The sequence below is a fragment of the Balaenoptera acutorostrata genome, chromosome 1 (genome assembly GCF_949987535.1).
Source record: "Balaenoptera acutorostrata chromosome 1, mBalAcu1.1, whole genome shotgun sequence".
In the NCBI taxonomy this organism is placed as follows: Eukaryota; Metazoa; Chordata; class Mammalia; order Artiodactyla; family Balaenopteridae; genus Balaenoptera; species Balaenoptera acutorostrata.
The window spans coordinates 74,997,623-75,119,518 of NC_080064.1; the positions used below are offsets into that span (position 1 = coordinate 74,997,623).

The 121,896-nt window shown below is 43.0% G+C and overlaps 2 protein-coding genes across 2 annotated transcripts; one reads left to right on the top strand and one right to left on the bottom strand.

Moving 5' to 3' along the window:
- Positions 1-42,762: 42,762 nt before the first annotated feature.
- LPAR3 (lysophosphatidic acid receptor 3) lies at positions 42,763-118,534 on the bottom strand. Its single transcript, XM_057536005.1, has 3 exons — positions 118,374-118,534; positions 93,132-93,888; positions 42,763-44,531 (listed from the first exon to the last, which is right to left on the bottom strand). The coding sequence occupies exons 2-3, from the start codon at positions 93,865-93,867 to the stop codon at positions 44,200-44,202; spliced, it is 1,068 nt and encodes a 355-aa protein (XP_057391988.1). The 5' UTR covers positions 93,868-93,888; positions 118,374-118,534; the 3' UTR covers positions 42,763-44,199.
- Positions 53,717-55,310, top strand: LOC103012853 (PC4 and SFRS1-interacting protein-like). The gene has a single exon (XM_057536013.1). It carries the CDS (start codon positions 53,768-53,770, stop codon positions 54,767-54,769), a length of 1,002 nt encoding a protein of 333 aa, XP_057391996.1. The 5' UTR covers positions 53,717-53,767; the 3' UTR covers positions 54,770-55,310.
- Positions 118,535-121,896: the final 3,362 nt, after the last annotated feature.

The window sequence follows — 121,896 nt, forward strand, 5'->3', positions numbered from 1 at the left end:
ATGCAGAGAAGGATTTTAATGCAACATTCTGGTCTAGCAGGAGAGGTATGGTGGTTGATTAATGAAATCTGCCACTATCACAGGAAGGGGGTGGCAGCATGCATGCCATTTTTCCGTTATTTCACTAGAAGCTTCCACAGTGCTCATACTTTTTGTTGTTGTTAATATATTATAGTCCTCGTTGTTGTTGTTGCTATTTTGTCAGAATAACATGTTCTCAGTCATTATGAGACAGTTTTTCAGCTGTCTGTTGCCCTTCAAGTTGACTATACCCACATTTAGCCCGTAGATTCTTGGAGGCTTCCATGTGTACCATCCATACCGCTGGCTAAATAATGAGAAAAAGATCTTTAAAACAAAATGCAGCTGGATTAAATACCTTCCACTGATATTTTACAGCACTGAGGCATTATTATTATGTGGACTCTTAGTTTTCAATGTTCTGAGCCTCAGATACTGCTGCTTGTCTGCATAGCTGATCCTACGCAATACCGTCTTCTACATTCAATGAATAATGTGTTCTGGATGCTTAACAGTGAAGCACAATCTGATCTTCATCCAGCAATTTGGAGAGCAAAATGCTCTTGCAAAAGACCACGTATACCTCTTCCCATCCTTATTTGACTGGGGGCCCACAGCGAGGAAATTTGCGTCTGAAGCTCGAGACAGGTTCCCAGTCTTTGTACAGACACTCCCTAATGAGGTTTCTAACCCAAGTCAGTGGTCCACACGGTGCCCTGTGATCGCAGTCAATTCAGGTAAAACAAGGATACCTCCTGAGTTAAGGTTGAAAGCAGGTTTTATTCACTTGGGTATTTTTTCGCTTTCTCTGTAGACTCTGAAAGTGATTATCTTCCCAATCAGGGAACGTCTACTGCAAAGGAATGCAATCCGTGTAAAACCCAAGGGCATAGTTTCTCTAACCAGAAACATGTCTCACACTGCAGAGAGGCCGCCTGGGATGTCGCCACGTGGGACAGGGGAGGAAACCAGAATGGAGCCAGGATGCCAAGGCTCATGGAAGGGAGGAGGCTGCCTGTTTGAACAGGTGCTTTTCAAAAGCTCCTGCTGGGAAGATCCCGGGGAGTGCTAATGGATGTAATGAACCAAGACTCCCAGGGAAGCCGGAGACAACAGTCCCGTCAGCCAGATCATTTAAAGCTAGAGCAAGGAAAACACTTTGGAGGAGAAACACAGTGGAGCCCTTCAGTGTGGCCCAGGAAATGGGCAAGAGCCCCTGAAATCGAGGGCTAATCATCAGCCCTTCAGCCCTGAAAGATACATGGTGAATTTCCAGCACAGAGACCGGAGGTAGGTGATTAGCTCTCAACAGGAGTCTCCCACCTGCTTTGGGAAGGGGTCTGGGGTGGTGAGGATAGTTTACAAAGGTAGACCACAGTGGAGGCGGAAGCACAGGACAGCTGAGGCTGAGTCCTCACACAGACCCCTCCCCCTTCCCTGCCCACCTCTGCCTCACCTTGACCGTCTCATCCTTGTCTGCAGGCATTCAAGTGGGTGCCTGCTTCCACCTTTGCCCCTGTGTTTGTTTCTGATTGCTGCTGTAACAAACTACCACAAACGGGGAGGCTTAATAGGAAGAGCAGAGAAATACAATGAGTGGGAAAGTTGCTAAATTTGTTGCAGTCTTCTACAGCAGATGAGGGACGTATACAGTGATTGAGTCCAAGCCCAAGATCAGGCCTTCCTGAATTTTAATCTGAATTCTGCCATTTCTGACTGTGTGACTTGGACCAGTAGACGTGTAACCTCCCGTGTCTCAGCTTCCTTGTCTATAAAAAAAGATAGCCTGTGCACCACATCTACAGAGCCTGCGCTCTAGAGCCCGTGAGCCATAACTACTGAGCCTGCGTGCCACAACTGCTGAAGCCCACGCGCCTAGAGCCCGTGCTCTGCAACAAGAGAAGCCACCGCAATGAGAAGACCGCTCACCGCAACGAAGAGTAGCCCCCGCTCACCACAACTAGAGAAAGCCTGCGTGCAGTAACGAAGACCCAACGCAGCCAAAAAATAAATTAAATAAATAAATAAATTTATTTAAAAAAAAAAAGATAACAATAGTACACGACCAGTCCTGTCTTCCCCACCTCCTTCACACTAGAAGTGGAGAATAACAGACACGTGCTTTCCCATTCTCCTTTGCTGCTAGAGGTGACCCAGTCCTGGCCAATAGGCTGCTGAAGAATTGGGGGAAATAGTTTCCTCTATAATGAAAGGCATGGGAGGAAATGATTCTTTGTTTTACACTCCTCTCTTTCTGTTGTGGATGCTGTCATGTGATGTTTGCCGCTGCCGTGACCATGTCACCATGAAAGGGAGGCCAAAAGAATGTAGAGGTGTTCGGCCTGTGCCCTGATATCACTGAGCTGCTGAACTTCCCTAGAACTACTCATCCATCCTTCTGTCAAGTGAGATGATTAAATGACTCTTTGGTTTAGGCCACTGTCCACTGAGTATTCGGATTCTTGCAACTTAGAGCATTCCAACTGATACAAATTTCTATCTTGGGGAATCATTGTAAAGATGAACTGAGATAGTGCATGTCAAGTGCCTGGCACAAAGCTATAATTCTATAAATGATAAACTATAATAATTATTACTAATACCTGGGGAAAATAAGGATCTACTTATTTTTATTTATTTATTTATTTATTTATTTATTTATTTATGTCTGTGTTGGGTCTTCGTTTCTGTGCGAGGGCTTTCTCTAGTTGTGGCAAGCGGGGGCCACTCTTCATCGCGGTGCGCGGGCCTCTCACTATCGCGGCCTCTCTTGTTGCGGAGCACAGGCTCCAGACGCGCAGGCTCAGCAACTGTGGCTCACGGGCTTAGTTGCTCCGCGGCATGTGGGATCCTCCCAGACCAGGGCTCGAACCCGTGTCCCCTGCATTGGCAGGCAGATTCTCAACCACTGCGCCACCAGGGAAGCCCCAGGATCTACTTATTATTTGCTTTTTAACTTCCTTCTTTTCAGCATCGCTAGCTCACCAATTTATGTTTATGCTGGGAAATCAGGTGAAGTCTTGTAGGCTCAACTACATTTGCTGAGTAGTTTATATCCCTATTTGGGCTCCTGGAACAGGAGTTCTTCAAGGTAAGGCGCTGTGTCTCATTCATCAGTAGGCTCCATGCCTGGCACAGAGTGCCGTGATTAGATGTTCTTGGGTGGATGGATGAATGGATATAGACGGATAAATGGATGGATATGGTTGGATATGAATGAGTGGGTGGATGGTTGGATGAATGGATATGGGTGGGTGGATGGCTTGATGGTTGGGTAGATAGTTGGATGGGATAGATGGATAAATGGATATGGATGGATATGGATTGGTGAGTGGGTGGGCATATGGTTGGATGGATGAATATGGATACGTAGGTGGGTTGATGGTTGGATAGATAAATAGATGGGATAAATGGATGCACAAGTGAACTAACCCCAGAGCCTATGCAGAATTCCTTCTTACATGGCATCCGGCCTGGTAGCCTTTTGTTCTGTATAACACCAAAAAATGAAAATCAAAATCACACTTTCATAGGATCTGGCACTTCTCATTTAAATCCTAACTAATGATGTTTTACAATCTACCCAGGGTTGTGTCTACCTGGGCTAAGAATAGGTCAAGGCCACCAAAGGGATTTATCCTTCTCACTGTGATGATCAGCGTCAATCATCAAATTTTATTTTATCTCATGTCTTCCTATACTCTTGTATCAGCTAGGAATTTTTTTTTTTTCTTTTTTTGGCCACACCACGCAGCATGTAGGATCTTAGTTCTCTGACCAGGGATCGAACCTGCACCCCTTGCGTTGGAAGCACAGAATCTTAATCACTGGACCGCCAGGGAAGTCCCTCAGCTAGGAATTTCTATTGGCTACTATTAACAGGCTGGAAATAATGTGTAATAAACATGAAGTTTGGATGTAGGTAGCCCAGGCCTGGTTGGTGGTTCTGCGTGTCATCAGGAACTCAGGGTTTTCTCTCACTCTTTTAGCATGTGGTTTCCACCTCAAGGCTGCCTCATGCTTCAAGTATGGTCACAATCACTCCAGCCATTAAGCCTGCCTTCCAGGTAGGAAGCAGAAGGAAGAGAAAAAGAGCACTTCTCAACCATTTTCCTCTTTAAGGAGCCTTCCTGGAAGTTCCACTGAACAACATCCATTTATATTTCATTGGCCGGAAATTCGTCATATGGACACAACTGTCTGCAAGGGAAGCTGGGAAACATAGTATTTTGGCTGGTGTGTGGTCACCATGCATACAACTCAAGTTCATTACTAAGTCTGGGAGGATGGATGTTGAATAGAAACAGTCAGTTTGCCCCATCTTTACTCTGCCTTTCCCTCTTTCACCCCCAACAGTCCATCTAAGTTCTGACCTCTGATCTGTTTGGGTTTTGGTTCTTCTTTAAATCAGTGTTTAACTTTTAATGTTTATTATCTAGTCTCTGTATGGAGGGGGATTTGTGGTGGTGTTAGTGATGCACTTCAACCAAAACAGACAGAGCAACTTCACCCAGCTAGGCTGCCTCTCACTTTAAACAGAAGCCTAATGCCTCCAGGGTAACCTGCCATTAATTTGCCAACACCACCAAAGACACAGGTGTAGAACGAGGCAAACAACCCGTTACTGAGTCTGCTATGTCTCATTAACTCCTTCTGACCAACACTTAATGTTAAGTACCATTATTAATCCTCATTTGATAGATGAGGAATTCAAGGATCAGAGAGGTTAAGCAAGTTACCCTAAATTGCACAGCTGTGAGTGGGATTTAAACCCAGATGTGTTTTATCCCAGAGCTCTTCCTAGTATACTATATGTTTTAGTAAGTTCTGGGCTGTCTCCTAAAAATAAAACCAGGCCCAAACTGGAGCCCACAGATGTGAGGTTCTGCCCAGAACACACCGGCCCCAACCTGGTCGGGGTCACTGATTTCAGAGGTAGCTCTTGGCCCTTTGCCAATCTGCAAGACGGTAGCAGGATGGGTAGTGGAAAGGTTTACCATTGGTCTGGTCCCCAGCCTCAGCGCTGTCTAACTTCTTTCCCATCGTGGCACGTGTAAAAAATGATAATATTTGTACAGGAAGGGGGTAACAGAGGCTGATTCAGGCCCCCTCCTGCCAGAGGGTGAGGGGTCCATGTCTCTTGCCGTCCCCTCTGTCAGGAACACTAATGTCCTTATTCTGCTCCAGGCTGCAATCCAGGACCCCACATTCCATCTAGTTGTCATTTCTCTTTAGTCTTCTCGAATCTGTGACAGCTCCTCTGTCTTTCCTAGTCTTTCATCACCTTGATGCTTTTGAAGCGTTCTCGTCAGCTATTTTTATAGAATATCTCTCAAATTGGGTTTGTTTGATGTTTTCTTATGATTAGATCGAAGGTACGTGTTTTTATCAGGAGCACATAGAAGTGATGTGCCCGTCTCAGTCCATCATATCCAGGGGTTGGTGATGCCAGTGTGTCTTATAACTGGTGATGTTGACCATGAACATCTGGTTAAGGTGGTGTCTGCTGGGTTTTCCCACTGTCAAGTTATTATATTCCCATTGTAATTAACAAGTGTCTTGAGGGAGATACTTTCAGACTGTTCAAATAATCTGTTTCCCTTCAAACTTCTGCCCACTGATTTTAGCATGCATCTGTGGATCTTGCCTGCGGTGTTCTAGAGGTGATCTTTATATGTGCCTCATTCCCTCATTTATTAATTTTAATTCTTCTGTAAAGTTGTCCTTTCTCCCCCCTTTTATTTATTTATTAATTTGACAATTTATTTACATCAGTATTGACTCAGGCATATTTTAGGCTATGAATTATAATCTGATTCTATTATTATTTATTTTGCTGCTCAAATTGTTCTAGCTCTGGCCATTGGGAGCTCTTTCAGATTAGCTTCTGTGCCCTTTTGACGTGCTGTTGTCCTTTTGACATGTCCTGTGCCCTTTTGACATGCTGCTGTTGTCCTTTTGGGGGTACTTTCTTGCTTTTTGGCACCACCAAAATGTTCCAGATTTATCCTGTGTTTTCCCTGCCTCAGTCTGATAATCAATCACTTTTCCAAAGGAGCCGTGGTTCCTTTCAAGGGAACACGGTATTTAGGAAACAACATCTGGATACTAGGTGGCATTACCTGTCACTGTAAGATAATTTAGAATCAAAACATGACTCCAGTTTTAGAGATGAGAAGTATAGGCATTAGCAAGGTTACATGATTGCCCAGGGTTACACAGGGCAGCAGTGGCAGAAAAGTTCAAACCAGAACAGATCCTGCACTCTGAACCTTTCCACTAGTGTAAATGCCTTATTTATTATAAATGTGAACTAATACTTGGCAGAAAAAGCGCAGATGTCTAGATAGATGTGATTTCTGGTTGATGGAGTGTCAACATCAACCAGAACATATATAAAAACAAATTTGGCATCTAATAAATATTTTTGGATAGATTCTGTTGAATGAATCATCATTATCATCAAATATTTCTTGGTCTCTGTGAAATATTCCTACTGTTCAGCTGTACTTTCATTCCTTTCTGGAACGTGGTAGGTCATATGCAAAAGAATAAAGAACAGAAAAATAAAAACCATGGCAGGTTCACTTTCTGGGTCCCTGTGGTCTTTGGATGGAAATTTGATGGCAGAGTTCACCCTCCCTTTGCCATGTTGCTTTACTAAAGCCAAAAACCAAGTCTTAGGACAGTGACTTGTGTTTGGCAAGTGCGGAGCAGAGTGGACCTAGCATTGCTGCCTCCGGGCTGGGTCCTATCTGGCTTTGAGCCTCATGATCTGCTCAATTACAGCCCGGGGCAGGACAACAGCGGCTGCAGAGCCTGAGCCTGGATGGGCAGGACTACAGTTGAATTCTCTGTACCTTGTAGCCCAGGCCCTTGGGTCAGCTGAGAGGTCCATCCACACTGCTGGGAAAGAGACCTAGCAACACCACTCCCTTCCTGTCCTTCCTATGTTTAATTCTCAACACCAAAGCCACTTCTCGCTTCAGTCGTGGCCAAGAATCCAAGACACACATTAAGGAGAGAAAGAAAACATGGTGGCTTGACTAAATGAGCTTAATCCATAGGGAGGAGACCTGGTTTCTAAGTCAAGTTTTGCACTAACTGGTTGTTTATACCAGGAAAGATCTTTCATCTCTCTGAGCTCCACTTACCTGGCCTCAAAATGATAGGGTTGAACTAGATGATCTCTAAGGCCCAATCCTGCTTTGAAATTCTAGGATGCTTCAAATTCCTTTCCAGAATTTCTCTAAAAGGGCCATGGGCCAGCTGTGGCCTCATTGGTAGAACTCTTGCGCCACCTAGTGGCTTATTTGGAGCCTTTTTCTCCCTAAAATGCCTTCTGCTCAATGGAGGAAAGAATGGTCTTTCCTCCATTGAAGTAAGAGAATAAAGCCAGTTCAGCCCTTCCTTTGCAGGAGTGCAGCAAACTGCCAGACCTGGGAGAAACAGATGTTTAATTCATGTCCTAGGAAGATATTTTGTGTGAACACACTGCCACTTCCTATGGCAAAGACCTTGCCATAGAGAAGTATAGGGATTAGCGAGGTTACATGATTGCCCAATGTTAACACAGGGCAGAAATGGCAGAAAAGTTCAAACCAGAACAGATCCTGAACTCTGAACCTCTCCACTAGTGTAAATGCCTTATTTATTATAAATGTGAATTAATACTTGGCAGAAAAAGTGCAGATGTGATTTCTGGTGTGGTGGGCATGTGATTCCAAAGCCGGGCTCCTGATGTCAGGAAAACCCAGCGAGGTGCCCTGACACATGCAATGGGGAAAGGTGTTTGGGTTACTCCCTGTGTGCTAATTTGTTACGCGCTGGTCCTTAATGCTTTCAGCTGCTCCGCAGTTAACGCTCATTAAGCATGCATGCAGTGCTTCCATCCCAGGCCTTACCCTGCTGTCAGAACCCTCCGCCAGACATCTGACACAGAAAGAGAAGGGAAGGACCCCTTGGGTCACCTGCCAACTGGGACCAATTCCTCATCATTTGGAAGCTCCCTCTGAGTTTTTCCTTTTCCTGACATTCCCATCTAAATAAAGACCATTTCTGAAGCCTTCCTGGCCCTCCTTTGAAGCACCTGAGTCATCCTTGAGCTGTGGTGCATTTATCCCACACATTTGCCCAATGTTGCCACTAATCCTGGAATGACAGACAGTACCTGATGGCTCATCACCCCTCTCATGGTGACTGCTGTTTTCCTGGAGCCAGAAGTTCCGCATCTTTTGTTTTCTGTTTCTATATCCTGGTGGGGCAAGTACAGGCAGCAGTATTGGTGTCCACTGTATAGGCAAGAAAACCCAGGTCAAAAACGGGTTAGGTGACTCTCCCCAGGTATCCAAATAGGGAGTGGTGGAGTGACATCAGAATGAAGGCGTTCTGACCCCCTGTTCAATTAAGCAACGTTTGGTACTTTGTTTTTTATGGTCTCAGTGAGGGGGCCATTGGTTCGTTAATTTTCACCACAAACACCATTGAAAACCATTCATTGCCTGTGCCTTAAATAGCTGTGCTTTTTTGTTTTGGGTTTTTTTTCATGCCAAGCAAGACAGTGTAGTCAGTGGAGGAGAGGGCACTGGGATGGGAACCAGAAAACCTGGGTTCTTTTCTGTCGTGGCCTCCGCCAAGCTGGGTGGGCTGGGGAATCACAACCCTTGAGGCTTTTATTTCCTCATCTCTGAAATGAAAAGGCTGGACTAAGGTTCCTTCCCTTCCAGAACTCCATATGTATGAAGAAAGAGCACGTCTGATTTGAGGTATGTTTCAATATCTCTCTAACTCTGGGTCTATCCAAATAAAATGATTCAGTGCAGGTATCTTGCCTAAAAATTAAGTATCATTCATCTGGACAGTCCAGATTGTTCAGGTGGATTTATTTCTTTATTGATTTTTAAGCTTTTTTCTTTCCTTTTCTTTCTTTCTCTCTCTCTTTTTAATGTCCTGGTCTGTTCTTGGTACAAAATTTCATTTCCAGGTTATAAATTCCTAGGGCAGTGATGGCAACTAGGTTTCATCTTGAGTGCCCTTCAAATCAGTGGGCATTGGCTGTCGGGAGCTCTGTGTTAAGAGTTCATGCTCGGGACTTCCCTGGTGGCGCAGTGGTTAAGAATCCGCCTGCCAATACAGGGGACCCGGGTTCGATCCCTGGTCTGGGAAGATCCCACATGCTGTGGAGTAACTAAGCCCACGAGCCACAACTACTGAGCCCGTGAGCCACAGCTACTGAGCCCACGCACCACAACTACTGAAGCTCGCGCGCCTAGAGCCCGTGCTCGGCAACAAGAGAAGCCACCGCAATGAGAAGCCCGTGTACCACAACGAAGAGTAGCCCCTGCTCGCTGCAACTAGAGAAAGCCAGCGCGCAGCAATGAAGACCCAGCGCAGCCAAAAAAACAGAAAGAGTCCACGTTCTAAGGCTCTTGGGGAGAGGGACTGGTTAGCCATGACTGCCATGGGCATGGGCTGGGGATATATGGAGGTCGAGGGCTGTGTCTACAACAGCAGTGGACAATTTGGTTTCCCATGCCATGCTCAGAGGCACGGAGCTAGGACAGAGATTGAAATCCAGGCCTCCTCCCTTCAAGTTCAGCTGCCTCCCACCCAAATCCCCCTCTCAGTTGGATGTCATGGGCAATCAGATGCTTTTTGATGACGGTAATGATGACGATGATGATGAACTTGATGTTGTTGTGGCAGCCGGCTCCCTGCCTAGCCTCTCTGAGCAGTTCTGTGTACACCCCACAGATGTGTTTCTTCCTTTCTGCGGGACAGAAAGGCTTAACACGTGACAGGAGATTGACCGGGTGACTTTAATAAATGGCTCACGTCCCCATTAAACATGCCTTTCTCCTCCCGGCCTGTCCCGAAAGACTTCTAAAAGACATGGGAGATTGGGGTTGACATATATCCACTAATACGTATAAAATAGATAACTAATAAGAACCTGCTGTATAAAAAATAAATAAAATAAAGTTCAAAAATTCAATCACTAAATAAAATAAAAGCCATGCCTTGTACAAAGACAGGTGGCAGGAGGGGGAGAGCATCCGGGATGCAGGTGGGAGGGCGGAGGGGAGGGCAAGGGGACAATGGGACCGGCCTTCTTGGCCTCGCAGAAGGGCATCTGAGAGAACAATGATAGCTCGTGGCCTTCCAAATGGCAAAGGCACAGTCAAGGCGAGGCTGGCTATGGGGAGGCTGCCCACCCAGATGGACTCGCTGTTCTGTGAAGGAACATTCTGTGTTCCCTGGCTGGCAGCCAGCACCCGGCCCATCAGCCTCCCCTGACTGCACATCCAGGGCCCCGACAGCTTTCTCACGGGGCACCTGGAGCTTCTGCCCCAAGCAGATGCCTGGGCTCTGTGTTCCCACAGAGCAAGTTGCCTGCAGCGGTCCATCCATCTTTCTCACCTTCACCTGGGAGACAGTGCAGCCCCCCTGAGCCCGTGCAGGAGCCTCTGGCCTGGCCCAGGAGGGAGGATGCAGTCTGGGTGGAGAAGGCAGCCTGGGCCCTGGGCATGGGGGACTCTGGGACCCATCCAGGGCCCTGGAGCCTGAATGCCCTTTTGTTTGCAATGAAATAAATCTACCCTTTAAAAAAGCATCCGCGTTGTCAAAATCCCGGGTAAAGTGGGTGCAGTTGACAAGCTGCTAGGAAGGAATTCCTCAAGCTCTGTGGGCCACGAAGCCTCTCCAGGGAAGCCTGGGCCTGGCTCTCAGTGTGCATGAGATTCCCTCGACACATGCCCTCCTTTCACAGCGGGCAGCTCCACAGTGAGGAAGGACCAAACCAAGTCTCAGAGCTGCAGAGAAGGGGCTCTGGATCCCACTTTAGGTCTGGGAAAGACCCATCTTTTCTGGAGCAGTGAGCCTAACAGTCCACTCCTCAGGGCAAGGCCTTTCCATCCTCTTCTCTCTGTTCACATGCAGGGCCCACCCAGCTCCCACAGGACTCCCACAGGACTCCCATCTAACCAAGTAGGCTAGTCCTTTCTTTGCCACCGTCAGTGCACATTCCTCAATCACGGAAACCCCAGGAGGCCAGATGTCTGCTACACAAGGGTGTATTATTGATTTCCACAACATGATTATCACCACAGGGTGAGAAACCGAATATGATTTGGGTCCTGAGAGACCTTAAGTCACTGTCAAAGGTGACCTTGTTATCAATCAGCCGAGACCTGGGGCTAAGTTTCTGTCTCCCAGGATTCCACAAAGGACCCTGCAGGAGAGAAGGGAACCTTCCACTGACCAGGCTAAGCTGAATCCCAGCTACTCGAGCCATCCTTGCCCTTGGGATTGGAACAGGAAATTTTTGTAAGCATTCCTGACCCAAGCTATCTTGTTGGATTTCTTTACACACCTGGCCCCATTTTGTGTTCAGATCCATCATGCATTTGATTGTAAGGCAGAGGCTGCTCCTGTGCATAAATACACTCCCTGCCAGGCTCAGCAGGAAGGTCCTCTGACAGATAAGCAAACAAGCATGTATTATCTGCTATGTTCCAGGCACTGTGCCAGGCTCAGGCTCCCCCATGGGTCCTCATGAGGCTTTCAGATACGGGGGAAAAGATCAGTGCAAAACGTTACAGGTGCCGTGTTAGAACGAAGTATCAGGTTTCATGGGGGCACAAAGTAGGTACAGGAGTTGGAGGGGAGAGAGCAGGAAAGCTTCCCACCTGGATTGTTTTGAGGATGAAACTTACAACGTGGAACTCTTCCATAGACTCTTAGATCTGTTTGCCAGGCTTCGGTCCTGATGGTCACAGGCTATCTGCTGGCCCTGTCTGGTGGGGACCAGCATCTGGGGTGTGGATCGAGTTCTCCAGGCTCCCAGGAGATGGTTAGGACATCAGATTGTCGGTATCCTACTTTTCCACAGTGGGAACTGTGTACATCGATGAGAGAGCATCCCTGCCTAGCGGGAGGCCACTCCTTCTCTGGCACAACCTTGCCCAGGAAATCCCAAATAAATGTTCTCTTCAATAAGAGCCATGTGTATCAAAGAAACACTCCAAGCAGGGGAGAAAATAATTAAAAGAAACAACCCGTCCACAGCCAGAGACCTGAACGTTGCCCAGGAAATCCAGCTAGGTTTGCCCAGAGAGCCACAGACTTGTGATTTTACGTGGGATGGCTAAGGAAAAACATGTTCCTGCGTACTTCCGGACCCACCCTGCCGCATCATCGGGACAGTTCGGGTGCACCCAAATGCATGATTCGAGGTATTCTATCCCTTCATGATTGCATCTGTCCATGGGCCTTATGCAGTAGAGTTACTGTCATAGTGATGCAATATCACATGTGTGTTAACATGGAAATACCGCCTACAGCACAGACAATAATTGACAGCTAATGACCAAAGACAGCTTCTCCTTTACCTTGCCAATCTCACTACCCAGCACGAAACTAAATTCGAACATGAATTATCTAAATTAACTAAATTCTAGCATGAATTGCTAGGTCATGCCAGAGTTTATGGAGCATGCTCTCTGTTTTGCTATTTGTTATATTATTTAATTAGTTTTTTCCTCTTGCTCGAGTTGTCTGCTCCATGCAGGCTTAGGGAAGCCACACGTCTGCTTATTACAACCTCTGAAAGTGCTTAGAATTTGCAAGCACCGTGCACAACCACATGCCCTTTAGAGGCTCCTCTAAATCAACCTCCACTGGTGGCTCTGAGGTGCCTTATTGTATCCAGCTCAGCCTCTCTCTGGATCTTGATGGGGTGCGTGAGCCAAGGAGGCTGGGCGCGCTGGGGCCAGGGTGAGGAATGCTCGCTGAGCCTTGTCTCCTCTGGCTTCTCCCCACGCAGCAGCAGGAAGGAGGCAGCTCTTCGTACCCCACCCACCAGGTGCCATCCCCGGGGGGGGGGGGGGGGCCGAGGAGGCGTGACCAACACAGGTTGCTGCATCTCAGTAGCAGCCGGGTAGAGCCAGGAGCAAAACTCACTTTTGCTTTTACTTATTGAAAATCATGATCTGAGCTATGTGCTGCCTTTAAAAAAAAATCATTCCTGAGTTTAAAAGCAGTAAACTATCCATTGCCACAGATTACTTTTAAGACGTGCTTTGGGTCCTTGAGGAAGTTGCACCGCCCATAACGAATCCTGAGACAGAGGGGAGGGGGTGATGATCAGGACGCAGAGCAGGGAGGGGAGCTCCCGAGAGTCTCTTCAGGCTGTAGCTTTCCAGCAAAGAAAGCGATGCATGGGTTCGGATCCCTCCAGCCCAGGGCAGTGTTTGCTGGGCACTTCGGGGTGTAGGGCTCCCTGGAGCACAGCTCAGTGCCTCAGAGGGTCAGGCCTCTCGGGCACTCTGCTGTCACCCTGAAACCCAAGGCTTGTCCCAGGTCCACAACAGCTCCTGTGCCCGACGCCCACTTTTAGGCTGTGCCATTGTATAGAATCAGAATCTACTCAGAAGAGACGCCTGGTGCTCATGTGCCTTCAGGAAGCACTGACTTGGTACCCCCCAAATGGCAGACCCTGGTCTAGCCACCAAGAATCCAGTAGTGAACCCGACACAATTGCTGTCATCACGGCGCTAATGTTCTTGGGAAGGCGACAGCCAATCAACAAACAAACACCTGGCTGTATAACCTAGCATCTGAGAGTCAACCACACCGGGAAAAGCGTAAAGCAAGGTGGGAGGACACGAGCTCCCCTGGGTGGGGTGGTCAGGGAAGGTCTGCTAATGAGCTGCCCTTAGAGCAGAATCCTGAGTGGAGAGCATTTCAGAGGGACCAGTGGGTGCTTAGAAGAAGGGAGAATCTGGCAAAAAGCACGACGGACGCTAAGAATGGCTACTACTATTAAGTGCTTATTGTGTATGTTACACCTTGTGTGCTCCTTACATATATTGTCTTAATTGTCACAAAAGTCCTATGACACTGGTACAATTACTCTCCCATCTTACAGATGGTGAAACAGAGGCTGAAGGATGACCTAGTGTGCCTCAGATCTCATAGTTAGGACATGGCAGCGCTGAGGCTTGAGCCCGTGTCTAGGCTGAGTTCAAACCCCCCTGTGCCCAGCCTGTAAGCCACATTGCTCTGTGTTGCCTCGTGGAGGGTGCTGCCAGGCCCACGGGGCTTTGTGCGGGGGAGAGAAGGTTTCTGAGGCTGCATGTCACCTGGAAGACGCGTTGCTCTTCGTGCAAATCGCTTTCTTTTAGGATTGTTTTCTTTCTCTTACCTGGAAACACTGTCCAACTAAAGCTACTTCTGGAGGTGTCTTGCTGAGTCTTTGCTGCTTCTCTGTTTTTACGAGGTAAATGTGACTGCTACCAGGATGACCGCGAACGCTACTCTGGTCCTCAGCTTTATTTCAGGGCTTCCTGGGGGTGCCAAAAAGTTGCACAACTCTTCTAAGAACCTGGCCTCTGGGATTCACACTTGTAAGGTTGCTTCATTCTTACATTAGCCCTGAGATCAGACATAAGTGTAAAGCGTAGCCATCTCAGCGAATGCTTCATCCAGTAGAACCACATGGACACAGTGCAGTGTGGTGGAAAGAACAGCAATTTGGAATCAGCCAGTTTGTAGTTTTGCAGAGTCAGACCAAGAAAACACATACAGAAGACAACAACAACAGAAACCAATCTGCATGACCCTGAGCAGATAATAGTCCTCTCTGAGCCCCTGGATCCTCATCTAAAAAATGTCAACTTCCTTCCACCCTCTTCAGCCTGAGAATATGCTTCTTATGAAGGATCTCCTTCATCCCTCCCCAGAAGAGAAGAAAAAAAACACAAACAAAACTCCTGGTGCAGAGCCCAACTCCTGTCTCTGGATGTGAAATGCCTGGACGCTATAAAATTACCCGGTATTTATCCATACTCAAACAGTAGTTTGGGAGGCAAAACAAGGTCACTGAAGGATGTCCCTTCGGGCAGAAGCAGCACAGAAAGCACCCCGAATCAAGATAAATAAGAAACCACCTCAATAAACACATTTTGGATTTTAAAAACTTGACCCAAAATACAAATGTGTGGGTAGGTGTAGATGTGATTAGTCGTTAAGGCATGGCTTCTGAGCCAATCCCCTGAGTTCAGATTCTGACTCTGCCACTTACTAGCTGTGTGACCTTAAGTGACTTAATTGACAGCTCTGTTCCTTTATTTCACTCTTTATAAAACACGGATAATAACAGCACCTACCCCAGAGTTACTGTGAGATTGAATAAATAAATGTGTACACATGTACACACAGAGTCCCTGACAAAATAAGCACCATTTAAGTGTGGGTTATTTTATAAGGGAAAGACCAGGTAAGTGCTGGTGCTTAATACTGGTTTCTAAAAACAAACAAACAAACAAAAGTAAACAAAAAACAAGAAGAAGGAAAAGAAACGAGACAAACTAAAGGCTCTTCCAGCTAAGACCACCTAGTTTAGGGGGAAAACTCCAGGCCATGAGAAAGACACTATCGCTGAATTATCCAGGGAATAGCATTCTGTAGGAAAAGCAACTCAAAATGTGCCCAGGAAAAGTGGACCCTTGGCTGAAGACGTGTGTGGCGGCTCTCGGTTGGGGTTGGATGCAGCTCCTGGGCTCTCCGACTCATCTTGGGAAGCAGGAGGAATGTTAAGTGCACACTGCATTGCCGTTAATTAATTTCTCAAGGGCTGCAGTAATCAGGATGCTCATGAATGTGTTTCAGCCTGCCTTTCATTTAGAGAACGAGTAGCAAATGTAAATGCAGTCTACTTAGAAACCTTAAAAACCATTCAGTGCTGTAGCAGGAGAGGAGACACCCTGGTATGTCTCTAAGGAAAAGAAAAAAACCGCACAAGGCCTTCTTTAATCACATGAAAGACGAGCAATTCTAACTCGACAGCAACAGAGGCTCCCTGTGGCTTTTCAAATATTATCATTTGGAACTGGCTGTCCCTCTGCTCTTGTGCGATGTTTGAAGATGCCATGCTCCATCCATATTTATATTCCTCCCAGCAGGAGCCCGATCCTGACAGGCAGGTTCGGGGTGGCGGGGTGGCGGTGGGGTGGTCTGGGGGCGTCCAGGGCTTGGCAGGGCTACTCCAAAGGGGCCGCTCTGAGCTCATCGGGATGGGCAGCCGAAAAGGCTACGAGAGAAAGCCGGGCCCCCAAAGGATCCCCCTACCGGAGGCCTGGCTGCTGGGCCAGGTTGGGGGCACAGGCTGGTGGTTTCTCTAATTTTTCAAGGCCAACCTCAGGATTACATGTACTCTTCCTCGCTCTGATCTTGACCTCCTCTGAGGAGGTGCTTGAAGCCACACCAGTTCCCTCTTCTCTATGAAGTCCGCACATTTCAGAGGACATTTTTGTAGACCTGGACCCCTTCTTCCCCAGCGAGTCCCATTACATGACTATAGAAAGGGCTTAGAACAATGCCTCGCGGATAGTAAAGCCCTCTACAAGTGTTTATTATTCTTGTTGTGCTGTTGGTGGCCACTGGCAGAGAGTGGCCACAGGATTTGGGGCCTCTGTCCCTCCAGTCTACCACACTGGGCTTCCTGACCATAACTGCCATGCAAGTCATCCCATAACCAGTCACAGCATCTTGGACTGCGACTCAAACTTCCATCCTTCCTAGTTCCCCATCCTCATCTTGGATCCCGTTAGGTCAGTAACACCTGCTCGCATTTTTACCCTCCCCCACTGCAAGGGGCAGAGGGCTGGGCTGAGGTCTACACTCTCCCCTCTAGAGTAGGACATGCTTGCAGTGGAGATGATGATCAGCCCACCGAAAGCAGAGATTCCCCCTGCACAGAAAAGGAATGCCAAGGAATCTGCGCACATGTTTCCTCCCCAGGGAAAGTAATCATTCAGTCACTTAACACGTGCACTGCCCCATTTTACCCTACCTTCCTGATGACCTTGAATATAAGACTCTCACGTGTGTCCCCACCAGCCTTTCCTTTTAAGTTCAAACATCTATTGAGCACCTACTATGTGCCAAGCTCGATGACAAGCGCTAGGGATACAACATGGATGAGTCTCTGCCCTTAAGGAACGTACAGTCTAAGGGATTAAGACACACCCAGAAACACAACACCAATAAATGAGAGCACAGAGGAGAATATGTCACCCAACCTAGGTTCCCTGGAGGGGATGCAATGTAGGCTTGGTTGTCAAGGACACGTAGCAGGGCCCAGGCAATGGGCAGTGGGTGGGCATTCCCGACACGGGCAGGGGACATCATGGCATCTGCCACCAAGTTGAGCACAGTCCGTGACCCACAGTAGGTGCTCTGCATGCCCACTGAGCTGGCTGATGGCAAGGTGGCAAAAGCCTATGGATGCTGTCAGAGCGTGAACTCTGTGCCGCACTGGGGGATGGCGCCGAAGAAGGGCTAAAGCCCTGAATCTGAGCAGGGCCTTGAGTGCCAGGCCCTTATCTGTAGACCTTATCCTACAAGAGTTTGAAGCAAAGGGGTGACGTGGTTGGTATTACATCTTATTCGTGCAGTATTCCGCTACCCCAGAGGAAGCCCCCTGAGAACGCTGAAGAGTAAGGCTGTAAAGATCACAGTTTTATACTCTGGTATCGTAAGGAGTTGCGCCCCAGCCATATGAGAACCAAGTTGCTCCTTTGTTAAACAATTTGATAGCTGGATATCTAATCTTGAGATGCTTGGTTGAAAGTTCATAGGTTGAAACTTTCAATCTCTACCTCAGTTCCTAATCTGTAAATAGAACATTTGAATTGCATCGAAAGGCTTTCTCCTCCATAAGGCTGTCCTATTAACCAAGGTTTGTTCCTGCCTCCTGCCCTTAACCCCTACGACGCAGTGTCACGGGCCTATTTGTACACTTATGGGTCTATATCACAATATTACAGCCTGGACATGGATCAACTTCTCAGATGTAACATGTGACAGCATAAAGAATTTTTGTTCCAGGCTTTGACACAAATCGGGCCAAGGCTGAAATTCAAAGGAGTGGTGTTTACTGCAGTATCTAGTTTTAAACCTGAATCGTGCCTCACTCTTTAAGATTTTTGTTACATTTTAGTGATTTTTCTGAAGATTAAATAAAATAATGGTAAGGAGCTTAGAAATGTTCTATCTATAGTAAGCCCTCAAGAATGTTGCCTCTGTTCATTATTATTCACACAGGCAGTTCTGCTGAAGATTCAAGTCATTTGTTTACCTCTGGGGGTTGAGAGAAATTTACCAACTGTGAGAAATGAGTTTGGCATTTTTTTTTAATGTTGATTACTTTGGCCTCATTTAACTATTGTATTGTTCTTTAATGTTTTGTATTTATGTCTTGGGCCCCTGATTTAGACTATAAGGAGTTTGAGGGCAGAGATCTTGTTGGACTTCTGTTTTTATATCCCTCACAGAACTCAGTACCATTCCTGGCACATAATAGATGTTCAATAAATACATGTAGATGGACTAGATGCATACAGGGCTCTATAAATGAATATTAGAGTGTTCATCACCACAATACCTGGCAAGTCATTATCTGCTCCACGGTCCTTTTCTTTGCCATTACTTCCCAGCTCAGAAAAATGAGCAAGACAAGGGTCCTGGGGTAAAGAACCCCAAATATTATAAACCACGCCAGCTGCCCGGTTTGCACACCCTGACTCATCTCTGGGTCTCTTTCTCACACTGTACACTGGCCCAGCAGAATTGATGACCTTCTCTGCCCTCCAGGCTCCAGGGAACCAGAGGTAGCACCAGCTCCACAGGCTGTTTCTTGTGCTAAGATGCAAATGACTTCTTCACAGTTCAAGAGCCAAACTGGAGAGGCGGCCCCCTCCCTAGGTCACCCACAGCAAGTTGGGACAAACTGGGTTGGCTCCATCTTCCCTTTCAAATAATAGGCCATTCAGTCTTCGGGAAAGAAATGACTCAGCAACCCCAGGGCCATTCGGGCGGCTCAAACAGCTGCCAGCTGGGCAGCCCATTTCAAACAACCAATTAGTATGAGCACCACAAGTTGATCGGAGCAAATCCAGGCACCTCTCCCTGCAAAAACTAGAAGGGCACTCACATCTGCATAGAAAATGAAGTTGTTTCACCTTCCGTGGCATTGTTCCACTCCAAGGAACAAGCTTTATTTCTCTCAAAACTTGGCTTTCCTTGACCTGCCAGATGAAAAATGATATGAAGTTACTGAAATCATCTGCGAAGGGAAATGAATCCAAGCTCAGTGAAAGACGTTTGCTGCTTTTTTCAAATCACATCCGTCAGCCTGTCTTATAAGCAAAATAGAATGTCGCTACCAGGTAAAGACAGTAATTATTTCAGTTAGCAATTGTATTAGATGTAGAAGGTAGCGAGGAATAAAGATGCTGGACCCAGCCCAACCATTCACTACCTATGCTTCTCTTTCCTGTTCTGGCTAAGGTAGCAAATAAACACAGAGTGAATTCAGCGGTGGGATGATAGAGGCTTTCCCTGCTAGTGGACCGAATCACAATTCATCCTTCACTGCCTGATGAAGAAGCAGCACAAACACTGGAGACCACACAGACAGGAGATGCCAATAGTGCTTGGTCTACCCTCAGTCCAGTACTGTCCTTGGTGCCCAGTGACCCTTGCAGAAAATGAAAAACTATAAGGTTGTATGGTAGTTAGTGAAACAATAATTTTAAAGATATTTTCAGCTGTATTGCTAAATGAAATAAGGAATTCCCTTATTGGATAGCTGGATATCTAATCTTGAGATACTTGGTCTACAGTATTTTTATTCCACACCTTCTTAGACCATTCTTTGGATTTTAAGTGTATGTATTGTTGGAATGGGAGGAAAGAAAAGAGAGGGGGCGGGAGATAGAGCAAGGGCCACCTTTTTCTGGAAAGACTGACTAAATTGGGTTAATATGGCAGAAAAGACTGAGCCAGCTGATAATCTTTTTGCAAATGTAGCACATTTGAAGTTTCTGCTTTGATTAGTGCCGCTCTGTGTTATCTGAAAAGTCTATCACTAAAGCAAAACCTGACAGTATTTCAAGGAGTAATTGACAAGTCCATGATCAGAGTGGGAGATTTAACACTTTTTTCTTAGTAATTGATAGATCAAACAGCCCAAAACATTCAGTCAAGTTAAAAAGATTCTGAACAACATGATTAACAAGTTTGATGTAAAGAACTTATACAGAGCACTGCACTCAACCACTGGAAAGTATATATTCTTTCCAAAATCACACATTACATTTACGAAAGCTGATGTTGAATTAAGGCTTAAAACAAATATCAAATCTCAAAAAAGTTTAAAGGATCAGTTTTATAAGACTGTACCATCATTAAGTTAGAAAGCAGAAAAAAATTACAACTTAAAACCTCCATACATTTAGACATTTAAAAGCACATTACTTAAAGATCTAAAGACAGAAAGCAGATTTTGGTTGCCGGGCCTGAGAGTAGAGAGGAATGGGCAGTGGCTGCTAAATGGGGATGGGGTTTTCTCTGGGATGATGAAAATGTGTTGGAACTCGATAGAGCTGGTGGTTGCACAACATTGTGAATGTACCGAATTGTACACTTCAATATGGCTAACATTATGTTATGTGAATTCCCACCTCAGTAAAGAAGTGCTCGTTATCTCTGTTTAAATCCTAATCTGTGGAAACATGGGTGTGTACCGTTCCTGAAACTTTTTCAAGCTATTATGTGTGCACTTTTCTGTGCTATATGAATATATGTTTACATCTTCTACATTATGCTTCAAGAAAGAGTTTTAAAAGAGCAAAGACACATTACTTACTAACTTGGGGGTCAACATGAAATCAGAAAGTGTGAACAGCAAGAATCGCATGACACTGCACTCAAAATTTACGGTATGCAGTGAATTCACTCAGATCACAGAAAAGCGGCCATGACAGAGGAGGAGGATGAGTTCTCCAAAGTACACATAAGAGAAAACAGCTTTAAATGTTTATTTGGTAAAAGAAGAAAAGCTTAAAATTAATAAGCGAAGCATCAACCATGAGAAGGGAGAAACGAAACAACAGAATATTCCCAAAGAAAGTAAAAAGAAGGAAACAACCTTAAACGAAAGAAACAGATAATAGATACAATTAAGATGATCAACAAAGCCAAAGACCGGCTCTTTGAAGAGACTAACCCCTGGAAGGACTGATTAAGGAAATTTTAAAAATATATAGAGAGAAGGTACAAATAATATTAAGAATGAAAAAGGAGAACACACAGAGATCAAAAGGATAATAGAAATATAAGATAGAAAACCTTATGCCAGTAAGTTGGAAAATGTGCATTTCAAATGGAAAAAATCCTAGAAAAATATAACTTACCAAAGTTGACTAAATAAGAACTAGAAAGCATAATCAGTAGTAAAACATCTTCCCACAAAAGAAATCTTAGGTTTCCAGAGTTCTATTTGTGAGTTCTAGGAGACATTTTAATTACAGCCTCAGATTACGACCAGTATGTTAAATATGCAGGATGCACAGGATGTAATTGAGAAGGTGATCATATTGTTGCCTCCTACTGTCCCTTTAAATCTTCTCGCCCTGCCATTGGATGAAAACTCAGACTTTTATGGTTATTACTGAATAATAGAAATGCTTATATTTACTTTTAGACATAAACCCTGAATCAAATTAGTAACTTAAAATGCCCAGTACAATATAATAAGCTAGGCTTTCAATTTAAAAGTTAAGACTTCACTCCACCTTCTTTGCCCCCAGCTAGGGGCTGTGGCTGCCTGACCACCCACCTGGGGGGCAGGAGGTGGGGTCAGAGTCTTCTCTTCTCTCTTCCACCTTCTCAATCATCCCTCCCTCATCAGTCAGGGTCCAATCAAGGAGACAAAAAACATACCAGTTATGTGAGAAAGAAGTTAATATAAAGAATGATTAACTAAACGTAAAGTTACTAACCAGGCAACTGAAGAGACAAGAAGAGAATTCTAAGGTATCATAAATGTAGCAATTTCAAGAAGCAGCTACCATCTCCAGGGCTGAAGGAATAAAAGGATGAGGTTAATATTCTTAAGGCTTCAAAGCATAGACAAGGGACCCCGCAGAGCTGAAACTCTGGCTCCTGAGGAGGAAGTGATACTTGGCTGGTGCTGGTGTCTCTGAGCTCAGAGGAAGGAGCCCATGAGGTCAGAACCCAGACCCCGAAGAGGAGGTGGCTGGCCAAGACGCAGTCATGTTTCAGAGTGAAGGACTGGATACGACGAGTCTGGTCCTGCAAGTTTTGTAGAAAGTGCAGACGGGATTGGCTGGTGCTGTGGAAGGAACTGCCACTGCAGGGGTGAAGAAGTGGTGCTGGAGCGACACTCACAAGGACCAGGAGCCGACAGAAGTCCACAGGAGAGAAGCAGGGAGGGCACATCTCTTCTGTTCCTCCAGCCTTCCAGTCTCCCTCTAGCACCGCGATTGGCAGAATCCAACAGGGAACAACTGGTAAAGCACAGGTGTGGTTTGCAGGGCTGCAGCCCCAGCATCACAGAGCAGAGGATGAAAGGGTGGGCTTGGAGCTGAAGGAGAATAACTTAAGAACTGACACCCTCCCCCCGCCGCCCCCCACTGCACCGCCCATTCACTCAGTGTTGTTTCTGATCCTGTCCAGTTTTGGAAGATGGAGAAGGAAGGGGAAGAGAAAGTCTTTACTGAACTGGTACTGTTATTAGAGTGTTCTGCTCCCTCTGGACCTGCTGGGTATTCGAAGCTGGTTCTTTCTCTCATGGAGCGATTTCCTGTGAACTGTGGAGAACCTATTTTCTTACCACACCACTGCTGATTTCGTTTGATCTGAACGAATGCATTGCATTCTAGAAGTTGCTTATTAACACCCACTTAATGCCCCAAACCTCCCTAACCCAGCATCCACCTCCAGCTTCCCCTGTAATGAAACCTGTTCACCTTCCAGCTGACCTGGCTCTATTTGAAACAGTCTGGGAGGACCCCGTGCCAGCTCTTTTGTGCATACCTGGCTGTATATGAGCCAAGGAAAGACTCATGCATTCTTTGCCCAGGCAAATTTGGGGAATGCAAGCTGATTCAAGCCCAGCAGCACCTTTCTTTCACTCTAGCCAGCTCTGATCTTGCTTTCCGTGTTCTAGGTAGGAGCCAGACACAGGTCCACTGGACCTGCCTAGCTGCAGAGGACTCATATGGAGTTCTCCAAGGGAAACTATCGAATCCCTTCTCAATTGGCTCAATTCATACCAGTAACACTTTCCAAAGGAAAAAACTGAAAAATCTTATAGAGACATCTCCATCAAACTCCACTCTCTCAAGACATTTACATGCTTCAGAGGATGAGGAGTTGATGTCAAGGAACTAATTCCTGGCTATTTCCTTTGAAAAGGCTCTCTTGGCCTATCATCTCACTTGGGAAGTTTACATCTTTTGAATCTTGGTGCTTCAATTGAAACTTAGTTGAGCCTCCTCTTGCACCAATCTTAAATTCTTCCAATCCATCCTGTGAGATTAGTATAACATTGATCCTAAAATCAAATAAAATATGACTGGAAAGAAAACTTTATAGGTCACTCTTACTCATAACCAAAGTTGCAAAAGCAAACTAGTCTAACAAACTATTATCAACCAAATCCAGAAGAATATGAAAGACACTCCATCATACTAAGCTGGGTTTATACCAGAAATGCAAAGTTGGGTTAACATCATAAAAATAATGTAATTCATTATATTAACACATTAGAGAAGGAAAACCATTGGATCATCTCAAAAGATGCAGAAAAAGCATTTGAGAAAAAGCAACCTAATTTGTGATAGAAACCCTGAAAATTAAAATTAAGAAGGTAAATTCTTAATTAAAAGCTAAAACAAAAGACATGGAAAATATCATTCTTCATGGTAAAATTTATAAGCATTCCCTTTAAAATTAGGAAAAAGCTGAAGATGCTATCATTCTATTCAACATTATTCTCATGATTCATTAGTAAAATTTAAAAGGGAAAATAAATAAAAGGTATTCAAATTGCAAAGAAGAAATAAAATAATCATTATAAGACTGTACCATCATTAAGCAGATGCTATGACTGCCTATAGAGAATATCCAAAAGAATCTAGTTATTAGGATTAAGAAGGGAATTTAGCAAAGTGGCTGAGTAAACAAAAACCAATTGCCTTTCCATACATCAGCCATAAAAATTATAGTAATATAACTTCTAAAAGATAACATTACAGGGACTTCCCTGGTGGCACAGTGGTTAAGAATCTGCCTGCCAATGCAGGGGACCCAGGTTCGATCCCTGGTCCGGAAGTTCCCACACGCCGGAGCAACTAAGCCCATGCGCCACAACTACTGAGGCTGCACTCTAGAGCCTGCGAGCCACAACTACTGAGCCCACGCACCACATCTACTGAAGCCCGTGTGCCCTAGAGTTCATGCTCCACAACAAGAGTAGCCACTTCAATGAGAAGCCTGCGCACCACAACGAAGAGTAGCTCCCGCTGGCTGCAACTAGAGAATGCCCGTGCGCAGCAACGAAGACCCAGTGCAGCCAAAATAAAAAAGAAAGATACCATTACAATAGAAATAAAACTATAATATAATACAGGCAAGACCTTTATGAAGAAAAACTTTATTGAAAAACATTAAAGAAGACCTAAACTAATAAAGAGATATACCATGTCCATAGGTAGGAAAACTCAATATCATAAACATGTCAACTCTCCCCAAATTTAATGCAATTCCAATCAATATCTCAATAGTTTATTACAGACATTATTAATCTGATTCTAAATTTTACATGGAAGAGCTAAGGCTCACAGTCAAGAGACTTTTGAGGAATAAGAACAAGGGTGTGTGTGTGATGGAACGGGGGTGAGGGTTGCCCTGGCAAATGTCAATAGCAAGATTCATAAATCTATGTACATCAGGCAATGTGGTATTGAAACATGGATGGACAAATAGACCAAAGGAAAGAATAGTGAGCCCAGAAGTGGAACCATAAATATATAAAGATGATTCACCGGCACTGCCGAGCAGTGTGTATTGGGGGTAGGGGGATGGTGGAAATGACTGTTTACTAAATAGTATGGGAACAAGTGTTTATCCATATCAGAAAAAAAATGATTCTGGATTCCTCCCTCACATCATATATAAAATAAAGTCCAGGTAAAATAAACTTTCAATGTGAAAGAAAAAACTTTAAAAATTTTTATATATCAACATAGAAGAATATTTTATGACCTTGGGTAAGGAAGTATTTTCTAAATAAGATGCAGAAAATACAAATCATAAAGGAAAAGATTGATAAATTTAAAAACTCAAATCATGAATTTCTTTTTAATGAAAGACAACATAAAGAGAGTGAAAAGACAAGCCAAAATTGAGAGGACATATTTGCCACACATATAATTAACAGAATCCATGAAGAACTCCTAAAAATCAGTAAGAAAAATTAAAAAAAACCCAATAGAAAATGAGCAACAGGGATGAAAAGGCTTTTCACAGAAGAGGAAACATGAATGGCCAACCAATACACAAGATGTAGTTTAATTCCATTAGTAATCAAGGAAAAGCAAAATAAAATCACGAGAGATATTTTTACACCTACTAGAGTGGTACAAATTTAAAGTCTGACAATTTTAAGTGCTGGCAAAAGTGTGATATAATGGGGTCGACTAAACACAGGCAGTGTTACCAGATAAAACATAGGGGCCCAGATAACTTTGAATTTAAACAATGAATAACGTTTTTAGTATAAGTATATCCCAGATATTGCATGGGGTATACTTACACTAAAAATTATCTATTGCTTATCTGAAATTTAAAGTTAATTAGAAAAAAAAAGAAAAAAGAATAAAAAGAACATTAATTAGGTGTCCTTTTTCATTGTTTGTTTTTAGCTAAATCTGGCAACGCTACTCACAGGGAGTTTCAATGATATTTATAACATTCTATTTCTTAAGTTGGGTGATAGGTTCATGACTGCTCATTTTAGTTTTGTTTTTAGATTCATGACTGTTCATTTTATTGTTTTATTTTTAACAAACAAACAAACTTTAAAGCAAGTCTGTCATGATTTATAATTCTACCTGGTGGACCCAAAGCTTTGGCTAAAAAATCAGCAGCAGCTGTAGGCTGGGCTGGGGCATCAGGTGCTGATCCTTCCTGGCCTCCTTGGGATGCACCCAACTGCTTGTGGCTGGGCTTTCTCCTTGTTGTTCTCGCTTTGCTTCTGTTGGTGATTACTGCACCCCGTCGCACAGCTAAATAGCAGCTATTAGAGTCGGTTAGATAGGGCATCCCACCATCTTGCTTTCATAGTGTCTGGGTGTTACTCAATGCAGGATCCACTTTAAGCTCATGTTCCAAGCCATAAGATTTTCTAACCATCAAAGGGCCCTCCAATCTCCCCTGCTCCTCAGAGAAAATACAGAAAAGAGATCACAAAGAACATTCAGATTAAAGAGGCTATTAGTTGCAAAATCACTTGCCTAGTCCCATGGGAAGGAGCTTGCTGGAGGGAAGAAAGCCTTCCATAAAATGTAATTGATGAAGACTCAATATCTGTAGACTCTTCTTGAAGCAAGTGCCTAAGCAATGGGTAAAGACTACAAAGAATACTGAGACCACTAAAACAAGAGTAGGACCTTCCAGCATAGCACAAACAGCAAGGGAGTAGTATGGGGGCTGACAGGACATACAGAAGAGATTCCAACCAGCTGTGCAACTAATAAGCCCCAGGACTGCAAGCAGCTCTGTTCTGCTCACTGTGTAGTCCCAGTGCTTGACCCACTGACCAGCATAGAGTTATCCTCAGTAAATATTTGTGCGTGGAACGCATAAACGCATCATGAATGAAAGAAGTAGCAAAGGGAGGATTAAAGGCTATATCAGATCCTTAGAAAGGAGGAATTAAAAAGTCACATCACAATCTGCTGAATCTCTTATATACTGCATTGTGTATCAGTATGTAAACTGTTTATTGTTCTCAGTACTAAATGTGGGTTCATAAAGCCTGAATTGAAAGAACCCCTGGGTGAAACCACATATCTATTTCGGTCAAGAACCTGGTGTCCAGAGTGGGCAGAACCAAAGAAGCAGCTTCTAATAGATGCCATCGTAACTGGGCCTGCTTCTGCCTGTGTTTGTTTAGTCATCCCAGCATCACTGTTGAATACATCCTTGGTTTCTTCTGGCAGACCTTGAGGGATCATGGCCAAAATTCTGACACTTTTCATTTTGCCATGAGGTTGGGATACACTGGACTTCTCCATCAATTCTTGCATTTAACCATTTATTCAACAAACATTTATAACACATATGCCAGGTACTGTGCTACGCCCTGAAGATTTAGAGGTAGTATTTAATGAGCACTTACTAAGTCAGGCACAGTGTAAAGCACATTGCTTAAATTATCTAATTTGCAGCTCTAAGCAGTAGATACTATTATTAACCTATTTTACAGATGAGGAAATTCAGAGGTGAATAAGACGTGGTCAACAGCTTCAAGAGAGGAGATGGACATTTGCAATATGCTGTTCTGAGGATTTTCCAAAGTACCGTGGGAACATAGTGTATATGTGACCTGAGATGCTGTCCCAAAACACCTGTATTAGTTAGGTATTGCTGCAAAACAATATTACAACACAATTAGCAGCTTCAAACAACACACATTTATTTTCTTACAATATCTGTGGAATCAGGAATCCAGGCATGATAGCTAGATCCTCTGCTTCAAGGTCTCCCACAAGGCTGCAGTCAAGGTATCAGCCAGGGCTGGGTTCTCATCTGAAGGTCTGACTGGGGAAGGATACACTTCTAAGCTTTTATAGTTGTTGACAGCATTCAGTTCCTTGTGGGTTTGAGGGCCTCAGTTTCTGGCTGTCAGCTGCTCTCAGTTCCTCACCATGTTGCCCTCTCTATAGGGAAGCTCATAACATGGCAGCCTGCTTCTTCAACGCCAGCAAAGGAGAGGGTCTCCTAGCAAGAGAGATGTTACAATCTTATATAACAAAATCCAGAAGCAACAACCTATCAATCACCTTTGCCATATTATCTTAGTTAAAATGAAGTCACAGGTCTGGCCACACTCTAGGGGGAAGGGGTGACAGAAGGATGTGAATACGGGAGATTGGAAGCACAGAAACCACTTTAGAATTTACCACCCTGTGCTCTTCTTCATCTGACCAGATTACCTGTCCCTCCTATCTGCCTCCAGAGCTACCAAGGCTGTCACACGTGGCTGTGCATTCCCCTGGCTGCAATGTGAAAGGCACCCTGCCCCCACCTGGAGTTGTGTAGCACACAACCTACATGACCACACACAGCAGGCCTGCCACTTCCATCATAGTGTTTCTAACACTGCACTGTATCTGTTTACTTTTCTGTCTCTTTACTAAACTGAAAGCTCCTTGAAGTCAGAGACTGCTAGATCCCCAGTATAGCAAGTGCCAAACAAGTGTTTGTCAAATAAATGGGGAGAAGAAGGGAGCACAGCTGGCTCACATGGGGTAGCCTGGGGAAGACTTCTCAGAGAAGGCACCTGGATGTTCCTCCTTATTTCTCAGCTACAGATGGACACTCAACTTCCTTAAAGAGACTTCAGGAACAATTTCTTCCTTTTAAAATTTATTTATTTATTTATTTATTTGGTTGCGCCAGGTCTTAGTTGCAGCAGGCAGGCTCCTTTAGTTGAGGCTCAGGGGCTCATTAGTTACAGCTTGCCATCTCCTTAGTTGTGGCATGCGGGCTCCTTAGTTGTGGCATGCGAACTCTTAGTTGCAGCATGCATGTGGGATCTAGTTCCCTGGCCAGGGATTGAACCTGGGCCCCTGCATTGGGAGCGTGGAGTCTCAACCACTGCACCACCAGGGAAGTCCCTCAGGAACAGTTTCTGAGGAGATATAATAATACAAATTTTGGTATACTGTGCTTTAGTTTCCTACCAAATAATCTCCATGGAGATAAACACAAAAACACCCTGTTCATTCAACCCAGTAAAAACCAGAGTCTTTGTTCTCTTAAGGAGGTAGTGGGAAGTAGCAAGTGGGATGTTGCCTATTTTTCTGGACCTGGCAAGTAGGACCCAGAGTAGAGAGAGGGCACTGAGCTTCCTGCAGTCCAAGTCTGGACGGCATGCAGCTCTGGGATGCACCTCTCTGCAGGGCTTGCTGAGCGATGCCATCTCTGCGGTGTCAGTCTCAAGCTCCTCCCCACCACCTTGCTTCTCCCACTGCTCCACCCCCAGCCCCTGGAGCATGCTGAGAACTTTAAAGTAAAGTAAACAGAGAGGTGGACACAACTAAGGACAGTCTTAAAACTGGTTACACATTTTAAGATCATTAGCAACTCTCCTTTCAGGTTTTTCTTCATATAAAATCATTTCTGTTTCTTTAGAGTTTCTTTATGGTTTCCATGTTACAGGCCTGAAGTCATTTGCTGTGGTTCTTCTAAGGACTGATAATGGTAAAGTTAAGACCAACGCTCGATATCCCAGGTCATGGCAGCAATCTGCCCAGGGCTCTCTCACCCAGACCTGACCAATGCGCCAACTTGGAAATTTTAGGACCACCAGTCACACAGGAGGAAACCAATGATACGTGCAGCAGTGATGGGAATTAAAAGACTAAAGCCAGAAATGGCCACCACTTCAAAATGATCGTTCTGTGGTTTTCTTTGTGGAGACGGAGTTGGTTCCTCAAATTAAGCTAATAAAGAAACAGAAATCAAACACTTGCCTGCATGCCACCTTCACCGTGCTGTCTTGGGGAGGAGAGGCCGGGATGAGTGGAGCTGAGCTTTGATGGAGCTCGCGTTAACTGTTCAGTCACTAGAGTCCTTTGGACCTGCTGTTCCTCTGTGTTCCGAGGAACGCTTTGACTCAGAACAAAGGCGCCCACCAGCGAAGTTCACGGCCTTCTGCAGCTCCCCCAACAGCAAAGATCACCTTCACACTATCCAGACACCGACTGACTCTGCTGACTGCTTCCTCGGGCCCTGCTCCTGAACAATGCCATAGTTAGAAAGTTTCTTTTATGCCGCTTCTATTAAATGTGAGCTTCTTGGTGCCCTCGAGTGGTTTTGAGGCAGTAAAAACTACTCAGAGGTTAATGTTGCTTTTAAAAATTAACATGCAATTTATTGAAGTTACAGATTAAAAAAACTATTTTTTTCTGAAGCTTTTAAGTTCTGCATCAAATATTATTGTTCATTGTATACTATATATATCCTGTCATATTTTTTAAAACTATGTCAAAGGCTTTTGAATAATATATGCTCCTGTTTCTAAGCTTAGCTAAACTAACACCTTCAAGCATTTTAAATTGCATTTATAAATCAATGTATTCTATTTCTTTTTTAAATTATTATTTCCATGTTTTGATTGAACTAACACAACCTTCCTGAGTATTCAAATAACAAGGAATCATCATAATTCAAACTTATAAATAAGGTTGACCTTAACTTCTTTTAATATTTCAATACTGCGGATAAACTTAGTAACATTATAACAAAATTGAAAGCAATTATTCACACATTATAAGTTGGAATTTAAAATCTGATAATTTTAAAATTAGGCCAAATTGTGTTAAACACTGCAGGCACATGAAATACCAAATATATGCTTCTCCTTCACACAAAATATTAATATACCACAGGCTGATTTCCTTAAACACATCCATACTTAAATCTAAACCAGCCTGTGGTTGAGTGATGCTTAAGGTCTGTATTGCTTTCTTAGGGCTGCTGTAACAAATGATCACAAACTGGGTGGCTTAAAACAACAGACATTTATTCTCTCCCAGTTCTGGAAGCTCAGAGTCTGAAATCAAGGTGTCAGCGGGGCCCTGCTCTCTCCGGAGGCTGGAGGGGAGCATCCTTCCTCACCTCTTGCAGCTTTGGTGACTCCAGGCATTCCTTGGCTTGCGGCCACATCACTCCAATCTTTGCCTCCATCTTCACATCACCTCCTCTGTGTGTCTCCTCTTCTGTCTCTTATAAGGACTCTTGCAACTGGGTTTAGGGCCCACTCAGGTAGTCCAGCCAGGATGATCTCATTTCAAGATCCTTAATTTTATTACATCTGCAAAGAGACTTTTCCCACATAAGGTAACATGCACACATTCCAGGGATTTGGACATGGACATGTCTCTCTGGGGACCACCGTTCAACCCACTATCTGCACAAAGGAGCTGTCATTCCAGTGAATCACACGGTAATGCCCAGAGGTGGTCAAAGGGTGCCTTTCTGATGGCAACAATGCTGGGACATAGTAGTTCTATTTATAGCATTGCCATCAATGCCCGTCGGATGAGGCGGCCTCATAATCAAACCCTGAGTTTACATTCTGTTTTACTGAATTTGTTTAACTCCTCACAGAAGTCTGCACCAACCCTCCTCCCATATGGACTACACACTTCACTTGATGAGGTTTTGCATTTATTAAACTCAACATATAAAAATATATTTTCTGGTTATCTCTAAAGACATTTGAACTTCAGAATCCTGGATTCTTTTCATATCCTTTCAATCTGTTAGGCTCATCAACTCTTAGGGTTAGTGATTAAAATGGTACCCAATTGAATTCTGGCATTCTTGTTACGGTTTTGCCTGACTCGTTGATCCCACTTCTAAGATCTTTCCACTGCCAGTTTCAAACAGCTGGGTAGGAATTCTCTTAGGACTTTAAACAAATCATTGAAAAATGAATCTCAAAGAGCAAATTCTGACAGTAGGTCTTTACTTAAAGGAGGTGGATTTGTAGAGTGGTTAAGAAACTATTCTATATGTATAAGCTGTGTGGCTTGAGAAAATTACTTAGTCTTTCTGAGCTGGTGTACCCCTGTCTATAAAGTGGAGGTAACATCATTCCAAGTTTCTTCATTGGGTTGTGAGGATTAAAAGTGCATGTAGAGTACTTCCCATGGTGCCCAGTTTATAACAAACACGCAAAAAAATGTTAGTGTTTAGAATACTACAATTTGTGTGTCTAGCAGATGTTCAGAAGAGTGTTCCTATGTTCCCTTAGGACTATATGAACACAAATGTGGTAGATATAGTCCGTAAAAGGAGGTTTCCTCCTGCATATAATACATTCATTCATCTTTATTTATATTCAAATATTTATTGAGCATTTACTATCTGCCAGGCACTGTTCTAAGTGCTTGGGATGGATCACTGAACAAAATAGGCACCAATCCCTGCCTCAGGGAGCTTAGGTTCTAGTGGAAGGAGCCTTATTGAAGGGGATAAGTACCACCAAAAAAATGGAGTGGGGGAAGGGGGAAGGGCAGTGCCGGGTGTGGGGTGGGCTGCACGTTAGATACCTGGTCAGGGCAGACCTCATGAAGAAGGAGACATTTGAGTAAGGACTTGAAGGAGGTGAGGGATATGCAGATATATGGGGAGACACCATTTCAGGCAGAGAAACCAACAGTGCAAAGGCCCTGAGGTGGGAGCATTCCTGACATGTTCAAGGACAAGCAAGAGATGATGTAACTGGAGTGGTGTAAGCGAGGGGGAGAGTAGACGGGAAAAAGGTAGAGAGGTGACAGGGCTAGATCTTGAAGGTCATTAGCATCTCTTTAATAAGATGGGAGGCCATTGCAAGGTTAAGAGCAGAGGCATGACATGATTTAACCTGAATTTTAAAAGGATCACTCTGGCTACAGTGTGGAGAATAGATGGGAGGAAGGGAAGGGTAGAAGCAGGGAGACCAATCAGAGGCTATGTAGGAATCTAGGCAAGAGACAAAGGTAGCTCAGACCAGGAGGTAGCACTGGAGGTGGTGAAAAGTGGGCAGATTCTGCTTTTATGATAAAAAGAGCTTAGGCAATTTGTTTACATATTGGATGTGGGGTGGGAAGGAAAAAGAAGTGAAGGAAGGCACTAAGATTGCTGACCTGAGCAACCTGAAGAATTGTGTTACCATCAACTGAGACAGGGTGGGCTGTGAGTAGATCAGGTGTGGGGTGGGAGTGAATGTATACTAGACATTCAAAGGGGAATTTTCTTTTTTTTAATTAATTAATTTATTTATTTATTTTTGGCTGCGTTGGGTCTTCGTTGATGCCTGGGGGCTTTCTCCAGTTGCGGCGAGCGGGGGCTACTCTTAGTTGCGGTGCGCGGGCTTCTCATTGTGGTGTCTTCTCTTGTTGCAGAGCACGGGCTCTAGGCGTGCGGGCTTCAGTAGTTGTGGCACGCAGGCTCAGTAGTTGTGGCTCACGGGCCCAGTTGCTCCGCGGCATGTGGGATCTTCCCGGACCAGGGCTCGAACCCGTGTCCCCTGCACTGGCAGGCAGATTCTTAACCACTGCGCCACCAGGGAAGTCCCGGGAATTTTCTTTTTTTTCCCCAATTTTAAAAAATTGAAGCATAGTTGATTTACAATGTTGTGTTAGTTTCAAGTGCACAGCAAAGTGATTCAGTTGTACATATATATCTTTCTTCAGATTCTTTTCTATTATAGGTTATTACAAGATGTTGAGTACAGTATAATTCCCTGTGTTATACAGTAGGTTGTTGTTGTTTACCTATTTTATACATAGTAGTGTGTATATGTTTCCCAAACTCCTAATTTATCTCTCCCTCAAGGGGGAATTTTCTATATGAGTTTAGAGTTTGAGAGAGAGACAGAGAGGTCTTGGCTACAGATAAAAATTTCGGAGCTGTTGGCATATATATGGTATTTACAGTCATGTGACTAGATGAGATGACCAACACAGTGGAGGTGGATAGAAAAGAGAACTGGACCGGTGGCAGAGCCCGTCAGCATTGAGGAGCCAGGGAGAAGAGTGAAACCAGCAAAAGAGACTGAGAAGGGGCAACCAAGAGGCTTGGTGTCGTGGAAGCAAGGGGCTGGTCCTCAGCGGTGCCAGAGTCGGTATTTAACTTGACATTCCCTCCACTCGATGACAGTGAGCCCCTTAACAGTCCAGGTTACATCTGTCGTAGCCCTCCCAGTTTCCCCTAACTCTCTCTCTAGCTAGACACCTTTTGACTTTCTGCATAGACTTCTGTAGGGGAAATCAAATGGGTTTTAATAATTTAAAAATAATAAAGGAAATGAAAATCAAGAAATACACCTTGGGATGGCAGTAATAATTTTTTTAAAGTATGCCTATAACTTGTTCACATAATCTATATAAAATGTGCACATCACAGGCAAATGCCCTTGCAGTCACTGATTCTTAGGAAAATTCCAGTTAGTTCCATAACAACAGTGAATTTTATGCCATAGCCTGTACGTTGTGCAATGGCAAGCCATACAGCACTTTTGGGTATAACTCTGGAGATACATTTTGGACAGTGTGGGCAACCACCGATTTTAGCCCCTTTCTTGCCCCATGAATATCTACTGGAAGAGGCTTAGTCACTAATGTAAGCTCTTTTTGAGCTTAGAGTCAATCTCATTTTCCTCGGTATCTTTCTCAGTAGCCAGCACACTGTCTGCTTTAAGGTAGATACTCTGAAAGTATGCTCAGTGAATGAATGAATAGTGAGAGCATGTTGCATTAATGAATGACTTGAAATAAAAAAAACTTTCTTGGTCAGAAACTGAAAGTCAGACGAGCATAACAAGTATACTTAAATGTGGCCTTATATGTTGAATTTATTGCCTTCTTTTTGATTGGATCATTTATACTTTTGTTTCCACCGCAGGGCAGGCAAAATACTTTCCACCTTATCTGAACCACATATATTTCCAAAAGCAATAACTAGGCAGAGAGAGGAGAAATTCAGCTTTCTAATCAGCACTACTATTGAGGACAGATGCTATTTTATTTTTCATATCTCTCTTTTTTTCCCTTGCTACCACTTCAGGAATTATGATTTTCCATAACCTCAAAGTAAAAAATCTCTATGAGAAGGCAAGCAAACCAATGTCAGCACTGAGTACACCACACAGGTGCCTATGAGAAGCTGTATTACCGGCCAAAGGGGCATAAAATAGTTACTCTGCAAACCAATCAAAAGGACCATTTCCGTGAGCAGCCGCCTTATTAGATGCATAATCAACAGTCTATCTAGGGCCTCTTTCCATGGGGGAGGCAGGGGAGATAAAGATTCTTTTTGTCAGTGTGTTCTAGTTTTTCATATGATTCTTTGCTGTCTCCAGAATTTCTTTTTCAGCACTCAAACAGACAGCTATAAAACTGATTGGCTTGAAAGCCAAATAAAATAAAACACAGTAGCCTACTTTATCATTTACTACTAGCTATTTATTATGAGCAGTGCTGTGTTGGGATATCGACCCTGAGATTAAAGCTAGAGAAGTATAGATTCTAAGATTCTGCAGACACATAAAGCTCCCCAGCCAGGGTGACAGATGATAATGAGATTATACTCAGAGGCCATCTTTCATCTCAATGGAGCCCAACAGCTAACATTTCTTAAAAATAATGAATTGTACAAACAATGCAGGGAACGTTTGCTTAGCAGTTCTGTGATGCAACTTCCTGGGGCCCTAAGTATGCTGGCAGGCTGCTCAGCTGTCTGATACTCCCTCACTTGGTTGGTTGGTTGAATCATTTGTTCCTTCATTTACTTCAACCCACCTGGCCATGGGAGGCGCCTTTCTTCCTGAATTTTCCTTGTAATCATCATGTTCTTTCTTGACTCCATGCCCTTTTTTCTCACAGTATCCCTCTAGCTGGGAAGCCTTCTTGCCTCTCCAAAATCAAAACCATACTCCTCCTTTAGCACACAGCTCAAGTCTCACATCCTCCATGAAATCTTACACAAAACTTTAGAGTAAATTTGTTCCGGATCTAAATCCTGGCTTGACGACTTATTAGCAGTGGAGCTGAGGGCAACTCACATCACCTGTCTAAATCTCAGCTTATTTACTATAGAGTAGAGGTTAAAATTCTTATCTCCAAGATTCTTATCTAATTCTTATCTGATTCTGGGTACTAAGTATATAGGGCACAACACAATTCCTAACTCATAATGGGTACTCCATCAATGTTAGTTTCCCCTATCTTGCCTTCTTTTCTCAGTTAAAATTTCAGCCCAGAGTTAGGTTATTAAACAGACGCTGAATTTTTTCACATCAGGGTGTCCTGGATCTCAGGCTCTTCTGTGAACCTTCCCTTCACCTTCTTGCTTTAATCCATGGATCTGAACTCTGTCTACACATGGCAGTCACTTTGGATGTACCCACGGCTTGGGCCAAGTCCCAGAGATTCTGATCTAATTGGTTAGGATGTAGCTCAGACATGACAAACAATTCAACTCTCTGTCTGCACCATGACTGCAGCCAGGCAACTAGTCAGGCTGAAGGGAAACACATGAACTTTCTGAATGGTCTTAAATCTCACTGGGTGGGCCTTGGTCCAGCAGCCCTACTAAATCCCCTGGTCCACTCACTGGCCTACTCCCTTGGACAGTGATTTCTCACCTCCTCTTCTCTACTCAAACCTCCAACTCCTCTTGCCTTATCTTTATTCTCTGCTAAGGATGTGAAGCCCTCACTCACTGATAAGATAGGAAAAAAAGTGAACACACCCCCATCAACATATCTTCCAGCTCCCTGTGTGCATACCTTGCCTTCCCCCCTCTGACTATGAATGGAATGTCCCCACTGCTGTCAAAGGCCAAAACTTCCACTTATATCCTGGAGCCCATTCCTTTCAGCAATTATCACCATGACTCTCCCGAATCATCACTTACTCCCTCTTTACTGGAGCATTCCCACCAGCAGCTAATAAGCTGTAATAATTCCCATCTGAAAATAAATCCCACCCCCCCCCTCAACTTCACATACCTCTCCAGCTACTGCCCCATTTCTCTGGTGTCTTTTTAGGAAAATAAAAACAGTAATTTAAAAATAACTAGACCTGGGACTTCCCTGGCGGTCCAGTGGTTAAGACTCCACGCTTCCACTGCAGTGGGCACGGGTTTGATCCCTGGTCAGGGAACTAAGATCCTGCATACTGCGTGGCGTGGCTAAAAAAAAAAAAACAGTCCTCACTTGTCTCCTCCCCTCTCCTCCCAATCTCTCTTGAACCCCCTCCAATTGGGCTTCCACCACCACGGTACTGAAACAGCTTTGTCAGGTCACCAAACACCTCCAAGGCCAAATCGGCAGCCACTTCTCAAGCCTCAAGTCGCAGCATTTGATACAGTTGATCACCCCCGGGTCTCACTGACTCTTGGTTCTCTCCCTACACCACTGGCTGACCCTCCTCAGTCTCCTCAACTGACTCCTCATTTCTCTGACCTCCAACATTGCAAATGCCCACGGGTCAGTTCTCAAATCTGTTAATTCATCTACACTTACTCTCCATGTGATTTAGTCCAGCCTCGTGGTTATAAATACTATTCATACACTGGTGGCTCCAAGATTAATATCTCCAGCCTGGACCTCTCCCCGAGCAGCAGATTTGTTTCTCCAGTTGCCTTCTCGACATCTCCACCTGCATGTACCTCTGCAACATCTAGTATCACACTGAACCTGAATTCCTGATTCCTACCCATCCCCAGATCTGCTGCTCCTACCACCTTCTCCAGCGTAAAAAGAAATCCCATTTTTGTAGTGGTTTGGATCAAAACACTTGAAGTTGTCTTAAGACAAATCTCTTGTTGCCATATCCAATCCATTGGCATATCCTACATCATACACATTTTTCAATGTTATTAGATTATCCATACCCATAACTTAAAATCGCCAAATAGCATTCCATCAATAACAATAAGTGCACTTACACAGTGCCCAGCATTGTTCTAAGTGCTTGACATATAATTTATTGAATCTACAACAACTCTGTGAGGGAGGTAGAATCTTGATCCCCATTTTATAGGTGAGAAACTTAATGCACAGAGGAATTGCCCAAAGTCACAGAGCTAGTAAGTGAAATGGCTGAGATATGAATGCAGGCAATTTGATTCCAGAGTCCATGTGTTTGACTACAATGCCTTACATTTGTCACATGTTTGAATATTTACATTGTTTAGAAGTTTCGAGCGTTATAAATCATGTTGTTTTGATCACCTTTGTGTAATAAACCTTTTCTTAACTTAGAATCATTTCTTTAGCATACATTCTTAGAAGTTGAATTGCTCAATGAGCATAAACGTTCTCAGTCCCTAAAATGGCTAACCTATTATTAGTAAACATTGGCTCTTTGAAATCTGAAGTTATATACAGTGGTAGGAAACTTTTTCTTAATAGAGAAGAACCTCTGAAGAAGAACTTAGCTAGCTAAGTTTGATCCTGACTCAGTCACTTAAGTACTCATTCAATCTTGTGGTCTTCAGTTTCCTCATTTGTAAAACCAAGATAATCCCTACATTACAACTTCCTCACAACGATGCATAAATCAGGCCCTTATTTCCATCAAAAGAAGAAACTTTAGTGTTACTTTCCCCCAAAAAACCACAAACTCTGAAATTTAGATCTATTACCATTCAACTCTAGAAAAGGCTTGATCCATTGCATCTTTTAAGGCCATGGAACACACAGTTCTGACTTTTAAATAGCTTTGCACATCTGCATTTTACACCTACCTTGGCTCACTCATTATTGTTTCAAGGTCCTCTTCTCATCATCTGGAAATCTAAAGGAAAGATTAAGTAGTACTAAATTTGCCATGGCTGTATATCAACTGTGACCACACATTTTATTTCTCGTGCTCTAATCTCAGTTTTGATATCACAGGTTTGGATAATGAATAGCCAATAAGTAAACAATGCTCTTATGTTCTTTTTTGTCTTATTTACCCATTCAGCCTTCAGAAGATCCATATACTATAAGGGGGAACCCATAAGTTACACATACCAACACTTTATTTTTTAGAGAATTTTCATCCCTTACTCTAGAACTAGTTATATTATCTTCTACCCACAGTCAATATAAACTAATAGGACCCATATCTCCGAAAGGCAAAAGTCTCAGAAGCCAAGATGACCCACTCCCTTCCTTTTTTCTTTTTCCATCTGCTGTATTGTCTGCCAGCAGTCAGCTGGATTGCTGGTCCTTTCTCTGCTCTCCCCTGAATCTGAAAGGTTGGAAGCCTGGGAATTCTATTTCCCAGAATACAAAGCCAGCAAATATCCCAGTTTAGATTCTGCCAGTGCCAAAGACAAGAGATGAGGAGGGCAGAAGGGAAGCAGAAGCCATATTCTTCCCCTAGCAGCAGATGTTAGATTTTGCAGTGGCCTCTGAGTATCCCTCAGGAAGCAGCTTCCACAAGTTCCTGACCTGTGTGGCAATAATTCCCTACAGGTTAGCTGCAAACCTGAGAGCTAACAATGGGCTTCCCTCACCTTTGCTCCTCTAGCCTTTCCAACTATTTTATAAGCACCTAATTGCCTATTTTAAATACCTTCCTGCTTCAAGTACCCAGAGCGGTTTCTGTTTTACAAACTGAAGACTGACTGAAATATCCCATCTCTTAATTTATATAAACCTGTGGTCAGGTGTCCACTTAAGAAAAAGACAAGTCTAGTTTAGATGATCAGTACCAGATCCCCAACCCATAAATTGTAAACTGATTTTAACCCCCAGAGTAGCCCCTTTATGTGATTTCTTTTTCTTCCCCTAGGTCTTGGAGAATTCTATATTAAGAATTATATTACAGAGGCCGGATCTAAAAAATACAACACCAATATCAAACAATGTTCCAAGTGATATCTGGAGGATGGTTACCTCCACATATGTCCATCCTTAATATTTTCAGCTCCCTTTCATTTTATTTCCCTTCAATTACTTGTGTGTATGTTTAATTTATGATTTTGTTCATTCCTTTAATGGCAGGAACTTTTTGCTTGTTTGTTCCCTAGCACCTAGGGACTATTCAAAGATTTTGGTTAAATTACATGTAAAAGTAAATTTGTGGGTTCCCATTTGCCTTGATGGAGTAAACATTGACTCACACACTTTGAATTTAAGTTCACTTTAGCACACATAAGCAGATCTTCAAGTCTCTTAGGTTCTCCATTTTGATTAGCAGTTCCATTGTATTCCAGAAATTCCTTCTGGTATTGATGATGGGTTTACAGTTACACATTTCACACCTGCCTCAATCTCATAGATTTTAAATGGTCTCCCCTAGGTGATCCTTACATACACTAAAGCTTGAGAACCACTGCAATAAATAAAAACAGAGCTCCTTTTATTTGAAATCCCTATGCAAGGAGTAAAACCCAACGAATCCAAAGACTTGGGGTTCTTTCCATGGTTCACATCTGGGAGCTGATGTATAGAATGACAGAATTTTGGAGCTGAAAAGGCCCTTACAGATCATTTAAGCTTATCATTTAGGAGATCAGCAATCATATCTAGAATTTCATACATAGTTTAGGACAGAACAGAACAGAACTCAGAACCTAGGTATTCTGAATTTCAATCTTGTGCTTTCTTTAAGATGGTTGTCATTACATTTGGGTGAGTGGTGAACTGAACAACTCTATGTGTGCCAATCATACTGTGAACATTCATATGTGTTAGGACAGTTGTCTGACAAGTAGTAGTAAAGTTCTAACAAAAGTTCTAATACAAAATGTATTAGATGCTTTCCAATAGATGCAGGTAAAGTGTCTTGAGGAAGGGACAGTGTTTTCTAATATGCACAAAGATGTAACATGGACTTCTGACAGGTGCCACTCCCTTTTCTTCAATACGACCTTACGACTAACAAAGAATGTGTAAGTGCTAATCTCAGTAAAAAATACAATACAGATGCAGCTTGTGGAAATTTGAATTATGTAAACTTGAAGTTGTTAATACAGAAAATTTTTTATAAAGTTGCAACTCTCTAAAAAGCTGGCAAGAACTGCAAATTCCAAAATTGGCTGACCCAGTAAATTGCAAACCATGTTCATGGATTGACATGCAGAGGTACTGCATTATATATATAGCATAACATGACCCACCCTCTTATTCACGTGTACCGGAATCTCCCCATGTGATTTTAGTGACCATTGTACTATTGTTTGCACCATAAACCTTTAGCTCAGAAGTTATATATAATAAAATACTCTGAACCCTTAACCACTGCCATTAAAACTTTACCATCTATTTATTTAGGAGAGAGCACACTCTAAAAGGCACTAGAGAGAATGATGTAAAAATAGATAGAGGATTAGGGCCAAAAAGAAAAAAAAAAAAACCCTACAGCAATAGCATCTCCCATCCTAACGTTTACTCCTCTGTGAAAACCAGTCTTACATTATGAGTATTGTAAATTATGTGATGTGTTCAGGAGAGCATCCCTCACAAAATGCATCTTCTCTTAAAGCTCCTTCGTGTCTTTAAGTGATTCTAACCCCAACTCCTATGCCTGAAAGACAGTGTGTAAAGTTGGAAGGAGCTCTAGGAGTTTCCAATTTAAGCTCACATTTAGTGGTCCACCAAGGGGATAGAATTCTCTGGTAAACATCCCAGAAGTCAGATCTGTTTTTGTGTGTTTTAAATTCTTTTTAGTATGCCGTGAGATGCATCATCTGTAGAACAACGCTCTGGTTATTTTCACTGCAGGTTCTAACAGGGCTTGAGTTTGTCATTAAGTCACCTTCATGAATGTCTTCATGGGGCTTGCCTTCATTATGCCTAGTCAATCAATTAAAAGAGGGCCAAGCATTCTTATTGCCCCCACTCCCTGAATGATGAGAGAATTGATGAGCTAATAAGAACAAAACACTCTCAACCTCCTACAATTAGTCTACAAGCATGGGGCATGGCATGCCTTGTAGTCTATGTGGGGCAGCACCAGCAGATGAAAAGAGCTGTGCCCCCCATGCCTCCCCAGTCCCCCCACTGCCTGATGCTGCTGTTGCTGGGCCCTCCCAGGCCCTGATCCTGGGCCATCCAAACTCAGGGTGCCAGGGCAGCAGGGGCATCGAAACTGCTAAATTTTGATTGTCAACATTTATAAAAAGCATCAAAGTGCTAACTGTGAAGGAAGTTAGAGTTTTGTTCAAGGCTTACATTTGTTCTATGGTTAAGTACTGTTTTTATTTGGAATTACACAAATGGAGGCATAATCATTTCAGTGCTTAGGGTTTCTAAAAGTTACATTATGGCCTCAAGTCTACCAGTCACTTAAAAAAAAATTTCACCAAGAAACTTCAGTTTACTTCCAAAAAATTCCCTCTTTCCAAGCAGGCAGTCTTCATGAAGGACTAAATTCTCTCACCCACATAGATTTAACAGAACACCTTGGACAGTGCTACAAATCTAAGGAGAAAATGAAATCTTGCTTGGCTCGGGAGCAGCCCATGCTTTGAGTCAAGGGCTGGTCTGAAAAGGTCTAGATCAAGTTTGTAGCACCATCATCACAATGACTTGCAGATAAACTCGGGGTCCTAGGATTTGAATAGGAACATTCTTTCCTTGTTTTTTTTTCCCAACTAAGAGATGGGTTTGCTGTGTTCTTGGTGAGCCCTGCGATGGCTGGCACTTGTCATCTGCAAATATACGTGACTCCTCTACTCTTGCACCAGTGCTGAGATATGTGTGTGCATAAAAACAAAAGCTATATACTTCCACCCCGAGTCTCCACAGTTGGATCCCCTCCAGACACCATTCTGAACATGACACTCTGCTGCAGGGTACTAAAAATGGTGCTTTGCTCAAAATAAAACCTTTAAAGATCCCTTAGTAGCTATTCAGGGATGGAAATTCAATCTCAATTCTCCACCATTTGCCCAGCTGTAGATTCAAAACGCTTACATAAAACACTGAGAGTATGTACTTCCTGGCAAATCTGATTTTTCTTCTGCAATAGAAACATGTGCTATAGTTACCACAAACTATATTTTTACTTAAAAAATACACAAGGTAATAATGCACCTCCAACAATAGAAAACAGATCCTCTTTTTTTATTTTATTTTATAGGTAGCTTTGGTATAAGCTTCAGATAGACCCACTGACTACACAGTTTGTGAAATCTATACCTTCAAATCATACTACTCTCTATTTTAGGCCATTATATCTAAAAGCATGACTTCTCAAATCCTTTTATTACAAGTAGTTCTTGCACATAAATGTTACACCACAATAGCAAAAAAAAATGTAAACTTCTTTTGCAAACTACATAAATACTATAATATCTGCCTTGAAGTTATTCTCATTTTAGAATCAAAAGATATTCTATATGCTTTACATAGAAAACTCTGGTCAGTAGCCTATGTATATAAAACTTTTTTTTTTCTTACTGACTTGTCTTTCATGTTGCCTGCTTAGGTCTTTGAAGGAGAAAACTTTTAAATAGAACCCAGATCAAAATTCAGTCAAGTAAAACAAGTAGTGGAAACATGTCAATAACTGTGGGTAAAATATGAGGTGTGAAAATTATTCTAAATACTAAATCTGACAAGTCACCAGTGGCATGGAAGGAACTGGATAGGAAGACTCATTTAAGCTCATGTTTGATCCTATATGCAAGGAACTCAGCCTGCATGCTAATATACATTTTTACCCTGCTGAATGTCTGTTTTCAAACAAATCACCTCTTTCTATTTTAGAGCACAACAGGTCATTTCTACAACTGTAGTCCTAGACTGGAAAGTCTAGGTGGTCAGTGAATTTATTTCACCATCACTATCTGTGATGTCTTTAAATACAAATTTGAAGTGTATAAATATACAGGTGTGTATACACACACACGCACACTGAGAGGACCACATCAAAGCCTCTTTTTTTTTTTTTCCTGCAAGAAGAGTTTTTAACATTTACCTTTTTTGTTATTACTTCAAAGTAAATCTTTTTCCTCAGAATGTTCTTTCAGTTAAAAATCAAGTTAATTAATCTGGAGCCCTGACTGATTTGTTATTCTGAGATTCCTATTGAACACTTAGCTACTGGCCATGATTTCTTTGAGGAGAAAAACATCACTGCTGAAGCATTTTTTAAAATTTCAAATGTATGCAGAAAGAACTACATAGGTTTTCCAAGCAGCTACATAAGGTGGCTCAAGTAACATTTTTATTTATTTTGGCCTAAGCCCTTTAACAGCATCCTTTGGAAACACAGCGAGAATGGCTACAAGATGGTGGCAGAGCCCAGGATGCACGGCCTGGTGGGCGATGCTCCAAGGGGTTCACGGGATGTCAGGCAGGAATCCACGGCGCTGCCTTCCCTCTTTCTGTGCGTTTTCTCTAAATGCATCGTGTCCTCTCTTTCCTGCCCACGCTTTTAAATGATGAAAAACAATTTGTAAAAAAATTTCCCAGTGACTCATTCAGAGCTCACATAACACTGTACGTGGGCTTAGTTGGAGACAGGTAACCATTCTGAACAGTTCTCCCAGAGGAGGCTGGGCCAGGCAGAGGGGCGTTGCAGCCTAGGAGCTGCTCTTGTTGCAGACCTGGCCTCGGTTGCTATTATCCTCCATAGACTGGCTGCCGCCCGTGTCGCTCCGGCTGAGGACCATGGAGGGGATGTGGGAGGGCCGCCGCTCCGGGTGCTTCTCCTGCGAGAAGCAGCAGAGCATCCTCTTCATGGTGCTGTACATGTCCTCATCCTTGTAGGAGTAGATGATGGGGTTCATGACGGAGTTGAGCAGCGCCAGCAGCAGGAACCACCTTTTCACATGCTGCACGTTGCACCACGTGCAGTTCAGGCCGTCGAGCAGCAGAACCACCAGACCTGGTGTCCAGCACACAACAAAGGCCCCTGGAGGGAGAGAGAGGAAGCAAAAGGCACTCAGACCTCAGGCTAATTATTTGGGTTTCTTCTCACCCGGTCTTCGGTCAGTGGTGTCAAGGGATCTTGAGGATTTGTTCTGACAACTGCAAAGCAAACTTCCAGCCTTCCTCTGAGCATTTGAGACTGGGCTTGTTAGAAGCAAACAGGCTATTAACCACGTTCCACTTCACCTTCTTATCTGCTTACCCAGGTACCATAATTAGGGGCTTACATTTGTCTCTTACTTATTGAGCACAACACGGACCTTATTTCTGTTTGTTCTCCAAATCACACTAGGAGGCTGTGCGGTCATTATCCACACTCTGCAGGTGAGAAGACTGAGGCCAAATCCCAGGGTCTATGTGGGGAAGCCTCACACACTTAACCCTGCACTCTGCTGTTCTCCAAATCAGACGTTCCAAATGCTTTCCTGAAAATATGACGCACTGCATCTATGGGAGTCTCCTAGTCTTTTAATCGAGTCACCTGCTCAAAAACTGTATTCTTTACAAATCCATGTTGATGCTGAGTAAGCACTGAATTATTTTTGACATATTCATAGGCCATCTGCTTAATAATCTGTTCTAGGCTGAGATATTTTTGTCAGAAATAAATCTCTTTCATGATGAGATAGAGATGTGCTTTTTATTAGCACATGTATTTATTTAGCATAATTTTAGCACCAATGGCACATGAAGGGGGGGGTCTGTTCTGAGTCTCTACCCATATGATCATACTTAGCTTACCTCAAACTTTCTGGTATGTTTTTCCTAAAATATGAGACATATGTTCAATATTTCCCTACTTAGTCATGGTAACATCAGATAACGATGACAGCTAACACATCAACGCTTCCCTTTATTAACTCACAGAACCACACTCTGAAATAGACATCATTATCATCCTCAGGAAACTGAGGCACAGGAGAAGTTCAGTAACTTGCTTACAGGCAAATAGCTTGTAAGGGACACTGAATTTTGAACCTAAGCAGTCTTCCTCCACAGGCTGTACACTGGGCCACTATGGGACCTGCCTCCATACTGGGACGTGGTTTCCTTCTCCCAAAGTCCTTATGATTTCTGAAGGCCCTTACTTATCCACTGAACAAATAGTCATTGTGAGGTTTCAATGTGCCAAGAACTGTACTAGACAGTGAATGAGGCGGAGACCATGCGGTACGGGAACAAAAGTGCTAATGGGAGAGAGAGAACGAACAAGCAAGTCTGTGAACCGTATCATCAACTAGTTACTCTTCCGGGTTAGAGTCAGACTTGGACAGTACTCCTCTTGGTGCTTTATCTTCCTTCTGAGAGATATAATAATAAGCAAGTCAAGTCAAGAATTATAAAGAGGCAGTAAGAGGCCGTGAAACTCCGTGAGCTATGGGGTCAGACAGCTACGCCCAGCTCCTCACCTTACATGCTGCTAGTAAGGCAAATTACTCTTCTGAGCCTTCATTCCCTTATTTAATAAGGATAATGATCCCGACTTACAAAGTGGTTGTTAAGAGCCAGAGGTAATGAAAAGTGGTGTCTAATCCCGTGTTGGGTTCACTCAGCAGTGGTTATCATGAGATGCTTTGTCAAAGACATCTGCCAAAAGTAGATGTACAGGAGTTCTCAGGGGGTTTCATTTCCCATTTCATAACTACAGCTCTCTAATGGCTCCCTTTTTTCTCCATCCTGTATTATTTTTGGTTTGGCTGACATACGTGAAGAAAGAAGTGAACTTAGAGATAAAATATCAGGGATTTGGGTCCTAATTCTTCACTTACTGTACAACTCTGGGAGATCCATGTCATCGGTCTGGGCTTCATCTTCCTAAACTGTAAATTGAGGATGTTAGGCAAGTTCTGGGTTTTTCAAACTGTGGGCCAAGGCACCTTAGTGAGTATGCAATCAATTTAATGAATTTGGAAAAGTTTCTTTTTTTTTTTTAATGAAAGAATGGAAATGCAAATGGAATGGAATAGCTCAGAGTATATTACACAGACCAAGAGAAGTATTGTTTCATGAAATTTTGTTTCAGTTTTATATACTATATTTATGTGTGCATAGGTTCTAAAATAAAATATTATTTTTGACTGTTGGGATTAGTCAAAAAGTTTGAAAAACACTAATTTAGACAACCTTTAAGGCTGCATCCAGCTCCAATGGTCTGTATTTCCCATAACAGTAACACTTTTGTTCTCTCTGCCATTTCTGAGACAGGGTTACTATGTTGTCAGGAGGGAAGAACTAAACAAAGCAGACATCAAAAGCTGTAGCTACCAACTTTGATGTGAAGAGTCCTTTCTGTGTGAGATTGCAGAATTCCAAAGAAATCCTAGTGGGAGTGTTCCAAGGTTTTTGTGTTAATGGGTAGGAGGGAGAAATATTGATAAACTTTATACTTAGTTAAATATGCATGTCAAAATTTAATAGTGTATATAACTTCCAAACCAATGGAGGGGGAAGGATGCAAGTAAAGGAAAGGAAAAAAAAAAGTCTCAATGCATAAGAAAGGAGGAAAACATAGAAAAATGGGATAAAGAAAAAATTAAGATGCTGGAAATGAATCCAGATAAGTTGACCCTTGAACAACACAGGGGTTAGGGGCCCCGCACAGTCGAAAATCCGTATATAACTTTACATTTGGCCCTCGTATCTATGATTCCACATCTGTAGATACAACCAACCTCAGATCAGATTATGTAGCACTGTAGCATGTATTTACTGAAAAGAATCTGCACATAAATGGACCCGCTCAGTTCAAACCCCTGTTGTTCAAGGGTCAACGGTATACTAATCATCAAAATCAATGTTAATTGTATAGCTAAAAAAGTGAATCTAAATAATTTGATGTCTAACATTATAACCATACGTGATAAAACCATGAAGAAAAGCAAGATGATTAACATGAAATTTATAATATGGTTATTTCTACAGGAGAGAGGGGGCCACCAGGATAGGGCACAAAGGAGGTTCTAAACACACTGATAATGTTCTATTAAATTGGGTGGCAAGTACACAGGTGTTTTACATTTTTAATATTCTTTTAAGTGTTATTCTTTAAACTGTACATACATCTTATATAATTTTGTTTGAATGATATATTTCACACACACACATCAGAAAAAAGGATAAAAGTAAATTGCCAATATGTTTTCCTAAAGACTGTTTTTAAAATTGGATTTTTAAAAATCATTAAAGCTTTTTTCCCTAGTATAAAACTCTAGTTTGGATTAATCAGGGGACCTAAACACTCTAAATAAATCTTCAAATTGATGCCCTGTTTGTCATAATGTGGTACTTCACATACATTTTCCTTTTGCATTGAATTTCATAAAATAATTCATTCAGTCAACACTGACACACTTTTCACTGAGCAATGGTTATATACCAGGCACTGTTGTAAGCATTTTATATGAATTAACCATTTAATCCTCATAGCAACCCTTGGAAATAGGTACTATTACATATATATATATAACCCTCATTTATATATATAAAACCCTCATTTTAAACCTGAGGAAAGTGAACCACAGAGGAATTGGTAACCTGCTCAAAGCCATGATAAGTGGAAGGGCCAGGATTTGAACAGGCAGCCTGGCCCCAGAGCCTGTGCTCCTGTTCACGTGCTAGGCTGCTCAGCAGTGAGCTGCAAAGGATATTATTTCTAAAGTAAGTGATGGGGAAGGGGGGAGGGTACTTCTGACCTTTAAAGTCTCGTTCGTAGAATATCATATCTGACTGTGAAACTGCATACAGTATATCACAACCAAGTCATTCTTTGCTTTGCTAACAGAAAGAATTTCTGGCAAAGGAAGGAAGGAAGGGAGGGAGGGAGGGAGGGAGGAAGCGAAAAAGATGAAGAAGGAAAGAAGGAAGGAAGGGAAGGGGAGGAAAGAAAGGAGAAAGAATTTCAACAAAAATACAGGTAAGAAGAGCAAAAAACTCTGCTGACCTGGGGCTTCCCTGGTGGCGCAGTGGTTAAGAATCCGTCTGCCAATGCAGGGGACACAGGTTCAAGCCCTGGTCTGAGAAGATCCCACGTGCCGCTGAGCAACTACGCCCATGCGCCACAACTACTGAGCCTGTGCTCTAGAGCCCGCGAGCCACAACTACTGAGCCCGTGAGCCACAACTACTGAGCCCACGTGCCTAGAGCCCGTGCTCTGCAACAAGAGAAGCCACTGCAATGAGAAGCCCACGCACCACAACGAAGAGTAGCCCCCGCTCGCCACAACTAGAGAAAGCCCATGCGCAGCAACGAAGACCCAACGCAGCCAAAAATAAATAAATAAATAAAATAAATTTATTTTTTAAAAAAAATCTTCCGACCTTTTCTTTACACTGTTTCCAAGAAGAACAACAGGCAAGTCTCTGACAGAACAGCCTCCACACGCTGCGCTGCTGATGGGTGCTTCAGCGGTGCTGTCTGAGGTGATGATTGCACTCCGAGCAGGGACCCTGGGAAACTGCAGCTCCCCAACTCCTCCACCGGCGGCCAAGCTCTACCTCCAAACACATCTCAGAGCGGGGGCACAGCTTATCTAAACAGCTCATTCCTTGGGGGTTTTTACTGTATGTCAGCAGCAGCAGATATGAGGTCCCCAAAAACATTTAAAAGAGAAGAAAATGTCAGGAATGGTTTTGGCCTTGGGAATCCGTCTTTTTGGAGAATTCTTGGAGAATGTGGGAGATGTCAGAAACATACAAATGTTTCTGTCTGTCCCAGTTCTTAAAAGAGGGGCAGAGGGTACATCCTGAGAAATATATATCACTCAGTCCCTTATCAATTTCCCAAAAATTCTAGAGGAAAAAACTAAGATGAATGTTTTCTGAGTATTTAAACTCAATGCTCAGACCAAGACAGCTGGGACCAAACAAGGCTTTCAAAGAGACATATGCCAAGCCCAGATCTTTTTTTCCCCCCCCCCCTAAATCAGGCACTAACAAATAGGAGCAGATCTAAAGGTATCTATCAGGGAACTGATGGAAGAAATCAAGCATGTTTCTCTTGGAAAAGAAAAGGCAAAGGAAAACCACATTATGTTAACTGTCCCCAAAGACCTGAAGGGCCATCACATAGAGAGAAGCATGACTTATCGTGAAGGTCACCCTGAGACAAATGGAAAAGTACCAAAAGGCAGAATTTGAATGTAAGACTTCTTTTTAAGAAAATGAAGCTATTAGGAGAGTAATTTGTTGTTCGGCAGACAGAGAGCCTCCTTTAGCCAGGGTATTTACTTTGCCCAGATCATCCTGAGATGTACAAAGGGAAGAGATTTTTCCTAAATGAGAGAGAGAGGGTTAAGTGGCTTCTGAACTCTTTTCCAAGTAGAAAACTGCTAAATTCTACAAACTATGAGTTTCAACTCCCCATAAAATTCAAACAAATTTGACGTATTGGTTTCCCAGACACCATTATCAGACAGTATGGCTAAAAATTGATTAAGATGAATTCTCTGAGCTAGCAGTTCCCAAAGCTGGCTGGCCACCAAATTCTCAGAGTTTTTTAATAATGCAGATCCCCTGGTCCTAGATCAGAGCCAATGGTCAGACTCTCTGGGGTGGTACATGGAAATCTGTAGGACTAAAACATTCCCTGGGTGATTATGATGCATGGCCAGTTTTACAAACCATTTTTCTATGCTGACCAAAATGGTTTAATCAAGCTGATCCTGTCAGCAAAATTGTAGACTCCATACACACTTGGCAAAAAAGTCATGGAAAAGAGAAAGGGGGCAGAATTCTTTAGAACAAGAAAATCACCTTCAGATCATACCTTCAGCTTCTATTTGGAAAGAATGTTTGAGTACATCTTATGTATAAATGAAATGTACAAACACTAGCAGGGAAACTAGTCTACAGGCAAGGCATATACTGTCCTCCACTGGCCTTGGTTGGCGCTCTGGTTTGCCCTGCCAGGAATGCCTTCCTGGCTCCTAATCTAAGGTCTACTTTTCATTCTAAGCTTAGCTCCTCTACTGGACCTTTCCCATACGTCCAACCCACAGTGACCATTCCCTCCTCTCAACTCCTGTGGCATTTTCCACCTACAACATCCACACGGCACTGGGCATATTACCTGCTTAATTGCACTCTAACATTTCCCAAGAGCTCTGGGCTGGGCAGTGTGCTTAGAGCTTTACATAAACCCATTGTTTAAAACTCATGGCCCTGTGAAGTTGCCACTCTTATTTTCCATCTCACATATGATGAATTTGAACTTCAGAACAGCTCAAGAGTTTGTCCTAGGTTGAGTCAGAAGCCAACAAATAGAAGAGTCAGAATTTGAACCCAGGCCTGATTCCCCCATGCAAACTCTTGAGCGTTGTGCTATTCTGAGGTAGTTTTTAATACATACGTCCTGTCTCTCGGGCCTGTTGCAAGCTTCCAAAGCATGTAGGCTGTGCCTCATACCTGTCTGTGTCCTCAGCATGAAGTATAGAGCTCCATACTCAGTAGCAGAGAAGATGAGTCCATTGAACATAACTGAAGTTTATTAAGAGCCCACACGGGGCCAGGTAACGCATTAGCTGCAGCACTTGCTGAGGCAAACAGTGTGCTGTCCTGCCCTTCGGGCACTGACAGGCAGGGAAACAGGATGCGATGATTCTGATTACTATCCAGGAAGGTGCCAGGTGAAATGACATTCAGTTGAGCTGAGTATTGAAGGTCAAGAATGACTGTACAGAGGTGAGAAATAGCATGATGTACTTGGGGAATTCCAAACAGTTTAGGATGGTTTTAACTCAGGAAGGTGACTAGGGAAGTAAGATGAATTCTGAAAGATGAACATGGGTCAGACCTGGAAGGGCCCTGTGGGCAGTTCTCAGGAGTTTGGATTTATTGTGTAGATCACACCCCATAAGCCTTTTTCAACTGGGAGTTCATCAGGTGAATGCCCTCAGGTATCCATGGTATGTAATGAATTAACCTCTCTCCCAAGCACCTAGAATGGTATGAGTCATACAGCATCATGGGAGGATTAAGAAAATATTTCTAGGTTCCACGGTTCATAAAGGAAACCTAATGAGAAAGGTTAAGAGCTGAGGTTTTTTTCAGGCTCAGTTGCAACTCATCAGTGGCTTGTGAAATCAATTTAGTAGGTTGCAACTCATCAGTGGCTTGTGAAATCAATTTAGTAGGTTGCAACCAGCAATTTTCTAAAAAATAAAATAGAACAGAAAACATCAGGATACATCAAGTATAGCAATGGTATGTTTCATGAAACTTGTTTCAATTACACACAAAAATATGTGTATGTATTGGGCCATGATAGAGAATGTACATTATTTCTCACTGTGGGGTCCTGATTAAAAAATAAAAATTGAAACCTACTTCTATAGATCATTATTATTATTTTTTTAAGTAGAGGATGACTTCCCAAAGAAAATCTCTTGTTAAACTTCAATAAATATCAGATCTGCTCTGACTAAAGGAGGAGAAGGGGTGGGGGGAGTTGACTAAAGATCTTCATGGAGAATTCACTCCCATCTTCACACTACAGTGCTCCCCCCGCCCCCCTACACATACATACACTGAGGCACCTCTGAGGAACCCCTGGGAACCTCGCTGACCTAGGTTTGAAAATGACCGCTGTAGAATGGTAGTTCTTTGAAGATTTTTAATCAAGAGCATGGATAAGTCTTATATTTTAAAGCAAAGCTGTGTCTGAGTGCTCAGAATGGAATGGAGGTATGTGACGCTCCCCCTGCATCAGAATCACCTGGGCTGACTGCTTGAAATTCAGATTTCTGGGTCCCACCCAGACCTACCAAATGAGAAACTGATGGAGGTACGATCTGGGCATCTCCGGTTTTAACCAGCTCCCTGGGGAATGCTTTAGTAGGGTGAAGTATAGGACCACTGACCTAGGCATGGAGACACCTCTGAAGACCAGCTAAAATTCAGGTGGAAAGTCTAAGGATCTGATGGAGTTGGAGAGATGTAGCCAGGTCAGCGAAGTGGTAAGGAGGAAAACCTGTAAGACTTGATGTATAAACCACTGGATCTAGGAAGTGAGGGAGAGGAAAGAATCCAGGGTGACTGGGTACCATGGGATTCTGATAACCAAGTGGGAGAGAGAGGAGCGACAGGTTTAGAAGGAAGAGATGGTGATTCAGTTTTAGGCATCGAGCACTTAGAATATCTGTGGTTCCTCCAGGCATAGACGAGTAGAAGGCAGCCAGAAATGTGGGTCACAACTCTGAGAGCTCCAAATGGAAATGTTAACATGGGAGTCATCGGCAGTAGGTGGAACTGAAGCCATATGTTCTTTCAGTAATAAATACTTACTAGGCAACCACCTGCCATGTGCCAGCCACTAAGAGTGAATGTCTTCCAGATGATTACATTTGAATAACAAATATAACATCCTTCTAGTGCCACGTGATAGGTCAGTTATGTTGATAAGAAGCAATTATTTTTTTATTTTAATGATATTCTATGTTCTTTCTGTACCTGTTGAAGAGACTCACTAGTAGTCCAATTAGATTACCACTGAGCTTTCCTCTAGTAATTCAACTAGTTTCACTGCTGTACTCAAAAACCAGTATCATGAATTCAATACAAGTTTCTAAAGTATAGTGAATCATACACTAGAATATTCAATTAAGTACTGAAATGATATTTAATGACTGCAATTTAAGGTAATCAGAAACATCAAGTTAAGGAATGTCTAACACTTTAGAAGAGACAATTACAACTGAAAATATTGGTGACAAGTGAAATTAAAAATCTTTCAAACTCCCTCGTCAATATTATGCTGAAATAATCTACAACCACCACCCCCCTTATTTGGAAGTGTTCAAAATATTTCAAACAATACTCTGGTTAACACCTCATGGCTACATTATATGAAAGAAGATATACTCATTATAGGAAAGAATACCAGTCCATATGGGAGAAGGGCCCCTCACTGCAATGTATTTAAGATAGTTCTTAGCGTAGCGACGGCGGCGGCAGCGGCGGCGGCGGTTGCTATTTGGAGCCGTTGAGACGCCTCTGCGGCAGCTGGTGGCGCGGGTGGCTTGCGTGGACGCGGGCAGAGGCGGCCGGCCCGCCACTGCAGCCTCAGCGCCCGCGGCCCCGGCAGGCGCGTCGGGACACCCCGAGGCATCCTCCCCCTCCCGCCGCCGCGGGAGCCTCGGCTGCAGTCCGCCCTCCCGCATCCCCTCGCAGTCCGCACCGCCACACCTCCTCCCTGTGCTCGGACCCCCGGCCTCGCCCCCGAAACATGACTCACGATTTCAAACCTGGGGACCTCATCTTCGCCAAGATGAAAGGTTATCCTCATTGGCCAGCTCGAGTAGATGAAGTTCCTGATGGAGCTGGAAAACCACCCACAAACAAACTACCCATTTTCTTTTTTGGAACTCATGAGACTGCTTTTTTAGGCCCAAAGGACATATTTCCTTACTCAGAAAATAAGGAAAAGTACGGCAAACCAAATAAACGAAAAGGCTTTAATGAAGGTTTATGGGAGATGGATAACAATCCGAAAGTGAAATTTTCAAGTCAACAGGCATCAACTAAACAATCAAATGCGTCATCTGATGTTGAAGTTGAAGAAAAAGAAACTAGTGTTTCAAAAGAAGATACTGACCATGAAGAAAAAGCCAGCAACGAGGATGTGACTAAAGCAGTTGACATAACCACTCCAAAAGCTGCCAGAAGAGGGAGAAAGAGAAAGGCAGAAAAACAAGTAGAAACCGAGGAGGCAGGAGTAGTGACTACAGCAACAGCATCTGTTAATCTAAAAGTGAGTCCTAAAAGAGGACGACCTGCAGCTACAGAAGTCAAGATTCCAAAACCAAGAGGCAGACCCAAAATGGTAAAACAGCCCTGTCCTTCGGAGAGTGACATGGTAACTGAAGAAGACAAAAGTAAGAAAAAAGGGCAAGAGGAAAAACAACCTAAAAAGCAGCTTAAAAAGGATGAAGAGGGCCAGAAGGAAGAAGATAAGCCAAGAAAAGAGCCAGATAAAAAAGAGGGGAAAAAAGAAGTTGAATCAAAAAGGAAAAATTTAGCTAAAACAGGGCTTACATCAACCTCTGATTCTGAAGAGGAAGGAGATGATCAAGAAGGTGAAAAGAAGAGAAAAGGTGGAAGAAACTTTCAGACTGCTCATAGAAGGAATATGCTGAAAGGCCAACATGAGAAAGAAGCAGCAGATAGAAAACGCAAGCAAGAGGAACAAATGGAAACTGAGCACCAAACAACATGTAATCTACAGTAATAAAAAATATATCTCATTTTGGGCTCAAAGCATTAATCCAGTTACTGAAAAGAGAATACAAGTGGAGCAAACAAGAGATGAAGATCTTGAGACAGACTCATGGGACTGAATTTCCCCCTCCCCCCCCCCTTGATGGAAGAATGTTCCAGATTCTAAATTGAGGACTTCATTAATGGCATTATTACTGTGTTATGATTGTTAAAAAACATTTCCTGTAAGATACACACTACATATTAAGGTCGGCCATCATTCCTGTTAAAAGATTTTTACCAAGCTTAAAATGAAGCTTTGTGTTTGAAAGTTATAATAAGCTCAGATGAAGATGGTGGTTGTACATTATTTCATTTAGAAAATATAAAAATTCATTTTGTTTTGAAGCTAGGTGTTAAACTGGAGTAGCTACTATACCCCCAGAGAATGGGGCAGTTGTGCCCTTCCCTTGACATTCCTTTGTTGTTCAGTTCTTTAGAAGATTAATAATTGTTTTTTAATCCTGAGAGATTAAACAGTAGACTTGTTAAGAAAACAAAAATGAAACTGTAACCAAAATTTTAAAATAAAGTTTTTTTTAAGATAGTTCTTGGGGTTTAGGTGACAGGCAAGATGTATAGAAGATTCAGACCTCAAGTTGTATGCCTCCTGTTCTTTAGGACTCATACTTTTCTATTCCATCTAGTTAGCCTTATTTTCCTCTGTATAAAAATTCACACATACAATTAAAAAGAAAACCTGACATGTGAGTGGCACATAAATAAAACATCCATAGCGATAAAAGCAATCACTCACACAGAATAGTCTCACTTTGGCACACGGGCTACTCATTTCATCAAACAAGAGGATATATTTTAAATATGTTCACTCTGTTATTCTTTGCTTTTAGTCCAGGAAAAAACAGCAGGGCACCAGCAATAATGCTAACCTACTAAGCCACAGGGCTGTCTGATTTACTAAAATAGAAAATTACAACTCTACATAAAAATCAGGCTAGGAACCTCAGCCTATGGAAGCTCTCTTCTTATTTGAAAAGAATTTTAAAAGTAAGATTTTAAAGTTAACAGCTATTCTTGGTTAGAAGTATTACAATGTGTAAGTTACATATTAATAGAATATTCAAGTGAAAATGCTCTTATGATACTAAAGAATTTATTCAATAATTTAAAAATAACACCTCTAGATGTGGTTTGCATTCAAATTCATACTCGTTTACCCACAGTGTTTTAGAAGTCCAATAATTCAGAAAATAGATTGTCACATATGCGAAAGGAATGAAAATACATACCCTGAGTAAACCTGACTTATTTTTGCTGCAGAAAACAAGAAACACTGAGACACTTCAAATAGATGGTGAGCAGTTAAGCATTCCACAGATGATTCATTTAACACGGTTGTTACTACCACTGTATCTTTTGACTCTAACAACTGCTTTTAGACACTTGTTTCAAACTTGTGGCCAGCTTTGGAAAGTTGAAATTCTTTGCTGCCAAGGGGTTATGAGATAAAATTTAAAGCAGAGGCATACTAGCTAGAACCACAGCCTAGACCTAATTGTAGTGTCTAACTCAGGGCAACAGCTGGAAATCATAAACTGCAACAGTAAGAAAACACCATCTCCACCTCCAGATTCCTCTTTAAGCACCGTATGCGTGGACCTACAATACCTCAGTACCTCACTAACTGTTATATCAAGGGCTCTCCAGCATCTAAGAAAAGGTGTGAGGTCAGCAGCTCTTTGCCTGGTGTAATCTTAAAGACTGACAGATCCCAGCTAGCCTGCCCAAGGATCTGAACTTCTTTCTGCTGGAGTCACTCCTTTGAATTAGGAAGGCCTGCACCTTACCTAGACACGAACATATTAAGCTGTAGGCATGTAATAATCTACATATCACATAAGCTGTCATCAGCATGGAGCAGGGTTGTGAGGCAATGCAAAAGGGATATCTTTGATGGGGTTGAAAATTTTGAAAAGGGTTGCAGCATGGGACAATGCACAGGGGTGCTGACCTGATTAGGAGACAAGATTCTAGACACCCAGATGGCACAAAATACCATCTTGAGCTCAGAGGAAGGGAACAGCATGTAGGAGACTTGACTTAGAGAGAGTTGGGCCTGGAAGAGTGACAGCATGGTATAGCTCAGGAAGTACAAAGGCCTGACTCAGGGCTACCCCTTTCCGTCCTACGCCCATGGCCGCCATCATTAATCCACCATGTGCTTCTGAGCCCAGATATGGCCTGGAAGCCTTCATAGCACAGTGTTCAGCCTCGAGCAATCAGCTGGAATCTGCCCTTGAGATGACATCCACTTACCATCCCTATTATAGTAAAAAAAAAAAAAAGAGCATAGGCTAAGGATCAAGCAGACCCAGAGTTGAAATCCTGGTTTATGCCCACAGGCAAATCAGTTCACCTTCCTGAGCCTCCCTCCACTTCTTAGCTATGGAATGAGCATGAAGGATACTGACCTGACAGGATTTTTGGGGGAGATTTACTGCGATAATGGGTGGAGAGTGCCTAACACAGAAGACACTCAGAAAATGTTCACTCTGACTGCCCAGATGGCGTCGGACACTTCCCCTGCTGTGCTTCCTCAGGCAATTGATGAACACATCTGGTGCGTTGCTGTCGTGTGAAAGTGTGAAGGCTTGCTGAAGTGTGAAAGCTTCGGTCGCTGTCGTAGGCCCACACCTGTGTGTACACGCGTGTACACACACACACACACACACACACAATCTATTACACTCTATCCTATTTTGGCTACCCTGCTACACTGACATCCTCAGAGGAGATCCCTTTTGCGCCTTCTTCAGCTTGGGATACCCAGTGCTTGGCCGTGTGCCACACACATAATAGGTACTTAATCGAAGCTTGTTAAATGAAGGAGTAAGGGATCTTGATTCGAATCCAGACCCTGGACTAGAGTAATTTGAAAAGGTCATTCTATGTCTCTGCCCCCAGTTTCTTCACCTGTATATTAAGGGATCTGGACCATAATGACCTGTAAGTTTCCTTCTGGCTCCTACATTGGCTGATGCTGAGTTTCACCTACAGCTTCCTTCTCCACATACAGATGTGGAGATAGTCTGCTGTAAATACACCCCACTAGTTCTTAAATAGCCAGCTTCTCCAATAACTCATTTTGCGTTTGTTATGCTTTCTGCTACCAAGTGGGGAAAAAAAAGAATCCAAGTGACAAACGTCTATAGTTTCAACTTGCCAGGTGTATGAATCAGAGCGCCATTCAGAATCTGTCAAAATACCTTCAACTTGCTACTTTTGATCATATGTAACTTGTCCCTAAGCTTGTTGGAATTGGTATTTACCATAATTTGCTTTAGAGGAATGTAATGTGACACTGTCTTTGTTTTCTAAAGACTTTTTAAAGTTTACTTTGTAATTTAGAAAGCAATGCTAGTCAGAGCACAGTACTCAAATCCCAAGAATATGGCAATAATTACTGATTAACCTTTTAACTAGCAATACAGTGATGCTAGAGGTGCAAACATAGCCTTGTTTTCTAATTTTCTTTATTCCTCAACTCTTTAGCTGCCCTGCTGCCACCCTCCCCAACCCCCAGCCATGTCCTATTCATCCCAGATGCTCTCCTTTAGCCACTTTTCTTCATTTTCTCTTTTTCTTCAGGAATTCTGCTTGTATCCTATTTGTGATATAAGCATTGCTATCCCAGGACTGCATGCATCATCCAACGAAAATTCATTGAGCCCCAAGAGGTGCCAACAATCGTGTTAATTACCCAGGACACAGGTAAATAAGGTGAGACATACTAGCTCTTTCCCAGTTCCTGACTTCACTGGCTCCTTCTCATAGTTCAGCTCAAAGTGTACCCTTTGGAGACCTTTTCCTTTGTGCCATATAAAGTAGCCCAGCCCAGCCATCCCCTAAAATATTATTCTGTTTGATTTCCTTATATCACTCTCTGCACTTACCTTGTTTATTTGTTGACTGGTTGGTTGCTTCATTTACTAATTGCCCATCATCCCAGTTGGACAGAAAACATGAAAGTGAGGACTTTTTGCCCATTTAACTCACCTACAAACACCTTTCTTGTATACAGCGCCTTCTAGTTACCTTCTGGAGGTTCTGATTCCAGGAGCCTGGAGTGGGGCCCAAGAATCTGAATGTTTAACAGATGCCCCAAGGGAGTCTCATGCTCAGGGTGAATGTGTGAAGTGTTGGATTTTATACAAACCCAGGTCTTAAAGTTTGATGACCATATCTGCTTACATCCCACTTGGGGATCCTTCCACTGAAAAGGAAAAGTCTCAATTTGGATATACTCTGTGGACACCCGTGAAATGTAATTTGGTGACAGTGAAGGTGTAGGCCTACAGGAATTTAAGAAAAGCCATTCTCCATCAGGTTCATATTCAAGAAAAAGAAAATTATTGGTAAAGCACAACCTGCTTAATAACTTAATGAACAAACTATGTAATCAGAAAAAGAAAAAAACCCATTATTTGGAAGCATATTCTCAGTTTGCATTGAACAAACTTTCAAAGCTTGATAGAAGGAATATGAGGGAATGGGTGGCTTAAGTATACAGTAAGGATGAAAGGAGAAGAAAGCAAAGTAAGGTTGGAGGACATAAAGAGAATATGTATAACAGATAACAGTGAAAGAGACGATGGACACTACAAACAAGGAGTGCCAGGAGTACACTTGCCAGGAGTGCCAAGTACAAGGAGATGCCAACAAAGTATCCTGTAAGAACCTGGAAATGAGAGGAAAAAGGTCGTTTTTTTGAGTTCAGCCCTATACCAAAGTCATCTTAAAGACACATTATAGTTCCCAGACCTGCAACACCTTTTCTGAAATCTGACTGAAGGCACTAACATCTCAGAAGAAAGAATGTCATCAGAGCCAGGGATGTCTAGAATGACTGTATGCAATTCAGAGGGAGAAGAGTTCTTGGTCAAGGTCAGCCTTTCTCACGGCTGGGATGTCTCTATTGCTCCGATTCTGTACAAAAAAACAACCTCTAATGGTAACTTGATTTGCCAGGTATTGAGTATCTAAACCTCTTGGTAATTTTATTTCCTCCATCCAAATAAGTACGATGGCATTCTAGTTAATCACACATACACACACACACCCCCAATCCAGAGAGAGGACAGGCCAAAGGGAGGAAGGAAGGAGGCAACCCGGTTGTGGTGCCGTGCTTGATTCACATTCTCCCCTCTGCCACCTGATGGCCTGATGGTCTCCTCCTCCTCCTTTGAAAGCAGCTCCCTTGTTACCTCCTGTGTGCAGCTTTCCCCAGACACTCCTCCCAGGCTGAGCCAAATGTCCCCATCCCACATTTCCATAGGCTCTCCACATACTTACTGTCAAATCAGACACCATTAGTAGATTATCCCTCCATCTGGCGAGCTGGGCTGAGAGCACCTGAAGGGCAGAGATGCTGCCATATTCACCTTGGATTCCTGACACCTGATTGGGGCTGGATGCTTAGTAGTTGCTCAGTTTTCAAGGAATCAGGAAAGGAAAGCTGAAATGTCCCTAACCTACTGACCACACACATGACATATAAATATAACAATACCTTTGAGATCAGGCACTGTACCTTGGTGCTGCAATACCAGCAAGCTGGGACAACTCCCCGTGCATTTTTCTCCCAGAGAAACTATAAACCATGTTATCACAGGTACCTGGGAAACCAAGGACTCCTCTTCTGATTTGGCATGGTTTATTATAATCTAGAACAGAAGAGTCTGAGGTTCTCCTTACAGTCCATGTGTTTCCACATTTGGGTTAATCAAACACATTTAAGCCATATAATATCATAGCTTGAAAGAACTCTCTGTTTAAAAGGTTACTTTTACTATCCTATTAATCAAATGAGATTAATAAGTCAAAATGTGTAAACGACAATAAATAATTTATAAATTGTTGATCAGTGAAGACAAAACATCCAAATCACATACATATAGATGCCGAGAAAGACTGTTCAAAGTTTAAAGGAGTCTATCTTTGAACTAGAGACCAGCTATTTACCTTGGTCCAGGATATTGGGCACATCAAATACCCTAAGTTCAATAAAGGGCAAATAAATAAAGTCTGAGATTCTGTCTCACTCAGACTGTGGAACTAAAGACATCGTGATACTCAAATAACAGAAAGCTCATCTTCTTATCCTTTAGCGCCTCTCCCATAGGAAAACATTAAACACTTCCTCTTTCAACATATACCTTTTTATTTTCCTGAAGCAAATGTGTTTATTTATTATTGGGTACAATGACTAATTTGATCTTTTAACCTAATGATATACATATACTGAAGGATTTACTAGTTAGGTAAACTCGGGTAATTTACTTAAACTTGCTAAGCCTTGTTTCCTCATCTGTAAAACAGACACTAAAATTCCCCTCGTGGGGTTGGTGAGGCCCAGTTGGGAGAACAGATATAAGGCCCTTCAGTGCAGCATTTAGCACAAAGACATCATCGTGATCAGCATCTCTTACTTGCACTCCTTTTGTGATCTGATATTTGGAAAACCTGAAACACCATTGGTCAGAGGAGCATTGTAACAGCTCGGCTCCTAGCGCCAAACTACGGGGTTCAAATCTCAGACGTACACTTGCTTTGGGGTACCCTTGGGTGATTTTTATTTAACCTATTTAACCCACCTGTACCTCAGTTACCTTATCTGTAACATGGAGATAATAAGGACGCCCACCTCCTGGGATTGCTGTAAGGGCCACATGACATTATACATAAAATATCCAGATCATTGCTCAGCACTGAGTGAGACATGATGTGTTAGTCATTCTTGCTGTTGACGCTGCTTTCCAGGTTTAAAGATGGTCAGAATCAAACTCCAGAGTGGGAAGATGTGGAAAAATACTAAGAAACTAGAGTTATTTGAGATGCAGTAACTAGTTGCTATTTCCTAAGTAACCCCATAGGGATAATGATTTTTTTCAATAAATTTAGTCTTTACTTTTTATTTTTTAAAATTTAGTCTTTTAGAACATAGCTGTACAGGAGGAACTAAGTGAAAAGACCTGAGTGACAGAAGTAGCCTGTGGAGTCCCATCCATTCAGCACATCTCTGTTACAGCACTAGCAATGCTGCAAATATTTTTCATTTTCATGCCTGTTTTCTCTACTAGACCATATGTACCTCAAGGATTACGACTAGATACAGCCAATTTACTTTTGCATTCCCAGTTCTTAGCAGAGTGCCTGACATAAAGCAGGCACTTAACCAATACTTATTAATGAGTGAGTGATCAAATGAGTGAATTAAAGAATGGTCTAAAGATATATGTAGATATTTGTCCAAGTACAAGAAGATCTTTTCATCCTATCAGAGCAGAATCTGACTCTTGCATCACCAGGTAGGAGCCAACAGCAAACGAGAAGATAAACGAACAGGAGTGACGTCTATAGCCTGGAACCTCAATTTCACAGAACCTAGTTTTCACCGTGTGGAGGTTTTATTATGAATCCTCTCATTTGCTTGGCAATTCTAATTAGCCCAGCCAGAGCTAATGTACTGCATGAGGCCTTTGGCAAGATTGTTTTGCTTTATGTGGATGATATACACCCAACCAACTAAAGTATTTAATGCTTGCTCCCAGTTCAAATAAGATCAAGTCGTCTTCCCATACCTGCACAAAAATGTTGTCAATAAATCTAACGAACATTTTTTATAGAGTCATAGACTCTGAGATTCACAAGCGTTCTTACAGTTTGTCCATCTATCCTCCCACGTTGTGTAAGAATCCCTAAGTAGCACTACACATGACAGTCATCTATCAGTTACCCAGCACCTCCAGCAAGGGGAAGCCCACCCGTATCACTAGGCAGCCAGCTCCATTGGAGAAGAGCTCTAATTTTTACAATATTCTTCTGATAATGAGTTAAAATATTCTTTCTCTAATTTCTACCCCTTGATCCTAGCTTTAACTTCCAAACTTCTAAAATATAATTCCTTTTTTTGAACACATAAAATGTTTTAAAATAACTGTTATGTCCTCATTTTTTCTCTTCTTTGGTGACAATTCCAGTTCCTTCATCTGTTCTGGATCCTTTCAAACCCCAGTCACTCTCCAGTAGGTGCTGACTACACTGACAATATTCCTCTCAAAATGTGATGTCCAGATCTGGCCTTAATGGTACCACTGTGGACATCCTTATATCCAGAGAAAGCAGTACACTTTCTTTCCTAAGCATAGATCCTTCACATTTCATGAGCATGCCTATGACCACACTCCCCTTTGGGACAATCGTACAGTGTGATGTCCTCGACATGACAGCACTTCTAGTCAGTAAAAACCCTTAGTTTGGGGCTTCCCTGGTGGCGCAGTGGTTGAGAATCTGCCTGCCAATGCAGGGGACACGGGTTCGAGCCCTGGTCTGGGAAGATCCCACATGCCACGGAGCAACTGGGCCCGTGAGCCACAACTACTGAGCCTGCGCGTCTGGAGCCTGTGCTCTGCAACAAGAGAGGCCGCGATAGTGAGAGGCCCGCGCACCGTGATGAAGAGTGGCCCCCGCTTGCCACAACTAAAGAAAGCCCTCGCACAGAAACGAAGACCCAACACAGCCATAAATAAATTAATTAATTAAAAAAAAAAAACCCCTTAGTTCTTTTTTTCCCCCAAACATATATACATATATTGTTTTTAAGATCTTCCTTATCTTTTTGGTTGTATAACTGCAGTGTGTGTGTGTGTGTGTGTGTGTGTGTGTGTGTGTCCGCGAGTCTAAACCTAACGACCATATCTATTCTTATAAAGCGCTGTTCTCGCTTGCTTTGGCAGATCATTCTACTCTGTTGACAGCTGTTTGAATAAGGAACCTCCTACCTAACATATTAGCTATTCTCTCTTTTTGCTACCTACATATTTTGACACCTGCAAGTAATGTTTTTTCCATCTTCTCTAAGTCGCTGCTACTTTGCTGGGGAAATACAGACCAAGCACAAAGTTCTCTGGCATCCTTGAGATTCTTGCTAGGTTGACATCAAGCCTGTCTCTAATCACCAGGGCTCAGGTGTACCTGTTCAGGTACTGGTGGATCTTCTGACTATTCTATCATCCTGCCCACAGTTCCTCTTGATCACCAGAATATGACGTCCAATTAACAAAGGGCATCTTGACATCCACATATACATACTATCTATAGCATGCTCTTATCTACTCTCCTAGCAACCTTATCACAAATTATAAACTGAGCTAATTTGTTATTTAATTTATATGGTGTTTTATGAGCACCACTTATTTTTTTAATTAAAAATCTATTCTACAATTTTCCTGACCATGTAAGATTCTTTATCAAACATTAAACTAGTTAGTTATGCAATATAAATTCATGACTTATCTTCTGACTTCATACAAAACTGCTCATATTTGTAAAATACTCAAAGATCTTGTAAAGGTGGTCAGAAAATGAAATTTAAAATTTTAAAGTTCAAAACTGTTATTTTTTTCCACATATACACTGCATCCTAGGGAAGAATAATAACATTTCATTTACAGTCAACCATAATTGCTCATTTGGGACTTTATTTAGAAAATTAGAACAAAATCTTAAAACCACAGGTCTCAAAATAAACAGTCATTTCTGTGCTTTCTAATTGCTTCATTTCATAGGTGAGGAAACTGAGACACAGAGGGGTTAGTAAATCTTACTAGCAAATAATACAATTAAGGCTGATCTATTTAGCAAATTAAAAGCCCTATATTCTTAAGAAAAAAATAATTCTATCCCTGAAAGAAAAACATTTACTTTATCACTTATTTATTTAAAAACTCACTTGATATGAACATAGCACTTTATTTAAAGAAAGACAGAAACTTCCCCCAGGTTGACTCTACATGGTCAGCAGATACGCTTTCCTGCAGGTTCTGAGCCAGGTTGGGGCCAGTTAGGAGAATCTGAGGTCCTTTCCTATTCTAGAAAGAACCCAAGTGACATCAACTCTGACGGAATTAACAGAGGGTATATGAAATGCCAAACTTAGGCAGGAATTTCTCATCATAAAACATGGAAATATGGTATATATACATATACATATATATGACACACACACACAAATACTATTCATATCAGTTCTTTGCCACTGAAAAGAAAGGCTGAAATCTAATGGAGGTAACAAGATACAGAAACAGGAGGGTAGTGAGGCTGGGGAGAGTTATGTTCTTATTGGCACAAAAACTAGGGTGAAAACAATCTTATTTGAAGCTGGAAGAAAAATGGTGTGATTCAGAAACGGTAGCCTTACAATACACGTAATTCAGTATTATCACATCTACTTGTGAAATATCCTCCAGGGATGGTTGAACTAGATGGCCTTTGAGGTCCCTCCTGGCATAATAGCATGTGATTTTAAAATTCCCCCTAGAACACCAGAGCTCTACAACACACAGGTCTAACATGTATTGGGGCATAAAGAGCATGAAGCCAACTCCTTGAGAAACAAGTGGCATCCATCTCCTGCTAGGGCAGGCTCTGGAGGCTCGGGGGCCAGTGGGGATCCTCAGAGCAAAAGGTATCTGAGGGTGAGGATCACTGTTGCCAACAGCCCTGTGCCAACAGTCTGGTTATTAGCCTCTCTGTACAAATGTTAAGATATCTGTGCCACCCAGTATTGATGCCAGATCCATTGTGGATCCTTTCATAGGTCATCCTCTTTCACTGTGTACTCTACCATCTCTCATGGTCCCTTTCTCAGTGCTGCCAGAACCTGCACTCATATATGGGTTACATGCCATGAGTTCCAGGGAATAGGACCACTGTCCACTCAGTTGTCCAGGCCAGAATTTGGGTGTCATCCCAAAGGACTTTTCCCTTCTCCCACCTTCGCATGCAAACAATCACCAAGTACTGTCAATTCTACCTCATTAATATCTCTCTAATGCATTCGTTTCTTTCCAACCATCCTATGCTTCCCTTAGATCGGATCACCATCATCCCAAGCCTGGGTTAATTTAATAGCTTTCCAAATGGCCTTCCTGCCTCTATATTCTGCAAAGTGTGGTCAGCGATCTCTATATGAGTCAAGTCTGACAAAGCCGCCTCCTTGTTTAGGACATCTTCAGGACGAGCCCAAAGTCTACAGACTGACCCGCCAGCCTCCTTGCTCCCCTCACCCCTTGTTCCTACCTTCTGTGTTACTGGCAGTGCCCTGAACAGGCCATGTCGTCTTTCGTTTCTGGGTCTTTGTCCCTGAAGCTCCCTCTGCTTCCAGCACACTTTAAAGATCCATGCGCCAGTTCCTCACACAACTCCACAGCTTCCAGTACTCAGTTTAATAAAAACAGTAGCTTCCACTTAATATGAGTGGTTCTGTTCAAGGCATTTTTATGCATCCAGTCATTGAGTCCTCTCAACAACCCTTTGAGGTAGGGATTATCATGTTCCCCTTTTAGAGATGAGATCACATGATCTCTCAAAGCTGGGTTATGTGCCTCTTCTAAGTGCTCCCAGAGCCCCCTGTGTTTATCATAAAACTTACAATTATCTATTTTCCCAATTTTCTGCACCACAGACTGCAGGTCCTGAAGGAAAGACATGTCTGATTTTTGGTGGTCTCCTAGATGAAGCTCAGTGAATGATTGCTGAATTAATAAGTGATGACAGTGCTTGGCAATATGGTATAGGGTTAGGAGCACATTCCAGGAGCAATCTGCATTCAGATCTCAGCTCTTCCAATGACTAACTGTGTAACCTTGAGCAAGTTACTTAACTTCTCTGCCTAGAATGGGGATAATGATAATACACAGTTCATGTAAGAGTTAAATAAGCTGATAGCTGTAGAGTGCTTAGATGAGTTCCTGGAACATATAAGGACTATACAAGTGTTTGCTATTATTAGCATTCATGTTAACGAAGAAACTAAAAGCACTTGTAAAATGGAATGAACATCATTAGTTCACCTTTACAGGCAAGAGAAACTAAGATAAAGTGACAATCCTCAAAAATATGCTCGTCCTAGAATTAAACATCACTGCCCAAATACTTGTTACAAAGCATCAAGGAAATAGCTTAAGGATGGATTCCTTACAAAATAATCTCATCAGTAGACTTTTCAAAAAACAACAAAAACAACTAACTAACAAAAACAGTAGATGAACGAGTCAGCTCTAACCAACTCTAAAGAGGAAATGATCTAGAAGTTTCAGAGCACACCACTTACTTACATAAAAGATAAACTCCTACATATGAGGAGCAAATTTATAAGAAAGCTTTTGGGAGATGTTTCCTAAGACTAACTAATAGGACAAGCTCAGATTTGTGAGAATGGTTAGGACAAAAGAAATTCCATTTTACGGGGAAAATTTCCTGAACAATTTACTGACAGTGAAAAAACTTTAATCCTCAGATCTCAACAGGGATTTAATTGTGTGCTCTTAAAAACAAAGCAGATGTCTTATTAAAACAATAATTTGATCTAAGAAAAGATATAACCAAAGGAATAGACACTGTGCCAGGATTTTGTGGAGTAACTGAGTATTGCATCCCTTGTTAGGGACAGTATCTTTGCTTAGAGAATACTGGAATGGAGACCCCATTTGCTGAAACAGTGGCTGGTTTTCACCAAAAGAGACACATAAATATAGAAAAGTTTCATTCAGAGTAGACCCTCTGCTGAGCAATCCAAAACCTTGGTCCTCACGTCCGTGACCCATTTAAAGACTCACTGGAATTTCCTTGTAAAGAAACAGCAACCAGAACTTTTACTATAAACGTTATCCTTCAGTTCTCAACAATGATCCATTCTTTGCCAATGCTTGGCAATGAAAATAATACAGTATTCATTGAGGTTCCTATCTTTTCTTTCTAGATCCCAAGTCAAAAATGAATTCCTGAAACTCCATTTCCCATTTTTGTGATGGAGATTAAATCCTACTTAAAATGTAGCATAATCATGAAATTCTTTATTTGCCTGAGAGGTTTGGAAGAACAACCAATGGTGCCTTATGACAGGTAGTGCTTGTTTTATTCATTAATTTAATAAAAAAATTTTTGTAACAACAAAATCCCATTACAACTAAAAATCTGGAGAGTCCTTAGATTTCACTGAAGTGGAGTTTGTCCTTTAGTGGTAAAGAAAAATGGATGAATCTCCCCCCACCATAAGATTCTAGGAAATTCTCAGTGGCTCTTCTGTCATTCTCCAAGTACCCACCTCTACACTTTCAAGTTATGCAGTGTGTAGGGCACATGTTTTGGGATTAAAATGGACACCTACAAGTCAAAGATTCCCTCTTCTCTGGTGACTACATACCCCTCTCAATTAATCTCTCTGTCTGTGTCTCAGATTTGTAGTAATTAAGTATCACATCCCTTATCCCTCTCTGTCTCTGTCTCTCTCCGTCATTCTCTTTGTTTCTCACTCTCTTTCCTTCACACACTCCATCCACATGGTTACACAGGTGAGGTTCCTGGCATACCTGATTCTACTCCTGAACAAAATTGGTTCCTTTGAAACACCTGACCCAGACTGGACCAATCAAAATCCCATCCATAGACCCCAGCTTCTGGCCAGATGTGAATGGTCTAAGGTTTGGCATCTGATTTCAAACTGGGCCAGTTGAGTCCCATCCCAAAGAATGTCAATAGGAGAGAGAGACCTTGATATACACACATAGGAGCTACTGGCTGCTATATTTTGCACAATCTAGATAGAAGTAGCTGGACAATAGAAAGCAGTTTGCAGAGGGAGATAAGAATAAAATAAGCACATAGGAGAAACTCAGATGAAAAGGGAATAGAATTCCTGGAGAACACAGGGCTTTCCAAGACCTGGTTCCAGGCCATTCCTTAGGTCTGGTGATCTACACATTCTTGGTTCTATGGCACTCCTGTTCCTCTCTTTTTCACTTCAGCTGACATGAGTTGGTCCCTGTTTTTGCAATTAAAAGGATAGTTAATAAATGAATGGAACTCTAAATTTAAGCATAGGGCCAGAAACTGAAATATATAGTTTCTTCCAGATATTTCATAACCACCACAATCAGATCAATCATTGCTGTAATTTTGGAGTCGCAGACAAAAGGAGTTCAGTCATTGGTCAAAAGCCAAAAAGTTCCCAAAGAGTTTGGGATGGGGGGAACATAATGTATGGCCACACAAGTGGTTTTAGTGATGTAAATAAACTTGCAGAAATTATTTTCCTACATTTCCTATAGCTTCATAAGTTAGAGCTTTGAAGAGATGTATTAAAGAAATGCACTTAAGTATATTAGTTTTCATTTCTATAAAATGCAAAGTATTCGTGCAGATTTTAAACCTCATCAGTCTGTTTATTCATAGCTCTCTTACAAACCTGTCATTTAAAAAAATTATCTGTTGGGGCTTCCCTGGTGGCGCAGTGGTTGAGAATCTGCCTGTCAATGCAGGGGACACGCGTTCGAGCCCTGGTCTGGGAGGATCGCACATGCCGCGGAGCAACTAGGCCCGTGAGCCACAACTACTGAGCCTGCGTGTCTGGAGCCTGTGCTCTGCAACAAGAGAGGCCACGATAGTGAGAGGCCCGCGCACCGCGATGAAGAGTGGCCCCCACTTGCCACAACTAGAGAAAGCCCTCGCACAGAAACGAAGACCCAACACAGCCATAAATTAATTAATTATTTAATTTTAAAAAAATTATCTGTTAAAGCACTTCTGAGTAAGCACATTTTTTCTTTATGCAGGTAAATGAGGGTAGACTTGGGAGTTCCTTTTAGAAGTAGAAGATAATAATAACAGTCCTATGTTTGAATTTCAAGTTCAATATCACATTTGGCATGAATATCAAAATCTTCCAGCGGTGCTGCTTTGTTCACAGGGAGGTTTTTCTTGTTTGAGCCTTCTTTCGTAAGACTCTTGGAGAAGGTCAAAGGAAAAAAAAAAAAAGATTCGCCACATGTTGAGACATGGAGGAGTTAGGACGCAGGCAACATAAACCACCCAATAAGCAAGGCTTTGGCCCCTATAAGCCTTATGGCCAGGCAGCTTCATCCTTTCCTTAAAAGATGAGCTCTAAAAGGAGGGGACCAAGTGCTGACGAGGAAGTAAACTCCTGTCTCAGTCTTCACATCACTAAAAGGAACTCAAGCCTAGGGTGTGTGTCAGGGATGAGCCAGAAGTTCAGTGCCTATGGAGGCTCTTCTTAACTCCTGCCTTCATCCTCACATTTAAAGCTGCCTTTTTGCTTTCAGCACATCCTCTTTCACGCTCCACACAGCTACCCCTCAATCTCTTGGCTGCCGCCCTCAGCCTTTGTCTGAGTCAGAGGAGGCGGGGCGGGGGTGACCCATCCTTAGACACAGGAGTAACTTCCTAGGCCTGGAGAGTGGAAGCTTCTTTCTGCAACCATCTTCCAAACAAACTTGGTTTTTGATTGTGATTTCTTCTCTCCAGTGGTGTTAAAACACTTTAACAAAGAACTGGGTTCTTATGAAGCAAGAAAGCAGGAGGAAGGCTATGTCAGTCATAAAAGTGTGTTGGTCTAACCTTCTCCAGGCTGGAGGGGCAGTGGCTCTGTTTTACACTTTTATGTTTCAACACAGGTGGTCTTACTGCTAGGGAGAGAGACTGTGTGAAAACTCCACGTCTGCTGGACCCTGGCAGAGACTTGCTGGTGGATTTTAGTGGTTAGAACCCTAGTCTACACTAAGAGCATTGCTTTTCTAAAGAGACATAAGCATTTCCAAGTTCCTTCACCTGAACATGGCCTTCTATAAAGAAAGTAAGTAGCTCAATTATCCTCTTCTGGAAGATCAAAAGTCAGTGAAGCTTTAGGGCTATTTCTGGAACCCACCAAACTGCTCCTTTCTTTGGCTTTTTCTCTTGCTGCTGCCAGCTCTGTCTGGGTGGACCCTCTCTGATCAGTACTGGGCTCAGCCCTCACTGCATCGGGGGTTCTATTCAGGCACCACATCAGCAGAGAAACTTCCAGGACCACCCCTCTCCCCACCGCCCGCCTCTGCCCTGCCACTCTTTATCCCTTCCCTGCCACTCGTTATCCCTTCCCCTGCTTTATTTTTCATCAGAGAGCTTCACACTATTTGATATAATATTCTGATTTATTTATGGTTCATGTCCACTAGAATGTAAGTTCACAAAGGTAGGTACTTTGTCCTTTTATCACTCTATTCCCAAGGCCTAAATAGGGCCTGGCCCATAACGGCCCTCAATAAAGGCTATTTGGATGAATGAATGGGAAAGGAAGCCAAGTCTCTCCATTTCGAGCTCCCTGTCAGCTTTGATTTACTCTGTGCTTTCTGCCCTTGGTTTGCTGACAGGAGTTGGGAGATGGATAGCTGTCACCCTTTCACACGTCTTGTGCTAAAGCAGGAACACTTCATTTAAAGGTATGTGAATTATATAAACCTGGTATTGATGGAAAGCATGAGAAGAAAGAATACTGCACCGTTTGTGGGAGTGCGGTTTGATATAATCCACTGGAGGACAATTTAGAAATATCTAACAAAATTTTAAACAGGTATTTTCTTGACCTATTAATTCTCAAATAATATAGTCCACAAAATAGTCCCACAAATCCTTGGAGACGTATATACAAGGTGCTCACTGCAGCATTATTGATAAGGGTGAAAAATTAGAAGTAGTCCGTAAAATACCAACAATTCAGTGTGGAATATAATGTAATCTTATATAGTCACCAAAGAGAATTAGGTACATATGTTGATACTGACATGACCAAAAAAACCCAAAAAAACAAAAAAACAAATCCAAGATATTATGGTCAAGGGAACAAAGCAAGCTAGAGAACTATTATGAGTATCAAGAACACCTTTCTGTACAAAAATCATCACTATATGTGTGTATCACACACTTTTATTTGCAGGGAAAATGTCTCCAAGACGACACATCAAACTGTTAACAGTGGTGCTGACTGCTCTAAAGAAAGGGCTGAGTGGGACTTTCACATTCTAAGTATAATATATTTATGTCATGTGTACATTTTAGCGACAAGCAAATGCCACATTCCTAATAACAAAAATAATAAAGGTTTTAAACATCATTTAAATTCTGGAGCTGGAGTACTTTAATATTGATAAAATTATTTACATTCTGAGCTCTCGTCGCCGACATTCAGATTAACAAATTCTATCACCTCTCTAGGCTTTATCTATTCCTGACCCATAAAATGTGGCTACTGCTCAGGGTTATTGGGCAGCTAAATCAAAATGATGGCATGAGTTTTAAAAACATTTTAAATGCCAAGAAGCCATTATGTATATTGTTTAAGCTTCTTGTTACCATTCTATCATTTATTCCTAAGGATACGCTCTAGGAAGGATCTGTGTTATGACTTTTCCAGGTGAAGAAATTTGGGCGGAGAGAAATTAAATTTCCCCCATAGATTGCAGAACTAGAATCAAATGCTCTGACGTTAAACCCCCGCTTCACCCCGTGCATTACCCAGAGAGAAGGTAGGTGAATAGACTCTGTAGACTATGATTCCCTCCAAGGTGAAAGGGACTGGGTCTAGTCAGGAGCAGTAATAAGCACCTTTGGAACTATAAAATAAAATACAACTGCAGCGAAAAAAGCCCCGTATGTTTCTTTTCCTGCAAAGTGTGTTGGTCCATCTTCACCAAGGCCAATTAATCTTTTGAATTATGCTCAAATAAATGTTTTTATGCACCTAAAACCAGAGCAGTTTAGGAAAACTTCTTCAGAACAAATATTCAGGATTTTAAAAAAGAAGAAAATGTAGGTCTTGATTCAAACATGCATTTACCTGGAGGAAAAATAAGACTTGGAAAAAAGCAGGGACACTGATTCCACCAAATTGCAGAAAGGGATACTTCAGTCACTGGGAAGTTTCTGAAGGTTTGCTTGTTGTGGCACTGCTACCGTTATATACAAACAGGGTGTACAAACAAGTGGGCGGGACATGTCTTACCTGTCCCACCCAGCCATCGTCCCATAAGTTATAACTCTTGCCAAGGCTTCAAATAAGAGGGCTCACTTTTAAATAAGGTGTGTGGGCTCCAATTCCCTCAGCTTCAAGCAAGCACATTTTTTTGTTGTTGTTGTCTGCGCCGTGCGGCTTGTGGGATCTTAGTTCCCTGACCAGGGATTGAACCCGGGCCCTCAGCAGTGAAAGTGCCGAGTCCTAACCACTGGACAGCCAGGGAATTCCCTCAAGCAAGCAAAATTTTTTTTCAATATTTAACCATTCTTATATTTGCAGAATTATCCCAGTATGATTTTTTTTATTATTCTCCCAGATTTAATTCACCAGAAATATATTAAAAAAAATTTTTAATCTGTATGTAGTGGGTATGATCTTGATGTACAAACTCAATTGTGACAGAAATATCACAGTTTTTATTACTTTTAAATCATTTACTTCCAACATCAAGCACATATGCCCCTAGGTTGGCAGGAAATTCACTGTCAGTTATTCTTGAGTCCCCTTCCTATTACTAAGGTAGTATAAAGTTTCTGGAGTCTTACAAAGTACCAAGGCATTGGAGGAAACCCTTGTCATCAGTCATCTCTGCTCCCCAGCTGCTCCCAAGCCACCTATTATTCAGTCCTAGATCCCTGTGCTGCCATTTTCCCCAGAGGTTTTACTGCTTTCTAGAATATGCCAGAGCACACAGTACAGGTCCCTGATGTTTTAGGGAATTATAAATCTTTCTTTCTTACCAGTTCAAGGGAACTTCTTCTTGGCTTTCCTCTAAGGAAAAACTGGTCTCCACCATGAAAATACTTAAACTGATCTCTTCAGTGGAGTTTTTGCAAAAGAGGAGTGATAACTGTTCAAAAATCCTTGAGGCAGCAAATTACAAATCATAAAGCTTGGGGCTGAGTGGGTGTGGGGAAGAGTAGCTATAAAGAACAGCAACATAATTTGAAAACATGAACTGTGACATTTTGCATGTCTTCCATGCTTTAAAACAGTTTAAACAGGATAAAAATATCATTCCTTCTCAGAATTTGGAAGAACTTCTTGCTAAAACCATCTGAGCTTCATACCTTTTCAGAGAATACCTCTTTTACAAGTGTTTCAATGTATTACATGGTTATTGGTATACTCAGATTTCCTGCTTTTTCTTTTTTTTTTTTGAATTTTATTTTTTTTATACAGCAGGTTCTTATTAGTTATCTATTTTATACATATTAGTATATATATATCAATCCCAATCTCCCAATTCATCCCACCCCCCACCCTGCTTTCCCCCCTTGGTGTCCATACGTTTGTTCTCTACATCTGTATCTCTATTTCTGCCTAAGAAAGCAAATTTTAATCAATGTTACAAAGTTCTATCAATTTCCCACTACTATGGGTCTAAAAACCAAACTTGAGATAGTATGTTTATTGGTCATAAAAGATTGTCAAAAAGACTTCCCAGATAAATTTTCCTAAGTGTTAAAACAGGCATTTTAGAGATGTTTCAGCTATATAACTGAAACAGTAGACAACTACCAATTACACTGCTCCTTGACATTAGTTTTAAATAATAATTATTATTCCTCTCTTCCTTGGGAGTATCATCCATGTCTCAAGGTAGGAAAAGCCTGTCTTCTTAAAGATTTCTTTGCTTGAATAATTCAAATCAACAAACATTTCTTGAGCCCAACTGTGTGTACTTCACAGTACAATGTAAAGATGAACAAGATAGAGGCACCACTCCCTGCCTCAAAGATGTTCACCCGACACTCAGAATTAAGGCTAGGGACTTCCCTGGTGGCCCAGTGGTAAAGAATCCACCTTCCAATGCAGGGGATGTGGGTTCGATACCTGGTGGTGGAACTAAGATCCCACATGCGGTGGAGCAACTAAACCCGTGCGCCACAACTACTGAGCCCACATGCTCTGGAGCCCTCACGCCACAACTATAGAGAAGCCTGCAGGCCACAACAAAGAGCAGTGAAACCCGCGCCGCAATGAAAGATCCCACGTGCCACAACTAAGACCCGATGCAGCCAAAAAAATAAAGAAAATAAAGAAATATTAAAAGAAAAAAATAATTAAGGCTAGAGATGCTAGGCCTAATTTGCACTTCCTTGAAAGTTGCAGTCCTATTAGAGAATCACAAAACGCAATATTGCAGAACCCCGTGCAATTTTTATCTTCAAGATGCTATGGCAACGGGGTCCTGTGCCCAATTCAGACACACTGGTGTTGAAGACGTGCTGTTCCAAACGAGTCGACCTTGTCATCAGGTTAATTCCCGAAGTCCCTTCTCCCCTCTCGCTTACAGCTACTTATCTTTCTCTGCCTTTATCTTATGACTTTTTCCACATAAAGCATTCTCTAAAATATTTGGGGGCAAGCTTTCACTCCATGCTTCCTCAAGAGTGCAATAATACTGGAAGCACAGTTTGCAGGTCATCGTGAGAGGTCAGCGAGAAGTCCCCTGGTGTTAATCGCTTGAGTAATATTGTCTTCTCCTTTAGACCACACCATTAAATTGTTTTCATTACCCACAAAGGGGTTATTTGTGTCAGGGCAAATGAGATCTGACACAAATTCACACTGGCTAATTTCAATCTAACAAAATAGTTTATTCCTATAGCGAAAAGAACAAGACAAGGACAAAAAATGTGTTAAGTCTCCATGATATAGAGGCAGAAGGGAAGAAATGTATTAAATAGATGGGTCCTATCAGAGCAAATGATGCAGCTTTGATGTGCTATCTGGAAGTTGTGAGGGTCTACCCTGCAGGTTATTCTCCTAGAGATTGGGCTTGGGGGAGCACGTATATTCTAAAGGTTTTTAAAGAAATGATATTTTATATCAGAGATTTGGGTTTGGGTCTCTCTATTTCACTGAACTTCTTCCATCTCTAAACCACCATGTGCTTTGTTCTTTCAGTCATCCAAATGCAAAATTCTGAAGCTGAAGTCACCCTTTTGCTGCTCCCCTCATGCTGATATGTCTCCACCTTCTGAGGCATCTATCATTTTAATGTCTTTTAATTCCATCTTTCCTTTTCTTATCTCACTGCCATCACAGGAACTCTTGCCTCTGAAGTGTTTATGCATGGGATGAGGGCATTCAGAACACCCTGGTAGTTTTTTCGAAATATGCACATCAGGGCTGTGCCAGCAGACCACTGAAGTAGAAACTGGTGTGTGTGTGTACGAGGGGAGAGAGAGCTCCGCATATGTGGAAAATGTTGCCCGGGGGATCTTGATGCAAAGTACCACCACATTCTGTAATGAACTGTCTGGGCCCTCTTTCCTCAACCCTCCAAACCAAGCACTTGGAACCAGTTAGAGCCCATCTCTGATCGGGAGGAATCTGAGGAGCCCCAAGCCTCAGTTCAGCCTTAACCCTGGTGTCTGCCTTATATCCCAGCCACACTAATTAGGTCTCCATGGTGACCTGACACTCAAGGTCTGCTGAGGCTGGGCCTCTCCCCAACTCCTGTCAGTCTCTCAGGGAGCTTCCGGCCCCCCACCCCTCATGCATCCATCCATCCGCCCATCGTGATCCCAGCCGGGCCTGGGTCGATGACCAGGTTCCCATTATCCACAGCCAGGTTTCCCTGACCCTGACTTCCAGCTGCTGCTCCCAAGAGGGCTGCCTGTACCTGGTTGCTGCAGGAAGTGGCATCTGTTGTCCCCAGCTCTCCTGGCTGGATCCCAAACCCTTCCTTGGCGGCTCCTGGGCACTATTCTCGGGCCCGTGCTGTCACTGAGGACCCGCCACTTTACACTTTACTCTGTGACACTCCCTCAGTACCTCCTTTAACAGCAGGCACAGACCTTTGTGAGCCTGCCCAGAGACAGTTCCTTCCCTCCACTGTGACCCCTACAGCCCAGCCCCCGCCTGCCAGCCGCCCAGCCTGCACCTGCTGCAGAGCTCGGACAGTGGCAGCTCCACCTGAACGTGGCCAGCCCCCGCCTGCACTACTTCCTTAACCCTACAGGGGGCTCCTGCCATCACTCTGTGACCCTATCCTGGTCTGGAAGTGTGGGAAAAGCTCCACCTAGGTGGCCATCTGCCCTCTCAGGTCTCCAGGCATCCACTTCCCATGCCAAGGGAATGCCCAAAGAGCTCCCTAGGAAACTCCAGAGGAGCCCACAGCTGCTAGAGAACTTTATCTCCCATGGAGACATGAATTCAGCAAGCTTTGCACCCAGCCTTTCTTGCTCAGCATAGGAAGGGTGGTCTCAGCCTATGCCCTTGACTGACAAACGTGGGACAGGCATTACTGTGCTCCAAAAAGTCTTCAAGGGACCTTAAGAGAAGGAGGCTTCTCCTACAGAACCCTCGGGCCCTAGCCTACTCTCTTTTCCATTGTCCAGGGCTGCCTCTGGCCGATGAGCTCTGGCTTGGCTGTGTTCTCTGAATGGCCAGTGCCTCTAAACGATCCAGGGAGGCCACTCTCTCCTGAGACCCTGAAGCTTCTTGAGGCTGCCCTGAAATCCCAGGTTCCCAGAGCCTAACCCTGGGGGCTTCGGAGGGGCTGCAGAGCCAGATCCCAGGGAACTCCTCGGTTTAGAGATCCCCATCCTTCTTTGCCAGATCCTGAAGGCCACGGCTCCTCCACTCTGTAATCACTGAGACCACCCCCAGGCTGAGCCCAAGCACCACTTTTCCATCTGGGGAGGTTCAGGCCTGACTCTCCCACCTAACAGTGAAGCCTCCTATGTTACTTCATTCCTGAAATTGAGGGAATCCAAGAAAGCCCTCAACTTAAGAACTTCCAGACTGTCCCTGCAGGGCCCCCAGGCTGGCCAATATTTCTCCCCAATGACAGAAATCCAGAATCCAGGGGTTGGTTCTTGGCATTGTCCCTGGGGACTGCATTCAGAGAGACTCCCTGAGTCAGGAGGGTCTACATGGCCCCTTGTTATACAGAGGCCAGCAAAGAAGAATCAGGAATCCTAAAGATTCTCCAGGCTCATGCCAATGCTGCCGTCTCTGAACTGCAAGTTGCCTTAAAGCAGAGGAACAAGATTTCCCCTACAAATGAGGAGAGTCCAATTATTACCGCATAAATTAGCATTAACCTCTTGTAGGACCACGTCAATGTCCTTCTGAGGGTCCATCCCATGCTGCTGAAGAGACACAGTTTCAGCTTCCAAGCTGCACAGAGAGTCAGGACCACTCAGGTCTGCTGTACCACTTCAACAGCCCTATGTTCCCTAGCCTCAGTGACAGCACTGAGCTCCACTCGGAGATGGCATTCAAAAGTCTGCCATGCCATGGTTAGAGAAAAGGCCAGGTGAGGACACAGCAAGGAGACATCCATCCTCAAGCCAAGGAGGCAGGTCTCAGTAAAAACCAGCCCTGCTTGATCCTAGACTTCCAGCCTCCAAACTGTGAGAAAATAAATGTGTGTTTGTAAGCCTAAACAAAAAGGCTTGCCATGTGTCTCTGGAGAAACAGCAAGACACCTAAGCGGCCATGCAGATCCTAGGAACTCGGCTACATGCTTTCTAGCATCTGGACCCTCAGGAATAAACTCACTACAACTCCTTTGGAACCCAGAGCCTTCCACAGAACGTCAGACCTGGCGGTGAGGAGCCCCAGGATCGAGGAGCTTGGAATGTGTCCTGGGGAGGAAAACATGGACCTCTCAAAGGAGGAATTGTTCGAGTGACAAGTCCTGACCTTTCGCACAAGGCCCATTTGCAGGGTTCTTGAGGTGACCCAGGCATGAGGTGGAGCGCTCTGAATATAGCACTTATCTCATAAGCTTTGCCCTGGACCCAGACAGGCAACTCAGAGCAGATACAGAGCAGGAACAGACCGTTCCCTGACTCATCGGCGAGTCCAGATCTGAAAGCCCAGCAACGTAGAAGCTCTAAGCGGGAGCCCTGGGCCTGTCTGAGCTCCGCAGCCCCGCTCCTCCTCCCATCAGTGCTCAAGCCTGGCGATAAGGAGCCTCACCCTGGAAACAGGCGTGGGCCCTAGAGAAGACAAGGACGCCTCTACGAAAACACCTCTCTCGCAATCGAGGAGACATCATGAAACAACACACATGGCTGGTCCTCATAAAACTGAAGGAGCAAATTCAATGAGACCTAAGTCGTTCAAAGTGCCGTGCATCACAGTAGCTGGGTCCTGGGCTAGTTAAGGCCAAGGGGGTCAAACTCAGCAGCCAGGGCCAGCCTCGTGGGCATGAAGCCTGTGCAGTCACAAGTCACTCACAAGGGCCCTGTGCCTGGCTTAAAGCTCTGCTGTTGCCGCCTTGAAATCCTAAGTGTACCTTTGAACTTAGTTCTTTGTAAGTGAAGTTTGACGGTACAATGAGCACGAGTGTGAGTAGAGGAGATGTGCAGAAGAAAGGAAGGTAGCACTTCTTTCCCCTGCCTTTCTGTTATAATTTAAAAAAAAATTTTTTTGATTGAAGTATAGTTGATTTACAATGTTGTGTTAGTTTCTGCTGTTTCACAGCAAAGTGATTCAGTTATACCTATATATACATTCTTTTTTATATTCTTTTCCATGATGGCTTATCACAGGATATTGAATATAGTTCCCCGTGCTATACAGTAGGACCTTGCTGTTTATCCAGTCTATACGTAATAGGTTGCATCTGCTAACCCTAAACTCTCAATCCACTCTCAATCCTCCCCTTTCCTGCCTCTTTTACAAGAGGTCCACAAATTATGTAGCTGGACCTGTCAGCAGCCCTGATGTAATTGCTTCCCAAGTAACATAAACTCCAGGTATTTTCTGGAGCTCCCTCAACCTCTAGTCCCATGCCTCCCAAAGAAATCTCCTTTGATGCCTTAGGGTCACTCCTCACACAAGTCAATTCCCATCCCAGCTTTACTTGCTACCCTCTTCAAATTTCCCCCAGCTCAAAACAAGACCACTGGTGAGAAGCAGGACATAGGGGGCCTGCATTCCAGGAAGAAATCATGTTAAGATACCCTAGGGTTAGTAAGAAGGATCCTGAGTGGCAGTAGGACCATGCCTGTGGTTATGACAAGGACAAGGATGGAGGCTGGGGCAGCTGCCTCCCAGTGACCCATCCAGTAAATATGTTTGTTAGTTCATTATATAAACATTTGTTGAGTACCTACTGTGTGCCAGGCACTGCAGAATGAAGATAGACACAGTCCTGACCTTGACAAGCTCCCAGTCTAGTAAGAGGTAAGGGCATTTAGCAAATAAATTGTAATAAAGTGAGCTAAATACTTTTATGCATATAAATAGTGTGCTATAGAAGCACTGCATAATTAACTCTGCCTGAGAGAGTCAGATGATATCACAGAGGAGGATCCTGAAAGATGGATAGGAGTTTGCCCTGCTAAGAAAAACCACAAGGAGTATCAAGCCATCCCTGCATTCCTCCGGAGTGGTGGTGAGAAGCCTGACACAACGGAAGCATGGGCTGGGGGGGTGGGGGTGAAGAGGCATTTGGAAAAGAAGACTGGGAACAGAGCTGTGAAAGGGGCCTTGCAATTCCAGCTAAGGCATTTGAGTTTTATGTAATATGTAGGAGGAGCGAGAAAATACCAGAGTTAATTGTGCTTTTTAGGAAGATCCCTCAGCTGGTGGTATGGAGGAGGGCCTGGGGCAGGGAAAACATGGAGGAAGGAATCCAGACAGACTCAATGTTAAGCAACAGAATGGCGATGGTGGCTTCATCAGCACCGTCTTAGTAGAGTGGCAGGGGCAGAGCTAGCTTATCATGGTTTAAGGTATTAAGAAAACAGGATAATAAATGGAAGGAGACAGAGCAGTAGTTAGAAAAGGGAAGTAAAATCAAGGGTTATTTTTTTTTTCTTTTTTTTAATTTTTGGCTGTGTTGGGTCTTCGTTTCTGTGCGAGGGCTTTTCTCTAGTTGTGGCGAGCGGGGACCACTCTTCATCGCGGTGCGCGGGCCTCTCACTCTCGCGGCCTCTCTTGTTGCGGAGCACAGGCTCCAGACGCGCAGGCTCAGTAGTTGTGGCTCACGGGCCTAGTTGCTCCACGGCATGTGGGATCCTCCCAGACCAGGGCTCGAACCCGTGTCCCCTGCATCGGCAGGCAGGCTCTCAACCACTGCGCCACCAGGGAAGCCCCAAGGGTTATATTTTTTAATGACCAAAAACAGAGCACAGGAGAGCAAGAATAAGGATGAGGCTCCTGGGGAGGTGGGAAATGACTCTCACAGAAAAGCCAGCAGGTTACTGGGGGGCCTTTGTAGGTTGGTTAAGCCAGTGAAGGGAGGGAAATTAGGGGAATTCATGCCAGATAACGTCTATCTTCTTGGTTAGAAGGAAGCAAGGAAGGAGAGGTCAGCTGGGAGGGGAAAAAGGGCAAAGCTCAAAAGCCTTAAGGAAAGTGGGAAAAGTTTGATTAGGTCCAATCTTGTTTTGGCCAGTCCCCTGCCCCTGAATCCTAGTTCCCATGATGGATCCCTGCTTCCTGCTTCCAGACCTCTCTGACCTTGGCCACCTGCTTCTTCCACCTTTGTCTCCTACCAGATTTCCACAAGCTCATGCTCCTCTGGACTGCTCCCCTTCTGCTCCCCTGCAGTCCGCGTTGGTCCTCCCTGGCTGCTGCTCCCTCCCCGTGTAGACTGGGCCTGCTAGTGACAGATGTGCTTTCCTGCAGCACCTACTATGACGAGCCAGCTCTGTCTCTCTCGGGCATCTGAGCTACCTACCGCCCACAGAGCCCTGGGCCAATCCCAGCAGTCCCCTAAGTGATCTCTCCCTCTCCAGCCCACCTCGCAGCTCCCACCTTCTTCTCAACCCACCAATACCCCAAGATCCTACAGGGGCTCTCCACTGCCAGATGAGGCAACTTAGCTATGGGCTTATGACTGGCCACAGACCTATTTAACTTAGCCTGCAGGGCTTTTAACAAAAGTTGAACTGTCCAGTTAGCCACAGGTGCCACCCCTCCCTAGTGCCTTATTCCTACTCTAGGCCCAATCCACACACCAAGGTGTTCTACTCAGTCTCTGTAGACACTTGACAATAAAGTCCACATGATCTCAGGATTCAAGGCCTTCCAATCTCTGGTCCAGTCACTTCTCAAACCATGCAAAGCCCTTATTCCAGAAACCTGCTTGCCTTGCACACCCCTCCTCCCTGTCCCGGCCCTGGCATGGTCTCCCTAGATGTATGTATGCCTGTCTCCTACCCTATCTTTCCCCCTATCGGTAAGGCCTTACCCTCTCCTCTCCACTTGTCACACTGAGATCCACTCATATCCCCTCTTTTCAAGGAGGCCTCCAGAGACCATCCAAACCCACAGCACTATTTGCCTGGACCCTTCACTTGGCTCTTGTATATATTTCTTTGTTTCTTTTTTATCTATATTTCTTTTTTCTGTATTTCTTTTTATCTTTTTTTGGTAAGCTTCTTCATTCCTCAGATAAGCCTATAAATAGGGCTCCCTATAAGTCATTTGCCCAAAAAGCCACACAGAGCATATCTGCCGTTGTGTAATCTATCTCATACATAACCCAACCATTGACTCAAACCACGGCTATCTCCTGACAACCAGAAAACATCAGAGCAGCACAGATTCGTAGCCTTCAGGACAGAGGCCATGTCTTATAGTTAGTATACTGCCTAAAATCAAGTAGGTACTCAATAAATGTTTATGATGAGAAAGTATAAACAATAGAAATCTCTTCTTGTTAAGAAAATGTAAAGGATAAAATAGGCCCACTGTAGACTCTCTGACTTGATGGAAATAAACAACTTATTGTTTATCACTGCCACTCAGGCACCCAAGCACAGGTGTATTTCACCAAAGCAAGAAGAGAGACCCACAAGAAGAAGCAGAAACTAGGAAATCTGGAGCTCTGGCCCCAACACTAGCAATGATTTACAAGATGAACTTGGATAAATCTCTCAACAGATATTGATTTTCTAGGTAATGGGATCTTTCCTTCTCACACTCTGCAGAGCTATGATACCAGTCTGGTGAGGAGGGGGAAAGAGCAGGTACCTGGACTACAGCAGCGGGAAGGGCTGCCCACCTGGTGTACCCCCGCCAATACTGCCTGGTTTGCCCACGCTTCATCCCAGCTTCCATGTTGACCCCTAGGTCTGTGGCAGGCTATGATTCCAGCAAACACCCTTTACTCCTAACTCCTTCCCAAAATGTTTGCTTTAGCTACACAATGAATGCAGTCCCCAGTGGAAATTTTAAAAGTACAAACAATGTTCACACGGATTTGGTAAAAATTCTACCATGGATCAACATATACCATGCTATTCCAGGTGTTAAGTTAGTCAAGTGATGTGACAGGTAACAACCATATTCTCCTTTGGCAGAAGTCAAGGCCCTGAGAGAGGGCATGACTGAGTTCTGGAACTCTAATCCTTCCAGGAGGCTGGGTGCAGGAGAGTTGGATGTAGTTGGGTAAAGAAACTTCTCTGTTAAGTGAAATAAGTCAGACAGAGAAAGACAAATGCTGTACACACCACATATATGTGGAATCTTTAAAAAAAACAAAAGGCTGAGTTCATGGAAATGAAACAGAATGGTGGGTACCAGAGGCAGGGGGAGGAGGAATGGAAGATGTAGGTCAAAGGTACAAATTTTCAGTTAGAAGAAGTGTAAGTTCTGAGGATCTAATGTATAGCATGATGACTATAGTTAATAATACAGTACTGTATACTTGAAAGTTTCTGAGAGTGTCTCTTAAGCGTTCTCACCACAAAAAAAGGAACAGAGTTAACTATGTGACAGATGAAATGTGTTAATTATCTTGATCTTGGTAGTCATTCCACAAAGTGTATGTCTATCAAATCATCATGTTGTATACTTTTAAAATATACAATTATATTTGACAATTATTCCTCAGTAAAGTTGGGGGAAAAAAACCCAAAGAGGTAGAACTTGAGAAGTGTTCCTGTACCTTGTACTCAGGAAATATTCAATAATCGTTCCAGCTGAAGAGGAAGGTTTCAGGTTTCTAAAAAGATGAAAAACCAGAAAAAAACCGTTCTGAAGGAGGGAGTGTGATAGGGAAATAAAAGAAGCTGAATGGATTGAGATTAACAGAACTGAAGGGGTGTATGGAGGAAACAGAAGCAGGAAGAAGGCAGAGCAGTGATTACACTGGAAACGACGACAAAGATTTGGTAAAATGACTTTTGAACTGACTGCAAAGGAAGGCATCTGAAACAGTAAAGCAGGAAAAAAATAAAAAATAAAAGAACCAAAAGCCAGACTCGAGATAACAAAGGGCCACATACAGCAGCGGCAGAAGGGGAGGAACAGACTCCTAAAAATGTGGGGTTATTTGTAGTGAGGTGGATGGACCTAGAGTCTGTCCTACAGAGTAAAGTAAGTCAGAAAGAGAAAAACAAATACCGTATGCTAACACATATATATGGAATCTAAGAAATAAAAAGGTCATGAAGAACCTAGGGGTAAGACGGGAATAAAGATGCAGACTACTAGAGAATGGACTTGAGTATATGGGGAGGGGGAAGGGTAAGCTGGGACAAAGTGAGAGAGTGGCATGGACATATATACACTACCAAATGTAAAATAGATAGCTAGTGGGAAGCAGCCTCATAGCACAGGGAGATCAGCTCGGTGCTTTGTGACCACCTAGAGGGGTGGGAGGGAGGGAGGCGCAAGAGGGAGGGGATATGGGGATATATGTATATGTATAGCTGATTCACTTTGTTATAAAGCAGAAACCAACACACCATTGTAAAGCAATTATACTCCAATAAAGATGTTAAAAAAGAAAAAGAAAGACATCCACTCATCAAACATTAATGAATGCTTACTATGTCATACACAGATATGAATCAAATTATCGCAAAAATAGATGAGCACTAAAAATGGAGTTATTTACATTCATGGAGGGAATACCAATGTGTGAGAATCTACAGTAAAGAAATCCTAAAGTTGGAAAAAAAAAAAAAAAGAAAAGGTATCAAGAAGTGCAGACAATTTGAAAAGGTGGGAAGGAGAGGCATACAGTGATGGATTTTTTTTAAATTTGAAGCTATCTTCCCTCTAACATCAGACGTTGAGGTTTTCTCAATCACCACGTTCCCCCTCAGAATGGAGGGGTCTGTCACACTGTATTGTTGGGGGCAGCACCTGGGGAGCGATGACATTTTTGCCCTCATTCATTTACAGCTTGCCTGGAAGCAAAGGTCCCTCTCCCGAAGGACCCTGCTGCAATGACATGAAGCCCAGAGGAAAAGCGTCTGCCACAAAGGTGCTCCTTTGATTAGCTGTTTTCAAGACAAAAGTACAAACACCCCTGGACAAGACGTACTGAGTAGTGGTGCCTGGGTGGCTTGACTCTGAAAAGAATTAGTCATTCTGATATGACTGCACAGCAACAAGCAAACTCTTGAGTGCCAAAAATCTGATCGTTTCACTCAGCGTCTCTTAAAGCAAAGCTTTAACTTTTTTTTTTTTTTAACAGATATTTGATTACAAAGGTATGCAAGGCAGCAAACATTGAAAGCAGGTTTCTGTGATGTAGAAGCCACTACAAGGTCACAGAAGCTAAAAACAAACGTTTCAGAATTCCTGGGGACCGTAGTTAGTTTCTCTTCACTCCTGGTTTCTGTGTGTGTGCATGCGTGCGTGTGTGTGTGTGTGTGTGTGTGTGTGTGTGTGTGTGTTCCCAATTCTTTTCAGACAAAGGGCAAATTTCCCAACCCTAGTAAAGGCGGTAATAGTACTTGGTTAACTAGGAATCCTGGTAGGATTCATTAGCAAGATGGGGACAGTTTCTCATGAGGAATGTTTTATAGATCCACACACAAGATGTTGGTGCTATACTACAGGATTCTTATTAAGCTAACACTTGATGGTCAGGGTCTCACTTATCATGTTTTATTCATAAATGTTGCAAAAGCAAAATGAATTATTAATGCAAAGATCATTTGGCAGAGATAGGAATCATTAACAGAATTTCACCGGCACTGGGGGCGGGGGGCGGGGTGCTGGTAGAAGATGGTTTATAGGGGCTAGCGATGCAAGCACAGAGCTTTTCAGATCTGTGGTGACTGTGTTTTCAGATTGGCCTGGGTCTCCAGGAACTGAACTGGTGCCATTGGTCTGCTGTCGAATAGCCTTTGCGAAGCACATCCAGTTAGCTTCCTCCTGGCTACTTGTCCACACTACAAAACCTGCCATCATGATGGCTCCAACAGTAGGTCCCTAGTCCCCCCTCTCCACAGTACCTGCGACATTACTGGGGAAACAAGAGCACTCTGCTTGAATACAGGGCGAGGCTCTTCAGATTACCTAACTCTTCTTAGTACTTACGATGTACCTTGTTTAGTACTTTCTATGTGTCAAACACTACACTAGGTATTTTACGTGCATTGTCTCACTGTCTCCGCAGAAACGTGCCATGCCAGGGTTCCTGATATTATCCCCATTTTACAGATGGGGAAACTAAGTCACAGGGAGGTCAGGTGAATTGCTCAGGGTCACGCAACTTGGAAGCTGCAAAGCCAGGATTTAAATCTGGTTCCCTCCCTATTCCAAAGCCCCTACTCTTGTCATCTACTTTAATGAACATAAAGTTTGAAGAATGTGGAGCTGTCATTCCCTGGGAGATGTTGTCATAACTGTCACCAAGCTGCAGAATCTTTAAAACAAATCAAGAGCAAGGTAAACATCGAGAGATCAAGTACCTTTACTGAAATAAACTTAACTAGAAATTAAGGGAGATACAAGTTATAAACATCATTACGTGGGTAGATGTTGTTCTAGCCCTATCACTTTCAAGAGGCTGCTAATTAACCTTGAAAAATTGGTTCCTGGAGCCAATCTGCTTGGATTTGAATCTCAGCTCTGCTACTAATCTTGGGCAAGACACTGAACCTCTCTGGGCCTCAGTTTCCTGGTAATAATCACAGAACCTCCCTCATAGGGTTGTCATGAAGATTAAATGCAATAAAACGTGTCTCAGAACCATGTATTGCACACAGTGAATATTAACTATTATTATTTTTTCCAGTATGGGTCTATGGGGAAGATGCTTAAGTCCATCTGAGTTTCCTCATCTATTAAACAGATCTGCAGAGAGTTGTTATGAGGGTTAAATGAAATAAAATCCTAAAAGCATGTAAGATGCAGACCTCCTCATAGTAAGCAATCAAAAAATGTTCATTTGTTTTCCTCTTCCCAAGAGAGACCTCAGTTTCCCACCCTATGAAATGGGATACCCACTCACTCCCCTCAAGCCATTGTTTACCTCACAGGCATGTCACAGCCAGAGCCTGCCAAAGGTCAGGCTGCACATGAGGAAATCTGGGTTCTACTTTTATTTCCAGCTTTTGAAAAACCACTCCTCTAAACCTTGATTTCCTCACGTATTCCTTCTGCTATAACGTCAACAAGTGTGTTCCAGACGGTGTGCTACATGTTAGATATGCAAAGGTAGATAAATAAGGTACAGACCTCAACTTCAAAGAGTGTACACCCTAGTTCAAGATAAAGGCATGTAAACAAATGAAGTACACTGATTGAGGTATGGACAAGATAGAGAGTGGCCCAAAGAAGGTAGGATCAGATTTATCTAGGCAAGATTCAGAGAAGATAAGCCCTTGAGTTGAACCTTACAAGACGAATGCAAGTTTCCCAGGCAGACAAGAGGAAAGGTATTCCAGCTGAAGCAAAGGCCTAGCAATGCAAAGTGAAAAACTGTAAATAATTACTTATAGCTGAGTAGAGGGTGCATTTAGGGGAGTAGCAAGAAAATAGAATAATGCTATCTTCCCCACTTACCGTACAGAATTTCCATGAGACCAAATGAGAATAATGTATTAAAACACTGAAAAAGACACAGTGTCGCAGAAATGTCATGTATGATTATTAGTAGTACTCTAGCAAGGCTTATATGGCACTAAATTTTCACCCATTTCCTAGCATGAGAACTCCTGGTACTGTTTCTTCTCCTACCACCGCTTCGTCTCCCTCCCCTCTCCCCTGAGAGAAGGCAAGGTGGATTCAGCATTGATCTGAGTGGAAAAGTAGAAGGGAGAAATAAAAAATTCCAGCTCTTTGTTTCAATAACCACAAACCTTTTCAAAGTCCCTTAACTGTAATGTTTCTCATATTTTTGAAAAGCTCTATCCTTATTGGCCAGAAAAGTAACCTGGACCATAAGACCATGGCTTTTCAAGTGTTCTTCACTATAACCCATAGTAAAAAAAAAAAAAAATATATATATATATATATATACACACACACACCATAATCCAGTCTCACACACACACAAACATTATGAAATACACTTATACCTACTATATGCAATGCACTCTGATATTTTCTCTTCTTTTCTACTTTATGTCATTTTTAAAAAGTGTCAGTTACAATCTCCTAATTGAGTTCACTACTTGCTAGTAGGTCACAACTTGCAATTTGAAAAACACCATCCTAAGAGACAGGAAGGTTTATGAAAGATTTCAAAAGTATGGTTCACAAATCCTTTGAATCTTTCTTTTCTTTTGCATTTTAAGATACTGCAGAATAAAAGAAAGCCCAGCCTATTTTCTTGAAAATAAAACATCCATGTGTACACAGTTCACCTAGTATGTTGTTTGACAATAAATAAGAGGTTTCCACATGGGGTATCTTGTGTGTTTGGGGTTGCTGTGGCTGATTAGGCTGGCTGACAAGTAAGATTTCAAAATACAGGAGTCTCTCTTAGGCAGGGCCTTGGTGCCCTGTGGAAAGTAGGATCATATGTCTCCAATGTCTTTTCGATGAGAACATTCAACAAGCAACTGGTGGTGCAGTGGTTGGGAGTCTGCCTGCCAATGTAGGGGACATGGGTTCGAGCCCTGGTCCCGGAAGATCCCACATGCCTCGGAGCAGCTGGGCCTGTGTGCCACAGCTGCTGAGCCTGAGCTCTGGAGCCCGTGAGCCACAGCTGCTAAGCCTGTGTGCTGCAACTGCTGAGGCCCGCACTCCTGGAGCCTGTGCTCCGCAACGAGAGAGGCCACCGCAATGGGAGGCCTGCTCACCGCAGCGAAGAGTGGCCCCGGCTCGCCGCAACTGGAGAAAGCCCATGTGCAGCAACGAAGACCCAACGCAGCCAATAAATAAATAAATAAAATAAATAAATAAGCAACTTCTTTCACGTAAAGGGCCCATCACACATTATAACCCAGAAGTGAGCAGCATTCTGCCTCAGGGCTGCTGAAATGGGAACACAATGCCTAGATGCCTTTCCAGTCACACACAGATTTAAAATCCACATCGCCATCATCACTACCACCACCTCCCTCAAACAGGAAAGAGTCTGCTCCCCATCCGGCTCTGTATGCTTTTTGTGTTCAACCAAAATCCTAAAGCCAGAAAGAAACACAAAGGTCATCCGGTCTACCCCTCTCCTTCCAAAGAGGATGGCCAACTAAACTTTTCTGGCTCAGAGCTGAGTTATTTCCCCTTGTACCTCAACATGCATCTGAGTTCCACGGGGCCTTCCTTGTGTTACTGCACAAGCTTTACATGTCTCTGCCATCACACTTCTGATTATACTGTTTCTCCTACATAGAATTCTTTCCCTCCTGCCAATACAAATCCCACCCATCCTTCCAGATCACACCCCAAGCTCCCTAAGAAGCCTTCCCCAAACTCTACAGCCCCTAATTATCCATTCTTCCTTCTCTGAAATGAGATTAAGCTCACTGAATACATGCAGCCCTTTGCCTCTTAGATGTTATTTAACAGACAGTAGATATATATTTATTGTTTAACTTTCTAAGACTTAAAAGAAGTTACGTATATAAGAAACTTTAATCTTAAATTAATCTTTCCTACAAAATATATATCAAGGAGTAAATAGAAAGGTTTAGCATTTTATCATGAAGATATTTAAATCAGGTAATCATTAATGAAATAAGTATTAAGCTATTAATTTCCATGTACTCAGAACCAGTGACTACAGTGATGGTAGGTCCTGCCAGCCCTGTTGATTTTTCTAATGCATATACTATCATATGAGAGACACCTGTATTAGGCAACCAAATTCTTACATGTACCAGATAGAGCAACTAAGGGGCTTCCTTCCTAAGGAACACCATGAAAGATGCTCTCATGGAAGGGGACTCTGTGCTTTGATACACAGTCAATCCACGAACTCTGTGTTGGCTTTGGCTACTTACCGTCACAGTAGGATTACTGAATTTCATACCTTGGAAAGAATTTAAAGTTTACCTATTCAACCTCAGATGAGGAAATTTAACCAAGAAAAGGTGAGCTAATGTGCTTCAGATCACCCCTGTAGAAAATCACAGAGGTGGGGCTAAAACCCAAATCTGTTATCTGAAGAAGTCAGGAGCTGGAAGCCTAAAAACCTCATACCACCTAGCTCTACGGTTTCATTTCCCCTGTCCCCAGACTTCCTGTCTTCCACCAGATCCCTCTGTCTCACCACTGAGGAACTTCCCCAGGTCCTCCACACCAAACTGTCTTCCTGATGTTAACCAATTCCCCAATGTTGTTTCATCTTGATGCCCTGACTTCTCTTAACCTACTCAGCAATCTCACTGTTTCTTCTGGTTTTGCCCTTATCCAACACCACACCTGCCCAAACCACACAGCTCTTTCATTTTAAGCCCTTCCATACATTCCAGACAGAGTTACATATGACACTGAAGCTGGTGACCATGATGACCATCTCACAAAAAGTCCTACCTAGAATGACAGAAGTTTTTTTCCATCTCATGCTGTATATAATATAGAACATGCTGGAAAAAAGGTTTTCTCTTTAATTAGGCAGGTAGTTTCTCAAGATACATAGCCAAGCAAATGATTATGCTTGCAAGTTAAGCAGGGAAAGCAGCAGAGTTTGTTGACACTACCAATAAATACCAAAAACAGCAACAGCTCTAGCTCAAGAGTGGAAAAATGGATTAATGTGACTACTCCTTTTCTTACTGTTGTCTATGTTCTTGTCAAGACACTAAAAGGAGAATGAGGTGGTCAAAGCAGAAGACAGGACAAAGAGGAGGCCAGTAAAAAGTCCAAATAGAGCAAAACTAGCTACAGAGTGTTGTAATAAACATGTGGACTCCAAAGGCCAACTGGTCAGTCTTGGTTCCACCATTAATAACAAGTGACCTTGGGCATACTGCTTAAACTCTCCACTCCGTTTCTTCATCTGGTAGGGGGATGACAGTAGCACCTACCTCACAGGGTTGCCATGGGAATTAAATAAGTTAATATCTGTAAAACACTTAGGACAATGCTTGACACATATTAAACCCTACATAAATATTTGCTAACTAAAATAAATCTTCAGTTTGAAATTATTTTAACAATCACACTATGTGTCTGCTGACCTCCAAATCTTATGAGCAGTTTCAGGACCTGCAGACATCATGATGGTTCCCATACCACACCATATATACCCTGCATCCTCCATTATGAATTGTTTCCCAAGAATTCATTTTATAGTTCCTTCACACTGGGAATTAAAAGGAATATACTCCTGGCTCTCTCTCAATCATGGTCCCCATGGCTACAGCCACCACACATGGTGAGAAAATGACCTCTCTAACGTAGAACACAAGGCCTGTGAAGCCACAAAAGTTCTTGTTTGCCCACATATCACAAATTCTACCTGTTACCCGGGACTGGAATTGGGGCACAACTGGCTACCTGCCATAGAGAAAACAAAATGAAGGGAAAATTCTTTGCCCCAAAAGTGTCTTCTTGGTCCAGGGCTCACAGTGGAGAGCAAAACTCCTCAGAGCTGTTTAAACTCTGTCTTAAAGACTCTCCTCCCTCCGTTTCTTCACTTCCTTCTCATCAGGCTCTTGGATACACTAGTTTTGATCTTCTCAAGGTCACCAAACAACTACCACTCTGCTAAGACCGCATCTGACTCCACCTCTCAGGAGTATTAACACTGCTGATACACCCTTTCCTTCTCACAGCTTCCAGGCCACCGTATTCTCCTGGGTTTTCAGGCTTCTCCTTTTCCCGGGCTCTTGTGACGTTGCTCCCTGCCTTCCCACCCTCCCTACATTGGAGTACCCAGGGCTTGTCCCTCGGTCCTCTTCTCTCTTCCATCCACACTCACCTCCATGGTGGGCTCATCCAGTCTTGTGGTTTAAAATACCATTTTTTTCCCCAAACGACTCTCAAATATAGATCTCCAGCCCAGACCTAAATCCTCAACTCTTGATTCAATAGGATCAATTCAATAGGAGAAATTCAATTCACTGTCTAATAAAATCCTAAACTTAGCTAGTCCAAAGCCAGACTCCCAACCTTCCCCCCAAATCTCCTCTTCTGTCTTCCGCATCTCCACAAATGACATGCTCCACCCTCCCCTCCTCCTCCTGCCTTTCTTCATACCTTACCGCTCAGCAAATCCTATTGACTCTACCATCTAAAAAAATTCAGAATGCAGCCTTGTTGCATCACCTCTAGATGCCCTCTGGTCCTAGTCATTACCATCTCTCTTGAGTACTGAAATACCCTCTTAAGCAGTTCTCTGTTTTTACCCTTGCCCCACTACAGTACTTCCTCAAAACAGCAGCCAGAGAAATGCCATTAAAATTCAAGTCAGGGGGCTTCCCTGGTGGCGCAGTGGTTGAGAGTCTGCCTGCCAATGCAGGGGATACGGGTTCGAGCCCTGGTCTGGGAAGATCCCACATGCCGCGGAGCAACTGGGCCCGTGAGCCACAACTACTGAGCCTGCGCGTCTGGAGCCTGTGCCCCGCAACAAGAGAGGCCGCGATAGTGACAGGCCCACGCACCGCGATGAAGAGTGGACCCCGCTTGCCGCAACTAGAGAAAGCCCTCGCACAGAAACGAAGACCCAACACAGCCAAAAATAAATAAATTAAAAAAAAAAAATTCAAGTCAGATCACGTCACTCCCTCGTTCAAAACCTTCCAATGGCTTCTCCTCCTCTCCCTCAGGAAAGCAAAGACTTTATGATAACTGTGCAGCCTGACTGAATCTGAGTCACTCCACCTCTACCACCTCAACTCTCTGACCTCATCACCTCCCACCCTCCCTCCACTCCACTCCAGCCACACTGGCCCCCTTGCTGTTCAGCCTCCTACGCTCACTGCATCTCCTGCCTGGAACACCCTTCCTCCCACACCCACATGGTTCACTCCCTCACCACTTTCCCATCTTGGCTAAAACGTCGCCTTCTAGGTGAAGCTGTCCCTCACAACACGTTTTAAAACTGCAAACTGTACCTGCTTAGCGCACTCCTTATCTCTCTTCCCTGCTTTATTTTTCCCCATTAGACCATTCAACATCTTATTTTACAAATTTTATAATAAAATGTACTATAAAATTCTTTTGTTCGTCCCCATTAGAATACTTATATTGTCTTCCCCTATTAGAGTATAAGCTCCAGACAGGTGAGGGTTTATGTCTGTTCATGTTCACTGCTGCATTCCAACTACCTAGTAAGTGCCTTGTACACAGTAGGTGCTCAACAAATATTTGCTGAATGAAGGGGAATAATGGCTGACTTGGTTCCTCTTACCTAAGACAGTCATCACCGTCTTCATTAGCTTCATGGGTGTCCTCCGGTGGCTGATGGACCCACTTGTGTGCGGAGATAAGACGTTGGTTTTCCTCTTTACGTACATGTAGATCCGCAGGTACACCACGACCATAATGAAGAAGGCCATGAGGTTGGACACAGTCCAGAAAATGAGGTAACTCCTGCTATAAATGGGGGCCAGGGAAGAGCAGGCAGAGATGTCACAGAGGCAATTCCAGCCCAGTGTGGGGACAGCCCCCATAAAGATGGCAATGGCCCAGACGAACAAGATGAGCAGCGTCACTCTCTTTTTCGTCAGGTTGCTGTGGACTCGCATCGTCATGATTGACATGTGCCTCTCCACGGCAATAACCAACAAATTGGTCAGGGAGGCTGTTAAGCTAGTGTCCAGAAGCCCCTGGCGGAGAAACCAGCGGTTGACAGTCAGAGTTTTTGAAACTGGGCCAGTGTTAAACATCAGGTATACATAGGCAATTCCAGCAAAGAAATCTGCAGCAGCTAGGTTAGCCAACAGGTAGTAGAAGGGGAAATGAAACTTTCTGTTTTTGATTACTGCTGCGATGACCAGAGAATTAGAAAAAAAGATAAACAGGCAGAAAAATGTTCCAACACACAAAACAATTACAAGCTTCGTTCCTGTCCACTCATTGGCAGTGTCAGTGTTGCTCCTATTATAAAAAAAGTCCATCTGCTTATCATAGTAACACTCATTCATTGTGGAGAAGAACTGAACATCCTAGAAAGAAATTTAAAGAAGAAACAAATATCACTCTTTGGAAAAATCAATCACTAAACAACCAATTGCCATTGCTAAGCCCCTTGTTCTAGTCAACTCCTATTAATCCTTCAAATCTCAGTGTACATGCCCTTTGCTCCAGGACCCTGGCCCCTGACCACCTATCACAGCATTTATATCATATCAGTCATCGTTGTCTGTTTCCCAGGTTAGGTGCAAGCGCAGTGAGGGAGGGTCTGTGCCTATTTTGTTCACCATGATAACCCCAGGACCCATCTGCCCTGGCTGCCTCAAGACAGGTATTTGCTGAATGGTTGGCTGGCTGGTTGGCTGAATGAATGAATGGTCATGGAGGCAGGAATAGGTCAAATATTCTGAGCCTTGCAATAATCCCCCCTGCATTGGTAACAATTATAGCATAGCACGTTAAGGCTTCTCCTGGTGGTTTCCAGCTCATTTCTTATTTATAGGTTCTGTTCATTAATCAAGGGCAGGTTGGTAATGCCAGGCACATTGTTGCCCAGATAACAGATGTTGAGTTACTCTTCACATGACCAAATGGCTTCCCCAAGAGATTAATTTTCTACCACTTCTGATTCCAATCCTGATCCTCCTTTTGCCATCTTTTAGTTTCAAACTACAATGACAACCTTTGTTAAGCATGTGGTGCAGGGCTGGCGACTTTGGCCTCAATCTTCCTTCCTTACCTTTTTGTTCACTTCTTTCTTATTCTCCTAATCCAAATTGTACCAATGTGAGTTTGCATATTGGATTTTCCACCTCAGTCACTTCAAGTCAGTTTCCTTCCCTGGACTCTCTTCCACACTGATGGTAGTAGAAGACCAGGCCTCCATGGGTAAGACTAGGATCTGGAGTCCAAGGGTGTGGGAACACTCCTGCCAAGGAAGGGCAAGTCCTCCAGACACATGTCTGAAAGTAGACCCCAAAATGGGGTATCAAACAGACAGGCAAGACACTAATCTCAGGACAAGATCTCTTGCAGCCCAAAAGTGAGGGATTCTGGCCAAGGAGGGGCTGGGCAAGGACTCAAACAATGTCCATCCATCTATGCTTATTAGGAAGACCAGGTGTCCTGCCTCACAGTAGTCTGGCTATAGCCATGAAGTGTCCAATCAATGGAGACTGGGGTTGAAGGCCAGAAAATCTAGCTTCTGGGGAGAATGACCACGGGCTCTCTCTCAAGAAACAAGGCTACAACTTTTTGGCTGGAAAGCTGGAGATCCAGAAGGCCCAGGCACTGAGCAGTCCACTGGTGGGAATGAAGTGGCTCTAACAGTAAAATCTTACTAGAAATCCCCAGCTCTTAAGGCTCTTATAAATTCTACAGTCCAATACCACATCCAGAATCAGGATAAGTGGATCAAATATCAGCTTGAAGTAGTACAAAATAGAAATTTATCATAGACAGTCTTCTTTTTATATATTTATATTTTAATGGTATAATGATATTTTTCATGAATTAGATATATGCATCCCTGCGGTAAATAATGAAAGGTAAAATATCATTTTATATGCTTAAAATAAACAAAATGGGAGTGGTCTCAAGAGACAAATGGTTCTAGTGCCTTTCAGTTACAAGGAAGGGGGATTCAATTTTAATAAGGACAAAACAAAGATACAACAGGGCAATATATCTACACTACATCATGATAATTTTCCCAAATTAAAACTATAGATCTACATGATAATTTTAATAGCTTCATAATATTCCAGTATGAATATACCACACTTTACTTAACTAATCCCTAACTGTTGCATATTTAGGTTGTTTCCAATATTTCACTTTTACAAGCAAGGCTACATTCTTATGCATTAATCTTTACACACTTCGCCAATTATTTCCTTAGGATTAATCCATGGATTTCAAGTTGATGAAGTAAAGATTATAAATTTATTTAAAGGTTTCTGATACATGTTGTTGAACTGCCCTTGAGACAGATCATATTTCTAATCCCACCAGCACATATAAGAGTTGCATAGCAGATACTAATCTAGTGAAATTCAATTTTAATATCCAAGGGGAAAATGTAGCTTTCAACAGTATTGAAAGTACACAGAAATTCAAGACAAAAATATCCAAAAACCACATAAGAAATTTTAATGATTATGTGTCTTCTTATGTGTGCAATTTCTTTTTTAATAAATAAATAAATGTATTTATTTTTGGCTGCGTTGGGTCTTCGTTGCTGTGTGCGGGCTTTTTCTGGTTGCAGCGAGCGGGGGCTACTCTTTGTTGCGGTGTGCAGTCTTCTCACTGCAGTGGCTTCTCTTGTTGCGGAGCATAGGCTCTAGGCTTGCAGGTTTCAGTAGTTGCAGCATGTAGGCTCAGTAGTTGTGGCTCATCGGCTCTAGAGCGCAGGCTCAGTAGCTGTGGCACACGGGCTTAGTTGCTTCACAGCATGTGGGGTCTTCCCAGACCAGGGCTCGAACCCATGTCCCCTGCATTGGTAGGTGGATTCGTAACCACTGCGCCACCAGGGAAGTCCCTATGTGTGCAATTATTATGTGTCCTATCATGAATGAAAAATCCTTTTTATTCTGCTATATGCTTCAGATAGCTAAGAGAAGCACATTTCTAATTTTAAAATTATATTATTCTTGATTAACTCATCAGTTTAATCACGATTAAATTGTCAGAAAGATGTAGGAATTAACATACTACCAAAAAACTTTAAATTTTCCTAATTTCCTTTTTTTTTTTTTAAACATCTTTATTGGAGTATAATTACAATGGTGTGTTAGTTTCTGCTTTATAACAAAGTGAGTCAGCTATACATATACATATATCTCCATATCTCTTCCCTCTTGTGTCTCCCTCCCTCCCACCCTCCCTATCCCACCACTCTAGGTGGTCACAAAGCACCCAGCTGATCTCCCTGTGCTATGCGGCTGCTTCCCACTAGCTATCAGTTTTACATTTGGTAGTGTATATATGCCCATGCCACTCTCTCACTTTGTCCCAGCTTACCCTTCCCCCTCCCCGTGTCCTCAAGTCCATTCTCTAGTAGGTCTGCGTCTTTATTCCCGTCCTGACCCTAGGTTCTTCATGACCTTTTTTTTTTTTTTTAGATTCCATATATATGTGTTAGCATATGGTATTTGTTTTTCTCTTTCTGACTTACTTCACTCTGTATGACAGACTCTAGGTCCATCCACCTCACTACAAGTAACTCAATTTCGTTCCTTTTCATGGCTGAGTAATATTCCATTGTATATATGTGCCACATCTTCTTTATCCATTCATCTGTTGATGGACACTTAGGTTGCTTCCATGTCCTGGCTATTGTAAATAGAGCTGCAATGAATATTGTGGTACATGAGTCTTTGAATTATGGTTTTCTCAGGGTATATGCCCAGTAGTGGGATTGCTGGGTCATATGGTAGTTCTATTTTTAGTTTTTTAAGGAACCTCCATACTGTTCTCCATAGTGGCTGTATCAATTTACATTCCCACCAACAGTGCAAGAGGGTTCCCTTTTCTCCACACCCTCTCCAGCATTTATTGTTTGTAGATTTTTTGATGATGGGCATTCTGACTGGTGTGAGATGATATCTCATTGTAGTTTTGATTTGCATTTCTCTAATGATTAACGATGTTGAGCATTCTTTCATGTGTTTGTTGGCAATCTGTATATCTTCTTTGGAGAAATGTCGATTTAGGTCTTCTGCCCATTTTTGGATTGGGTTGTTTGTTTTTTTGGTATTGAGCTGCATGAGCTGCTTGTAAGTTCTGGAGATTAATCCTTTGTCAGTTGCTTCATTTGCAAATATTTTCTCCCATTCTGAGGGTTGTCTTTTCGTCTTGTTTATGGATCCTAATTTCCTTTTAAAGGGGTCTTAACATGTATTTTGGTTCATAAATTTGGTTGAATTTGTAATTAGATGATGCCCTAAAACCTCAATGATTCTTACTTCAAAAATCTTCAAGTTCAACTTTCCCCCATCAAAACCAAAATGGCATGTTCTTCGACATATTTTAGCAAAATTCGTCCTGAGAATGAGAAGCAGTTTTGTCTTACAAAGTTGAAAACCACAAGAAAACCATGATTAACCGGAACTCCCACCACACAGTTCCCTACCTCTGAGCCTCGAATTCTACTTTTGGGAGAAATAGACAATGAGAATATAAAAAGTTCATATAGGGAATTGATGAAAAAGATTCCACAGGATGGAATATTAAACAGCCATTGAAAACCATGTTTACTATGAAGTTGTAGTAATAAGAGGAAAAGCATATGCCATTATTTTAATTATAAATATATATGTATGTATACATATACAGATATTTATGTATACATACATATATAACATACATATAAACACACACAAATGTGCTTGTGTTTGTATGTCTTAACTATTTTTAAAAGATATAGAAAGAAAATAAGGAAAATACTCAAAGTGTAAATAGTTAATTAAGAATGGTAGAATTGCGGGTCATTTTTTAAAAATTATTTCCAGTTTTTTCTATGTTCCACATTTTCTGTAATAAATAAATAAATAGACTTTTAAATGCTAGTCTACAAATTCTGTCTTAGGAGCACACATTCTACTTAATCTACCTTTCTTTGACAACTACGACAATGAAAAATCAAAATTAATGCTCAAAGGAAAAGCCTCAAGGATTCACTTATGTTCGTTATTACTACTTTTACCAGCACAGCGCACTTTAGCATTTTCCACTATTAATGAAAATAAAATGGTTTTCTACTTAAAACTTCATGTAACCACAAAACCTTATATGCTGACAACTGACCAAATCAAGACGTCACTTTCCCCAACTCTCTTATAAAACATTTCCTAACACAATTGCCCCAGAGCCCCAAATATGAATAACTAGAAGTTTCTGAATTAGTACTTTTGATTTTTTTTCTCTGCCATATGTTATCAAGCTTGTTGACAGTCCTCAGTACAGTACATATTAACTACAGATCACCATATTCTCCTAGCAAAAACTTTAGCGAGCTTATAACAAATTATCGACATAGTTTCTCTACCTCTCTCAAACCTTAAAGTATGATTCTATTATCTAAGCCTAAACATTCCCTCCACAGAGATACCCCTCTCTGACCAATCGAAAGTAACGCCCAGGTCTCGCTATCAGAGAGCCTTGTTTTCTCTACCGGTTGTGACGTATTTTTTGTGTGTGTGTTTGCCTTTATTATTCACCCCCCACTGCTAGACCACTTCGCTCCAGGAGAGCAGGGAGCTTGCCTTTTATGCTCATGTCTATAGCATCAGCATGTGTGGAAGGAAAAAAATGAATCTGCACCGGACACTATCTCTTCCCCCACTAAAATGAAGAGGTTCAGTTAAATGCCTTTGATGACTTACACATCACCCACTAAATATGCCAATTAGAGAACTTCACTAATTAACTATGTGTTCTTGGGTTAGTTACTTAATATCTTGACTTCATTATTACTATTTTTAATTGCTAATATTTGAGTGATTACTTTGTGCCTGGTGTTGGACTAAGCATTTTATGTAGGTCATCTCATTTAATCCTCCCCTCAGTGATGTAGATACTACTAGCATATCCATTTTGCAGGTGAGGAAACTGAAGCAACCTCGCCTAAGGTTGCACAACTAGTAAGTGGAAGATCCTGGCTTCTCTTCAGGCAGCTATGCTCCCAGGCTTGTGTGCTTCTCTACAACACTACATTTTCCCTCCACAGATAAATGAAACACCAGACGGAACAAGAACTATAGTCATACTTAACAACAACCATGGGATTACCAAAATAGACTGATCCCACCAAATCACGTTCAAAGACTGTCTTGCACTATAAAAAAAAGTTGGGCATTCTAAATACACTTTGAGTTTTTTATTTTGTTTTAAAAGCCCTGAGAAGTACAGAAAAGGCATTTTTTTCTGAAAATATGTTTTCAAATTTTACAGTAAGCAGGGCACACAATACAATTTCAAGAGTAACGTTGCTAAACTTTAATTCTGCCAAATCCCAAGCTGTTTTTTTTTCTTTTTCTTTTTTTTTTTTATACTTAAGGTTTAGAGGGTTTGAATAGTTCTGACCCAGAAACAAAAGATGTTAAACTTTAGAGGTATTACCACAACTTCAAACTTCAGTAATTTAAGACTTCATAAAATGATGGTTTAGAAAGTCTATATGTGGAATCCAAATGAAAACTTCAGGAGCAAAGCTTTCATTTAGACTCTCCCAAACTCGATTCTCTGAAAAACTGTCCAGTCAGCCCATAATGTGGAAACAATTATGAAAATTAAGACATGTGAAAACCACTCAAGCAGCTTATTTCGAGCTACATCTTACGAGACAAGTTACTGCTGGCCTTTTAGTTGACTTTCAATAACACTTTCTTTTTCCCCTTAGGATGAAACAGGGTACATCAAAACAAGATCATTTGGTGCTGTGCACATTTTCTTTTCCTGTGGTCTACAAATGTAGAACTATCCTCCCCTCTCTGGAAACTCCAGCCAGATGGGAGTTGGAGATTAGGTTAGTTGGTACACTAACAGCCAGAAAAGAGACCAGTCCTTCTAAACAATCACGTTTGCTCACTGAATTCTTTTAATAATTCATGTTAACGGCAAAATTAGGACAGCATGGGAGATTTAAATCCACATATGATCCTTGAGGTTCATTCTAGCCATTAGTTTCAAGGCCCTTAAACTGCTGCTCCTCCCAGAAGCCTCTTCCCCCAGATACCTTCAGGGCTCACTTTGCCACCTCATTCCAGCCCAAATGTCACTTCACCAGAGATTCTCTTCCCTGCCCCTTTGTAAAAAAAGCACCTCACCCAAACCCCTGCCCTCACAGCACTATCGCCCTTTCCTCTGCTTTATTTTTCTTTACAGCATTTCTCACTACCTGACACCATCTGCTCGGGGTTATGGTCTGTCCCCAGCACGTGGAACAATGCCCAGCACACAGTAGGCACTCAGTAAATACTAGTTAAATGTAGAATTAAATTAAGTATCCTTGGGCACACGTGCGCCCTACCCAAACTGAGCGTTATTACTTTCTTCTACTGCTGTATACTCTCTAATTTGGGTCTCAGAACTCTTTCATTTTCCTTTGTAGACTTGGCTCCAAGCCCTGCTGGCTGACAGGTGTGAGGAGTGGTGTTTGCCACCCTTGAACAGAGGCTTTACCAGAGCAGACAAGACAGGGTGGTCTGAAGGGCAGTCCCACCGTACAGACCCCCCCACCCCCTGTCTGTATGGACACCAGAAATTATGACTTCTCTTTGAACATAACTTCCAAAGAAAGGGAGACCCAATGGCCAAGCTAGAACAATTTGAGCAACAAAATAAATCAAGTAGGATTGGACTATATAACCCAATGTATTTTAAAAAAATCTATTAGTCCATATTGTTGGAAGTAAATGACTGAGAAAAATAATAAATGAAAAAGAAGAGACATATCTCCCATGCAGAAGAATTCCAAATAAATTATGTAGATATTCCACTCTAAAGGAAGGGAACATATCTCCCACTCCGTAAGTGTGGACTGTGCATGGTGACTTCCTCCCAAAGAGGAGAGTATGAAAGGGGGAGGCTCACTTTGCAGTGGAGAAACTTGACAAACATGACTTTGGCCAGGTGATCAAGGTTAACATCAACAGTGATAAGTCATGTTGCTAGTCTGTAACCTTGATAAAATATGTTAAGAATGGCACTTTACTCTGTAATCTTCCTTCCCAAAACCCATAACCCCAGCCTAATCTGAGAAAAACCTCAGACAAATCCCAGTTGGGAGACATTCTCAAAAACCATCAAGGTCATCAAAAACAAAGAAAATCTGAGAAACTGTCACAGCTAAGAGGAACCTAAGGAGACATAACATCTGAATATAATGTGCATCTCAGATCCTGGAACAGAAAAGGAACATTATGTAGAAAGTAAGAAAATCTGAATAAAGTGGGACTTCAGTTAATAATGATGAATCCATATCAGTTCATTAACTGTAAAAAATGTACCATATTACTGTAAGATGTTAATAATAGGAGGGGAAACCGTGTGTAGGAGTGGGAGTATAACATGGGAACTCTCTATTCTATCTGCTCAATTTTTCTGTAAATATAAAACAGTCTTATAAATAAATAAATATTAAAAATAGATTTTAAAAAGAGAGAGGGGAGAGGATGTTATCAACTCTACTATACCACAGTAATTTCAAAATAAATAAAGCCTGCAGGTTTCATAAGCAGTTATTTTACTCTTTGCTGTGGTAAAATAACACAAAGGAGTAGCCACCTATTGGAGATTCAACTTAAACAGATATTATCTATGACAGAGTATTGAGATCCTCGATACTCTTGGGTAAAGCTAATACGTTTACTTTAGGGGTACCTGTTAAGTGTAGCACTTTTACAAATCTGCTACCCTATCTTAATACACTAGACCATTTCTCTTAAGAAAGCTGAACTCAACTTTGTTAAAGTTTCATTACTCTGTTTCTTAGGAACGAATGGTAAACTCACGCACATAAAATTGTTCTGTGACCCCCTGCTCTCCACAGTGCAACAAGGTCCCACGGTACACCGAGTGCTTCTATTGGTAGTAAAGTTCCCAAGACAGCAGCCACGGAGGAGAAGCAGGCAAACGCCCAGTGCGCTTGGGAAATAAGAAACTTCCATGCCTCAAGTCATCTTAAGCTCAGTGACACACAGGGGCAACTGCAGCCAGAGCTCAGCAGGATAAACAGGTTATTGTGCCAGCGCACGTTTCTGAGTCCTGTAGGCAGGGAGGACCGCCTGTTGCATGTCAGCTGTTTCAACCACTGCTTTCTCTCTCTCCATCGAGTGGGTGGATTTACAAGAGGCCATGGTATATACAAACAGCTGCTACCCTAGGACTTGTTTAATAAACAACTATAATCAAATGTATTGTTCCTCAGATGTCACTGATGACTGAGGACCTCTTAAACCTCTTGGTTAAACAGGAAAGCAAACTTGAAAACATACAGAACTAAACCAAATAAACGAGGTGAGACACTGATTTTATATGATCAGCAAACTCCCTGACTCAGCTTATCCAAATGTAATGTAAATCTTTAATTGTGTTTACTTTACCAATTGTATATGATTTTAATCTCATCTAATTCATTAGGCTGGAAAGATGACAGACACATTTTGTCCTTTGACCCTCTTAAAAGTAAAGACACTAATCAAAATGTTTAAAATGAATAATATTTATATATAATATAACCCCATATGTTCTATTATATACCAAATAATCCTTAGATCATCATGTAATCACATGTTTGAAGGAGGAGAGAATGCCAAAATTTAAAGTGTGGACATTCATCCCTGAAAGAGATATTCTTCTTGTACAAAGAACTTTGTCATTCTGTGAAAATATATTTTGAGAAATTTCAAAGTTCCTACTTACAGCTAATGACTTCCCATAAGAAGAAAATTAGATTTCTTTACATTATAAAATTCACAACAGAGAAAATTTTGGTCCAAACTGTTTGTCCTAACTTAACCATGAACTGCATTAATTCCCTGGCTCACTCTCCATTTCGTGACTCAATCTCCTGCCACCAGTCCTGAGAAGGATATTCAACAGCCTCTTGTTCTAAATAATCCCCTGCTGTTCCCAGCAATAGGTGAATAGTGATCTGCAGTGACCCCTCCTTGCTTCTGGAAAGCACACCAGCTCAGGTTAGTGCCTGACTGAATCCTGAAACTCTATACAGAAAGGACAGTCATATTTTCAAAGCATGTGGCTGTAGTGGGAAATGGTTGTTTTAATGAAGGCTTCAGAGGCTCTAAAGGAGGGCACTGCTGTTTCATCACTAAAGCAAGGCACTCATAGCCATCCCCATCCTGCCCCCCTCTCCCACCCTATGCGTGTCTTGTAGTAAAACAGCACGTCTGTATGAAGGTAACCAGGTCACGGAAGTGCATATAAAAGCCATTTGAATGCTGTGCCTGATCTCATCCATTGGTCCCTCCAGCTCCCTCTCCAACCTCCTCCACTTGCTCTTTTCCCTGCGGGACTGAATCAACCGGCTTCCTTGCCCTCCAGCTCCTGCCCTGAGAGGTAGAGCGAGAGATGGGGAGGAGTGCGTGGGGCAAGGCTGAGACACTGATTTCCCCTGCTCCCTCCCTGCCAGGTTGCTACGGGTTGGCTGGGTTAGTGCCTGCCAGGCAGCCTCTCCTTCACCCTCCCCTTGGCTTCCACGTTGAGGGGTGTTAGAAGCTCCTTGCTGTTTCTAGCTCTGGGTCACTGTACCATCTCTTGGTTTCCATGAACTCTGCCCTCCCCCAGTTACCAAGTTACCATCCCCTGCTCCAAATACCAAATTAACTATATCATGTTTCCTGTGGAACTCTGAGCAATACAGATATCTTCAAGTACATTGTAATACAACAGTGTTATTTGTAAGGTGTTAATATGTTATAGATTTTTCTTAAATCTTTTAGTAAGATTGAGTACACATATTTCCTGGCTATAAGTGTAACAACTCTCAGAGAAGGAAAGAGGAAAAACCGTATTCCCAAAGGCATGGGCCGGTATCACAATTCTTTGGATGCCCCCTATGTCCCCTTAGAGTACCAGAACCCTAATAAATTTCGCTACACACAGTAAGTGATTCAGTCAATGAATGATTTGCCCATAGTTAGAGGCGTTATATACAATAAAGATGACTGCACTGGATTCCAACAGATCCCTGCCTGTTGAAGTCTACCTCACAGATGTCCTCTAGTGTAATCAAGGACCAGTTCCAACTCTGTGTTCTTGGTCTTGTATACCATGGAAATAAATGACATGGGTTGAAGTGTTCATTGGGACCTAAGGTTAGCCAGGTTTGAATCTAGACACTGCAGAGAAAGAAGCAGTAGAGTTTTCCTTAAGGTGCTGTGAGGAGAGCGGGGCAGAGGGGGTCAGGGTAATGACAACCTGAGCCAAAGGGGGCACTGCAGCCTGATGCAAGGCCATGCAGACATCACTACAAGGACTGCCTTTTGGTGGCACCACTGATCCACCCTCCACAGTGGCATTTCCAGTGGCAGGGCCAGCCATGGGGGATGCTGGATAAGTGCCACTCTCCCAGAAGCTCTGCAGGCTGCAACCTAGGTGGAGAGGCTATTATGGCAGATGACATTTAGACCCTGGGGATACAGGTTAGACTTAGTCCCTGAGTAGACAAAGAAGCATGGGGGCTCAAGGCACTGGAGGGAGGGAGGTCAGGAATAAACTCATTTCTATTCCATCTTATTCTAGCATTCCTCACCTCTACTCTTCCTAAATGAATACAAACGCACTTGGGGGAGATCGGAGGTGGTCCTTGACTCTGGAACCTGTACACATCTATATACCTGGAACTTTCAGACATGTGTATATTCATTCTCCTAAGGTGACTTTTTTTTTTTTTTTTTAAAGGATTTTCTTATTTATTTATTTATTTTTGGCTGTGTTGGGTCTTCGGTTCGTGCGAGGGCTTTCTCCAGTTGCGGCAAGCGGGGGCCACTCTTCATCGCGGTGCGGGGACCGCTCTTCATCGCGGTGCGCGGGCCTTTCTCTATCGCGGCCCCTCCCGTCGCGGGGCACAGGCTCCAGACGCGCAGGCTCAGCAATTGTGGCTCACGGGCCCAGCTGCTCCGTGGCATGTGGGATCTTCCCAGACCAGGGCTCGAACCCGCGTCCCCTGCATTAGCAGGCAGACTCTCAACCACTGCGCCACCAGGGAAGCCCTAAGGTGACTTTTTATTTACTAAATTCGGACTATCTTTTAGCCACTGGAGGGGGGGACTCCCCTGACACTGCCCTGTAGAAGCAGCCTCTGCCTCAGTGTCAGCCTTTACCACCATACTGTGAGCTTCTGAAGGGCCACCACAGTTTCTTACTCATGTCTGTGCACCTGATGCCCAATATAGGCGCGTGGACAACGCGTGTCTGGTTCACGTGTTGGTTAGTTTTAGTTCACTGGTTGAAAGCAGAAGAGACAGAAACTTGATCACACTGTATTGAATAATGCTCGGGTGATCAGGAAGTGGAAAGAAAGTATAGGCTATTCTTCCAAGAAATTTGGCTGACAAATACTTGGTAGCTCTCCTGTGGCATTCAACATATCATATAAAATATTGATTCGTCTTAACCTCACTTCCAAACCTGTTGGAAGCAGAGCTAGTATCCTTCTGTCTCCCTGTTCTCTGAGGCACAAACACAGAACCTTGCCTGTAATCAGCACATAATAAAAATATGTTCAATTTTATTGAATAATTCAATAACAATTCCTTTGTTTCCAGTCCTCTTTTTCTTTGGTTTCACTGTGGACGCTGAGAGAGTTATTCCTTTTTTGAAACTCCCCTCCCAAGCCTCTGTGACCCTACTTTTTCCTGGTTCTTTTCCCACTGTCCTCAGTATTTCTGTCTCCTGTTCTTCCATCAGCCTTGAAGTGTACATACTCCTAGACTTGGCTCTCAGCCCCCTCTGCTTTTCCCTTTAAACTTTCTTCCACAAGAGCTATGATTGCTCAAGTTTTTCCCTCTATGTGGATGACTCCTGAACTAGCTCAAGCCCTGACACCACTCACGTCTTCTCTCCCTCATGCTAAGCTCCCAAACTGCCTTCAAGATAAACAAGAAGAAAGTCATCATAAGGGTAGCATGTATGCAGGTTGGGACACGAAACCTCCCTCAGTTCAGCTGTCAGAATAGGAATAAAGTTTGAGGTTTAAGCACCAGGTTTTAATGCAGGGGCTAAAACAATGGTGGCCTCGGGCTTCACTAGCTGTTTGTAGCATAGCATTTGCAAGCTGGCAGAGAGGTTTGGGATTGAAGAGGCTTCGTCCGGCTCACACTGGCCAGGACCTTTTGTCCTCCCTCCTCCGGTGCTTTGCTTGGGTTCAGAGTAGACTACTGGAACCCCTTTCCTGATGCCCACTGATCCTGACTACGGCAGTGTCCCAAGCCTTCAGATCTGCCCCTGCCCCAGCACTATGAATACCGCCTTGTGGATTCCAACTCCAAACCTGGGTATTTGATTTCTGGATTTCCTCCTGAGAATGGTTCTCAGCCTCTTCTCGCATGAACTTCCCCCTTGTTAACCTCACTGCACAACCAGCCTCTGACCTCCTGGTTGCGTGAAAAGGTCAGCAGGACCCCAGACTCCGTTTCCGAGAGGCCCTGTCCTGAGTGATGGGGCACTGAACTCAGAACAGTTCTTCTAGCTCATTTGCCCATGATTGTCTGCTGCCCTGCGATTTCTCTCATAAATATTTCTTTTATCATTATTTAGCTTTATGGTCTATGGCACAAAGTGCTAAACCATGTTTTCCTTTTCTTATAGAGTAAAAAACTCTATTTCCCAGCCTCCTTACAGGGAGGCCTGTGACCAACTTCTTGCCAATGGATTGTGAGCATAAATGAAATCTGCGGCTTCCAGGTGAGCCCTGAAATAGCGCGTGCGCCTCCGTGCTCTTCCTCCTTCCTGCAAGCTGGAGCACGAGCAGCCCTGTGATCCAGCCCTGAACACTCAGACCAGGGCAAAGCCCTAGAAGCACAACTCGAAGCAGTCCAGGGACAAGCTTCCATTAATGAGGAGATAAGTACAGAAATTGTGAATAAACACCCAGAAATGTCTGCGACAATCTGACATTGCTGTGAAATACAAGTGCGTGATCAGTGGAGTATAAACCAAAAGTATTGGTCTTCGGTACACTGGCAATAAAAAAGATCCAGTCTTTATAAACAAAGGGAGTTTGAGAAACATTGCCCTGGTGGATAGTGGAAAAACAAGATAAAAGAAGCCCTTCAAATCCAAACCACTCACCTCAGGACTGTTAACAAGAGAGAAAAATAAACTTCTGTTGTCTTCAAATCACTGTATTTGGAGGCCTCTCTGCCTAAGAAGCCTGCAGCTCTAGGTGCAGGCCCTGGAAGGAAACATCATATAAGCATACTTCAGCTGCTCCTCGCAGCTTTTAGCAAGGCATTCCCAGAAAGAGATGAGCTCAGGCAAGGATCGCTTGTAAGCAGAGGTGGAAAAGAATGGTCAGCATCCAGAAGCTGGAGGCCTTGGAAGGTTAGAAAAGTTAACTGCTTCTGCGACCCCATAGAGCAGAAAATAGTATCACTGCTCACAGCCCTTCTCAAAGGCCTCTCAATAAAACATGGCATTGGAACAAAGAAGTCAGGCCGACAGTAAAGAGTAAGCCTGCATCCTCCTGCCCAAGCCCATGTTTCAGAGGACTTCAGGGCAGAAACCACTAAGGAGAGGAAAAGAGAGATGGGTCCAGCATAGAAGTTGGGAAAAAAGAAATGCCTAAGACCTTGGTCCAAAATAGAATTTGGATGTGGTAACTGGTGTATGGAACTGACTAGAAGCAAACAGACCAGAAGCCTATAAACTTTTTAAGGAATTATACTGCTATGGAAGCCACAGAGTGGCCCGGAGCACACACTTTCCAACACCCATTTCAGATATGGCCACAGAGGGTAACGGACAAGGAAGAACTTCCCAGGGAACAGAGTCACAGTCAGGGCCACCAGGAAGCCTCTCGCATAAAGCAGAGGAAGGGACCAGGGCAGGGAAGTCTTCAGTCCTGCCCAGCGGGGTTTCATCATGTCTGCTGCATGTCTCCCTTTCTTCTGAATGGGAGTTTTGTTTTGTTTTGCTCTGGTTTGCTTATTTCTATTCCTCCATTGCATAATGGACATTCGTTGGTCAGAATAAATAAAGAAATGGACATTTTAGCATGGGTATTTAAAACAGGGTTTAGAGAGTGGAAGGGCAGACCAGTGGAGTTCTGGTCACCTAAACACTTTCAAGGAGAGCATGGCAGGCTGTGACACACAGGAGGGCCAGGTAGCCGGGGGAGAGGAGCAGAAGCTTTGGCGTCAGCTGAACCTGGGTCAGATGTAGGCTCATCACTTCCAGCGATGGCTCTAACCTGGCATGCTGCCGATCTGGCCAGAGACTTGTCCTTCCTCTCTAAAAATAACTACAACATAATAACTACGACAACTATATAGGATTGTTGAAAGGATAATTAAAGCAATGTTTATAAAGTGCGTAGCAAGATGCTTAGGACACAGGGTGTACTCAATACATGGTAGATAGTACCTCCCAAGAAAGTTAACTCAAAATTTCCCCAAAATTCAATAGAATATACAACTAGCATTCTGGAATTTTAACTGTTCATGCTCTAACACTTCAATTTAACAAGGACCAATAACAAAGGCATCCTATACTTACACTAAAATAACTGCAGTCCAGGAAAGACTCTTCTCCTGCCTGAGAGTACGGGCCTAGAGCCACAGTGACTACGCTTAAGAGACTGCCACTTCCCTCTTCTGTCGCTTGAAACAAAACAGGGAGGCAGGAGCGTAGAAGGGGGTGAGGAAGCAGAGGAGAGACAATGTGATGTGGCAGAAGAACACAGGCTTCAGGTTCTGGGTTCGAATATTAGCAGATAAGCAGGTAAGCAGAGTGGTTAAGAGCATGACCCCCAGAATGAACATCATACTCAACAGTGAAAAACTGAAAGCTTTTCCTTTAAGATCAGAAACAAGGCAAGGAGACCCACTCTGGCCACTTCTATTCAACAAAGTATCTCAAGTCCTAGCCAGACAAGACAAGGATATAAAAGGTATCTATATCGGAAAGGAAGGAGTAAAATCATGTTTGCAGATGACATGATCTTATATGTAGAAAACCCTAAAGATCCCACAAAAAAATAACTGTTAGAACTAATCGATGAATTCAGTAAGGTTGTACGATACAAAATCAACATACAAAAATCAGTTGCATTTCTATACGCTAACAACGAACAAGCTGAAAAGGAAATTAAGAAAACAATCCCATTTACAATAGCATCATACTGAATAAAATACTTAAGAATAAACATAACCAAGGAGGCAAAAGACTTGTATACTCAAAACTACAAAACAATGATGGAAGAAATTAAAGAAGACATAAATAAATGGAAAGACATACTGTGTTCATGGATTAGAATCTAATATTGTTAAGATATCTATACAACTCAAGGTAATTTACAGATTCAGAACAATTCCTATCAAAATCTCAGCAGCATCTGTTTTTTTTACAGAAATAGAAAAAAAATCCTAAAATTCACATGAAAACACAAAGGGGGCTTCCCTGGTGGCGCAGTGGTTGAGAATCTGCCTGCTAATGCAGGGGACACGGGTTCGAGCCCTGGTCTGGGAAGATCCCACATGCCACGGAGCAGCTGGGCCCGTGAGCCACAACTACTGAGCCTGCGCGTCTGGAGCCTGTGCCCCGCAACGGGAGGGGCCGCGATAGTGAAAGGCCCGCGCACCGCGATGAAGAGCGGTCCCCGCACCGCGATGAAGAGTGGCCCCCGCTTGCCGCAACTAGAGAAAGCCCTCGCACGAACCGAAGACCCAACACAGCCAAAAATAAATAAATAAAGTAGCTATAAAATAAATGTATTAAAAAAAAAAAAAAAAAAACACAAAGGGTTCCAAACAGCCATAACAATCTTGAGAAAGAACAAATCTAGAGGTCTCATACTTCCTGGTTTCAAAATATACTACAAAGCAATAGTAATACAAAGTTACAGTAATCAAAAAAGTATGGTTCTGACATAAAGACAGACAGATAGACCAATGGAACAGAATAGAGAGCCTAGGAATCAACCCATGCATATATGATCAATTGATCTTTGGCAAAGGTGCCAAGAATATACAATGGGGAAAAGACGGTCTCTTCAACAAATGGTGTTGGGGAAACTGGATATCAGAAGAGCAAAAGAGCATGGCCTCTGGAGATAACTGGCCTGAGTGTGAAGCCTTACTTACCAGCAAGTTAGTTAACCTCTCTGTGCCTTAATTCTGTTATCTGTAAAATGGAGATAACAACAGTACCTTCTTCCTAAGACTATAGGGAGATTTAAATAAGGTGCTTAGAATAGCCTCTGACACAGAGTGCTAATTTCATTACTGTTATTATCAGTGGGGCCTGAGGATAGTTACTTGACCTCTTTGAGCCTCAGTTTCCTCTGTTACAAAAGGGAGACAAGATCTAACTTGTCAGGTTACTGGGTTACTGGGACAAAGTGAATGAAATAGCCAATGTAAAGTTCTCAATCCACTTCCAGGTCCAGAGGAGTGAGACAAGTCCAGTAAAGCAACAGGGTAAGTCTGTTCCCAATAGGTTGGGGAGGGGGATCCCAAGAGAGATTACCAGGGAGGGGAGGTCAAAGGAGGCAATCCCTCCCTCAGACAGGGTGGGTCACCGGCATTACAACCCCAAGAACTTCTCTCCTCTATCACCCTGTCCAGGGTCACTAACTGGTGTTTTTCACTACCAGTTGAAACTATTTAGTCCCAGAGAATAAGTATAAAAGTTTAGCCAGATGGGTTGAAAAGCTGATGTTTAACCTTCTAATCATATTACCATGCTTCCTCTAGACTACTCTATCTGGATCTTAGAGTAATCCATCAAAATATATTCACTAATATGCCACTGAACAGTTTTCAAAGTGAGTTCATGTCTCTTTTCCCATTTGATCCCATGGTGAGATGGGCAATGTAGCTTTCTCCATCTTACAGAGAAGAAAATTAAAACTGGGAGACACTGATTCACTTTGACCAGCTCTCATCCTTCTAGCCCAGGGCTCTTTTCACCACCCTGACCACTGGAGCGTTTTTTCAGTAGTTAATCCTCTAACCTCAAGAGAAATAAAAATGCAGATTTGTTCTCCATAATGACATTAATGCCTTTTGCAAATATTTAGTGATTCTAGAAGTAATATAATGTGGTTGTGGTAAATGTCAATAAAAATTTGTACATGTATCTCTACTTAGAATTGTTGACAAGAGTTTATGGGAAAAATCCATAAACAAATGAAAAGGACTGAATAAAACTCTAAATACACGATAGAAAATAGCAATGATTAGTCAGTTTGCCTGCTTCAGAGAAAGCTCAGAAGAGCAAGCAACCCAGTTTACTTCTAACATGTTGAATGATATAACGTAAGAAACAGTTTCTCCTAAAGCATTTTACTTTCTCCATCAACAAACTAGAGACTACCAGTTGAACTAGGCCACAGACATCAATTATCTGACTATAGAAATTAGGCTGGAAATCAACTGAGAAAGGCTAGTAATGACCTAGTAGCAATCCATGGAAACCTTTAAAAATGTATATGCTGTTTCTATCCTTGCTTTCTTTCATTCCCATCTTCTTCTCTCTTCCTCTGCCTTCTCTTTTCTTCCCTCCCCAGAACTGAGGGGTCAGCATGTGGCAGAGAACGCAGTATGATGGAGAGAGTTTGGGGGGTTGCACGGAAGCATGGGCTGTGGCTGGAGAGCCACACAGAGTAGTGAGCTGGAGGAACTGGAGGCTGATAATAAAGCTGCATAGACACATGGGCTAGCAGGCCTGGCACCAAAGATGAGCAGCAGTGGGAAGAGAGATGGACACAGAGGAGGCAGGATGGCCTTGGTGGCTGAGGGGTGGGCTACTCTGAGCAAATAAGTAAAAATATTGAAGGTAATGAGAGTCAAGTTTCTAACTGCCAGAGAAGATATGTAAAAAGATGTAAAGGGATAAGACTAGAAAGATCCTTGGGTGTTGGATTGGAATTGGAGGTATTAGTATGAACTCATGATTTTATAATATATGGCCTAATGTAGAAAATATATAAATGTGTATATGTAAATACATATATACCTATATTTCCTAGCTCTGTCCTCTGAGACATCTAAGACACCCCAGTAAAAATGGACACAATCAACCTTCTATACCTTGGTTTCTAAATACCATTCTCTACCAAAAGGGATGACTAACCAGGTGAGGGAAAGTACAAGATGAGCCTGGGATGCCTTGGGGTGACAGAAAATTTTTAAATGTTCAATGATGATAAGGATGTCAAAAGGACAAAGGAGCCAGTTCAAAGGGACTCCCACTGGCCAAACTGAGAACAATTTGAGCATCAAAATAAATAATTATACTAAGAGATCTCAACATACTGTATACAAAAGGAATCCACAAATACTTCCTAATATAAATGAATAAATGCATGAAGGAGAAAGAAAGTTCTTCCTAATAGCAGAATGCCAACTAACAAATGTGGAAGGAGTCATGGAAATAAAGAATCACCATTTGGCAACCTTCAGAGAGGTGGCTGATTCAGGCAGAAGTCATCAGTGAATGATAAGGCTGTAGGTGGATGTTTAATGAGAAACAGGCTATTAGCATAACCTCAGAACACCTCCTCACAAATACCAATAAGTTTCAAAGGGAAAAATGGTGAATTTAAGGTGGGGAGATCTGGCAAACACCAACATAACCAGGTGATTAAGGCCAATATTCCAGTGGTGGCCAAGTTGACACTGTGTACCTTCTAATGTGATGTGCTGAGAAGAGCAGAGTACCCTGCCAAGAACATAGGACCTAAGTCTGGTTCTGAAGAAACACCTGCTAGACCCAGGTTGAGAGTCATCTACAGAATGTAAGACCTGTACAACTGCAAGGACTTTAGGAACAGGGAAAGTCTGAGGAACTATTTTACAAAAGACATGACAAATAAATTTAAAATGGATCCTAGATCAGACAGGCAAAAGAGACACTTGGGGAAGTACTGATGAAATATGGATGGGCTCTGTGGACGGTAGTGTTGTACCAGTGTCAACTTCCTGGTTTGGTGGTGCAAGAATTAATTTTATGGGCCAACTTGACTGGGTTAAGGGATGCCCAGGTAGCTGGTAAATCATTATCTGGGTGTGTCCATGAGGGTGTTTCCAGAAGAGATTAGCATTTGGATCTGTAGATTGAGTAAAGAAGATGATCCTCACCAACAGTGGCTGGGTATCATCCAATCCCCTGAGAGACTGAATAGAGCAAAAAGGCAGAAGAAGAGCAAATTTGCCTGGTTGCTTGAGCTGGGATATACATCTCCTCCTGCCCTCAGACATCAGAGCTCCTGTTCCCAGGCCTTCAGACTCAGACTGGACTATACTACCAGCTTTCCTCGTTCTTCAGCTTGCAGATGGCAAGACCGTAGGACTTCTCAGCCTCCATGATCCCATGAGCCAATTCTTATAATAAACCTTCTCTTATAAATAGCTATATATGTCCTATTGGTTCCATCTCTTTGGAGAACGCTGACTAATCCTAATGCCATTTTTATAGAAAAAAATTATACTTATTTTCTCTTTGCCAGACCCATGTGACAGTTTAGTTCAGGGAAAGGGCTCCCATTTAAAGGACTGGCCTATTAAAAATCAACCAGGGCAGGAGGCAAATGATTCAGTGATGTTCTATACCTGATGCCTTGCTTTGATCTTCAATAACTAGTTACTCTCAAGGGCTCTGAGCCTTAACGTTAAATTTCTAGCTCTCCTTGGGAAGTGAATGCCTCTGACTGACTCCACTGACCACCTCTGATTTACATGGTCTGAGTCCATCTGGGGACAGCTCCAGAATTTCTGAAAAGGAGGGGTTTGGCGGCAGACTGACTGAAAGGGGGCTTGCCTTAAAGCTGCATTTGCAAAGCAAGCACACTGTTTTTATTTAGACTGCATGTTTGTTTGGAGACCCTTTGGGCAAACTAGTGGCACTTATGGGGGGGGGGTGCTAAAGTGCCCTCCGACCCACCCCCGGCACCTGCCAAGCCACACTTGATGATACCACTGAATCTGCACATGGCTGCGTCAAAACCAGGGCTAGTAGGTCCTCCAGCCTAATGTCCCAGGGAACAATAAAGACAGGACTAGCTGATTAGTAATGAGGGGGCTGACTAACATTGTTTGGAAGGGGTGAGGCAGGCTATACTGGGCAGGCTGTTTTCCACAGTGACACCCAGTCTGGCCTGGACTAAGGCCATATGGGTATATGAATGATTCGCATCTGAGGAGGGAAGGCAAGGTCCATGGGAGCAGGGAGGGGCACAGGCAATGGAGTGCAAGGCAGTAGGCAGACAGGACAAGAGGCTAGGGGTCAGAGGCCGCAGAGGCCAGGCCAGGAGATGAAGAGGAATAAGGATGATGGCATCAGTCTGGGGAGGAAAGAGGGGGTGGGGACAATCCAGGAAGTCAGACCTTCCTCTCACTGGGCACTACTCTCCTGGCTCACGAGGCAGGTCAGGCAGAGAGCAACACACACCTCTCAGATTGAATTAAATAATTAGCTTAATTGTTTGTGGCGGGGTGGGGGGATGCCTTGAGTCAGTTTAGTGCTCTGCAGAGTGCACCTCAGAGACTCAAGTTAGCAAGAAGGCACAGGCCAGTGAAGAAGGCACAGGGCACCCCAGTTCAACATCTGATGATCGCCAGTACCACTCTCCTCCGCCTCATCGGCTGATTAGTTAACTCTATGTTTCTGTCCACTAAGAACTGAGATGAGCAGACAGTACAGGTAATTCTAAGAGGGAATTAAAACTTCTTTGGATCTTTGCCCTGTGCCTTCAATCACACAATGTTAGGTAATCTCAGCCCTGAAATTTCTCTTCCTTTCATATTTCCCACAGAGCAGTTTCTCAACCTTTGGCAGAATTTCCTCCTTGAAATCTCATTTGCCATCAGAAGATAGGAAAGAGGGGTGTGGAGAGACGGCAGCAATGACCACCTAGCACGTCCAACACCCACATGGAGATCTTCCCACCCCCTACAGCCTGCCTGGGGTGTCCCACATCTGGAGGCCCTGTCTCTTTATCCAACATTTATGTGGCCCTCACCAGGTACAAAGCTCTTTCACATGCCTGATTTAATGGGACCCAACACAACCCATGCAGGTAGCTAGAAAAGGAATTATTATACCCATCGTGTGAATGAGAAAACTGCTTCAGAGATGATAAGTGATTTATTCAAGGTCACAAGAGCTCACAAGAGTGGGGCTGGGATTAGAACCCAGACGCCTGTACTCCGAACTGCCTCTCTAACCCAGCACTGTGAAAGCACAAACTCTCAGGGCTTCTGCAGACAGCTCTGCACCCCTCACCTCCATCTCTCCCATCCATGGCAGAACTAAGTTCCAGGGGTCTCCTCCACATAAACAGAGTCCAGGATTAGGGACAAAGGATCAGCAAGGCCAGACAGGAGGCAGCTCAGTACCTGCAGGAGAAATGATGGAGGGAAGAGCAAAAGGACCATGGCAAGGGAGGAGGAAAGCAAGTAAGGAAAGTGAGCAGAACATCTCTAAATCACCCAGGACTTGGGAATCTATCTTTGCACTCTCACCAGTACAATGTACACTCGCACCATGTTTATAGAAATGTCAATACTTTATGTAGGAGGAAAAGAGGGCAACCAACATATAAGTAATACTTCCTGTATATCAGAGACCCTGCTAAGTGCTTTCTCTTTTCACCTTGGGAGGTGGATATAATCTTCATTTTTACAGACAAGGAAATTAAGGCTTAGAGAGGTGAAGCAAAGTATCCAAGGTCACAAAGCCTGGTGTGGAACAAAGCCTATCTCTCTGCAAAGCCCTGCTCTTCTCTTTACACCACATTAATAATACCTTAGGCCTGGGCTCTGCCATATAGAACCTTGCAATCAGACTTAACCACTCTGCTGGGTATAATCACAGGCCACAGAGCATTTTGAACTAATGTATACTCCACGGAGAATGGTTAATGGGTAATTTGAGTTATAGTAATTCCCATTCAAGTTACAGTGATTTCCCCCTGCCGCGGCCCAAAGAAATAAGACGCTGGGCTTAGGTTATGGTGGATTTCTGCTCCAAGATGAAAAACTTGGGGGAGAGGCAGCGAGCCTTGGGCACGTGTGCACCACTTTGAGAATGTGTGCCTTGATTGCTGCCTGGCTACAATGCTGTGTGCGCAGTGGTTCCTCTGTGCCTGTGTGTTCTGGAAAAATGAGAGAGAATTAGCATGTAGATTTTCAACTAGGCTCTGATGGACATACATGAAAATAATCCCACATTGGAGTGTTTTCATTTCAGTCTTCATTCAGAGAAAACATATGCAGATCTGTTCTATCAAACATCTTGTAAAACAGCCAGATACCTAAAATAGATCTGATCTAACAATATATAAAGAGGCTGGTAACTACTATTTACGCATTTGTCAGATTTAGAAAAGAAATGTGTTATTTCTTGTTTAATCAAAGCTACAAAGTTTTGAATTCTAAAGACAAAAAAAAAAAAGAAAACCTGAAAATGTGCCAAAATAATCTACTTTCCTAGTTACCTGGTAGTAACAATCAATATAAATTACATCCAGATGATTGGATGTCCAGTCCCTACATGATACAGTCATACAGTCTCATGGCACGAGAAACAAGTCCAGAAGCTTATCTCAAGTACATAAACCTCACTGGTAGGGTTTGCTTGCTGGTCTTTTTAGAATGGCCCAGTTTGTTTAGACAAGCATGGTGTTAATAGAGCCAAGGTTGTGTGTTTCGAACTATATCACTTCTGTTCAGAAAAGAGGAAAACTCTATTCACAGGACTCAGACCACACAAAGTTGGATGCAATTCCTCACTGGAAGCAGGGTGAGCAACCACTGATAGTTAGTTCACTGGAAAACCCAACAACTCTCCTTAACAACACAAAAGTTCATGCATTAATGACATGCTGTGCAGTGCATAAAATAATAAGCGACTTGTAAAGAGATCACCTGTTTGGCATTTACTTTATTCTCCGACTTACAAAAAGCAAGTAGGAACCGTGAGAAGCTAAGCGGGCGTTAACTTCTAAAGTAACGTTCCAAGGCCAGGTAATACTCAGGGCAGCAAAGAAGTGAGGAGGGAGAAGTGTACGACAATGACAGTAACGAAGTACCGGGAACACACTTCGTGGAAAATACTGTTTAAAAATGCTTTTGAGGGCAGTTTAAATGATGACCTTAATAAGACTAAATTGTTTCCAATACTCACAGTCACTCTCAAAGTACTTGCTTGAGAAATTTCTAAGCCATTTTAGGTAGTCGCAACTTGTTGAAGGAAAGCAATAAAGTAACGCTGCTACAGAACAAAGCACTTTTGTCTGCCGGTGGTGAGAGGGGGACCGCGGGGACCGTCACTCTCAAAGCACAACCCCCAACAGTGTCACTAGTTAGTTCGTAATAACCATTTCCCGAATCTCTGAATGCCTTGCTTGGTTCGAGCTGTTCCCTAACACACCACCGGATAGGGAGTAACTGAAGGCTGGAAAATGTTATATCCCTAGGCTCCACGAGAGAACCTCAGTTCACCATCGACGGCTGTAAAACCGAGTTTGGAAAAGAAGCACCTGTGCAAAAGCAGAGCTGAGCCTGCGCCCCGCTCTGCGCTCCTCTGCGCCCAGCCCACCAGCCCACAGCTGGGGCGGGCTCTACGCGGATTCTGCATCCCGACTGCTTCTCCCTCCTAAAATAAAAAAATTTTAAAAAAGAAGGCGGAAAGGGCAAGATGCGCCACACACCGCCCAAAGAGGGCCGTCCCAGGTACTTGGAATGGGTCTGGGGCCCGTGCTGGACGCCAGGCAACCCCGAAAAGCCTCCCCACGCGCCCCGGCCGGCCGCCGCTCCGGGAACCCACTCACCGCTGACGCTCGCCCGCGCCGCGGAGCCCGGGAGCGGAGACCCCTGCTGCTGCCGCATGCCCTCGGGGCCGAGCGCGACAGGGAGACCGGGGGCCGGGCGCGAGCAGCCGAGGGGGACGCGGCGAGCGGGCGGGCGGCGGCGCGCCTCTTCTCCAGCGGACGCTGAGACCCGCCCGGAACCCGAGGAGAGCTTGGCAGAGCGAGGGGTGACGCCCAGGGGGCGGAGGGGCCGCGTCCCGCCCTGCTCCTCCCCGCCCCTCCCCGCCCTGCCCGACCTTTCCCACGGGAGAGCGCCCCCCACCGGCGAGGCCAGGATCGGCGCTCGGGGGCTCTTCTGCTGATGCCCTTCTGCCCGGGACTGGTCCCCAGGAGTGCGGCCGGCCTCCAGGGGGAGATGGCGCCCACTAAAGGACCGCTAGCACCCACAGGCCCTACAGGGCCGTACCTCGGAGCCCCGTATTAAATCACTGTCCTCCTGTCCCTCTCCTCACTCTCCTCACACTGCGGGGAGAGATTTGTTTGAAGTGGCTTCAGGGAAGTACAGCCCACGTGTGAGGCAAGCTCACCGCCAGGCTGACCGCTTGCTCTAAAACTCCAGCTCCAAAGCTATCTGAGGGAGCAGGCAGCCCCCAGAGGCCACAGGTGTTCACAGACATTTGGCTTGGGACCCTTCCTGGGCACCTTTTTATTGAAACAGGAAACAAAAAATATTTAAAGTTCTTGTAAGAGAAATCTGGGCCTCTTGGGGTCAATAGTCTTGGATACTTTGTTTTTCAAAGCTGAAATATGAAGCCTCCACTGACCCACCTTTGGTAAAGAAGAAAGGTGCAAAGTAAAACAATGTTTGTCGTGAAGACTTTGTTCTCTCTGATCTCTGCAAAGCAAAAAGAGGGCACAGACGTGCAGAGAGTTGTGTTCTCCCGGTGACCTCAGGAGGGAAATATTGTGAGTCCTTCCCCCTCATTCTTTAAAACCTTGGAAAAAACTGAGAGCATATGCGGGAGATGTCTTCCTGTAGCCCTTTGCCATTCATTCGTTCGTTCATTCATCATTCCGTATTGATATTGGGTCTTTCTGTATGCCAACTAGGACCCATATCCCAGGAAACAATCTGGATGATAACCTGCCTTTTACCATCAAAGAAATTCCACTCTCTCTGAAAATAATGTTTTAATAATGTTTTATTCCTTGTGCAATGGATCTCATCCCATAGGCCATGACAGCGTGGTGTGCCTCAAACCTTCACAGGGATTGGGCTGTATTTTGATCAACATGTGCCCAAATTATTGTTGCTTCACCTGGGTGTGCAGAAAATGACTCTGTCGTCTTACAGATGAACTGTGTAGAGAGAGATACAACTTGCAAAGTTAATGCTAAAGAAAGATCATGTTTACCCGCACAAGCAAAATTCTTGCAGATGATATATATGAGAATGAGGCCAGGGGAGTGAACAGCTCAACTCAAATAGCACAGTGCTGAAGGGCAATGTAGTGAACACAAAAATTCTCAACCACCAGCACTTAGCAAATGCTTGACTCAACAAGATGTGTAGTATATTGAGTGAGTAACTTGTTGTAGGCTGGACTGAGAACTGTAAGTACCACTTAGAGCCTACTTTTTGCTGGGAAATTTGTTCCAAGTTCCAAACAAGTTATTAGCAAAGGCACTTTGGCAACACATTATGTTGTAACTTGAGAACTTCCTGAACTGGATTCTGTAGAGCCAGATGTGATTACCTTTAATGTATGAATCCTTAAAAAAGAAGAAAGGATAAGGAAACATGGTGAGCTGTGTTGCAAAAGGAAGAAGACATTCTAACTAGATGGTTTTCAACAAATGTGGCTCAGATCCGAGCAGAAGACAAGGAAGTGATGTAGGAAAGAGATGCAGAGGGGAGGGGGCAGAGAGAACATCCAGTTTATTGACCTACAGGCAGGAACAGGAAAAAGAAGACAAGAGGCAAAGTAAAGAGAAAGATGCGGCCCCAAATTCTGGTTTTTAGGAAGAAACTCAGGGATTATCCACCAGAACTTTCTTTAAGTCCTCATAGGGTCTACAGTGTCTCGCTTCTCTACCAAATTTTATTTTTTAAATCAGTAAAACCAAATTAAAATTAACATCAAAAAATGGTGAACACAAAACCTGAGGGTATACTTTGCCTTAAAGAGCACTGGCTGGAAAATCATTCAAAACTTTTTCAACAAACATTTGCTGATCAGCTGCCTGTATACAAAGTGTTGTATTTTGTGTTCCTGGAGATGTGAAGATTTATAACATTGTTTCTATAAGGGGAAGGGGGGCTGGAATTCTACAGCGCTTGTTGGAAAAGAATAGCAATGGCTGAAGGAACAAGTATGGCCTTGGAGAACTTGTGTCAGCCAGCATTTACTTGGCAGGGAATAAATGCTGCAAAATAAATAAATAAGCAAATAAAACTAAAAACAGGCCAGCCACCTGCCACAGTGAGAAGCAATGTGGGACAGAGGCACAACTTCTCTCTCTCAGGATTTATGAAAAGTGGTTCATGTTCTTCTGCCCCCAACTCAGCTGGGACCCCCAAGTATAAGGGCAGGAGCTCATAGATTTGTCCTTCTTATCTTTGGGAAGTATATGAACTGAATCGCTGTTCAGTTTTGCTCATCTGTACTAATTAGCAATGAGGATGCTTACAGCAGGTAAATGGTGTGAGGAAGTGGAATGGCAGCTGGAAAGTGAGATGTGAGTGGGACTCCAAATAACAGTTAGCTAGAAGGTTCTGAGGAAAGCCTGAGCAAAAGGTTAACTCTAAAGAAACCAAAGGAAAAGAGAGATGGCACAAGCAAGTTGATGGCCATGCAGAGTATCTCTCAACTGCATGTAACTTCAAGGGGAAAGCCATATTGAAAATCACAGTAATAGTCCCAAAATACCAAAACATCAAAATTCAACATCAACTTAAACCTCATTTAAATTGAGCAAACCATCTCATATGACATGTGTGAATCATTCAAAAATACTTCTTAGATATTCATCCCATCACTACTTAATTCTGCATAGTTTTATGTTTGCAAAAAGAGTGACCAATTTTGAAAATAAAAGTCATGATGGGGATATTGCTTTAGCAGATATGAAAATACATTATAAAACCATAATAACTAGGATGCCCCAGGACCCAGATTTGTGATTTGCAAAAGATGTGTGCTCTTGAGCTTCAAAGGGTTAAATGCTGAAAGAAGCTGAACATAAACTTTTTTCCCCCATAAACAATCAACTAAAAGAAAGCAGATGAAGAACCAGACCACCCTCCCTGGAGACTAGATAAGGTTCTCCCTTACTGGAGAGGAGAACTGAGCTGGAGAAGAAGCAACCCTGATAGCCTTGAGCATGAAGTTGCTGACTTCTCACCATTCCTCAAGCTAAATTGTTAGAGAAACATAGATCCTTCCCTTAAGTTATGAACCCAGGAATAGTGTGGTAGATTGTATTATTTAAAAACATAAGCTGCCCCTCCCTGGGGGAGAATTATACTTCTCTGCTTATCCAT

What these genes read in the sequence shown, in the direction of transcription:
- LOC103012853 (XM_057536013.1), top strand. Translation starts at nt 53,768, where the DNA reads ATGACTCACGATTTCAAACCTGGGGACCTCATCTTCGCCAAGATGAAA.
- LPAR3 (XM_057536005.1), bottom strand. Translation starts at nt 93,867, where the DNA reads ATGAATGAGTGTTACTATGATAAGCAGATGGACTTTTTTTATAATAGG. An exon ending in GACGGTGATGACTGTCTTAG is followed by an intron (nt 44,532 to 93,131) that starts GTAAGAGGAACC and finishes CTCTCCCTCCAG; the next exon opens with GGGCCTTTGTTGTGTGCTGG.